The 102,957-nt window shown below is 38.4% G+C and overlaps 4 protein-coding genes across 11 annotated transcripts; 2 read left to right on the top strand and 2 right to left on the bottom strand.

The window, feature by feature from the left end:
• The first annotated feature begins 302 nt into the window (after positions 1-302).
• Positions 303-12,471, top strand: LOC120414015 (GTPase HRas). Its single transcript, XM_039575031.2, has 4 exons — positions 303-1,528; positions 10,051-10,191; positions 10,269-10,384; positions 10,449-12,471. The coding sequence occupies exons 1-4, from the start codon at positions 1,390-1,392 to the stop codon at positions 10,623-10,625; spliced, it is 573 nt and encodes a 190-aa protein (XP_039430965.1). The 5' UTR covers positions 303-1,389; the 3' UTR covers positions 10,626-12,471.
• Positions 12,472-15,824: 3,353 nt separating this feature from the next.
• Positions 15,825-17,272, top strand: LOC120414017 (ubiquitin-like protein 7). The gene is made up of 2 exons (XM_039575032.1): positions 15,825-16,100; positions 16,165-17,272. Exons 1-2 carry the CDS (start codon positions 15,956-15,958, stop codon positions 17,172-17,174), a joined length of 1,155 nt encoding a protein of 384 aa, XP_039430966.1. The 5' UTR covers positions 15,825-15,955; the 3' UTR covers positions 17,175-17,272.
• A 3,737-nt stretch (positions 17,273-21,009) lies between these two features.
• Positions 21,010-81,233, bottom strand: LOC120414023 (tyrosine-protein phosphatase 10D). Of its 8 annotated transcripts, none has more exons than XM_039575046.2 (13): positions 79,968-81,232; positions 40,007-40,532; positions 39,477-39,521; positions 38,205-39,305; positions 32,087-32,518; positions 30,591-32,024; positions 27,685-27,705; positions 27,344-27,581; positions 27,091-27,277; positions 26,763-27,020; positions 26,437-26,695; positions 26,260-26,379; positions 21,010-21,111 (listed from the first exon to the last, which is right to left on the bottom strand). In XM_039575046.2, exons 1-13 carry the CDS (start codon positions 80,049-80,051, stop codon positions 21,080-21,082), a joined length of 4,737 nt encoding a protein of 1,578 aa, XP_039430980.1. In that variant the 5' UTR covers positions 80,052-81,232; the 3' UTR covers positions 21,010-21,079. The 8 variants fall into 8 exon arrangements, with proteins under 8 accessions (XP_039430980.1, XP_039430981.1, XP_039430982.1 ...); XM_039575040.2 differs by lacking the exon at positions 21,010-21,111 and adding an exon at positions 21,588-22,221 and having other exon boundaries at positions 79,968-81,233; XM_039575045.2 differs by lacking the exon at positions 21,010-21,111 and adding an exon at positions 22,227-22,602 and having other exon boundaries at positions 79,968-81,233.
• Positions 81,234-85,328: 4,095 nt separating this feature from the next.
• LOC120413982 (histone H3) lies at positions 85,329-86,048 on the bottom strand. The gene has a single exon (XM_039574989.2). It carries the CDS (start codon positions 85,852-85,854, stop codon positions 85,444-85,446), a length of 411 nt encoding a protein of 136 aa, XP_039430923.1. The 5' UTR covers positions 85,855-86,048; the 3' UTR covers positions 85,329-85,443.
• Between the last annotated feature and the right edge of the window lie 16,909 nt (positions 86,049-102,957).

Here is a 102,957-nt window from a genome sequence, read left to right as displayed (position 1 = left end):
AGCAAGATTCTAGCAGAACTATTGCTGCCAGAAAATCTCGTGACCGGGCAGCGTTCAGCGTAAGAATATTCTCACTCAGTTAGAATTCTGTGAGAATGCCGTGACTGGTGTTGCTTGCCATATAAATGAGGTGTTTTCAATTAGGCGTGTAATTAAAACCCTCTAGCCGAGGGGTCCACTCTGTTCATGTGTCTCTCTCAAATCTGTAACCCCTAAATTTCTAAAACGTCAACGCACGATGACAGCCCGAACCGGTTCGCCTGCAGTGCTGCCAAACTCTATTGAACCGCTTCCCATCGTCGAAGTCAGGGAGGCTGCTGCTGGCCCTAGCCAAAAAGAACAACCAAAAAGAATCGCTCGCGATCGTCATCATTGTCAGACCACACAAATAGGAAAGGAAAAAAGGAGTGCTTGTGACTTTCAGCAGGGACAACGGAATCCGGGAAAGTGGTGTCCATTATCCGGTGCGCGCGGGGAGCAAGGAGTTTGGAGTGGAAAAGTGGTTCGGCTTTTGAGCTTGAGGAAGAAAAACAACGCGCATCGGGCCTCGAAGAAAACGCCCTGCGATTGGGGCTCTCCTCTTGGCAGCAGCAGCAGCACAAAGTACTGTCAGCACCACACACAAGAAAGAGAAGAGACCGGAAAATTTTCAAAGCAAGAAGCACAAAAAGTGAACAAGTGGATTTTCAATGTTTTTTTTTCGCTTCTCCGTTTTTTCTCTGCGCGTTGGATTTTTGAGCTTTGAACCGATGAGTTGGTGCTGCTAGAGCGTGTGAATTTCCGGGTGGAGGACCGCGTTCCGGATTTGGCCTGGTCATCGGGAGCCGGAGCAGGAGAGCAGGGAGGCGGATTTTGTTGATGTGATTTGTGCATGAGTCACTGCCCCGTCGGAGGAGGAAGAGCAGAGCAGCTTTGTGTCCTCCCTTCTTCTGAGTAAACACGTCAAGAGGGGACACCGGGGAAGGTTGGCTGCTTCACTTTTGGCAAATTGTTAAGTAATTAACTCCTTCCTACTCGCGACGCAACGAGTGTCTCTGTGTGTGCGTTCGCGCGTGTGTGTATGTGTGTGCAACAGTATTTGACGACGACGACGACGACAAGGAGCGTCCGGGATTAATCAAACACACCAAAATAAGAAGGAAGAAAAAAGCAGCAGAGAACGCGAAGAAACGACGGCGAGCGTACACATAATCAACATAATCAAAGAACGGAGAAGAGAGCCCCCTCGAGGCCAAAGTCATCCAGCAACAACAACAACAACAAAGGGAGAAGCGCAAAGGGGGATTTGGCGTTGCATGGTGCCGGAGTCCGCCGCCGTGGCCAACCTGTAGCGTAACCCCATTCCCGGAAGCAACGTTAAACGACAGGCAGACAGACAGGCAACAAAAAATGACCGAGTACAAACTGGTGGTGGTCGGTGCCGGAGGCGTTGGCAAGTCCGCCCTCACGATACAGCTCATCCAGAACCACTTTGTGGACGAGTACGATCCGACCATCGAGGACTCCTACCGGAAGCAGGTGGTGATTGGTGAGTAGTGCTTCTAGTTGTACATTTTGGTGGTTAAAACTTGCTTTTGAAAGACTGGAAAGAGCAATTATTTATAGTTGAAAAATTGCTAAATATTTAGGATTTTTTGTTGCTTGACATTTTTAACGTTCGGAAAATCTACGTAAACTCATGCAGACTTGGCCATTGTACATCGGCCCAGCAAGTTTTCTTAGTTGATTGTAGACTTATCTATATTACCGTCATTTGGGGCGAATTGGGACATCAGTTTTAGGATTTTTTTTTTTTATTATAGACATTTTACCACCTTTGTGGCATTCATGTCTTTGAAAAATGGTTCAAATTTTGTTGTATAAACTGGTTTCTTTCAGGAAATTTATCATCGATATCTCCTTTCTTTTCTCGTTTGCAAGAATGGTTGGAAGTGTTCCACTGATGAGTTTTAGGAATGTTGCAGCCTAATATTTTGCTTTTTTGAAGTGGTTTCGGTTAGAAAAGATTCAGAGCAACAAAATGTGTTTATTCATTCGCAAATTTGAAGCTTTTAACCTTTTCATTTTCCCATCATTACCTTTTTTTTTAAATTCAGGCCTGAATGGGTAAGTGGTCTTAAACGTGATGTACCTATTCAGACTGTAGTCCCGATTCGCCCCAGTTGACGGTACTTTACTTAACTATTCTAAGCTAAATGATTAGCTTGTAGGGTAGTTCCCAGGTCCTTATCTGGTCGCAGCACCATAAATGACATAATAAAAATAATTCAGAAGAGTTGTTACAAATGTGGAGCAACATTTGAAAAGGGTACATGAGCATTTTGACAGCTGGAAATATTTTGCAAATTTCGAGACAACCGGCAAGTATTTAACAAAACCCACAGTGTTGAAAGGTAGCTGGGAAGGCCAGCCATCCATCCGTTCTTCCGCTTTAAAATCAGCTCAGAACATAACTTTTCTATAAAAATTAACTCTAAATTGCCATGATAAATAATTTTTTTTTTTTAGAATTTGTGAGTCCTCTGGTTGTGGAGGGAGCACCAACGGTTCTTCCTCCGCCTCAACCAGCAAATCGGCATCGCCTTTGACCGACTCGTTGTCTTCGAGCTCAGCTTCCTCTTCAGCAGCCGAACCGACGCATCGTCGGACCGAGCTGACTACTCGTCCATGAAAATACCGTCTCGGCTAGTCACGACGGACTTTGTCACACGAAAATGCGACAGGACCGGTCGCTTGCCCGTGATATTCTCCTCCGGTGTTACCGACAGTTCTTTCGACGGTGGTCGCTTGATCACGTACGACGCAGTCGCCACTGCTTCCTCCCAAAATCTTGCCACGCCGCGCCGGTTGTCATCTCGTAATCGCCGATGTCCCATTTGGCGATGCCGCAGCTCGAACTCGTCGTCTGCTTGCACCAGAATCGCACGAGATCGTTTGGTTTCGGTGAGCTTGTAGAGACCGTCCGTCCCTCGGCCAAACGCGTCCTTCGTTAACTTCACACGAAATCCTTTCTGGCACACTTCACTTTCTGAAAGCAGGTTAATCGCTAGGTCGTGAACAGGACACATCACGTCGTTCATCGTCAGGTCCCAAATCTCTACATCACAGTCAGCTTCCAGCTTGTCGGTTCCTTTTGCGACGACGGCGATCTCCGCGTCGTTGTCCACATTGATCTGTATCTGTAGTGTCCCAACTACTTGCAACGGGAACACTGACTTCCGCCAGCTGGTTGCCAGTCGACTGGCAGAATCCCGGTCAATTTCCTCAGGAGACCGATCCTCCGGGTGGAACCGCTGTCCTTGAACGTGTCGCGTAAGCTTCTCCCCGAGGTATCTGTGCTGTGGCCATCGTTTCAGGACACAACTTCTTACAAATTCTTTAGTTGAAAATTTTCTTTAAACTGTTATTTTCTCCAAACAGCCGTTGCTACGGTCTTGCAGGTTCGAGTGTTGGACAACGAATGACAAGCTTTATTCAAAACAACCTAGTCGTAGCTTACTACAACTTGCTAACTAATTCAACGGTTACTTCTCCAACGGAATTGACCAAATATGCAACTGGCAGTCCTTGGCAACGCTTGCTGCCGACCTGAATGCATTTCCGGGAGTAACTTCGTCTTGAGGCTGTCCCCGGTAATGGCGAGTCCAGGGACATAATTTTTTGCTTGGAATCCTCCGGAAGATCGGCGAATAGAAAATGATGGACGGTGGACGCGACTTCTTTTAATAAGATTTCCATGGAACCACTTGCCGCGAGGGTCGTTGTAATCAACTTCCGTAGAAGATCTTCCACGGTGTATTTTCTCGAGCACATTAACCCCCACAACCTAACCCCGCCTCTAGACGGGCTTCGATCTGAAAAATCGTCAAACATCAATTTTTCAACCAATTTTTTATCTTTAAAGAGCATTGCTAGTCTTGTTGCTAGTGCAACTTTTTTCAAAAAGATTTTTTATCGATATCATAGGATATTTCTCAACAAAACTCGTTGTAAATCGTCAAAAACATATTCATATCTCGGACGTAAGGGCCACCGTGATCTCCGACACTAATTTTCGTTTTTCTTCAAATTGAAACAATATTTCATTTGTTTTAAGTGTAGGGCACTCGAAGGACGTGTAGATGAACAATTTTAAGCATGTTTGAAATTGGTTTTTCGTAAGTAGGTCGAATACCGATGCAAAAAAGGCTTTGTTTACCAATGGCTCTTACGACTTTTTGAAAACTAATCCGAGAATATTAATCAATTTAGCCATGGATACACAGCAAAAATTAGGAATCCGGTTGCGTGTAGAAGGCCTGGGTGTATAATTAATTCGGCATTATTTTATTATCGCGGGCGTTAATAATTAGAGTTCACGCGCGCTGATATGACCGCAGAAGAATGGCCGCATGACAGCCGCAGAACAAATTTTCGGCTGTTGTCAAAGGTTGCCTTGAGTTTTCGGTTGACTTTTTGGAAAATATTGAAAGCAAACCAAGTTGACAGCCAAATCAACACGGAATTTTAGTTCAACTTGCAGATTTTTACACTGCGGTAGTTCGGCGGCTTTAACCTCCTGTCAGTTGAAGCGAAGGAGAATCGTGATTTTATCTCGCAATAAGCAATATGAAATTTTATGTAATATTACACCCTGAAATATTTAGCCCATCAGTATGGGAAACCTTGAGTGGGCTAAGGCCTTACTGTTGGTGCTTGGTTTGAATCCCGTCGGTTGCAACTTTTTTTGTGTGTTTACAACAGTTACATGCAGTATGTAATGTCTTTTTTCACAAAGGTGATGTGCATGCTTTTGCATTCGATTTTACCATCGTATTTTTTGCTGTGTGTCTCAAAAGATTCTTTCTAACATATTTTACCATTATTAGACCAAAAACAAAAAGTATTACAACAATTTTACTGAGTTATCAAGCTTTTTTTTTAGAAATTACCCCATAAAGCAAGCAGAAAGTACAATGAAGGCCCAACATAATATGTTTCTTTGCTCAGTTTGTTATAAAAATACATCAAAATGTTGCCCTGATATAAATTTGATCATTAAATAAAGTGAAGCTTGCTGCATATCCCCAAAAAAAAAACTAATACCGTAAACTGGGGTCAATCGGGACACATGGGGCCAGCGATGGAATAATCATCAAAAGAAAATCATTGGACGTTCATCAAGAGAAAAAATCCGAATGTAGTATGGCTCTTCTCTCTCGCGCACCAAAGATCGGTAAAAAGAATCTAAAAAAATCTTCATCTTGATTATTCGGCGGAATATCTTTTTCACTACTATACTAGCAAGTGTAACGTCACACGTCGAAATATGACCTGTCACATTTTGTAGATGGGCAATGTGTGTAAACAAAGTGAAATAAATATTTTTAAGTGGTGCTGACAAGGAAATTCACAAAAAAATCATCAGCAGATTGATTTTCTTGGAGATGTTCGGGAGCGATTTTCTTCTCCGTGATTTGCCTCCTCTCTCTTTCGCTGGTGAAGAAAGTTCGCAAGCGAAATTGATTTTTTTGCGATTATTCCATCCCTGCATGGGGCGAATTTGGACAGCAGTTTAACCATGTTGGAGCACAATATTTTGATTTTTCTGGTTGGTTTCGGTTAGAACAGACTCAGGCCAACAAAATGTGTACATCCATTTCCAAATTTAAAAGCTTTTAGTGCTCTAAAAACTGCTGTCCCTATTCAGACTGTAGTCCCGATTCACCCCAGATTACGGTAAGCGACTTTCTCCTGGTGGTTTGTGGAAACTTTGACCAGCAAGGGCTCGTAAACCTTTGGCCAGCGATGTGCAATATGGGAAAGGGAAGTAATTTGTGTCGGTAGACAGTATTGGTTTGATTCGCATCATGTTGAGTCAACGGTTGTGAATGTACCTGAAACATCTGAAAAAAGGGGTTTCACTTCTTTCCATTTTCAAATATCTTCTGTTTATATTTTTTTTTTTCAATGTTTTTATAATACGAAACGACGCAATTGTAGTGCGCCATTGCATTATAATGCATTCAAACATCACACGCGTTTATGCGGCCAGGCCTACTGCGTGAAGTTTACCGCAGAGATGATTCGTTGAAGTGGGTTGTGTTTAAGTACGGAGTGTTCAAACAACACAATTCTGCGTGGGGACAGGTTACCATACAGATACGTAGGGGAAAGTGGGGCAAGTGTAACAAGCTAAGGAAATGCTCGTTATAACCCATTAAAAACGTGAAAAATTTGTCGGATTTTTTTATAATCATCTTATTCCAGGTTTTGACTAAGACTTTGATAGAACAGGTTTTTAAAAAATCCAGTTTTTGACTGTAAAAAACTGATTTTATTTTTTTTGATTTTCCGTGCGTTTTACTCAACTAGTGGGGCAAGACGAACAACCCGTTGGGGCAAGAGGAACAATGCATGAAACAACATGCTAATTTGCTAACAATTGAACTGTTATCACTTAGATACATCAGATTACAATGTATTTGAAACGTTTCTTTCATTTTTAGATTAAAAAATAATATTTTACTAAAAATTTTATCGTTTTTACAAAAAAAAAATATTACTGAGATTATAAATAGTAAATTTTCATGATATCACTATATTTTGTTTGGAATTTTTTTGTTAACAATTATTTATCAGTTTTTAAGTACTTTTAAGTATTTCTTTCCCAATAAAATATGTTGTTGCAGCAATTCGTATTTTTTTTCCATACTAAAAATCTATATGGTACACTTGCCCCACCTGAACAAGATTTTTTTAAAGCTCTCAACAAAAATAACCAAAAGTTAAATCATACTTTGTAATAGGTGCAAGTCATTGGTAGGGACACTACTGATCTAGGAAAAATTGCATTTTGTAAAAATTGCCATTAAACGAATCCTATGCCTTATTTTGTACTTTCCAAATATTATAAGTGTTGGCCTTCGAGGAGTGGACTGTATTTTATCGCGGCAACCGGAGACGTTTCGGACAGGTACAAAAAATGCGACCGATCGATTCAACGTGTAAAACTCGACTTGAACTTTATTCTGTTGGCATGCGTGTGTGAGTGTGTTAGTGTGTAGTGTATTTGTGGTAACTCGCACGTTCTGACGTACGGCAGACTGGGGATGCTCAAGCGTGATCAACATACTCCCGGGCGTTGAAATACCGATTTCAATCACTCTCCTCCTCGTCCAACGCTGAAGACTCGATTTCTCCAGGACCGCGCTCCAATCACCAAGACAGCCGTCTCGGCTCGGCATCTCCCTCGGCAAGACATCGGTCATCGATCTCCGCATCATCGGCACGACGTTGCTCACCGACTCGTAGTCGACGTATCTGTCCTCACCGCTCCTTTGGTGGTGTTCGTTTCGATGATCGGCTCTCCGCTGCAAGACGTCACGCACACTTATTATCGTTTCGCGTGCTGCCTCTCTCTGCTTCACTAACACATGCAACTGTGCTTTTCTCCCCTTTTCCTTCCGCTTTCTGCTCAGAACCTGCTTTCAATCGGGGCGGCGTCGATGGGGGTGGCGACGACGGCGACGATGTTCACTTGCATCCGTCCGCCATTTGCAATCACAACACTGCCGAGGCCAAATCTTCCAAATTTCACCTTCTTCTGCTGCGAAAACGGAACACCTCCAGGCTGATTCCGTCGCGATCACAACTTCCGGATCAGTTTCGACGATCTCCGGACAGTGCTACTCGATACTTCCATGCAGCAGCAATGCGTCTCTGTTCCGACCGCGGAACGCACACATTCACAAACCTTTTTCCGAGGCAAAGGGAAGCCAACAACAATTTGAACTGTTGCTCGATTCACGAGACGGCACTGCGTCACACTCGCGGAGTCAACCGACGAGTGCTCGATTTCCTTTTTGAGGTAAGGGCACCTACACCAACTGGATCCTCCAAGTTGATGCTCGTTCACTTGTTCCGCGACGACACGGCGTCACATTTGCGGACACGGCCACAAATGCTCGAGGAAGTTTTTCCGCAGCAACCGCTTTTTCCCGAAAGCGCGTCACTACACCCGACCGACAGCAGCGATCGAATGCTCGTAAACTCTTTCCCTTTCCGAGGAGGGAAAGAGCTTCCGCCGAGATTCACTGGGTCTCGCGATCCGGTTCCGAAAGGACCATGTTGGCCTTCGAGGAGTGGACTGTACTTTTCGCGACGACCGGAGACGTTTCGGACAGGTACAAAAAATGCGACCGATCGATTCAACGTGTGAAACTCAACTTGTCATTTATTCTGTTCAATGCTGTTAATCGTTGAAATCAACGGCGTTTATATCATCGATGTCGATGATCGTTGATTTAAACGTAATCGTAATCGCAGCCATCGTTGATTTAATCGTCAACGTCAACGGAGTCGTTGATTTAAACGGCGTTGATTATCGATAATCAACGAGTTGATCAACGGCGTTCTTTTATAGTTTTCTAGAGTTTTATGAGGAAAGAACGATTTTTTCATAAATGTTTTGATTGGGAAACATTCTCAAATTGATGCGGCATGGTTGTTGGAGGATCCGGGTTTACCAAGAGGACCGAAGTGACCGGATTTTAAACGTCATTTAAGCCCTAGCTAATTGCTGGCCGCATCCATCTCCACTTTGGTTCCCAAGTCCAACCAGGATTTTCTTATGTAAATGACACCCAGAACGGAAATTGGGAACCGAGATATGGTCGGATTTTCACCGGAATTATTGTTCCGGCGGGTTCATCGACACAATTTGTTTTTCTATGATACAATACTGAATTGACCACATGACCCATGTTCCAGAACCCATATTAAGATTGGCCAAGATGTCAAACTTCGTGACAGACTGGAGTAGCCTACTGTTGGTGATCAATGAGTTTCGATCGAATCCCAAGAGATAAATCTTTCGCGTGGTGCCGAAAACCAATCGCAGTAGGTCATAAATATTTTGTTTACTCATTGATCAATAACAGTAGGCTACTCCGGTCTGTCGCGAAGTTTGACATCTTGGCCAATCTTAATCTGGGTTCTGGAACATGGGTCATGTGGTCAATTCAGTATTGTATCATAGAAAAACAAATTGTGTCGATATTTAGCCACGCGAGACTCTTACTGAACCCGCCGGAACAATAATTCCGGTGAAAATCCGACCATATCTCGGTTCCCAATTGTCCGTCCTCGGTGTCATTTACATAAGAAAATCCTGGTTGGACTTGGGAACCAAAGTGGAGATGGAAGTGACCAGCAATTAGCTAAGGCTTAAATTACGTTTAAAATCCGGTCACTTCGGTCCTCTTGGTACACCCGGATCCCCCAACAACCATGCCACATCAATTTGAGAATTTGAGAAACATTTATGAAAAAATCGTTCTTTCCTCATAAAACTCTAGAAAACTATAAAAGAACGCCGTTGATCAACGCGTTGATTATCGATAATCAACGCCGTTTAAATCAACGACTCCGTTGACGTTGACGATTAAATCAACGATGGCTGCGATTACGATTACGTTTAAATCAACGATCATCGACATCGATGACGTTGATTCAACGATTAACAGCATTGATTCTGTTGGCATGCGTGTGTGAGTGTGTTAGTGTGTACGTGTATTTGTGGTAACTCGCACGTTCTGACGTACGGCAGACTGGGGATGCTCAAGCGTGATCAACAATAAGAAAACAATGGTTTTGAAAAAAACTTCATTAAATCTTATGCTCCGTGGCGTTTACGTCGTTTTGGCGGTTATGTGGTAGTAGAATCAGCTAATTGCATTGCTAGCAACAATTCCTCATACTCGAAATAATCAAAATTGTAAAATTACGGCCGTACGAGCGATTGTTCCTCTTGCCCCATATGGTCGTCTTGCCCCACCTTCCCCTACACCATGCTGAGAAGTTTTGGTGCCCCGGGATCCTCTGGGCAGTGTAAAGCGGCCAGGCCTACTGCGTAAAGAGTTTGCCGCAGAGATGATTTACTAGGTTTAGCTTGTTCAAACAACGGCACAGTTTTTGTACTCCGGGGACTTCACTGCAAGTTTTAACTGCAACGCTTTCCAGTGTAACACTCAACATGGTTATACTTTTTTTTATTGCCACGCAACCCAGACGGTGAAACGTGTTTGTTGGACATTCTGGATACGGCCGGTCAGGAGGAATACTCAGCCATGCGAGACCAGTACATGCGAACCGGGGAAGGCTTTCTGCTGGTGTTTGCAGTAAACAGTGCCAAAAGTTTCGAAGATATAGGTGAGTTGCGGGCTTGCGGAACGCATTGGGGAAAGAAATTTGAACGGTTTTTTTTTGAATCTTTTTTCTTTTCTCAGGAACGTATCGAGAGCAAATTAAGCGCGTCAAGGATGCCGAAGAAGTCCCAATGGTTCTCGTTGGCAACAAATGTGATCTCCAGGCATGGGCCGTCGATATGAACCAGGCGAGAGATGTGAGTCTTGTTGTGTCTTCGTATGTGAAATGATTGTTCTAATTGCTTTATGCTTTTTTTGTAGGTGGCGAAGCAGTACGGGGTGCCATTTGTCGAAACGTCCGCCAAGACCAGAATGGGAGTCGATGATGCCTTTTACACGCTCGTTCGCGAGATTCGCAAGGACAAAGAAAGAGGGAAGAAAAACAAGAAGCACAACAAGCTTGGCTCGAGCCGTCGATTCAAGTGTCGGTTGCTGTAATTTTTTCAAATCTATTTTATTTTTTCTTGTGAAAATCAAGTGCTGCCCAATAATCACGTTTTACATCATGATCTACGACGCAAATGAAAAACAAAAAAGAAAAATAAACAAAAAACAAGAAAGTAACGGTTTGCAATGAAATTGGCTAACCTTTTCCAAGACCGCACAAACTAACACTCAGATATGCAGTGTTGTTACCGCCTCTTTGTAATACTTTGCGGGGAAAGATCATGGAATGCATGAAAAGCGTGGTAACAAACGGAAGATTTAATCTACATTTGTCTGCTAATACTTTAGATTTTTGCTATTACTGTATCGAAATTATATTCTTGTTACGCAAAACAATAGAACGAGCTAGAACCGCGCGCCCGTTTGCAAAGCGAGAGAACGAATACTGCGCAAGAGAAACGCGCACAGGAAGAAAGCAAAAAGAGACGTAAATCATAAGTGAAAATTAGCTTTAGAAAGAGACAGTAATGTTTTTATTTTTATTTTTCTACACTATGCAATGTATTTTAACTTTTATCATTTTTATCAATCAATAGCGCTAAACATTATCGGTAACTGAACCGACAGTCGAAGGATAATCTGCAGTCACAATCGTTTATCTGTTTTTCTGTAGTTGCAATTGTTTTGTCTAAATAAATCTCCTGAAAAAAAAAATAACGGGGGCAACCAATTCTCAAGAGCAATCCTTTGAAAAATCAACCCATTTCAGCAACTTCTGCTCACATTGTTCTCTCAAAATACCGTTTACACACACATACACAAGTGATAGGGATTGTTTCGTTGATGATCGTTTGAACGAGTTGCTTTTTATCAGTTTCTAGTAGATTGTTTTACACCGTATTATAAACTATGTGAATAATTATAACAAAACCGTGAATTCGCATGCACAACAATTCTTATAAACAGTATCAAATCCAATAAACATTTGCTTATAAACACCTAAAAACATTCAAAATGTTTGCTATCCTATAATCCAGTTCTAGCATCAATCAGGAAGCGCCGATTGCAACCAAAACAGAGTTGTATTCGAACTGCTTTTCACACGCAAAAAAAAAATCGGATGGTACCATTAAAAATGCCATCTTCCACAACCTCGCTAACGCTAGAGGAGCAAACATTTCTATCCTCTAGCGTTAGAGAGCGAGAAAAAAAAGCCCAAACTGAAAGTTTACTCAACACACTAACACTCAACCCAAGTCTAAATCGTGAGTATCATTGTATGTTGTCAAAATTAATAAAAGCGAAAGCACATTTCGATTATGGATCGGCTGTTTAAACAAAAAACCGCGCGCAAAACAAAACAAAAAAAAAAGGAAATGCAACTCGGGGTAATGAAATGAAAGATGAAACGAAAAGAAAAAAAAAGAATAAATTGATGAGATAAAAGATTCCAAAACTTTCACACATCCATTTGAAATGAAATGAAGAAAACAAAAAAATGAAGAAACAAAAGCAGGCATATTTTAGTAAAAAGATTCAATCGGGGAAAAGTGATGAAAGAAAGAAAACAAAAAGGGATGAACCTGTTTAGTAATTATTACAGAAAACAAACTAATCTAGGGGAACGAACAGTACAGCGTTCTACTTAAGCATTGGTGGTCTACGATGATGCACAACTTTCGACGACTGCCTCTACAATTCAACTAAAAAAAACTACATCAAAGAGCTTTGCAGTCATCGAAAACAAGTACTGTACGTGAGAAAAACACAACTATAACAACCCGCGCGAGCGCATAAGGTAGACCCTACTGATGGTTAAGCAAATCACTGTAAAACGACGAATGTAGCAAAAATATTGAATAAATAAAATTGATGAAACATATTCAATCTAACAAGACGGTGGACTTGTCTTTTCTATCTGAATTTCCTTTTTTTAAGACGATTGATTGAGCTCAAACTCAACCCAATTAAACGAATCAACTCTGCGGTAAACTGACGACAGTAGGCCTGGCCCTGTTAACATCTCAACTCCCAACCAGTACGCAGTTCCAAATAAAAGGGGTCAAGATACAACATTACGAACAGCAGAACAAAGGAGAGCAATTCTCTACGAAATAGGTTTTTTTTTAAATTTTGTATTTTTAATCCGGCTGAAACTTTTTGTGTGCCTTCGTTATGCCCAAAGAAGCCATATTGCATCATTAGTTTGTCCATATAGTTTTCTTTACAAATTTGGCAGCTCTCCATACAAAAATGTTTTATGAAAATTAAAAAATCAGTATTTTTTGATCGGTTTAGTGTCTTCGGCAAAGTTGTAGGTATGGATAAGGACTAAACTGAAAAAAATTATACACGGTAAAAAAATGGTGATTTTTTTTCACTAAAACTTGATTTTCAAAAACTTTTCCACTTTTCAGAAATTTCCAGAATGTAAAAAAAAACTTTGACCGGGTTATGAATTTTTGAATCAATACTGTTTTTTTTCAAAAAATCGAAATATTGATCGCAAAACATGTTCAACTTCATTTCTGGAGCAACATTTGAAAGGGGCGGTACGACATTGCTCTTACGGCCTTCGATTACACGCGTTTAAATGGGACGAAAGTTCGTAAGAGCAATGTCGTACCGCCCCTTTGAAAGGTTGCTCCAGATTTTTCTATGTAAAATCGAATTTGCAATCAAAAAGCACTTGAGTGAAGATTTTATAAAGTGCACCATTTTCAAGTTATAGCCATTTTTAGGTAACTTTTTTTGAGTCGCAGTTATTCATCTTTTTTAAATTAGTGCCCATGTTTGCACACTTTTGAAAAAATCTTAAAGAGCTGAGAAAATTTTCTTACTTACTTTTTTGAACTTTGTTGATACGACGCTTAGTTGCTGCCATGCAAAGGTTAAAAAACATGAAAATTGATGATTTCTAAGTCTCACCCAAACAACCCACCATTTTCTAATGTCGATATCTCAGCAACTAATGGTCCGATTTTCTATGTTTCCGAAAACAATATTTTATTTTTTTTAAATCAAGACTAACATTTCACAATGTAGAAAATTCAATATTACGTCTTTTTGAAATGTTATTTTTGAATTTAAAAATAAAATAAAATATTGTTTTCGGAAAGATCGAAAAATTTCACTAATGTTTCATATTTTAAAATTAAAAATTGGAACATTAGTTGCTGAGAAATCGACATTAGAAAATGGTGAGTTGTTTGAGTGAGACCTATTTTTAGAATATATTTAAAAATACAAAATTGGACAAAGTTATTTTTCCTTGCCTAGAAATTTTCCCTTTTTTTGACAATAATTCATGAGAAAATAATAGAAAATGTAAAATTATCATCATGAATTGTTCTATGAAATTTTCCGTTCTTTTTAGTCATGTTAAATTTGTCGTGAAAGCTACATATTTTTTATTTTCCAATAAGGGTAAATTCTAGGTAAAATTCAAAATTGGATTCTGGGTGTCAATTGTACAACGGTAAAAAACACGATCAAAAACCATTTCTAATCATTTTTTTCATTTTAATGCAAAAAAAAAAAATTAAAAGACAACATTTTTTCGATGGATCAACTATGGTCCCCTTGGAAAGAGCTGTCAAGTAGGAACTTTTCTGTCAAAAAGGACCGCGAGGTTAATTTTTCAAAATTGATTTAAAAATCCATTTTAAACTCTTTGTGGTCGTACAAAGGGTCATTGTACTCAGAAAAATAAGCTTTATCGCTGTAAACAATAATATCAGCAATCTAAGCTTCATTTTAGGACCCAATTGGCATAATTCCATTTGACATAATGGCAAGGATAATAGACCTTTAGCATAATACTAATTTTGCATAATGATTTAAACTTTCAACAAAAAATCAAAGACAATTCTGGATGGGTTTTAAAGTGACAAAAGTTGATTTTTCATTCTTTACAGATAGGAAAAGTCTCTTGACTTACAATAACTGCTGACACAAGATTAATTTTCCCTTCTTTAACACCTAAAACCCCAAGCTCGAGAAAAAGGGGGAATTTTCATACAAATCTCGATTTTTATTATTAGGTCCTATACATATAAAAGACAATAGCTTATAGGACCTTTTAAAAAAAAACTCTGGAAATTTCCCCTTTTCTCGAGCTTGGGAGTTTAGGGGTGAAGAAGGTAAACCCACAGACATAGTCTGTGCTAGAAAGCCTTATAAGGCTTTCTAGTCATAAATTTACCAACACATTCAAAGTATGCTTATATTACAGCTGGACGTTTGTTTGCATCAGGTTTCCTATCTCTTTCTAGCAAAAGTTTTTTGTCAGGCGACTTCTAGCTGGTTTTTTTGACTTGCCACCCGATATGTCAGCCAACATACTTCGCAGGGCTGTGACAGCTCGAGCTCGATCATTGTTTGCATCAGGACACTGTGACGAGAGGCTCGTCATTTTTGGGTTAAATTATATTTTTTTCACTGGGCCTAGAAAGCCTTATGCTATGCTACACTCAAACCCCGATGGTTTGACACCAACTGTTGTCAAACGAACGGGGTCACTTTTTAGTTTGACACCCCTTTTACACGGAGTTGACACACACTACCAAACGTTTGTTTTGATAGTGTTCATGAGCGCCGTGTAAAAAGTGACAGTTCGTCACTTTTAAGTTTGACTTTGACCAACCGACGGGGTACAAACTAAAAAAGTGTCAAACGAAAAAGTGACCAACCACCGGGGGTTGAGTGTATCAGTGTTATCAGGATTTTGGGTGTAAGTTTACAACTCCGAAAAACATTCTTTACACTGTAACTGAAAATCACACTTGGCTGAGTTCGTTTTCGCACCTCCCCGTATGATTTTTTCAGTTCAACTACGATTACACTTTTTTGTGTAATAGTAGTCGAACTGAAAAAAAACCTGAAAAAGTGTGAAAACGCACTCAGCCACGTGCGATTTTCAGTTACAGTGCAGTAAGTATGGTTACAATAGAGCTTTATGACGTTTCGCGTACGCACACTAGCGCACCATTTGATTTTGCTGGCCGGACAAAATTTAACCTCACTTTTTTTCGTGTACGTACACGCAATACATACGCACGTAAATAACTCTATGGAGTCTGTGTAAAGAAAACACAGATATTAGTTATTTTGGATGAACGTGTAGGTATAACCCAGTTTTTAGCGTTTTTAGCGTACACAATTTAAACACTAAAAAAATCTTGGTATTTTCCGTTGAACGTGCCACATCCTACCAACCTTGCAGGTTCAACAAACCTTGTCAGAACTGTTTGTTGAATTTGACAAGTCATTTTGCTTGCGCGGATCGTCCTCCAAAATCGGGAAAAGTTTTGTTGAAAAAATTACGTTCGTTCGTTTATTCCGGTTTTCGTAAAAGCGTCCGTACCGGCGAACCCTCCACAATGCCGTTCGTGTATCTCGGAGTGCACCTTCCGTTCAAATCGTACAGAAAGATAAAGGTCGACAACTTTGACCTGAGCAACAAAACAGAACAACTCCGGGAGGAGGCACGAAAAGCCATCAGCGAGCTTCCTGCGGAGGAATTTGGTACGTACCTGTTGTGGGGTTTGATTGAGGAAGAATTAGTAAATCAATTGACTTATTTTTCTAGATTTTATTTACTGCGGAGATTTGCTGCAAAATGATGACGTCCTTCAAGAGAAAGGAGTCGAAAATGGATCCGTAGTTCATCTGATCCAGAAAAAGAAAGATCTTCCGTCGTTGCCGCAGGTTGACAACTTTACCGAAGCGGACGTGCAGCAAGTTTTGGGAATCTGGCGAACCGTTGATCCGTCCAACTTCCAGAAGGTCCGCCATCCCGAGTTCATGAAGAACGTTCTGGACGCGAATCCGGCCATCCGACAGGACCTGTGGGCTCTCTCCATTCTGAAGGATCCGATTCTACTGTCTTCCATGCAGCAACCGGAGACCATCCGTCGAGTGGCCGAAAAGCACTACATACTGATCAAGGCGTCCCGGTCAATTGTGCAGTTGCTCAACTCGAAAATGATCTCTAAATCGACCACTTTTTCGCCCACAATCGAAAGTGCCCTCGAAGACGCCCTGTCGGATTCGTCGTCCAGCGAGGACAACACATCGCCAACCACATCGACCGGGGTTCGTTCGGCACGGCGGATTACCGCCGACCAACTTGCATCGGCCCTGGCCTTTGCCGGATCATCTTACAACTCGCTAAACAGCATTTCCCAGCGAGATGCAGACAATCGACAGACCACAGACCCGACCAGCCAACCCTCTACTTCCGGCAGCGCCCCGGCATCGAATCGCATCACCTCTTCGATGTTTATGAACGCCCTCTCGGAAGTGATTCAGTCCCAGCGGCAGCGCGAACCAAACTCCAACGAGCCGGAACCGATGGACACGTCCCCGGCGACGGCTGCTACAGCACAACCCCCGGCAGCCGCTCCCGGTGACATGGGCGCGCAAACGTTGTCCCAACACTCGACGCTGGAGGCAAGCCTCAGTCAGTATCGCGCCGAGCTGGAACAGATGAGGGAAATGGGACTTACTGACACCGAGACGAATCTGCAGGCGCTGATCGTTTGCAACGGAAACGTCGAAACTGCCGTTAATCTTGTGTTCAGCGGAATGAACAACTAGGACGAGGAAGAGCGTTTTGTGCAGGACTTATATAATATTCACTATCGTCAGTAACCTTTGTTAACCTTGATTCAATAAAAAACTACTTACAAATCAAATTTTAAAATACATATTTTTAATGTATGGTCCGGCTCGAGACCGTTGCAAATATTTTCAAAGTTTAAGTCGCCCCATGTCAGTTTAATCAACTGAAAACTGCCGTCAGTGGAGGTGACATTGGGTCAAAGTGATTTTTAACGGTTTTACTCTTTCTCAGGTTCTTCTCAATGAAACTAAATTCTGTTAATAGGGTTGTGCAAGGGACATCTTAAGATGACTTTGCTGAAAAAATCTCGTTCCTAGAACAAATCCCGTTATTTTGGCAGCTGTCTAAAGTTGAGGTACATTTTTCTAATAATTTTGTTGGAATTGCTCGAAAACTACTCAAATGTTTGAAAATCTCTACTTCAAACATTTTAGCATGTCAATACGATTCCCTCGAACAAGAAACACTGTTGGATGACTTGTTTTTACCATATCGTTGTATTTGAGCATCATTTTAGTTTCATTTGACCCAATGTCACCCCCTCTTTGGGTTTGGGATTGGGTCAATTTTCAAACTATTGGCATTTAAGGTAGTGTTCATCAAAATCCGCGCACTGGACTCACAATCCAGAGGTCGCCGGTTCGAATCCCGTGGCGGGCGCTCTAAAATTCTTTGTGTAAATATGGGTATTCGGCGCCGTCGCTCCGTGCCATACTTTCATACACTTAAGAGCCCAGGGCGGCGAAGTCGCAATTCGCCATTCGCAATTTTATGTGTAAGAACGGGCCTTGACCGATCTTATGCACCAGGTTCCCGACGAACACGCACTGCCCTTACACCTACATCTCACCCTTGCTCTGAGTCAGTACGAGCAACACGCTAGAACACGCTTTGAGTGTTCGTGCCAGGCATGCACACCTTCTTTTCCGGTTACGCATTTTAACTCGGCCGGGGGTGGTACATTACGTAGGGTTTGATGTAAGTATAAGCGCCTAACTATTTATAGTGTGCCTATCAACTTTCATTAAAGCAAAAACTGTTATATTTTTAGTTTGAATTCAAAAACTAATTGTTATTTACTGTGCACAGTCATTTTTGATTTTCGAGTTCGGCAGAATTCTGCCGAAAACAGAACAACTGATTTTTTCGGCAGAAAAATGCCGAACTTCGGCATATCAACTGTCATTTTTCGCTGAGAATTCGGTAGAATCAGTGTTCCCACGAGCCTAAGCCATCGGCTAGGCTAGGTTCATTTTTCTGGTTCAGGTTCACACCACACGTCGGCAAGCATCGTCGGCTCAGGCTCACTGAGTGCCGTGAGCCATGATTCATTTGGTTCAAACCAGGCGAGGCTAGCCAAAATGAACCATTGGCTTGAACCAGCTTGAACCTGGCTTGAACCTGATCAAAGAATGTTAGGCTAAACGGCAAGCTTTGTTAAACCGTAGTATGCTCAAACCGTAACATTGTTACACCGTAACATTGTTACACCGTAACATTGTTACACCGTAACATTGTTACACCGTAACATTGTTACACCGTAACATTGTTACACCGCAACATTCATTACATCGTAACATTCATTACACTGTAGTATGATTACACCGTAATCTTGTTACACCACAACATTCGTTACACCACAACATTCGTTACACCGTAACATTGTTACACCGTAACATTGTTACACCGTAACATTGTTACACCGTAACATTGTTACACCGTAACATTGTTACACCGTAACATTGTTACACCGTAACATTGTTACACCGTAACATTGTTACACCGTAACATTGTTACACCGTAACATTGTTACACCGTAACATTGTTACACCGTAACATTGTTACACCGTAACATTGTTACACCGTAACATTGTTACACCGTAACATTGTTACACCACAACATTCGTTACACCGTTACATTCGTTACACCGTAACATTTTTACACCGCATCATTCGTTACACCGTAGTTTGGTTACACCGTAACATTGTTATACATTGTTACACCGTAACATTGTTATACATTGTTACACCGTAACATTGTTACACCGTAACATTGTTACACCGTAACATTATTACGGTGTAAGGAATGTCACGGTGTAATGAATGCTACGATGCAACGAATGTTGCGGTGTAACCATGTTACGGTGTAACCAAACTACGGTGTAACGAATGTTGCGGTGTAACGATGTTACGGTGTAACGAATGTAACGGTATAACGAATGTTGTGGTGTAACAAGGTTACGGTGTAATCATACTATAGTGTAACGAATGTTACGGTGTAACGAATGTTGCGGTGTAACAATGTTACGGTTTAACGAATGTTACGGTGTAACGAATGTTACTGTGTCACGAATGTTGTGGTGTAACGAATGTTGTGGTGCAGCAATTCTACGGTGTAACCATATTACGGTGTAACAATGTTACGGTGTAACCATATTACGGTGTAACGAATGTTACGGTGTAACGAATGATGCGGTGTAACGAATGTTACGGTGTAATGAATGTTACATTGTAACATTGCTACACTATAAGATTTGTTACACAGTGCATTATTCCTATGGTTTTCATTAGCCTGGTTAGCCTGGCTTAAGCCATGGTTCATGGTTCACTGAACCAGGATTGAACCACAAAGGGAGGCTTAAGCCGAACCAAGTTTATAGGTGAACCTAGCCTAACCGGTTCATTTGGGAACTCTGATTTCAAATAATAGGTTTGGCAAAGGTGACGCCATATGCATCATTTAGCATGAGGAACAGTATTGCTAAACATTTAGTAATATTCATTAGTATACTTAGTAAAACAGTGGAGTGGCCGTCTTACCCCCAGCTCTCTTATTTGTGAAAATAGTGTCTTATTTCATCATAGTTACACTTTTTTCAAAAAATGTTTGTATTTTTAAGTGATTATTTTTTCAAAGGTGATCAAACTTCATGGAAACTACTCCACTACACGCGAACATTTTGGACCTGTTACTTTTTCTTGATGAACAGTGCTTTTAAAAAAAGCGAAAAAAATGAATTTAAGTGGTGCTAACAATGAGATTCACAAAATCTTCGACTGATTGATTTCTTTCAATAATTCGGAAGTGATTTTCTTATGCGCGTTTCGCCTCCTCTCTCTTTCGCGGATAGTTCGCTAGCGAAAAAGAAACTTTTACGATTATTCCACCCCTTATTAGGAAATATTTCGGATTTGAATCAAACACTTGCCACGGCTTCCGGTTGATATGATATCTTTTCCTTTCTTTTTATTGTAAGTTTTAAAAATATTGTGTAACTAAAATTTGCAATGATAAATCCCTACATTATGTACAACAAAAAAGAATTAAAAAGATCTGATCGTTTTTGTTTGCTTCTTGTTTTGCCATTGCACATGCATAAATACAATAAAATGTTCACAATTTTTGCGGGTTTATTTCTTGTTCTTTAATGGTTTGATTTTCGTGTGTGTGTGTGATGACGTGTGTCGTGTTGTCGTCAAGAACGTAAAAGGATTCTTGATTACATTAGCGCGCATGCACTTTCATTATTATCGACATTTAAAAAGGTAGAATACACAGTGTAGTACATTGATATTGTTTTCTTTTTTGTTTGCGTTTTGCTCTCTAGAGGGAAGCGAGACCGTTTTACCCATATTTACACGAATATACGAAAGTTTTTCGAGAGTCTACGATGGAGTTTGTTGCATTATTTTTTGTTTTTAAATTTCGCGTTTGATTTTGTCTGTGTGTGTGTCTATACGTTTCGAATTGTCTAATGACGAGAGTGGATTGTTTCTTTCTTTAAGATGCTTGGACTAAGTTTTTGTTTGTGTGACCTTGCGCGCGTCAGATCATTTCGGTGGTGAATCGATGACGATCGCGGTTGTCCCGGTTGGTGGTTTACATTCCGGATTCGGCGATGCCCTCGTCATCTGTTGTGAAACGAACGAAACCCAGGTTAGAAGGTTTGAGCGGGAGATGCGGTTGAACACGTGCAACATTTAGCATTTTTTGTTAGTAACTTATCCCGTTAGGAGTTCATTGGGGAGAGATATAGCAAATAGGTGGGGGAAGGACATGTGTGGGTTAGCTTAAACAACGACTGCTGGAAGGGATATTAATGTTGTAAAAAGAAGTATACTACCAACCCATTTCTCTAAGCTTCAAATAGAGTTCGTCACTAACACCACCACCACCACAGAGATTGTTATCCTCGTCCACGATGACGATAATGTCATCGTCCTGTTCGTCCTCCTCGTCCTCGACAAAGTTGTGCTTGTAACGGATGCGTTCGCAGCCGGCATCCCCGTTCAGATGGTTCTTTTCGTTCTTTTTGTGCAGTAACAGCTCTCGCTGCTCGTTCGAGTCGTCCTCTTCCTCCTCCTCCTCCTCCTCGTCGGAGTCGATGCCGACGTCGATTTCCGTTTCGTCGTCCTTGCGATCCTCGGCCATGTGCGCACTGTTTGCCCCGTGGCTGTCGTCGTTGATAGCGATAACGATGCTGCTTCGACCGCTGCTCCTGTTATCGCTATCGTTCTCCAACTGTCATCTTTCCTCCTTCCATAGCTTATTGCCAATTGACTGCTGCTGTTGTTGCTGCTGCTGCTGCTCACTGTTGTTAATACCTTCCGATTTTGGTTCGACAGATTCGATCAACTGCCCCCCACTGCTGCTGCTGCCACTGTCCTCGCGGCTTGTCTCATTGCTATTCTCAGCCGATTCCTCAGCTGCCGCTGCCTCTCTACTGTTACTTCTAGTGTATGCTTGTACTTCGACGGCTATCACCTCTGTTTCTTGGCAATGATTTGTATTATTATCTTTGGCATCGTCAGTCCTGCTGCTGTTGCTTAAAGTATTGCTCTGTGCTATTTGTGCCTCCTGCTGCTGCTGCTCAGCCTCGCCCTCTTTGTGCTGCTCCTCCTCGTTGTCATCGATCATATCACTGGCGCTGGCTGCCTCCACCAGCTGGTCGCCGATGGCTTCCACTTCCTGGCCATCGATTAGCTGCCGCTCCTCAGAAGCCTCTTCTTGCTCACCCGGTTCTACGTTTTTTGCACAAGCGTAAGTACCACGCGTAGCGATAGGTTTTGTTTGTTAGGAAGGTTTTTGGTGTAGAATTGTTGTACAATTGTGCAGTTTTGGTTAGCCGAGTTTTAAGGGAGGTAAAAATGTTAAAGTTTCCATCACCAGGTGTGCATTTGTATTTTCAGTATTTCCAGATTGAAGGTTGATTTTTGGTTGGGAGGGAGCATTGAAAAGATAAGAAAATAGCATTTTTGGTTGTTGGATTTATATATGTATACGTTTCACCAGCTTAGTTTACACTTGATCTACTGATTGCACTCATACTACTGTGAGCTTAGTTGTGGAATTGCTCAGAAGGGGGCTTTCTTCAACTTGGTTTAGTGTGTTTTCTTCGAGCACTTTTGAAAAGATAAGAAAATAATGTTTATGAAAAAATAAAACATAAAATACGAGCTGCTTTTTAAACAAACAAGTCGAAACACACTTAAAACGCAGTCTGTGTTTTTATCAAAACCATGCACTGGTATCGTTTTGTAACGAATGTGTTGTAAGATGATGTACAGAAATGACTTAGTTCTTATGTGAGACATGCACTTTTTTGAATGATGTCATGTATTTTTTAAAGTTTAAAATTGAGCAAGTCTGCATTTTTAATTTTTGGATTTTTTTTTTTATTTGGCTCACACTTTTTGGGAACCTTTCTTATTACCAAAAAAGCCATCTCGTGTCATTGGTTCACTCATACAAAGCTCCATACAATTAAGGCAGCTGTCCTACAAAAACTGTACGTAAATATTTGAAAATCTGTATCTTTGGAAAGAATTTTCTGTTCGGTTTGGTGTCTTCGGCAAAGTTGCATGTACTGATGAGGACTACTCAGAAAAAAATTGTACATGAAAAAAAAATTTGGGCGATTTTTTAAATTGCCTTTTTTTTAAACTAAATCTGTAATTTTTTTTTATGTTTTAGACAACAAAAAACCCGCAAATTTTAAAATTAACAAAAATTGTGTGTCGAGTTAGGATTTTAGAAAATAGAACTTTTTTAGACTTCAGTTTTAATTTAAAATTGTATTTGCAATAAAATTGCCTAAGAGACATCGAAGATTTGATCTCTGCTTACTGATGTCCAGCGAATAAAAGAAAAAGAAACAAGAAAATTGAAGTTTTTAAAGTCTCATCCTTCTAGTACCAATATCTCAGAAACTAAAACAGAAACCTATTTTTAATGATAAAAACAGAAACATTTTTAAAATGTACTGATACTTTCGAAAAAAATATTTATAAAATTTTGGAATCAACTCTAACTTTTTAAAATGGCGTAATATTGAATATTAAATCATTTTGAAATGTTACTCTTGCTTAGTAGGTCTACACCCGAACATGCGACGTGGGACTGCATGAATCTTCAGCTGCTGCCGGAAGGGTGTATTCCGAAATTACCGAATTACCGAATTTTGAAATGTTACTCTTGCTTAATTCCAAAAACATTTTTAGAGTAACATTTTTATTTTTCAAAAAAAAAACATTTTTATTCAAAATAGTGCAAAAATATTTGCATGAAAAAAGTGTTTTAAAATGAATTTTACACTAGTTCAGATGTTTTGCAATCATTATTTGTCCCTATTTTGGGCCTACTAAGCAGAGCGCACTTTAAATTTCATGTATTTATTGGCAGCATAGTTTGTTTTACATGAATAAGTTGTTTTTTTAATGCTTAAGTTCGTACATTATCAACATTTTGATAAAAATACCTTATATCGCTGTAAAAGCACGAAAAACTAAAACACTTTTTGCCCCTATTTTGGGGATATTGCTTCTAGCATACGACCTTCTTTGTGCATATTTTCGGCCTACATTCTGATTGGTTGAAATCTCACAGCACGTGGCGAACTTTTTTGACGTATGGTTCAGCCCCAGCTCGTACAGTACAGCCGCACAAAATCGGTCGACAAATATGCTAAATCATTGTGATGTTTTAAGCCACAAATAAACATTAGAATGATTGATTTCATTACGTGCATAATTAGCTTGGACATGATTTATATCATTCTATACGAGTTTTTAACATAATTAAACAATTGTTGCGTACCCAAACAACAAGCCCGTATTATGCAAGAAAGACTGTAATTTGTGAAAAGTACACACACACTGTCATAATTTGTAGTAGTGTCAAATGGACTGAAAATAGAGCCATTCTCTTCGAGAGACTTTAATCAGTTATTAGGATTGATTTGGTGGCAGTTTAGTGATTGTTTTTGCAACGGGATTGTGCAACCCACCAATAAAAACATATTGCCGGTGGTTGGAGATTCGGGGGACGGCTCTCATTCGTGTGCTGAGCGATGAACGCCTTGACGCTGAGTACCAAGAAGCGGTAAGCAAAAGTGGTGAAAATTTTGGACCTAATGGGCAAGTTGCAATTTGAAAGAAAAATGTGAAGAGTGATATATTTATTGCATTATTTCTAATTTAAGAGGAAAAGGTGAATTATTCTTGCCCACCAAAACATAGATAATGACAGCACGAATCATTCTCAAGTGGCAGATCCCTGCCAGATTTGGTGAAATGCTCAATTTCGTTGAATTAAGTTTGGTAGACCCAAAATAGGTACTAGGCCCAAAATAGGAACAAATACTTTTTAGCGAAGAAATACTTTTTGCAGTACTGCACATTCCAAAATTCTGAATATTTCTGAATAAACCCAAACATTCATTTCAATTGATTTCAGTTAATTTTCGTTGACATTTTCGAGTGTTTTTTTTCAAAAATATGGCAAAAACTTTCAATACAATTTGTACCAGCCTAAATCGGCGGCAAAATTTTTGTTCATACTGTTATATGGCTCAAAAGTTCCGGTTTTTTGTCCTCATAAACAGGGTGGTTTTTGAGTGGTGGGCCAAATTTGAAGCTTTAAAATATTGGAGAACAAAAAATTAAGTTTTCCCAACAGTTTTATTCAATTGGTCACATTTTGTTCAATAAAAAAACAAAAGTACACAAAAATGTTGCAATTTATGCCTTAATATAAAAAAATCCACTGTCTGGTTTTTAGGTTGATGGATGATTGATACTTTGACTGAAGACATTCGTTGTTGAACAATTTAAATGAATGTGAAAAATGGTTTATGACTGTTATTTTTACATATTTTTTCCGTACTAATATACACACATTGGTCACATCTGCTCTAAAACATATCAAAACATTTCAAAAATTGTAAAAATATGAGTTTTGGGAAATTAAAATTTTTGTGGCAAAAAAAAAATTAATTACAACATCGCCAAAATCAATACACAACTACAACTTTGCCGAAGACACCAAACCGAAAAAAAAGAATCACAAAATTCCTTCAAAAATACAAATTTTCGAATATTTACGTGCAATTTTTGTATGGATAGCTTCCAAATATAAATGTAGCCATGTATGGGTCTTGAAGAACTCTTGAAGAGTGTTTGAAGAACTTTTATCCTATTGCGACCAAAACTGCTATGCTTAACCCTCTAACGCCCATGGTTGCACCAGAGCACCACAAAATTTTCACTAAAAATTGAAATATCTCGAAAGCTTTTGAATGAATTGAACTAATTTTTTTTCCAGTTTTAGACCAAGTCATTAAAAAATGGCAAGGTAAAACGTAAAAAATCTCGATTTTGTTCTGGGCGGGAAGGGGTTAAGATATTTTGAAAAACATTGCAACGTTCGACATAACTTAGTCTCTGATGTGTGTTCCAAGTTCCAAGTGGATTTGTCCCCACTGAATGATAGTTGAAGTATTTATATGCTTAAGTTTTTTAAACCTTCCTACGCTAATGTTAGTGAGTTATAAGCTTAATTACAGGGAACGAAATATTAGTGAATCTCGAATTAAAGGCACCAGAAAACCACACTAAACCAAACTTGAAGGCAGCAACGGATCTGGCAGAACTTTCCGGGTTACAAACGAATCGATTATTAGCGCGTAAATCAAACCGTTATTAGAAAAAAGTAGATAAGCCACCACGTGATATAGAGAGAAAAAGGTCTAGAAGTATTCCAGCGAAACGAAAATATCTTACCTTCGTAGCCGGGGTTGTCATGAATTTCACGCTCGGTACCTTCCTTACCCTCCAGGACCACCAGCAAGCACTGGTGAATGCAAATGTACTGCTGCTCGGTTTGGACCATCCAGACACGTTCTGAACGAATATTGGCTAGTTATTAATACATTCTTTAAAGCTTTCAAAAACACGTACCTTTTCGCATTGCCCAGACAATGCCGAAGATGTCGACGTAGTCCGATACCTGTATCTGCTGCAGGATTCGGTCGAGCGTGATGAACGTACCGGACCGGCCGACGCCGGCGCTGCAGTGCACCGCAATTGGCCGCTGGTCGGGCCCGACCCGTTCGCGGAACGCCCGCACGAAGCGCGCCAACGTCTGGGGCGGGTTCGGCACCCCAAAGTCGGGCCACGTGGTAAAGTGGAAGTGGCGCAAGATGCGCTGCGTGTCACCCTGTGCGGAGAAAAAGATTGCGAACGTGAGTGAGCAGCTTGGTTCTGGAGATAATGCTTCAACTCACCCTCGTCATCATGAACTCGGTGATGACCCAGTCCGGGTAGTGGCTGTCGTTGAGCAGCGTCACCTTGATGTCCCCGTAGTACACCGGTACGGTATCGTGGGGCCAGTAGTGGTCGCACTTTTCGCGACCCTTCTCGAACGTCCGCGTCAGCATGACGATCGCCCGGGAGTTGCTTTCCCAGCACATGCGCCAGAAGTCGTCTCGCGTCGAGTGCAGTGGACCCTGCGTCACGATGAACTCGCGGGGCGAATTGTGTCCCTGTGAGGAATAGAGGCGAGACTTGAGCTTGATTCTTGTGACGGCGTATCGAGAAGATCCCCAAACTTACCGGAACGTAGTTAGCGTTGATGTAGTCCGAACCTTCCTCGTCGTCAACCGGTTGCAGCTTAAATCTAGAGTGGTCATACGGTAAAATGTTGGTGAAGCGGTTCTTAGGTCTATTGCACGGCAGGTCGGCAAACGTGCAAGGTTGGTCCCGGCCAACATGTTTCAGTTCTTCGAATTCTTCACTAAACCTGTAACGACGAAAAATTTCCAGTAAGTTTCAGCCCGACAAGCCAACCCTCTCCAAGCGCGCCTACCTAAAGTCCGAATCGGCCGACATCATGCGGTAGTGCTCGGCAAAGTTCTTAACTAGTACTGGACGGCTCGTTTCCATGGTGCTGTCCGGCAGGGACATATTGTCGTTGGCGCGCTGCTCGGTGGCCTTTTTGCGGCCGGTGTGCCGGCGGCGGCGCAGAAACACGATCGTGCCGACGAGCAGCAGGATGATGAACAGCGGCACCGTGATCGACACGATCAGCGACGTGTTGTCTTGGGCTGTGGAATCGAGGGGGGATTGTTTTAGGTGAACATAGTTAGAATGAATTGTGATGAAGCAAACATCATAATCAGTTGAAAAGAATAATTTCTTAGATCTTACCATTGACCGATAGCAATCCTGCTTCATATGAGTAGCGTGTATCAAGAGAATATTTATTAGTTTTAAAAATATAAAGCATTTCAATCAATGGAAACTTAATAATAACAAAATCAGTTATTAAATGAAAACTAATCAAAAATATCTTTTATTTCATTGAACACATAACAGGGAAGAATTGCAACTTCCAACTTTTAGAAAAGTTCTTGTTGAATGCAATGCACACCAGGAAGAACTGGTACGATTTTAATGAAATTCTAGATTCTTTGTTTGTTAACAAAGGGCTAACAAGCACTCTTATTAGAACCCCAGCTGTGAAAATAACAAGTAATTGTCAATATTTGCATTGGAACATTCACTCGAGTTTGCGACGACGGGTTGGGTTCGCTGTTTCTAAGCCGCTTCTTTCCTACGGCATTGAAGTCTCTAGCGTCACGTGTGTCGACACGGCATAAAGACGCTTTCCTTGTGATTGTTCAGGTGGAAACTTGATAAGATAAGTATGAAAATTAAGTACAATGATAAATGCTTTGTTGTTGTTGCTTTAATGTCAATGTTTAGAATGTAGGTAATACAATAATATCATGAGTTTTGGCGACTAAATTTCCAATGATTGTCTATTGAATTTAAAATAATTTTATCCATAAATTTTAGCTGTCCAAACAAAAGTGCTATTAAAAAAACTTTGGTTGAAATTTTCTGATCATTACTAAAAAATCACATTTTCTTTTTATAAGTTATAAAATTTCGAAACAAAAGGGTTTTCTTGTATTTTTTTTTGTAAATGCATAACAAAAAAAAATATGTTAAATTTCACTTGGCAAACAACAAACACAGTTCACAAGTTAAAGCATTTTTAAGGTAATGATTTTGTAAACTTATCTATTTTTTTTCCTATTTAATGAGTGTCCTAAACTAGAAATCATTTTTTATGAAAAGACCTCTGATTTGTGTTATTTTTAAATCTATTTTTGAGAAAACATTTATCAAAGTGTCAGTGTCAACAAATTAAACCTTCATGAAATCTGCTTACACTCCAAACATTTTTTTTAACATATTTTTTTTTAACGAAAGTCAGAAAACTGCTCGCAAATGTATTTCATGCTAAATGCAAAAATATATATAATAAAGATTTTCTTCAGAAATGTTGTTGAACCACGGCAATTATTTTGTGTAAAGCGCGAAAAATTCATCGCCCTGAGAGAAAAAATTGGTATTATTGCTATAAATGATAAAAATTATTGCATCGAAGTTTAGAGAAAAATTTGCTAATAATGTTCGAAATTCGTTTTATAGTGGATGTGCTGAAAATGGAATATCTTTTTCTAACAGAACGAATTTGCGAGCTTTGAAATGGTTTTGGAGGCAAAAAACTCTCTACAAAACTATGAAATTGATTTAACTTTGACACCTTTGCACGTAGGAGATCAGGTCACTTAAAAATCCGTACAGGAAAAAAGAAAAAAAAAACAAAAACCTAAAGAAGGCGAAAATATTTTTTTTTCAATGAGCAGTTCTCTAGAATTTGGCAAAAAAATCTGACCTAATTATTGTATTTGTATGAAAATTTGTCCTCAATTCCTAAGTTCCAAATATCCACAGTTTATTCATATAAAGGAGCCATTACACTACCGCAAACAAACAAAAAAAAACTCGCACTTTTTCGTGTATGCAGGCTGACGTTTGTACAAACAAATCCAGGCAAACTGGCAAGCTGTCAAAAAGTGCGAGTTTGTTTGTTTGCCGTAGTGTAATAGATCCTGGAATCCTCATAGAAATTTGGGGGCTGTCCATAAAAAAATGATACGAAGCAATTCGAAAATGTGTCTTCGGAAAAGTTGTAGGTTATAATTAGTAGTATTCAGAAGCAAATAGCTAAACTCTAAAAAAAAAAAATAACAATTTTCTTAGATAATTTTTTGTCACAAAAACTAGATTTTGACAAACTTTACTTCTTCAATTTTGTGTATGTTTTAATAGAAAAAAGTGGCAACTTTTGAGCTTTACGGTATGACGGACGTTTTGTTTTTGGCCATGTTATGAATTTTTGAAAAAAGTCGTGCTGTTTGTATAGTAAGTAATTTTTAGATGTTGAATCAAATTCTAAATAAAACAGTACTTTTGTAAACATTTATTAAAGTGCACCGTTTTTGAGTCATAAAAATCCCACAGTTCCCATCCCAGCCATGTTAAGTAAAATAAAAAAATATAACAAATTAGGTTATGGACAACTCGGATCGTTTTGCACCCTTCGACAAAGTTGTTGGAAATTAAATTTTCTACAATAATCTCACTCTTGGAAAATTTTGGACGAGACCCGCGCCACCTGGCAGAAAAATACTGAAACGATGTTTTTCTGCATACATTTTTGCGATTTTCCCCATATAAACTTCAACGATAAAAAACGACCCCTAAACCTTAACCGATTTGGCTCAAAATTGGCACGGATACTTATTTTTGCCTAAAGAATCGAATCAGAGGGTATCCCTGATGTCGATTTGTTTAATTGTCACCCTACTGCTGATTGTTTTTTAAGAGTTGGAAAATCACATGATTGAATGAGTTATTGATGTGCCATAACTTGAGTTGTTATTGTCTTACTCTTTGGGATGTTATTGTTTTTTCTTCTTATTAACGATGGACATGATTTTCTGATAACAAAATCAGATATTTTAATTTTTATGGACAATTGTCCTCAACGGTGGTTGCACAGAGTAAGACAGAGTTACCACTGCCTCTTGATTTTGGGTTCAACTTTGTGGTACATCGCACGCAAACTACCAGCAAACCTTATGGGTTACTCTTTGGTGGTTGGTTATCCACGTGGTTTATCTTCGACAAAACGGAGATAACTTCTAAACACGTTTCTGTAAACCGAGTAGTGCCAAACAATCAAATAATATTCTTACCTGTTCGAATCGGATACGAGTACGCCGTGTCGGTGAACTTGTCCGGCGCGGTAAAGGCACGAACCTTCACCTTGTACGTCGTGCCCGACTTGAGCGGACCGTTGCAGTACCCGGATTTGCGGGTATCGCAGTTCTCGGTGCCGATGATAAAGTCCTCCACGGAGCTGTTCTTGAACGGGTAGTACGGCTCGATGACCTGGTACGGTGGCCACACGCTGTACGATTGCACATCGTACCAGCTGGGCATCTCCAGGCCGGAAGCGTTCTTGCTGTCGTCCTCGGCTATGATGATGGTGTACGTCGTAACGACGCCGTTCTGGTCGCTAAAGTAATGCTTACGGAATCGGATCTCGATTGTCGTCGCGCTGCTGCCCACCTCGGTGGGAACGACCTGAGTTTCGGGTTTCGGTGGGGCCAAAATGGGCATCTTTTGCTTCCACATTTGCTCGGGACCATAGCCGATCGCCGTCTTGGCTTGAATTCGGAAGATGTACGTTTTTCCCGGCAGCAAGCCCTTGATTATTCCGCGCAGTTCGGTCGGCTTAAAGTCCTTCGCTTGGGTGTGTTGTGATCCGTCGAGGCCGTAAGTGATTGTAAATTGTCTAATGACGCCGTTTTGTTCGTTCGGTGGAAGAGACCACTCGAAGGTGATCTCACTTGGTTGTATATCTACGGGTGCGAATTTGTCCATGCGTCCTGGAACCGATTCCTTAGTTTGGAAGCTGGCCGAAACTGGAAGACTGCTGCGCAACACGCTGGATTCGGTTCCGGAGCGGACAACTACGGTGAATGTGTAGTTCCGATGTGGTTTCAGATCGGCGATTGTAATATGATTGTTTACGGTAAAGTTTTGAACGTAATGCGAGTCGTTCTTGAGGTATTGGATTTCGAACGCGTTGTATTCACCCTTCGGAATGTCCCAGTTCAACACGATCTCCGTGTCGGTAATGTTGCCAGCATTTAGCACCGTTATCGGGTCGGGATACATCCGATCTTGGCGTTGGATCGGCTGACTGGCAACGTCTCCACTGACGGTCCAGACCGTGATGTTGTACAACCGTCCCGGTATCAGCCCGTTGAACGTCACCTTGCGGTCCGTATCGTTGGCGAGCTTTTCCTTGTCGGAAATGCTCACGTCGCCCAGCGAGAATCGGTACAGATCAAACTTGGACGACTGCTGCGGCGTCGGTGTGTAGCTCAGCGTGACCGTATCGCGCATCTGGACGTTGTTTACGATCAACACCTCGGACTGGATTAGTGGCATTGTGCGCGTTTGCAGTTTTGTCACATCGCTGGTCAAACCGTACGACACCGTTTGAATCTTAAAGTTGTACATTACCCCTGACATTAAGTCGCCGACGAGGATTCGCACCGTCGGCAGTTCCTCGGCCGGTTTCTCTTCGTCGCCCAAGCCACTTCCTGGGTATGGCAGAACTGAAATTGAGGAAATCGTTAGGCAAACAGTTCTAACTCACCACGGTTGTACACCAACTTACTTGTATTAACCTCGGAAACATTTTTGGTCGAAACTTGGTCCGGGAACTCGGTGGGCCACCAGTGGATGATGTACGTTTCAACCCGTCCCTCGGGCCGTGGCCACTCGAGCGTAATGTTGTTCGAGTCAGCCAGCGGGGCAATGTTGGACACCGGATTCGGACGTACAGTTTGATTCACCTGCTGGGGGTTGGGACTCTCGACGCCGTAACTAACGGTGTTCACCTGGATCGTGTACTTCTCGCCCGGCGTCATATCGGTTACGTCGGCCTCCGTTGCCTTTACCGAGGGCAGACGGATCCATTGCTTTTCGCTTTCGGTGCGGTACCGGATGGAATATTCGGTAAATTCGGATCGCTCCGGGGGTTTCCAGTGGACGAGCACCGAGTTGCTGGTTACCTTTTCGATTGTCATGTTGCGCGGTGGGTTGGGGTCTGCGGGGAAAGGGAGTTGGTTAAATAATGCAGTACGGTCATCTATGTACCGTAGGGTGCCCAGAAAAAATGACCCCCTGCTCCACAAGCGGAAAACGGTTTTTTGGGTTGGCATCTGTGTAAATTTTGAGCGAAATTGGATGAGATTAACCCATTGATACCCGAGCCTAAAGTTGGTGAAAAAAATGTTTTTCATACAAAAATAACGTTTTTAAATCGCTAATAACTTTTTAGGATTGAGTTTTAGAGCTTTGGTATGTTCTACAACAGTGTTTCTCAACCGGTGAGGAATTCCCCCCTGGGGGGGAATTTGGCCATTCTTGGGGGGGAATGAGGATGCAATAGAAATGTAATGCCTTTGAACAACGAGCTTGCAAAAATAATCCATGTCTAGAACATTCAGTCAAACTATCGAATTGGAAAGAATTTTAGAACTTTTAAAATAAAAGTACTTTGGGTTTTTATACCCTTTCAAACATAAGCTGTTTTTACAAAAAAGAATGGGTTTGTAAACACATTTTTTCAAGTTTTTGTTCTATTTCTTAAAGATTGTTTTTATACTCTCCTAAAATTTAACAGTTCTTTGAAGAATTAAATTGAACTTAGAAATACTGAAAATTTTGCATTGCATTTTGAAAAGTAGATTTTATATTTTTTTGTGAGTGCTCTCCTCTAGAGTTTTTTTTAAAAGTATTTTGATTATCGTCAGTTATGTATTGATTCATACACGAAAAGAGCCTCGGATTTTTTTCAAGGAAGCATTTGCATTAATTCAATCAGGAACAGTTGGTTTATAAAAAAAAACAAATGTTGAAGATAACTGAACTGCACTTATCGCTTAAAATTTGAATTTTTTTCAAAATCATAAATATGACCAGTTAATTTCAGTTTGCTCAAATCATACTTTTTTTTAATAAACTTTTCAAACGTTTCTTTCACATCCAGATTATTTTAACTATATTTGAAAAAATCTCTCTGGATGAAAGTTTTATCAATTTTGGATTACATTGTGAAGTTTATTTCACAAACTGCATATTTATATGTTTTGCATGATTTTTGTTTTTTATTGAAAACTTCAGTCTTATGATAACAATTTAATCTTTAATTATGAAATTTGTTTAAAATTTGTTCCAAATTTAAGGGGGGGAATGAAGTTCATGAAAATTAGCCAAGGGGGGAATGGAACGGAAAAGGTTGAGAAACACTGTTCTACAAAGTTGTAGAGCATTAAATTTTCAATAAGAATCTCACTTTTGAGAATATTTGGATGGAAGTAGCACACCGTGCAGACCAAGCCGTAAGAAACTTGGGTTTTCCATACATTTTTTCGATTTTTCCCATACAAACTTCACCACCGAGTATCAATGGGTAAATGATGACCGATTTTGCTCATATTTGGCCCAGAGTCCTAAAATAGGTCAAGGAACCATATTCAGCTTGTGGAGCGAGGTTTTGAAAGAAAGTCCCATATTCTGGGCACCCTAATGTACCGTCATCTGGGGAGAATCGGGACAACCGTCTGAATAGGGACAGCATGTTTTAGAGCACTTAAAGCTTGAAATTTGGAAATTGATGCACTACTTATGTTGATTTGTGTCTGTTCTATCCGAAAACAATCAAAAACATCCAAATATTGTGTAGTAACTAGGCTACAACAGCTATCCCAATTCGCCCCATGTGTCCCGTTTCACTCCAGATTACGCAACTTATCTTATTCAACTTATATTTAAAGATCTCTGCTGCTTCGTATGCCTAAACAGTCATGCTCAATATCGAAACCCGGAAAAACAATGAGAAATGAGACATAAGACGTACAGTCATGCCTCGGTTTAGCACCACATATGGGGGATGCAAAACCGAGGCGTGCATAACTGAGGTACAGAGCTTATTTGGATTTTGGCTATATGGGAGACATTGGCTATCATCCTACGAAAAATCATCCAAACTTTAAAAAAATATAGTGTTTTAGAATCGAAATGATGTCAATAATCCATTGCAACTATAATAACATCAAAAAAAATAAAAAATACAATTTTACAAAAAAATACGTATTTTCCTGTATTGTGAAAATGCATTTTTTTTCGAAAAAATACTCAGAATTATTGTTTTTTATATATGGGTAAAAAACGATCGGAATTTTTTTTCAAACACGTTTTTGAAAATACCCAAAATTTTCACAAAACTACTTTTTTAAAGGAAAAATACCAAATATTTCAGTTTTTTACAATATGGGTGTCAAATGATCGGGATTTTTTTTATACATTTTATACATAATAATTTGTTGTGTGAAATACTGAAAATTTTCATGAAACTATGACTTTTTTTTTAAATACTAAAATTTTGTTTTTTTTTCAAAATAGGTATACAATGATTGGGAATTTTTCATACACTTCGATAGATTCTTTTTTGAAAATACTCAAAATTTTCACAGAACTACGTGCTCTTGAAAAAATACTCAAAATTTCAGTTTTCGGTTTTTTATATATTTTTTTATATTCTAACTTTTAACATCAAATTTGAGTTCTGCGACCCCGTTTTAGTCAAATTTGAATAATTGCTTGCCTTTTAAATTAAAAATGCATTTTTTCAATATTTCAGAACCGCCATTTTGGATTTAAAAATTCTAAATCATTTTAGAGTAGTTTATGGGTCATACTTAAGCTCGACAATTGGAAATAAGCAGGGCTGTGGAGTCGGGTCATATTTCAAGCGACTCCGACTCCGACTCCGACTCCGGCTTTCTGGGAATAGCCGACTCCGACTCCGACTCCGGCTCCGGCTTTCAGATCCAACCGACTCCGACTCCAACTCCGGCTCACCAACTCTAGCCGACTCCGACTCCGACTCCAACTCCAGCTTTCAAAAAAATGGTTGGCTCCGACTCCGACTCCGACTCCACATATTTTTAAATATTTCAAAAGTTAGTTTACTATTATTTCGAAAACATTGATAAATAGGATTATTTAAAAACTCTTTAAGTGGAAAAAACCGGAAAAAAGTTTCTAGTTTTACAAGTTTTAGACGTTATTGAAACAGAAATAAAAAACGCCAGTTTTGAAGGCATTTTCAGAAGAACAGTTTGGTAAGTAAATTTGGATTTATTTACTTAACCTCAAATTTTCATTATATGGATTAAAAACTAAAATATTAAATTGTTATTTTTTAATGATCATTAAAATAAAGCTGGCCTTAATGATTGATTTAACATATAAAATCAATTTGCTCACTTTTAAGTTGACATTTATAAGAAGCACAGTGACTATCATAGTCACCTTGTATTTTTAAATAACAATTTTAAACGAAACTATTTTTTAAAGCTCCATTGAAATTTTTAAGACGTACATGGACATCACGCCAAGGCTGAAGAAGTTTATTATTACAAATCAATGTATCTAAAAAAATCTTCGTGGTAAGGACGCTTAAGGGGTCCTTTTCAAATATCCGTGACCTAGAAAATATTTTACCTCGGAATTTTGGATTTATTTGAATTTTTATTTTTTTTATATATTTAAAAGGAGGCGCGCGATACTTCTTGCATCTTCACCTAAAACGAAGCTTTATGAATGGTCGTGCGCCTCCATGAAAATATATGAAAAAACTTAGAATTGGATAAAAAACAAAAATCCACAGGATAAATATTTTCTAGGTCACGGATATTTTTTTATCTTGAAATCCTGTCCTATCCTGAAATCTTGAGATTTGTTCAACGATAATTTGCAACAATATCAAAATAGTTTGCCTAAAGATCAATATTCTCAGATTTTAGTAGAGAAATAGTAAACATTAAGATAATCGATATATTTAACATATTCAATGATGATTTCAAAATTAGTTGCAACTTTTTTTTATATTTGATGTCAGTTTGAAATATTTTAAGCGCGACACTTTTAATTTTTTGTACAAAGTTATAAACAAAATGCGCATGTTGAGTTCCAAGTAATAGATTGTTATAATCGTTGAATATTTGTTGGAAGAGTTATCCTGTCAGTGATTTTTTTGTTTTCGATTTCCATAAATAGTGAGTATTATTTATATTTTTTGGTGTACCTCGTAACTTTTTTCCTGAACATTGGTTTACTTAAAACCACCAAGACATTCACTATCGGGGTATAAGATGACTGTGTGTGTACTTTTTTCAGAAAGAACTAGATTAAATTTGGTCAAATTTGAGTTTAAAGGGTACATAAATATCGGCAAAAGGATGCAGACAAAATCAATTAAATATTTCTGACTACAAAACCAATATTGTTTTTTTTTTTTTAGTTATGATGATACTACATACTTGGGTAAGAGCTGATTAACAGGTTATCATTTAGTGATCTCTAAAAAAAATAAAAATGGCAACGCAGCGCATGCAACTTGAAAAACAATTAAAAATATAAGAAGTTTTGTAAATTAATCTGTTTTATAGCAAATACTAAAAAATAAAAAATTAACATATTTTTTGTTGAATTTAAGATAACTCCGACTCCAACTCCGGGTAATCAGAAATTTTCGGCTCCGACTCCGACTCCGACTCCGACTCCGACTCCAGCTAATAAAATTTAGCCGACTCCGGCTCCGACTCCGACTCCAGCTGTTCGAGTTTTTACGACTCCGACTCCGACTCCGACTCCAGGCTTCCCAAAAAGACCCGACTCCACCGACTCCGGCTCCGACTCCGACTCCGACTCCACAGCCCTGGAAATAAGTAATCAGTTTTTTTTGAAAAAAAACTGAAATTTCAGTATTTTTATTTAAATACAGTAGTTGTTCGGTAACTGGGCGTTGTTTAACTGGGCTGCTTTTTAATTGGGCGCTCGATAACTGGGCCGTAGCCCAGTTAAAAAGCAGACAAACGTCAAAAAACCAAAACAAACCGAAATTACCGAGGGGTTAATGGATGCAAAAATCAAGTTCAATAAATAAAAAAACTTTTTTCAATATTTTATTTAATTTAAAGTCACAATTAAAAAATATGAAAAGTAAGCATTGTAAATAAATTTGAGCAACTTTTATTTTTAAATTTCATCTGGAAAATATTATGCATCGGTGGTCCCCTCGTAATTTTTCGTTCAGCCCAGTTAGCGAGCAGCATTCGGTGACTGGGCTGCGTTCTCAGCCCAGTTACCGAACAAGTACTGTACGTAGTTTTGTGAAAAATTCGAGTGTTTTAAAATTTTTATGTTATTACTTTTGAAATGTATGCAAAATTCCGATCATTTAGTACCCATGTTATAAATAAAAAACTTGAATTCTAGGTATTTTTTCGAAAATACATAATTTTGTGAAAATTTTGAGTATTTCACAATTTTTTTATTGCTATCGAAATGTATAAAAAACCGATCATTTGATACCCATATTAACTGAAATTTTGAGTATTTTTTCGAAAATACGTAGTTTTGTGAATATTTTGAGTGTTTCTCAAAAAAAAAATACTATCAAAATGTGGGGGTAACATTAGAATTAGACATTAGGAATTAACATTAAGTTATTGAACATTATCAATAAATTCATCCAAAATTCAATTTTGAATCACTTTAGAATCAATTTAGAATCGATTGAATTTTTCAAATAAAATGATAGTTTGCAGGAATTTTTTGTTGCAGCTTTTTGATTTTATGAAATAAAATAAAGACAAAAATCTTCAAAAGCTCGTCAATACTTTATTAGCATGGTCGACCCAAACATTCAATTTAATACTCACAGACGGCTTGGAAGTACGAGTGAGGCTCGCTGCGCAGTCCGTGACTCATGGCGAACACTTTCACCTCGTAGCCCGCTCCCGGATATAAGTTGGTAAACACTAATCTAGATTCGGTGGTAAGTACGGTTTTGCCGTCGTTGGTATCGTTTCTGGTGTAGGTGACCTCGAACTTTTCCTGGCGCGAGTTGACGTCGCTCTTCCAGCTGATGTTGAGACCCTCGCGGATCGACTTGAGGTCCTCGATGATGGGGGACGAGGGCCGGGTTACGACGAAGATGGTTGATTCGTTGGATTCCATCTTTTTCGAGATTGCCTGTACGGTGATGGAGTAGTTTCGGCCTGGGAGTAAGGATTCCAGGGCGAAGGTGGTTTTGTCGGTGTTCATCGTGCTGGAGTCGCCGTTGTTGGTTTCCAGCTCGTGGTAGCTGATCTTGTACTCGTCCTGCGTGCTGGCATCGTCCGGAACCCAGGAGATGGTGAGGATGCCGGTTTTGCTGTCAGTGTAGGAGTAGAGGTTCTTCACTGGCAGCGGTTTGAGGGTGACATCGCCGCTCGCCGGCCAGGAGGTGACCTTGCCGGAGACGGTTTTCACTACCACGGAGTACGTTTTGCCGGGGTCCAGGTTGTCTTTGAACTCTAGCCAGGCCATGTTCTCGTTGTCGTTGCGTAGGACCGCTTGCTGGCGTCGCGTGGCCGCGATGGACACCTGGTACTTGTCGAACTCGCTGGTGCCCTTCGGGGCTTCCCACATCACTTTGAAGGAGTTTTCCGTAACGGCCTTTCTGTCGAAGGTCACGTTCATCGGTCGGAGGGGAACCGTTCGGTATTGGGCGGTTGTGGGGAGTGAGATTTCGTCCTCGGACATGGTCTGCACGGAGATGTTGTACGCCCGGCCTGGGACTAAACCCTTGAAGGCGGCCTGAGCCGGTCCCGGGGGTTCGCCCTCTTTTTGTACGTACAGAACGCTGCCTAGTGCGTCTGGCGGTTCGATTGACACCTTGTAGTGCGTGTAGATTCCGGCGGGGTACGGCGGCTGCCACAGTACGAGCAGCGTGGTTTCATTGCGGAACCACACGATAAACTTGCCCGGCGTGTTGGGTTCTGGGGAGAAGAAACGATTTGCATGTAAGAATTAAAGAGGCTTGAAATGTCAACGCAAATGTGGGGATGCATTAATATGCTAAGCAAGTGGATTTACCCACAAGCGCACAACTTACAGACTACAGACATGCAGATATTAAATATACTACTACTAACTACTACCAGTATTACCTCGCAGAATTTTTATGTCCAACAGATCTTTATGGCGATAGCGTTCTGCGCAGTGTCCCCCATAATGTGTTTGAGTTATTTGTTAGTGTTAGAGCGTGAGTATTGCCATTAACCGTTACGGATTAGCCAGTGGAAAAGAAAGAAACAGAAATTGTGACTGAGTAAACTTGTTTTGCCTCGCGGATGGGTTATAATATGGAAACATATAAATTTGTGCATATGCTATTCAATTGAAACATCCGCTCTCCCTCGCTCTCTCTCTCGCTGGGTTCAGCATGGTGTCTTCCCACGCGCCGCGCCATTGTCTCAGCAGCAGCAGCACTTGTTCCGTTTCGGGTTGCTGCGATTCCACGCGCAATCCGGCCGGCCGACCTTGAACGCTGAATTAGAGCTAAACCAAAGTTAGTTGTTCATATCCTTTCACCACGGTGAGCTAGAGAAACTAGGTTAGTTGTACCATTTTGGCCCGAAAACCCGAGAGGTGGTTATTGCAAAAACAAAACAAAAAAGCAAAAGGTTTCAAGTCTTACTTGTGGTGAAGTTGCGGCTGGTGTACGCGACCGACTCCTTGCCGTCGAACACGGTGTACGCTTGCACCTGGTAGGTCGCACCCGGGGTCAGGTCGCGCAAGCTGTACTGAAATTGGCTCTCCTCGACGGCGATCGTCTGGTTCGTGACAAAGTTGTCCGACACGCCGAGGATTTTCAGCTTGAACGCCGAAAAGTTGCCCTGCGACGGCGGGCTCCAGCTCACGGTGGCACTCTTGCCGGACCGGACCGCCACCGACATGTTCGAGGGCGGGTCCGGCGCGGTCGTTATGGACACCGTCCACGTCAGCCAGTCGTGGTGCGTCGAGTTGGTGTAGTACAGCCAGAAGTTGTACCGGGTGCCGGGCAGCCCGTTCGAGAACTGAATCTCGTCGCCGACGTCCCGGGACGCGATCGTCGCGTTCGGCGCCGGGTTACCCACCGGCGGGTAGTAATCGAGCCGATAGTACGAGTCATCGGCGCCGAGGTTTCCCGGGATTTCTATCACAAGGTCCGCGCTTCGACACACCTGAAAATGGGAAGGAAATAACGTGTTGGTTAGAATGCTTATTGAACTTCAATTCAATTCACTTTTCATTCAATATAAATTTAAAACTTGAGCAATCAAATCCAGTTCGATGCCAGTAATTCAAATACCAAAAACAAAATAGAAACGGAAAGTGGTGTCTGTGCGTAGATTTTATCTGCCCCCCCAAACGAAACGAACTCTCCAAAATTAATACACTTCGGACTGCTAAATTGGAATCAATTTATGCAAAGCGTGCTAAACGGTGTGAACGAACGTGCCACACCACAGCAGCAAGGCTCCCAGTAGCAGAGCCTAGGGTGTGATGATGAGAAAGTTCTTCACAGCAATTTGAGATGCGAAGAAAAATAAAAGATGACGGCAACTAGGCGAAATCGACAGCTTCCGAAAGCAGAATTTGGTGCCGCTAATAAGGTATCGAGGAGGAACTTTAATTGGCAATCAGTGCGGTGATCTATAGAAATTTTAGTTCCATAACATTCAAGCAGTGCACTGCCGTTCTACGCATAATTGTCCCATGTTAAAAAAAGTGCAACTGAGAAAAACGCGATTGAAATTTTTCGACCGATTTCTGTGTTTCTACGCATAATTGTCCCGTGGATTCCTATTCGCCCTATGTGTCCCTAATCGCCCCAGTTATCAGTTTTTCACCCTTATTTGTGATCCTCTTGCTATACAACAGGTAAACAAGGCATAATGCTTAGTAAAACTAATGATTCCGTGTAAGAAAATACTTGGTGGGACAATTATGCGTAGAAGTTCAACGATGGGACAAACAGACTTGGTGTTGTTTTTGATGAGTTTCCGAACAAAGTACCAGATTTTATGTGTTTTTCTTAAAGTACACATCAAACTAATCATTAAAATGTCATAAAGTCAAAATCGTCCAAAACTGACATGGGACAAATATGCGACGAACGGCAGTGCAATTTCTAAAGGTTAGTTGTTGTGTGCACATTTACTGGATAGTAAACGTTTCTCCTTTTCCCTTTTCATTTTAACAATTTGCAAAAAAACATTGAACTTGCGGCATTTTTTGTTAAAACCATACACGGAAAAGGATCTAATATAAATAAGTTTATGAACATAAAGAGCAGAAACAAAATTCAAAACGCAATAAGTAACGCAAAATGAACAACATGTAACCTGATTATTCACTAAAAAATCTCAATTGAAAATGCAGAAGCATAAAAGAATCTGCTAATATTAATAGATTCTCCGAAAATTGTTTATACATTTTGGAATTAAAACATGATTCGATCAAGTTTTTTTTTTAAATTAAACTCAACTTAAATATGTGTTGTTTCTATACTCGAACTTTGCAAACGTTTTAAAAGTTTTAGTTTAAAAAAATCATTTCTTTTGTTAAGGACATGTTTTGCCCAGTTGTAAAACAAGCAAATATCCAGCTTAATTTTTAATAATTTTGAAAAAAAAGTATCACAAAAATCAGCTCCCTCCGTGTACGCACGAGAGCATGCAGCTAGTGCTCAGTGCTCCATCGTTTTTTCGATTTTTTTCGCCGTAATTGATTGTGGTTACCCGCGAGTTTGCTTCTCCAGCATGCCAAAGGCCGGCCGTGGCCGTGGCAGTTCGAGTGCGGCCTCGAAAAACCCGCGAAGTTCGTCTACCGGCCGTGTGCAAAAAGGTAAACAAACCAACGCCGTGTCGACCGCCCTCGCGCAGGGGAGCGTGAGCGCAGAAGGCATCGACAAAAAGTTACTTCATCCCGGATATGTTCCGAGATCACCAGTGCGAACCCGTTCAGGTACTCCCGGTGCCACGACCAACACGTCAACATCCGCCAACATTCCCATCAGGAACGAGTTCCAGATGCTGAGCGACGACGAAGAAAACAACAACACCGACGGTAGCACCACTACCGACGACGACGACGACGATGGTCGTGCACGGAAAAAAGTGCCGACGCCAAAAAAGAATAATTCTCCAACGGAACGAAGACCACCTCCAATTTTTGTTTTTGACACGTTGGCGGACGATGTTGACGAGTTGCTGGAAGGCCTCGGATATTGTCTGAAAATCGGTAAGTCGGCAGTGCAAGTGATCACACTGAATAAAAAGAACTTCGACCTGGTGTTTGAAGAATTGAAGCGTAGCAACTTCAACTTCTACACATTCAACCCCGAGAAGCCCCCTGTTAAGGTCGTCTTGCAAGGTTATCAAGACCGTCCGATCTCCGACCTGAAGGGTCACCTTTCGGACGCCGGAATAAAACCGCGGAAGACTAAAGTGCTCTCGCGCAAGACAACGGTAACAGGTACACACACTGTACCTGTTGTACTTCGACCGCGGCACCGTCAAGATCCAAGACCTGCGGCGGACTAAGACGTTGGACGGTTTTTGGGTAAACTGGCGGTTTTACACCAAGAACCCGACGGACGTAGCGCAATGCCACCGTTGCCAGAAATTCGGCCACGGCTCGCGGAACTGCAACCTCCGGCCCCGCTGCGTGAAGTGCGGTGAGTCACACCTCTCGGAGGCGTGCGCACTGCCACGAAAGGCGGACTTGGGGGACAAGGCAGAACAAACCAAGCCGCGCGTAAAGTGCGCGAACTGTGACGGCAACCATACCGGCAATTACCGCGGATGCATCGCGCGCAAGGCCTACCTCGAGGAGCAGGAAAAGAGAAAGAAGAAAGCAGCAGCGTCCCACTCTCCTCAGCGAAGTACGAGCGCAGCCGTTCCTGCAGCTGGACAGCTTACGGTTCCAGCGGAAAACTCAGCGTTCCCTCCTGGTTGGGGGCGTTCGTTCGCCAGCGTGGTCGCTGCCGGTAGCGGGAGTACGGCCCAGCAAGAAGTCATCGGGGAAGATCTCTTCACCCTGCCGGAGTTCTTTGCTCTCGCGGGGGAGATGATGACGCGGTTTCGGAGCTGCCGGAACAAGGCAGAACAATTCCTGGCCCTTGGGGAACTGATGATCAAACACATCTACAAAGGATAAATTACCTGTGATCTAGATTTAAGCTTTCTCTTCCTCTATCCCCTTTCCTTTGCAATTTCTGTAAGTTTTTTTTATAGTTTTTTCTTACTCTTGCTAGTGCCTTAGTTAAAGAAATAATTGTTCCTAAATGGATTATGATGCAACACACAGCTGTAAGGAACTCCAAAACTCTGTTATGCACTTCAAAATGACTCATTGTATCTTGATTATTCACCAATAAAACCGAATTGAATTGAATTGAAGTATCACAAAAAGCTTAAATAATTAATACAGTTATGTTTCTGTCAAAAATTGAAAATGTAAATTAACGAATTAATGATTTTTTCATGTTGCACGTCTATTTCCGATCTATACGACCCGAATTCAAAATTCACAAGTGCCCGATTTGGTGAAAAATGCGAATTACCATTTTATTCCGAACAGTTGAAAATCAATTCCACTTTTTTCTCCTCAATTTTCATCAAACTATATTGTTTCAAAAGTATGTTTGTGCAGATTGTGTTTTTTTTCTTCAAAATCATGTTAATTAAACAAATGTTTGTAGGGATATGATTTACAATAAATAAGCATGGACAGAAAAAAAGTTCACATAAATAATAAAAAATAAACAAATATTTGCATCTAACATAAAAGTAGCCATATGTACCAAAGCTATAAAAATGTATTAAATTTGGATAAAAAATAGAAATGATACGAAAGTCCTATTGAGCAATTCTCTACGAAATATGCTGATTTCGTGCATTTTTTTATTTGGCTCATACTTTTTGGGGGCATTTGTCTGATCGGTTTGATGTCTTCGACAAAATTGTAGGGAATTTTTCTTGCCGGTTTTTTAATTGGGCCTTTGCTTATATTTTTCAAAGCTAATGTCACTTATGTTAATTTTCAATAAAATTGTCTAAGAGACATTGAAGATTGGACCTCTGGTTGCTGAAATACAGCAATGAAAAAAAAAAAAAAACAATCAAAATCAAACCTCAGAAACTAATTGTCATATTTTCAATGTAAAAAATGAAACAATTATACAATTTTCTGATCTTTTCGAGAAAAGCATTTTTAAAATTTATAATCAACATCTAACAAAGAGCGTATTGTTGAATATTTGAACTTTTTGAAATGTTAGTATTGATTCCATAATTCCCATTCGTTCACTTGCCTTCCATGAAAATAGACTCCGTTCGCATTCGGGCACCCAAATTGTTGCAATATGCTTGTCTCATTTTAAGGTTTTGTCAAAAAATATAGGTGCTCACTTTTTAAATGATAGTTTATTGTCCAAGGATCAAAATGCACTTTCGATAATTGACCAATATTTATGTTTTTGGGTTCTTCCAGGCAATTTAATGTCGAAAAGTTGTTTTTGTTTACTTTTTTTGTTGTTAAATGCTTATTTACAATTGGGTGGACATTTTTACAGTAAAACTAATGAATGTAGCATGAAGGAAATTTCACCACGAATATTTTTCTCGAGGAGAAAACGTAATTTCGATACTCCAGTGCCAAGATATTTTAGTTTTAGTGAGAAAAAAAGTGCCAAGTTTATAAATTTCTCAGAATTAACAAGCACGGCCTATTATTTACATGCGGCATATGTTTTGGAGGCCAGAGTATGGTTTCTTAAAGATATTTTGGTCGCTGAATTCGGATCTGGAATCAAATTTCAGATAAACAGTTAAATTTAGAGCCACGCCCAAAAGTTATTTGCGGTAATCTACTGTAATTTTAATCGCTAGTGAATTCGGTCATATTTCATCTTTCGCTCACCTTTAATTGATATTTTACTCACGGATTTTTTTTATGGAGAATATATTTTTCAACTTCTGATTGTTTTGAGAGACCTCGTGGCGCGTTGGTTAGCGGCTTCGACTGCCGATCCTTAAGTGGCTATGGGGAATACACGCAAATAATATTTGAGCGTGACTAAAATATCACTGTTCACTGTTTATCTGAAATTTGATTCCAGATCCGAATTCAGCGACCAAAATAACTATAAGAAACTATACTCACTCTGGCCTCAAAAACATATGCCGCATGTAAATAATAGGCCGTGCTTGTTAATTCTGAGAAATTTATAAACTTGGCACTTTTTTTCTCACTAAAACTAAAATATCTTGGCACTGGAGTATCGAAATTACGTTTTCTCCTCGAGAAAAATATTCGTGGTGAAATTTCCTTCATGCTACATTCATTAGTTTTACTGTAAAAATGTCCACCCAATTGTAAATAAGCATTTAACAACAAAAAAAAGTAAACAAAAACAACTTTTCGACATTAAATTGCCTGGAAGAACCCAAAAACATAAATATTGGTCAATTATCGAAAGTGCATTTTGATCCTTGGACAATAAACTATCATTTAAAAAGTGAGCACCTATATTTTTTGACAAAACCTTGAAATGAGACAAGCATATTGCAACAATTTGGGTGCCCGAATGCGAACGGAGCGCTGCGCTCGCAGAATCAAAATAAGATTAAAAAAGATAGGAGGAACATACACCTTAGATTTATTGGTCCTTTATGTGAAATCGTCTCAGCTTTCGAATGGATTTGTCAGTTTTTCGATAAAGCGGGGCGCCGGCCTTCAAAAATGACTTTTAAAAATACATTGGTGTTTTGTGGCTTAAAAATGTATGGAACGGTATTTTTCTGACAAGTGCATTCGAAAGCTCTGCTCATTTCCTTTCCAATTATTAAGTTTGGGTATAATCATGCAGGATAATTAAAAGTTTATGAAATTTTGCTAGTTTTTGTTCAATTGATCAAACTTTCTTCAAACTATTCTAAACTTCTTGTTTTGTAATTGAAGACAATGTTTTAAAATTGTAAATATTGATTTCCTAGATTTTTTTGATTTTCCTTTTATAAGCTCTTAGAAAAACTAAAAAACTCTCAAAATATAAAGAAAATAATTAAACCATATGGGTAATTCTCTACCAACTCACACGAAATCGGGAAAAGTTGCCCCGACCCCTCTTCGATTTGCGTGAAACTTTGTCGTAAGCGGTAACTTTTATCCCTGATCACGAATCCGAGGTCCGTTTTTTTATATGTCGTGACGGAGAGGCGGTACGACCCCTTCAACTTTTGAACATGCGAAAAAAAAGGTGTTTTTCAATAATTTGCAGCCTGAAACGGTGATGAGATAGAAATTTGGTGTCAAAGGGACTTTTATGTAAAATTAGACGCCCGATTCAATATCGTACTCAGAATTCCGAAAAAACGTATTTTCATCGAAAAATCACTAAAAAAGTTTTTAAAACTCTGCCATTTTCTAGAGTTTATTGTTTAGAGTTTATTGTTTATTCGTCAAGCTTATGTAGACTACTTACAATTTTCTTACATACTAGATATTATTTCTATTGTACAGATTTTTTCGTAGTTCCGGTTTAGACATGTCGAAATGTATGTACTGTGAATTTTCATTATAAAAGCGCATCATTTGATTTAATGGCGAATTTTTTAAATAATTTGTCGTGTATGCAGTTATTCTAAAAAGTGGTGAATTTCTAAGAGTACGGCTTGGTTCATGAATACTATTGCGTATTACTGAAAATAATGCTGCTGACTGTATGCGTTGAGAAATAATGTCGTTGATGAAAGAGAGCATGGCAAATTTACGACGTTCTTGTAATGATTGTATGTTTATGAGCATGCAGCGTGCTTCATACGATGGGAGAGGAAATGCAGTCCAGTTAAGTTTACGTAGTGCGTACAGTAAGAATTGTTTTTGGACAGATTCAATACGTGCTTGGTGTACGGCATAGTATGGATTCCAGACGATACTACAGTATTCCAAGAGTGGCCTGACATACGTTATATAGAGTAATTTAATAGTATACGGGTCCTGGAAGTTGAATGCAAAGCGCTTTATAAAGCCTAATGTACTTTTTGCCTTGTTTATTATTGTGTTATAGTGTTCTACAAAAGTTAGTTGTGAGTCTAGGATGACACCTAGATCACGTACTACTTTGCATTTTTCTACTGGTTGGTTTCCTAATAATACTGTTATGTTTGGTGTTTCATGTTTTCTGCTGAAGGCAATGGAATTACATTTCTTTACATTCAATTGGAGTAGGCTTTTACTACACCATGTGTAGAAAAGATTAATTTCGTTTTGGAATACATGACTGTCATTGGCATTTCCTATTTCCATATACAATTTCATGTCGTCTGCATATACAAGTACGTTAATTTTTTTAAGAATGAAGGAAATGTCGTTTACATACAAGATGAAAAGAAGAGGTCCTAGATGGGATCCTTGCGGAACCCCAGAGGTGACGTGAATTGATTCCGATAGTACATTTTGGAAGCGAACAATTTGTTCGCGCTTAGTCAAATATGACTTAAGCCATTCCAAAAGATTCGGTTGAATTCCAATTTTCTGCAGTTTGAAGATTAATAATGGTATGTCGATTCTGTCAAATGCCTTACTAAAGTCTGTGTAAATTGCTTCTACGAAATTGCGATTATGCATTGCATTCAGTGTAAAATTTACAAATTCTAAAAGGTTGGTGCTAGTAGAGCGGCCTTTAAAAAAGCCGTTCTGTTTACATGTGATGCGGTTTTTTACTTGCTGAAAGATTTTTTCATTTATAATAGATTCGAAAAGTTTTGGAATGCAAGACAAAAGGGCAATTCCGCGATAATTACGTATGTCTGATTTTGGGCCTGACTTGAAAATAGGCACCAAAAAGACTTTTTCCATGTTTGTGGGAATTTTCCTGTATTTATTGACATGTTGAAAAGATGATGCAGTGGATATGTCAATTCTTCTGCAAGGTTCTTTAGGAATGCAGGTGCTATTCCGTCGGGTCCTGGTCCTTTTGATGAGTCTAAGTCCTTCAATGCCTGGCGTACTTCCGTTTCTGACAAAGAATTGACTAAGACGTCATTTGGAAATTCTGGTATATATGAAAAGTAGTCGCGGTCGCGGTCAAATTTCTTTTGAGTTACTGCCTACATTTTCGTCCAGTTGCATTTGCGATGGGAAGTTACTACTTTTGGATTTGGATTTTACGTAATTAAAGAAATTTTTCGGGCATGATTTGACTTCAGATTCGACTTTACTATTATATTCTTCGTTGGCAGAATTGAGTGCCGAAAAAAAATGGTCGGAAATATTCAGATAATTCAGAAGATTTGTGTCATTTGTATTGTTTCTGTATAGTTTGTAGGCTTTTTGTTTTCTATTTTTTAAATTTCTTAGTTGTGGAGTGAACCACACTGGGTATTTATTGCCTGTGTTATTACGTCGTCTTCTTCTAGTAGGTACGGTTTCAGATGTTATAGTGTTAATTTCCGTATAGAATTTTCCTACTAATTCGTCGACATTTCCTTCATTATTAAATAAATTTTGCCAGTCAATTGCAAGTAGTTTACGTTTGGCTTCTACAAAGTTTGTTTTATTGTATTCCAGGACTTCTTCATATTCCCAGTCAATGGGCAAAGTGTTTTTATGGACATAAATAGAATATTCAATTGCTGTATGGAAGACTTCATTCTTCCAAAGGGGGGTTACAGATTCTTGTACATGAAAGTCTTCAATACAGTTAGTGAATAAAAGGTCTAAAAATGAATTTCTTTGGTTTTTTACATGATTGATTTGGAAAAGTCCATAATTTGCAATATTGTCAAAGAGAAAATGCAAAGTTTCATTTTCCCCAATGACTGGGAGAAGAATTGCTTCATTTTCTTGGTCAGATATAAATTCGACTTTGCTTTGATTAAAGTCGCCATAAATGTGAAGTTTTACTTCCGGTTCCATTTTTGATGTTATGATTTCTACTGTTTTAAAGAATAGTTCATACGACTGTTTATTTGCATGGTCCGGCGGAAAGTATACTGATGCAAAAATGTGTACTTGGCCTGCAATAGTGGCTTTGGCCCAGACTTGTTCAAATTGAAAATGTTTTTCAGTTACAATTTCTTTTGGATTAAGTCTGGCATTTATGGCTAAGAGGACGCCGCCTCCTGACTTTTTCTGACTGAGATTTAAATTTCTATTGCCTAGGAATACAAAATAATTGTTTCCAAAAATTTCTTCAGGGTGGACGCTTTCGTCCCAGTTAGTTTCAGTTCCAAGAATAATGTCGAAAGAATGTGAGAGAATGTTTAAAGAAATTTCCTTCATTTTGCCTGGGCTTTTCATGCGATTGAAATTCTGACAATAAATTAGAATTTCATTCGCATTCTGTTGTTCCGTTGAAGAAATTTTTGGAGACATACTTAAATTATTAATAGTACTTACTGCCTCTTGCGAGGGTGTCATTTCTTCTTCCGTGTTAGAAGGCGTCAATGCTTGTAAAAATTCGACGATGTAGTCGGCAGGTAAAATTTGTTGGCGGCTTCGCGCGAATGCTGCAGGTATTGAAGTCTTCTAGTTGTTACATATTTCCTGTAGGTTTCCAGGTCGGTGAGGGTTTGCTTAGGTGAAATTCCAATTGTTGAGTTGTATTCCATGAAGATGTTCATAAGATGTTCAGGTTCAGTAGGCAGGCCATTGGATGCAAAAAAGACATGCATGCTGGTTAGTGTTAGTCCGTCTATGCAGACGTCCGGTTTTTGGTCCTTCAGATACGCCAAGTATAGTCTGAGATTGTCATAGACTTTAATTTCGCGGAGTCTGGCCAGCAGGAAACGGCCATCGCCGACTGCAGACTGTTCAGTTAGGCGTACTATGGGCGGCTTCATTGGGTCCAGACAGAACATACTGTCTGTTACTTCAGGAGTTTGTGATGACGTTTTTGCTGGCTGCGGCGTGGTGGCGTTTAGAGGTGGGACGATTGGCGTTTTTTCCTTCCGGTAGGGGTTGATGGTTTCCCCTTTTCGGAAGTTGATGAAGTTTGAATTCGATGTAGTTGGAGGTTGGCCAGAAAATTCGACCCTTGCCTGGTCTAGAAGTTCCTTGTCGGACAATTTGGTTGACGAATGAGTGAAAAAGTTGCTGCTACTTGCGTTGTCCTGGTCGAATTGATTGTCCTTTAAGTTAAAATGTGGCGTACTTGGGTTTCGGCCTGCGTCAGAGTTGCAGTTGGTCTGGTGCTGTTGCCGACGAAGATGTTGATGTGATTGTTGTTGCTGCAGGTGTTGCTGTTGCCGGCGTTGCTGATGATGTTGTTGTGATTGTTGTTGTTGCTGGTGCTGAATTTGTTGACGATGTTTTCGGTTGCGGCGACGTGCTTTTTCGGCTTCCTTTTCCTGATCCCTGATCCGTTACTCAACTGTAATTTTTTTGGAACATGTCATTTTAAGGGAAATTTAATGTACTTTTCGAATTTACATTGACCCAGAAGGGTATTTTTTTCATTTGGAACAAACATTTTCATTTTAAATTTCATATTTTTTTAACTTGTCGGGTTATTTTTTAGAGTGTAAATATGTTCTACAAAGTTGTAGATCAGACAATTACAAAAAAGAAGATGTATAAACATAAGGGGTTTGCTTATAAACATCACGAGTTATCGCGATTTTACGAAAAAAAAAGTTTTTAAGTTCCATCCAAACAGCTTTTAATTTTTTAGTACCAATACTTCAGAAACTAATGGTCCTATTTTCAATGTTAAAAAATTAAACAATTGTACAATTTTCTGATCTTTTCGAGAAAAATATTTTTAAAATTTTTTATTCAACTCTAACATTTTGAAAGAGCGTTTTGTTGAATATTTGACCTTTTTGAAATGTTAGTCTTGATTCCATAATTCCAATACGTTCACTTGCTTTCCATGAAAATAAAATTATTAAATTTGGGTATAGTCATGCAGGATAATTTTAAAAAACTTGAAAACTTAGTATACGAAATTTTGCTAGTTTTTGTTCAATTGATCAAACTTGCTTCAAACTATGTCCAAACTATGTCCAAACTTCTTGTTTTGTAATTGAAGACACTGTTTTAAAATTCTGGAGCAACATTTGAAAAGGGCGCATAAGCATTTTGACAGCCAGAACTATTTTGCAAATTCTGAGCCAACAGATAACTATTTAACAAAACCCGCAGTGTTAAAAGGTAGCTGGGAAGGCCAGCTATTGATTTACATTTCGAGTTTTGTGAAAAAGTTACCTGCTGGCTCGGAATTTGCAAAATTGTTCCAGCTGTCAAAATGATTATGCGCCCTTTTCAAATGTTGAATTGTAGATTTCTTTGATTTCTTTTTAAAAGCTCTTTTTTTCACCGTCCGTCGGCATCTTTGACGTTGTCGGGAACATAACCCTACACAGTTTGTGTGGACACTTTGCGATTCACTAACTGAGGTCACCAAACAAAGCACGGTACACAGTAGATCGATTTCTAATCACTGGAGCAAACAATACGTCTGATCCCTCAAGCTGGTGAGGACGAACTCAAAAGAAGAAAAAAAAAAAACTCTTTAAAAGGGTGCACTGCAACCAAGGAGGTTGTTGTCTTCTTATTCCAAAGTTGTCAAACTTACGGACCCAATGCTGCAACAATCTGATTGTAAAATTAGGCAAATTTGGCTGTAAATCGCTTTGTAGACAGTACCTTAGGGGATGAATAATAAAATATATCGATAGTTCCCGTAGTTTTGAAAATACTAAAATATCTGTAACAAAAATCTTGGTGCAAAAGCTCTGGTTGATGTGCACCGTTAAATATAAAGAAAATAATTAAACCATATTTGAGTTCAGTGTTTTGGTGCTCACGGGCAAAATAAAAAATAAGCAAAAGTGTGAAAACAAGCAATAAATAGAGGTTGGATATTAAAAAAAATAAAAAAAAATCAATTGTAATGGTATTTGTGATTGTAATAAACATGAGAAGGATGTGAACTAAAAATGAACAAAACAAAATATAAAACAAGTGAAATAATGTTTTTTGTAGAAAAAAAGGTTAAAGTTTTGCGTTTCTTCTTTTAAATTGGCTTACAAATTGATGTTAACAACAGAAAAATTGGGAAGTATTGAGTTAATAGTAACTCAAACGCTAAAGATCAAATAAAAATTAACTTTGGTTCTCAAATTAAAAACTGCAGAGATTTTACTCAAAACATACATCATAGATTGCAAAACCGAATCACCGAACACACCCTCAATCGACCAGCAGTTGGCGGAATTCCAAAAACAGAAAAAGAGAGGCCAATCCCCAACTATTCCGAATGAAAGTGAATGTTGCCCCAACATCATCATCTCTGCACATGTGTTGTGGCTGCCCCGGTCTTTGGCGCACATAACGCAACATTTTACCGCTGCTCTGCCTGGTGCCGGCCCGTGATGCAGATTATTAGAAATCAATCAAAAATTGATGCATTATTTTCGTGCGAGTGAAAGTGTAGCGGGGTGGTTTCGTTTTTTTGTTTTGAGTTTTTTCTTTCTTTTATTTTTTTTCTTCGCTTATCTCATTCATGCGCGTCTTGTGTAGTTATCTGAGGCTAGTTGAAACAAAACAGAAGTGAGAAAAAAACCAAACAACAAACCAAACTGCTCTGCTGGTTGAATCTTCGATAGCTCCTCGAACCATTGATTTGCAGAGCATGGTATAAGTTGAATGGACGGACCCCGGTCATGTGCATTGAGCGAAAGAGAGGCTTCCCCGGTGTATTTATCAGTGGATAAATTAAACGATTCGATTGTGTAAGGTGAGCTTTTTAGCTTGGTTCGTTGCATCTGGGGTGGAATGATTTATCGAAATTTGGCAAAGTAATTGTGAACACGTCATACAAAAGATAGTCTGTGTGTGTTGTAAGAGAGTGAACTTTGCTCTATAATTTATGTCCATTTTTGGCTTACGTGATTTGGTTTCTTATGTAATACGTTTTTGGTACTTTACTTCCTTTTGAGTTAACAGAATTGCTTGCTTAAATGTTCTACAATAATTGTACAATTATTGCTCTGATAGATCGTCATCAAACAACTTTCAGCGTTGAAAAATTGGAAACTATCTAAATGATTCTTCTTTGATAGCTCTCGAGGGATATTTAACGAATACTCCACTAAAATCCAGTTTTACACAAAGTTCCCCACGGTAAATTCTACCCGCGGACACCTCGGCAGGGATATCCCAACCAGCCGCAGCTGGCTGAGCTATACCTATCAACGCAGCTCAGCGAGCAAAGGCAATTAAGTTTAACGTGTCTAGTCAATAAAAACGTTCAACAGTTGCCCGGGGTGGCCCGGCTTGCCAATCGACGATTTACATTGAAACAATCGATGCGTGAAGGTTAGAGCAGTGTGGTGTGCGTGATTCACTTGTTTTCTGAGCGGAGTTGGCCGCATCATGTCGGCCTTTGTTGGACAGGATCAGGTTGTTGTTTGAAGTTATTTGCAGTGAATGGATACCAGAAAAAAACTGACTACTTAACAATTTCACAATACTTACATGTTATTAGTTATCTATTTTTTTTTCCTTTTGGGTAATTTTCATTTGATACATAACTTTTTTTATGGCTCGAGCTAATGGTCGGTCAATTTGAAATGCACTATACATCTAAACATTAAGTTGAAAGCTAGTAACTAGAATTTTTGTGAGAATAAATTAACGTATTTTGATTGTTTTGTCTATTGCCAAATAGAGTAATCAAAAAGAACAATTCGTCACGTCAAGTAATTCCAATAACAATAATCATTCAAATGGTAAAAATAGGCGATTATTGAAATAAAAGTTTTGCTTATATTTTGATTTAGAAGCATAAGCACCAAGACAGACCGACGTTTGAATGGAAAATCATCTTTATTATGAATACACATAAGAAAAAAAAACTAACTTAATCCACATAAATGGTTGGGTGCTTCTTCAGAGTCGATTGAGAGAAGTGAAATAACGCGGATGCTGTGCAGGATTTTTCGTGTTTTCGGCGTCATTTTGTTGAGATATCAGTATTAATTATTTTCCTGCAATGATTTGTGAGTTAAATTTGTGCAGCGGTAGCAAACGACATGGTGAGTGAAAAAGAAAAAAAAGTGTAATGTTAATTGTTTAGTTTAATCGAATAAGTCCTTCCTATTTCATCGTTGATCGGCAGGCACGACGTCGTGTGAATTATTGTAAAAAATATGAAATGATGTCTAAGTGTTCAAAGTAAAATAACTGTAAAAAAGTCCTTTCTATATCATCGTTGATAGAAAGGCACGCTGATGGTTAAAGTCATATGGGAAATCGTGGTGCAAAATTAGGTGTTTTTAATATAACTGTGCGCCAGTGTTTTGGTGTGTTAATTAGCATAGCAACGTAGCTCGGGAGGCATCGAAAAGCCAATACCTTATCCTACTAACCCAAAAAATATTAATCCCGTGATGCTTGAAGGAGATGCTGTGGATTCAACAGTCTCATGCGGTGTCAACAGGACAGCGCAGGATAGCGAAAAGCTGTGTGCTTGATGAGTCTGCAACTTCAACTATCGGACTAACATTCCTCCCTTTTCTTGAACTGCATGCTTCTTGGGAGGGCGCCGGTATGGACTAATAAAGCAGGGATCTTCAGAGGTTAAACAGTGAACGATGGTTGGCTCCCACTGATCATTTTAGATTCATTATTTAACTTCAGCTGATCTGTCAATAACGGAGTAGCAGCTCATTGCCAGTCAACCATGCTCATGATCATGTTAAATGGTTGGTGCCTTCTTCACTATTCACCAAAACCGGATCACACAAACAATTTTCATCTGAAATATTAATTCTTTGGAAAGTACATAATAATCACTTAAGTAATCATAATATAAGACAGGGTTGCCAGATACTCGAAATTTTAAACTCGTTTGGAAGGTTTCTCAATTACCTATACAACGATTGGTGGTCGGATGATAGATCCGAGCATAGTTTTCTTTGAGATAAGTGATATCCGGCTACAAAAATGTACACAAATGACACTTAAGTGGTCATAATTTTAGACATTTGTTCCGTTTTTGATTCTGAGTCGATAGGTATACATGAATGTGGGTCTACGAGCTTTCTGTAAAAATCATTTTCAAAGCAGGCTATAGTCATTAGGGTGGGTACGTTTTTCAAAAAGTTCTCTGATCATGTTTTAGTATGGTTCCCCTTGTAGGGCATGCCTATAGGGACATTCATGCCAAATATCAGCTCATTTGGTTGTAAACTGGCTGCGCGCATCAGGGTTAAAGTTTACATGGGAATTACTATGGGAAATTGGAACTTTTGGTTCAAACGCTCCTACAGGACTGGGAAAATCACGCGCCAACTTCTGGTATGGTCAGGCCTATGGGAAATGGTCTGGAGAACACTTTTCCCGAAGAGAGCATATGGATTCGTTGTCCCTAGACCTGGCGCATCGGCAAACAATCCGATGTCTCCGGAATCAACGGTTTTCCCTCAAAAAGCATCAAATTTTCCTTAGCATGCTATGAAAGTTTGATGAAAATCGCAACGCCATATGTCAGACAGCTACCACGTGGTTAAAATATTTGCAAAAAAATACAAATTTGCTATTTAAAGATTCTGAATTCGACAAAATAATATCAGAATGACTCGAAATGATCATTTTCTAGTTAAAAGAAGGGTTGCAATTGAATATTCCAGCCGTTTCTAACCCACGTGGTAGCTGCCTGACGTATGGCGTCGCGGTGTTCATCGAGCTTTCATAGCATGCTAAGGAAAATGTGATGCTTTTTGAGGGAAAACCGTTGATTCCGGAGACATCGGATTGTTTGCCGATGCGCCAGGTCTAGGGACAACGAATCCATATGCTCTCTTCGGGAAAAGTGTTCTCCAGACCATTTCCCATAGGCCTGACCATACCAGAAGTTGGCGCGTGATTTTCCCAGACCTGTAGGAGCGTTTGAACCAAAAGTTCCAATTTCCTATAGTAATTCCCATGTAAACTTTAACCCTGATGCGCGCAGCCAGTTTACAACCAAATGAGCTGATATTTGGCATGAATGTCCCTATGGGCATGCCCTACAAGGGGAACCATACTAAAACTTGATCCGAGAACTTTTTGAAAAACGTACCCACCCTAATAGTCATATTTCAGTGAGGAATGCAAAACGTTGAAGAAATAATCCGTTTAATGAATATCAAATTGCTGAACTCACTATTCTCTGCTTTAAATTTATTACGAGAAAAGATTATATCAAAAACATTTTAAAGTTGATATTTGCTTTAAACAAATCTGGTGGCATGAAATAATGTTTATTTCTTATTTGGGACCATCCATAAATCACGTGGACACTTTAGGGGGGAGGGGGGGGGGGTATTGCGATTGTTCACGCTTCATTAAAAAAGATTTTATTTGTATGGAAGTGTCCACGTGGTTTATGGATGGTCCCTTTATAATTGTTAATTGTTGAACATTCACCCCGCGATTAAAATCAAACAAACTTGATAACTTTATGATGTAGCACAAAATTATGACAATATGAAGCTAATCAGGACGTCAGTTGGGATTCAGCTTGGAAATTCAACGACATGTATTTTGTAAGATTTGAGTTTAGCCCATAAGTTAGTTATTTTTATTATTTTTTTGTTATTGGTGATTCGATTGGAATTTGTTAAGCAACGTGCATAAAATGCTAAACGGATAGAAATCTTGTAAGCATATCCGGTAACTCTGTGATTTTGAATTCGTAAACTTTGAAATGTTTCTAAAATCGTCAACATTTGTCTCGATTTCGATGTCAATGTTTTCAAATCAACAACATTGTTGTTCGAAATCGGAAAAAATGTTGACGATTTTGGATACATTTCATTGTTTACGAATTCGAAAACACAGAGTTACCGGATATGCTAACAAGATTTCTATCCGTGCACTTACAATTATATTAGTATTCTCAGTCTGTTTACCTTGGGTCTGTTTGAAGGGTTGTAAAAAAATCAAATCTCTGGAACAAGAGATTGGAACAAGCAGTTGATGTGCTTTTTTGGACAAAAACAAGCTTTCGTAAAATCTACCTGTAACGGTGCACATCAACCAAAGCTTTATCACCATTTTTTTTGCTGCATTCATTCGAGTATCTTTAAAACTACGGGATCTATCGGTTTATTTTTTATAAATCCCTTAAAGTACTGTCTACAGACTTCCTTGGTTGCTATGTACCCTTACTAATAAGTTTAGTAATTGAACAAAATGTACTAAAATTAAAATGTATTAAGAGCGAGTCTAGATCAAGATCAATCTGTACACAAGGCTCAATTCAATCAAATTTTAAAAATAAAAAAGCTTTTGAAAGGGCTTAAAAATGCAACAAAATGAAAAGTGGAACATCCCAATTGATTAAATCTAAAGGAAATGTTTGACAATTTAGTGAAATATAGCAAATTTGTAGATCAAAAATAAAAATTTGTCCAACCAGACAGCCAGACAGACTGAGAACGGTTTGGATAAGGCAGTTGAACATATAAATTAGACACTTTTTCTTGAAATGATTTTTTGGGTGTAAATTTTCGGTCGGGAGACCTTTTTGATTCGCATTTTTTGATGAATTTTTTTGCAAATTCAAGTTCCTGAGCCAATTACACAATAGAAACGTTCATTAACATGTTACAAAATAAAAAAAAAATATCTTCGATTTACATTAAAAGGGTGCACATCAACCAAAGAAGTTATTGTCTTCTTATTCCAAAATTGTCAAACTTACGGACTCAATCCTGCAAAAATCCGAATGTAAAAATAGTAAATTTGTGTTGTAAACTATTTTGTAAGCAGTACTTTAGGGGATGAATAAAAAAATATATCGATGGTGTCCGTAGTTTTGAAGATACTAAAATGTCTGTAACAATAATTTGGGTGCAAAAGCTCTGGTTGATGTGCACCGTTAATTGAAAATCAGATTCGTATCCAAGGATGTCACTCGAGGAAAAAAGCTTATTAATTTTTTAAACTTTTATTTTTTAAAGTGTATAAATTGATGAAAATATTCACAGTTTCCAGACTTTTTTTTTAAATTCATACAGCTATTTAATCTTTTCCGCATCCTAATTCGTACCATAAATCGCGATGAAATGTTGCTGGCGCCTTACTACATTGTACTGAACAATGCTGTTAATCGTTGAATCAACGTCATCGATGTCGATGATCGTTGATTTAAACGTAATCGTAATCGCAGCCATCGTTGATTTAATCGTCAACGTCAACGGAGTCGTTGATTTAAACGGCGTTGATCAACGCGTTTATTATAGATAATCGATAACAATATAGTTTTCTAAAGTTTTATGAGGAAAGAACGATTTTTTCATGAATGTTTTGATTGGGAAACATTCTCAAATTGATGGGGCATGGTTGTTCGGGCATCCGATACTGAATTGACCACATGACCCATGTTCCAGAACCCAGATTAAGATTGACCAAGATGTCAAACTTCGTGACAGACCGGAGTAGCCTACTGTGAGTAAACAAAATATTTATGACCTATTGCGATCGATTTTCGGCACCACACGAAAGATTTATCTCTTGGGATTCGATCGAAACTCATTGATCACCAACAGTAGGCTACTCCGGTCTGTCACGAAGTTTGACATCTTGGCCAATCTTAATCTGGGTTCTGGAACATGGGTCATGTGGTCAATTCAGTATTGTATCATAGAACAACAAATTCTGTCGATATTTAGCCACGCGAGACCCTTACTGAACTCGCCGGAACAATAATTCCGGTGAAAATCCGACCAAATCTCGGTTCCCAATTGTCCGTCCTCGGTGTCATTTATATTAGAAAAATCCTGGTTCGACTTGGGAACCAAAGTGGAGAAGGAAGTGTCCAGCAATTAGCTAGGGCTTAAATTACGTTTAAAATCCGGTCACTTCGGTCCTCTTGGTACACACGGATCCCCGAACAACCATGCCACATCAATTAGAAAATGTTTCCCAATCAAAACATTCATGAAAAAATCGTTCTTTCCTCATAAAACTCTAGAAAACTATATAAGAACGCCGTTGATCAACGCGTTGATTATCGATAATAAACGCGTTGATCAACGCCGTTGATTTCAACGATTAACAGCATTGGTACTGAATAAGTTACCTTTTGCATTCTAAAACCATTATCAAAATATTGAGAGGGGAAAATGTTATAAAATCAAAACCACATGCGTAATCAACGTGCGTTTTACTATGTTGCCGAGCAGCACCGCACCGATGTACAAGATACTGTTGCTAATTGAGTTCACTAACTTAGTACACAAGTCAAGCAATGTAGCGGCGCGGCAGCAATCACCGTCGAGAATCTAGCCTAGACGGATATCTTTCGATCGCCGCACAAACGCACTGACACCAGCAACTTGGTGTATCGGTATGTCAGAGAGTTTCAGGATTGATGCAAAAAAAAAGCTTCGCACTGCTTCTGAGCTCGTTCGAGTTTCGATCAGATCTCTTTCTCTATGGGGGGAGGTATTGCCGGTCCCGCACCCAATTACATAATTTACGCAATCAATTAAGCTGAATTGCTTCAGCGCTTTGTTTTTGCTTTGAAGAGAGGCTCGACGCGAGAGCTTGAAATAAAAAAAAGCAAAGTCCAAAAGATTCGGTTGGAGCATGTGTGTGATTGGGAGATGATGTTCGAACACCGACAAAAAAACAACAGACAATATGTAACAGTCCACACTTTCTGCTCCAGCAACGTGTTGTACATCTTGTTATCCAAAATAGCTCTATTTTTCGAGGGGGACCAATTTCATCGATCAAAGTGGTTGGTTGTGGTGCGGCAACAACAGCTGTCAGAGTGAACATAATTGCAGCTTAAGGCCGCCGACAATTGGCACCTTGTTGCCAACAACTCGATTCGAAGAGTGTGTGTGTGTTACTGTTTTAGGCCTAATAATCATGCAAAGATCCCAGACGAGCGGCGCGCGAACCACTGAAATTTGCATTTGATTGCTAATTAGGACAGTAGGGTTATGGGTTTTGCGCGAGCCAATCTGGGCAGATCTCAGAAAAAGGCGCCGCAATCGGTTAAGTCATTCACGCGCCACAGCTGCGCCAGCCCAAACTGAGATAATTTTGGGTCTATTGTTCAAGTTTACGCAATGCCGGATGATCGCAAAACCTAGGAAGGTTTGTTACAAATATTTGATCGAGTGTAAGCCAATGTAAGAAATGTAGCTTTTGATAGTTTAAAAACCGAAATTAAGCATTGGAAATGTTGAAAAATCTGTACTTAAATTACTGTCTTGAAGATTGCAGAACCACGTTTACAGATATAAAAATGGGATTTATTGGATAATTTAAAGAAGTTTTTTGAGATCTCAGTGCCAAAATCGAAAGAATAATGCTACCAACTCACATCATCATAATAAATGTGTTCATACGTTAATTGAAACAATAAACCTCCAACAAGTGTCATACATCGACATCTGACCCGTCCTTAGCCACCAAGCTGTGGTGGCCGAGGCAGTTAAGCCATTGGGTTAGTTTGCCAAAGGTCTCTGTTTCGATTCCCGTAGGTTTTTTGTTTGACGGATGAACTTTTTTTTTGCAAATGAACCTCGAGGGAATAATTCTCTCGCCTATCTCGAGCTGTGTTCTCTGTGTCCGTGAATGGTATAATTTTTCTCTCGGATGAACGCTGCTCAGTTTTGGGTATAGTAGGGGAAAGTGGGGCAAGTGTAACAAGCTACGGAAATGCTCGTTATAACCCATTAAAAACGTTAAAAAATATGTTGGATTTTTTAGAATCATCTTATTTCAGGTCTTGACTGAGACTTTGATAGAACAAGTTTTAAAAAAATTCTGTTTTTTAATGTAAAAAAATGATTTTAATTTTTTTTATTTTTCGTACGTTCTACTCAACTAGTGGGGCAAGATGAACAACCCGTTGGGGCAAGAGGAACAATGCATGAAAAAACATGCTAATTTACTAACAATTGAACTATTATCACTTAGATACATCAGATTAGGATGTATTTGAAACGTTTTCTTCATTTTTAGATTAAAAAATAATATTTTACTAAAAATTTGACCGTTTTTACGAAAAAAAATATTACTTAGATGATAAATAGTAAATTTTCATGATATTATTATATCGTATATGGACATTTTTTTAAACAATTGTTTATCAGTTTTTAAGAACTTTTATGTATTTTTTTCACAATAAAATATGTTGCTGCAGCAATTCGTATTTTTTTCCATACTAAAAATCCATATGGTACACTTGCCCCACCTAAACAAGATTTTTTAAAAGCTCTCTACAAAAAAACCAAAACATAAATCATACTTTATAATAGGTGCAAGTCATTGGTAGGGACACTACTGATCTAGGAAAAATAGCATTTTCATAATATGAGCCATAAAACGATCCCTAAGCCTTATTTTGTACCATGCAAATATTATAAGATAACAAAGGTTTTGAAAAAAACTTCATTCAATCTTATGCCCCGTGGCGTTTACGTCGTTTTGGCGGTTATGTGGTAGTAGAATCAGCTAATTGCATTGCTAGCAACAATTCCTCATACTGGAAATAATCAAAATTGTAAAAATTACGGCCTTACGAGCGATTGTTCCTCTTGCCCCATATGGTCGTCTTGCCCCACCTTCCCCTACTAAAATTCATTTTCGATTTTTGTGTCCGAGTTCAGGATATTGATTTTTTTTTTGTATTTTGATATGCGTTTATCGTAGGGTAATTGTAAAGTAAAGTTAATCTTTCCCTGTTCCTGAGGGGAACACCCTTGAAGAGTATCGGGGCCGGCATTTACAAAGCGGATTCAGTGGCAATTTCATTCTCAACTTAATGTTAACATGTTAAGGTTAATGTTAACATTCCATAGGTCGTCTCCCTAAGGTGTGGTGATAAGGTCCAGTTTGTGACGGTACACTACCTTCCCTTTACTAAGCAATCGAATCCAGAAGGGAAAAAGTTGTGTTGGTCCGTGCCGGGATTTGAACCCCGATCTGCCGCTTACTTGGCGGGAGCGTTACCACTAGGCTACGTGGCTCGGTCAGGGTAATTGCCTCGGAAAAAAACAGGGAAAATATCGGGAATTGAAAAAAATAAAAAATAAACATCATTAGACTGGTACACCCAGAACTGGGTATCGGCATACGAGAGGATAAAGAGCACGATTCGGTAGTAAAATGTTACTGTGTGCGAACGGAGAGGATAAATCCCAAAATTACCGAGAGTACTTTACTCATGGTTCATCTTTAAAAAAAAGTTCATCTACAAAAAAAAAGTACCGGTACCGAGACTGGAGCCCAAGACCTTCGGCATATTGAACCGTGCCTTTGCCGTATGGGCCACCATGGTTCGGTAACTAAGTGGCGGTCATTTGTACATATAAGCCACTCAATAGGATGAACTGTTCCAATGAACGAATGAACACGCGAGAGGACTATACTCTCGCAAAATAGCACTTTCCTCACGTTTCTTTTCGTGAGGACTATCCCCACGTTCTTTAACTTTGGGTGTACAAATTTTATTTCAAGTTTTTGTCAATCCTCCTACAAAGTCGGCGCGAAAAATCAGAGGGCAAACAAAATATTTTTTCAAAGTGTATAATTTTCAAAAATTTAAGTGCAATCAACTGAAATTAATTAATCGCTAGATCTTTCATTTTTTGAAAACTAATTATTGTATATCAACTGTACGGGTGTATAATGCATTTTCCAATGGATTTTACATTGAACTTTTGAAATTCCGGCTTGTAATTTCAATTATCATACACTTTATTTTTTTCTTACTGAGAAATGGAAATATCAAACATAACACCTATACTGAATGCAAGCAATTAGAAACAATGTTAATGGTCAGGTCGGATTAAAATTCGATGTAAAACAATTCCTAGCATTCCTTTTGATCTCGGGTAAAACCAAAAAAAACCCGGAAAATTTTTTGGTCTGTAGCCTCATGATTTAATCTTGTTTAGATTTTGTTTTGTATTAGTAGCTTCAAGCCTATTCTACAAACTCCATTCTTTTTATCTTTTTCCCATTTGCATTTTTTTCATAATTTTCCAGTCACTCTTTCGACTATTTATTTGTTTACATTTTTTTATATAAACTTAAAGAATAGCTTTGAAGTCGCAACAAAGTGTGTCAAAACATAATATGAGACATAACAAAAATTACTGAATTAAAATAAAATCATACAAAAACACCTTCCTTAAATCGCTAATTACTCGTCAGGGTTAACTCGGATCGTTTTACGGTCTTGGACAAAGTTGTTTGTCATAAAATTTTACATAAAAATCTATGACTTAAACCTACTGCGTACCTATTTTTACGAAACATATTTTTCCAAAACACATGAGACAACCCTAGTCACATTTTAGGTTTTGAACAGGCCATAAAAGCCTTTTAGGTTATATGCGGTTTTCCAGAACCTTCATAAAACCTGTAAGTTTAAAAATGTTACAAGGGAAGGTTAAATTATCCAACCAGAGAGTTCTACTTTTCAATATTGTTTAAGAGTCAAACGAAAAAGTGACCAACCACCGAGGGTTGAGTGAGATATTTATTGTTTGTAAGTTGTGCAAACTGAAATAAATATTTCCAATTTCATTCAAAAACGTTAAAAATATGACGTATCGAAATTACGTAGAATTTGTTTCAAATTATAGTAATATTCCATGCTTTTTAAAGTCCATAGTTTCGTTAAGCAAAGTTCGCACATTATCCGACCCCACCGTAATCTCTCCATACCTCGGCTCGCTTAACCCGTTTAATGAATATTGTCACAAACAAAACGTTTGACAACGGTTTTCATATCCACGTAGTCAGTTCCTGTGTGTGTATGTGTGCACTCGCTGCTTCATCATAATATCTGACTGAAGTGTTCAGCAATTCGACGCTGTCGTGCTAACTTGTCGCACGTAGTTTTTGGACGTTCTGAGAAAAACGTGTTTTTTTTTTGACCTTGAATAAACAAAAACTAGAGCACGCAATGTAAACAATAAAAATCACGTTTTGTTTGGTTCACCATTCTGTGCATTGTCCCAAAATTTGGTTGAATTTGGTTACCGGATTCTTGAGTTACAATCAAAAATGTGTACAGTGGTCGAGCATTGCCATGTGACAAAACGTCCTCTGACAATATTCCCTTTGGCCAGTTGACGTACTTGCAGGGTGTGACGATCAGATCACAAGTCTCATGTAGAGTGACAACATTGCACGAGATTTTACGTTTTTTGGTGAATATCTCACGATTGTGATCAAATTTTAGCGATCTGTGATGGTCAAAAAGCCACAAAAAAATGCGTTCTCAACTCAATTTGACCCAAAATGCACGTGCGGCAAGATAGCATGATCACGACGAATTCAAGAACCAGGAAAGCGCCGTGTCTTCAATCGGGCGGGAAACCATTATAGAGCGCGCAAAAGAGCCGGAGACCGTCACGACTGCTTGGGGGATCGCCGCCAACCGACGACGACGACGTCAGCTTTTGTCACATGACTGTTTTGTTTCGATTTTTTCCGGTTCTCCAGTGAAGCCTGCTGCCGGGGTAGCCCCATCGAGAGATGTTTTGTACCACCTATGGCGCGCGCGTTTGCCTTTAGAACCGGAGTCTGCTGACTGGATATGGAAATTAGCAGGTTTTTGTTGGCGCAGCGCCTCCCTCTTCAGAGTTTGACTTTTCAGCTTATATTACACGTATGCCGTTTTTTTTCTGACGTGACTGGATGATGAATACCACTTGCACAATGAGACGCATTTCGCTGGAAGAGGATTATTATCATCTTAAAGCTGTTTTGCCACCAGGTTATATGTGACCAAGGTAGTAAACAGTCCATTTTACGTAAAGAAAATTCAGTCCTGTAACAATGTTGCTTTGCCCAGCTGAAAAGTTTGTAGGTTACAAAGTCCTATAAGCTATTGTGTTTTATATGTTTATAGGAATGTTTGAAATATGGAAATAATTGAAAATTCAGCTTGTTGTTTTCAAACTTGAACTGCTCAGACTTTGAAAGTGGAGGATAAAAGGACAAAATCATACTAAAAGCAACGGCCTGTAAACGAATACGACAAAAATTGCACACATTTGGCAAGATTAATTTGGGGGATTTTTCTGTGGTCGTCAGTTGTCTTGAACAGGTACGCAAAAAGCACCGCTTTCAGGGGTCATTCCCAAATCACGTGGGTGATGTAATTCAGAGTTCTTATTGTGTTTCAATTATCGACTGTATTTATATTTCAACCACCCGACTTGGTCTACATTAAAAGGCCATTCCACCCTCAGTTCCACAGTTTATAGACATCCTCCAGATGCGGTGTGACTCCCTCGTTTTTTTATTATTTCGGTTGCCCTCTTGTTTCATTGCTACTCGAGCATTATACATGTGGTTGGTCACACTCACACATGCTCAAACACACATGCAACCTCTACACAGTGCCAAGTGTTTCCCATCTCTTGCTTCTTGCGAGGGGTGACTGAGGCTGAGAGACTGATGGTGATTCAAGATTTTCAAGGACCTACAATAGATTCCGTTGCAGCCTCCTCCTCAGCAGCAGCAGCCAAGGAACAAAGACCGCACTGATGACGGCATACGGATTGTAGGTACCGTTGTACGCATGCAATCACGAAACCGGGAAGACTGACGGTGGCAGTGAACATGCTGGACGTAATGGCCATGTGTCAGTGAAAAGAGGGTGTGGGACATCCTTGAGGGTTACGTTTTGGGAGGGGTGGGTTTTCTTCCTGATTCTTTTGTATGAGAAAATAATTCACAAATTGTTTTATTTTTCGGAAGATTTTCTCATCTATTAGAAAGACCTTTTCTGTTTATTTTGTTTTTAATTTATCTGATTTTTGCACGTTTTAAGAAATTTTCACTTGGGCCATTAATATTTCTCTGTCAACTCAATCAACTATTGCCCCGTCCTTTCTTCTATTTTTGTGTAACTTTGTCCTCAAGGTTAATTTTGGTTTTTGATCCATACAAAAAGCCCGACAGGCCTTCTAGAAAGTTGTTGGGCTTGCCAATTCAAGCAACTTTGTCGAAGACATCAAAATTGAATCTCGTAATCTACGCCTTCTACGACCAAATTTATAGAAAGCATCTGAGCAAACCTTCAGAAATCAGTTTTTTTAACGTGGCAATTCAGGGTTAAGTTTTAGAGAAAAGTGATATTCGAGGTACTTTTAGAGCTCAGAAAAACGAACATTTTTTTTGTCATGTAATTTTGAACTTAAGGGTCAAAATACAGCCATTTTAAGTTAAAAAAAAGACGCAAATTCAAAACCTTAATATCTCGAAAAGGCGCAAGCCAAATTTTAAGCGTTAGATTGCATTTAAAAGAGGAGATCCAGCACTACAAACGCTGAAAAAATCTCAGGGGTGTTTTTCTTTAAACTCGAGATATCTTCATTTGAAAAAGTCAAATTTTCAAGGGAAAACCATATGGGACCACCCTAACGAAATTCGAAAATTGTCCAAATATATGATTTTCCATGTAATTTTGCCCGCTGAATCTGAATCTACCCTCAGAATTGAGCCAAAGTGTCGTAAATTCAATTTTTGGTCATATTTTGGGTTTCCATGTAAAAATATCACTTAAGGAATTTGATAGAACACTTTAATACCAAAATAATACTAAAATGTGGTATCCTGACTTAGAAAATTTTCCACAATTTCAAGTCATTTCTTTAGGGGTTATATCAAAATTTTTTAAAATCAAGTTTCAATTTTCGGACATCATTTTAGCGCAAAATTAATTATTTTGTCAAAATTGGTCAACATTTTCCCATGAGCAATTCTCTCAGATTTTGGTCATCCGATTTTTTTTTGTATTTTTTAATCAGACTGAAACTTTTTTGGTGCCATCGGAACGCCCAAAGAAACCATTTTGCATCATTAGTTTATCCATATAATTTTCCATACAAATTTGGCAGCTGTCCTTACAAAAATGATGCATGAAAATTCAAAAATCTGTATCTTTGGAAGGAATTTTTTGATCGATTTGGTATCTTCAGCAAAGTTGTAGGTATGGATATGGACTACACTAAAAAAAATGGTACACGGTAAATTTTTTGATACGACCCTTAGTTGCTGAGATATTGCCATGCAAAGGTTTAAAAACAGGAAAATTTATGTTTTCTAAGTCTCACCCAAGCAACCAAAAACACAAAAACCAAATACAATAAACAAAAACTAAATACAGATGAGTGGAAGGACAAAATTTAGAATGAAAGAAGAAACATGTTGAACAAGAGAAGCAAAGTTTTAGGGAAAATGTGGCTCAAGAATACTTCCTGAACATGAAAAAGTTTTAAGCGTTGAGCAAACAGCAGGGCCATACAAATGCGTTTTTTCCATATATTTTTTTCTTAAAATTTTGCTGGAACTCTGAACTACTCCAAACTGGTGAGCTCTGTTGCGAAAAAAAATCAATATAAGAGAATCAATGTTTGGTTTAATTTAGAACTTTTGGCAATAAATGGCTAGCACAAAAAGAAAACTCACGGCTCGTTAGAGTTCTCCAAGTTCATAAAAATTGATCCAATTTCTCCCGGGCATCGGTACGATTCAAACACAAGTTCCGGCAGGCAAACAGGCAGTGGAAGAATAGAGAAGTTTGCGGAGCAGTGCGCATGTGCCTTCGGGCGAATGCTATTTATTAAAAAGTGTTAAATTTTTCGCCTCGCTGGCTACCGACTGCTGCCTGCCTGCTTTTGATGATAAGCTTGTGGAAGCATTTCCGGTACGTGGTGACAATTTTAACTAGATTCGACCACATTTTAGTTGGGTAAAACTGATTTTTTTTTGCAATTTGTTATGTTTAAGAATTCCGTTCTTCCAATCACAACAATCTAAAAATGGTGCACATACCTTAAATTAGAGCGACAATAAAGCGCTATTATAGGTCACATGGCCCAGGCCCGGGATGGAGCGCGAAGGTTGTGCGGTGCCAGCTGGCATACCTGTCATTCCAGAGCACGTTGAACACACATTTGTTCACACATACTTAAATCAGCAGAAATGACACCCCGGTAGGAATTGGCATTTCGGAATTGTGGTGCTCACAACTTCCGGCTTTTGTGATGACAATCGGCTAATGGCGGATTTGATTTCTGGTGGGATTTTTTTTCGTTATCGGGTAAAATAATGGTGCGAGATTTGAATGGCGGGGAGACGTTGGGATTTGAAGCTTGTAAACAAATTGCGATTCAGAAGTGGATTGAATTATGGTGATTTCGCCACAATTTCGTTAACAGCGTTTTGAATTTTAAATGCAATTTGAAAAAAAAGTGTTACACATTTTTTGTTATACTTAGGTGATAAATGATTTCTTACTGCCAAAAAACTAGCATTAAGATTAAAAGATTTGTGGCATTTAAAAAAAATATAAATAAAACTTATCCAAAATAATAAATAAAAACTGATTTTCATTGTAATTAGTATGTAGTAACAATTTCCCATGAGTTGGCAAAAGTCACACCCGTTTATGTACTTTTTATAAAACTGATTTTATGTTAAGATCCATGTCAATACTGTTTGATATTATTGAGACCACATATTTTAATAGGAAAGGACAGTGAAAACAAAAGTCCTAATCTGTCCTAATACGATACACTTCCCGCGCCTTACAATTTTTGTAATCATTATCGACAAAGTATCACAATTCGAATACAAATCATTATTGACAGTTGAGTTCATAATAATTGCAGCAGTGGATCTGTTTTCTAAAAGGAATTAGGGAGACCGATTTTTAAAACAACAACGTTTCTGCCACAATGAAAAGGGTAATGTGTTCTGTGATATTAGTTACATGATTTATTTATGTATTTTTTACGTTGCTTTTAGTTCTGTTCAACAATTATAACACATAATAATGGTCAACAATTCATCTTTTTTTTTGTTTTGGCTAAATTTGATACATATCTTTTTTCTAGTAACATATAAAATTTCCTTTAAATGATTAGCTCGTCAACTAAAACAAATCCTGAAATTTGAGCTTTTATTTTCTAAAACAATAAGTCACCCTAAGCGTCGAACGCCTTACTATGTGTATTGTGTATGCATAGAAACGCACGGTACTTTGCTGTGTAGATAGGTATACGTTCTGCACTTGACTTGCACAATGCTCTGTATTGTTCGATGCACACACTGACAGAGCAAGAGACAAGAGGACAATTCGTCGTCTCGCTCACTCGCACACACACTCCACCACACATGGTTTTCCACTTTCCACGGGCTAGATATTTGTACTCCGTAATAAAGCAGTCAAGAGCTGGAACATGTCTGGCGTTCGTGTTTTCACATACAGCCGAGCTGCAGCAGAGCCAGTCAGTCAGTCAAGATGTACGTACCACCTTTAGTCTGGTACTATGTCGTCGCGTGTGTGCTATCTTGTGACAACGACCAATAGATGATGGAGTCAAACCTTTTACTATCGCTGGTTTGGAGAATAAATCGATTTGAAGCAACCTGTAGGATTTCTTGAGTTTTACAAAATGTCATCATGAACTCATTTTCGACCAAAATGGTCATTGTCACAAGAAAGCACACAAGTGACGACATGTTAGGCATGTGGCAGCACTAGGGCGACTAAACGAAACATATTTTTCATTCTGTTTCCCCTCTGTGTGTTGTTGTGGTGCCCCAGCACTGTTATGATTTGAGCACAAAGACAGGGCAGTACAAGGATGCAGAACTCTACTGGAGTGTTGTCAATGTGAGATATTAGTCGAGATGTCATTAGAGATACTATTTTCGAGCTAGTCTCTTTACGGGTAAATTATTTGTACAAACTTTAGAAAAGCATAAACTAGAGCATGCTTGAGATCTCTGTTGAATGAATTCGCAGTGAAATGATTGCATTTTTTAAATTTATGAAGCATATTTTTCAAACTTTCAAGCTCGTTTTTTCTTTCCTACTGAAAATGCATATAAGACATTTATGCGAACAAGGGGAGTAGAGATTCTGTACCAATGATTAGCATACATTAAGCGGTTAAGCGTTAAAGGTTCAATTTTCAGATTTTTATTCATTATTTTATTCATTTATTTTATTTTATTCATTCGTTATTGAATCGTTAACAACCTTCTTGATTTTATTTGTCGTTGATCTCGGCTCGCTTTGCGTTTTCCACAAAGTATAAATTTACCAATTTTTAGTATTTTTTTGCCAATTATTTCATACAAACTTCAATGTATTTAAGAACCTTTCAACAAAAATTTAGGTGGCTTACATTTGAGACAGCAACTTATGTTTTCCTAATAAGTTCAAAATAGATAGGGGTCGTTCTCCACCAACTCACACAGTAGTTGCCCCGATCTTTTTTCGATTTTCGTGAAACTTTGTTCTGAGGAGTAATTTTGGTTCTTAATTACAATTCCGGGGTTTTTATTTCGATATCTCGTCGCTTGTCTGCCATCTTGTGACAAATACTATCTGTACGACCCCTTCCATTTTTCTGGATTTTCACTGAATTAGCCTCCCGACTGTTACAAAATTGAGAGCCATGAAGACCTATGAAAATTAGAAACTGCAGAAGTTTTTTTTTCATCTAAAACGAAATTATTTATTTTAAAATTACGTGATTTTTGCAACTTTGGGTTACTTTTAAAAGTGTAACAAGAGTGTGTTCTACAAAGTTGTAGACATAGTGTGTAAAAAGTAAAAAATATATGTTTATGCAGCAATTCCCCACGAAAACAGCATGGAAAAAAAAAAGTGCTCGGATCGGGCTCAAAAATTTTCTGGGGGTTCCCTGGCCGAAATAATTAGACCCGTATTTTTTGTTTGGCCATTAGGGTGACCTACGCCGTGTTAGGGTGGTCTGAAAAATTGCCATTTTCGTCTATTTTCGCAAAAACCACTTTTTTCGAAAAATCGTAACTCCTCGCCATTTCAACCGATTTCAATTGTCTTATACGCAAATGAAAGGTGTTAAGTTGGCATTTCAAAGAAAAAAAACAAGAAGTTTCAAAAATCTAGCTTAGCATATGAAATGGTCGAATTAAACTTTAAAATGCCGTTTTGACGGTGTCTGGACCAAAGAGCCTATGTCTGGAAATATTTTTATCGGAATCCCCGAACATTTTTACGCGCCACATGTATAGGTCATTGCTGAAATTTTTAAGTTATCGCAATTTTAGTGAAAAAAGTTGATTTTTTGCCGATTTTGTCATTTTCGTGTTTCTGCGCGCGGCGCGTCGAAAACACGGATTTTATTTTCAAAAAATCATATCTCGGAATCCTGTTAATGAACTCCTCCCATTTTTTAATATGTTATGTAAAAATGTCTGGGAATTCCGATAAAAATATTTCCAGACATAGGCTCTTTGGTCCAGACACCGTCAAAACGGCATTTTAAAGTTTCATTCGACCTTTTCATATGTTAGGCTAGATTTTTGAAACTTTTTATTATTTTTCTTTGAAAGGCCAACTTATCACCTTTCATTTGCGTATAAGACAATTGAAATCGGTTGAAATGACGAGGAGTTATGATTTTTTTTTTAAAAAGTGGTTTTTGCGAAAATCGACGAAAATGGCCATTTTTCAGACCACCCTAACACGGCGTAGGTCACCCTAATGGCCAAACAAAAAATACGGGTCTAATTATTTCGGCCAGGGAACCCCCAGAAAAATGTTGAGCCCGATCCGAGCACTTTTGTTTTTTGCATGCTGTTTTCGTGGGGAATTGCTGTATATGTCGTCTTTCTTGTGTCATCTTGCCACACGTGCATTTTGGGCCAAATTAAGTAAAGAGCGCAATATTGTGCAGCTTCAGCACACAATTTCTCACCTTTTGACCTTCAGAGATCCACAAAATTAGAATTCAATCCTGAGATATTCAATCAAAACCGGTAAACCCCGTGCAATGTTGTCACTTTTCAAAAGATAGTAGTAGCGATCTGATCGTGCTATTTTATCACACCCTGCAGGTGCGACAACTCGCCAAAGGGAATTTAGCCAGAGAACGTTTTGTCACATGCGAATGCCCGACTACTGCATACATTTTTGATTGTAAGACAAAATTTTGGTACAATGCTCAGAATGATCTGCTAATCAAATCGTGTTTGTTATTGTTTACATTGTGTGCTCTTGTGTTTGTTTATTCAAGGTCAATCTTTTAAACACGTTTTTCTCGGATGTCAAGCAACTTTATTTTATCTTTTGAAGGATTTAATCATCCGCCCCAATAGGGTGCCCTTTCTTAGTTCGCCTTTGAGTCTTGCAGACAGGTTTCTTTGCCGCTACACTCACTAGCATGAACTGCACCGCAAAAATCGTATTGAAATTCGTTCGCAGTCGCCTGCAGACACTAACACTAAACTGCGATCTCTAGTATCTTCTGCTGACTGCCGCCATGCTGCACACATACTCTCAGAGATCGCATAGATTTATGGTGCAGGCAGCATATTATTATGGGTGTGAGATGCTGTGCCGTCACCAAAAGGTGGTACGACATAACTCACTCTCCTCTCGTCTCGACTCAACTAGACTCGTGTATGCGATGGGGCGCTTTTTTAATGAGCCGTACATAATTAGATGATATCACCCGGTTGTGGTTATGGTGCGGTTTTTTCAATATTCAAGGGATGATGGAAAGTGATAATTCCTCCCCAAGTGGCCATGCAGCGGAACAATGCACTCATGTGACGTTCGATTTATTATTTTCCCACATAATTAAAAAACGTTCAAGCAGATAGCAGCACTAGCTGTGGGTCTGGTTAGACGTGTACAAAACGGACGACGACGCTGGGGAACTTGTTGTCTGATGGTTCACGTGGTGTACCTTGTACCAGATGATGATGATGATGAACGACGGTGATGAGCTCATTTCGGATCATCTACCGTGTGCAGTAGGTGCATCATGCGGTGGATGTTCTTTGGAGCGCGATGACAACAGTCAGTGCACATGGCGCAAAATTCCGATACATAACCTTGCCGGTGGGCGAATCGGATCGATGCCATTTCTGTGCAGAAAATATAATGATTGGGCAATTTGGCGTTGTGTTCAGGGTCGTCGTGAAGCATTGCAGGGGGGGTTTCCAGCTCAGCTGGGTTGGGCCAGTTTGAGACAAGGTAGAGGAAGTTGTACTGGCGGGTTTTGCATGCATGCAGTGTATGTTCTGTGCAATATTTTGAAGTAGTTGGAGAAGTGGCTGCTGAATGGGTTGCAATCTCACCATGATAAAATGAGAATCTCTGCTCATTATTTTTTATGTTAACTGAAAAAGTGGCTTTCCCTACACTGAAATAAAAAAAAAGTACCAAATTCCTAAATTCTAGGAATTTTGCCTCCTTTCTTTATTAAGTAATCCAAAAAACACGATTATTAAATAAGGAAAAGAGGCAAAATTCCTAGAATTTAGGAATTTGGTACTTTTTTTTTATTTTAGTGTATAGGTACAAAATCATATCAAACAATGGGAACATGTCGATGCCTCTGTTCTCTCTTGTACTAAGCTTGCTGGGATTCCTATCTAGTTAGCATAAGAGTGGGCTGCTCGAACTTTCATAATGTCGAGCTCGTATTAGGGATTTATGGGCTATCTACAACCACTTAGCTTAGAAAAGGATACTTAGCTTAGGAATTTGAATCAATGTAAATGAATCTGATCTTCTACAATGGAAAAGTAATCAAAGAAATTTGACGTATGGATTGGAAAATTTCAAAATCTACGGTAAGGTGACGTTTCCATATCAAAGGTAAACAAACAACTGCAAAGCAATTAGCAACGTATATCAGCCTAGCAAATTTTCTAAGTTGATATGACGGCCGTAAGTTACATACTTTTCTAAGTAACTTATCTATTTTACTATACTTAAATGTTCTAGGCTAAGTGGTTGTAGATAGCCCATTAGACTTAGTACACCATGATGAAAATAAGAATCTTGTTTATTATTTCGTCGCTTATGTGCTATCTTGTGACAGCAGAACAAGAAGTCACTTTTTAGTTATGGATGTTTATGAGAATGGTAATGTTTTTAATAACGAAAAGTTACGTTTTTTGTTACATGATTTTTTTATAATTCAGTAATTCAGTAGAATTTCGCATTTTTTTTAGAGATTTTTTATTTTGCATTTTGTTTCTTTGGATAAATCTTTGTCTTTCCTTTTTCTAAGTCAAAAGAAGCGATTTTGCATTATAAGTTTTAGTTTCATGCAAGGCTCCATACAAATTTGCGGGCTGGTAATTAAAAATGGGTATGTGAATATTTGAAAATATATATTAGGGTGTTTCAGCCAAACAAAAAAGTTCTCAGATTACGGCAAACCGAGGTTTCCCTTGTAGAGGATACCCATAGGGACTCTCATGCCAAATATCAGCCCATTTGGTTGAGAATTGGCCTGTCCCCAGCGGTTTAAAGTTTACATAGAAATTACTATGGGATTTTTGTGCTTTTCGTTCAATCGTTCCTACAGGTCTGGGGACAACTTGGATTCACTCGAAATAAAGACAGGTGTGTAGGGGATGGTCCAATGAACAAATTCCAGAAGGAATTAGGGTTGTCCGTTCTGTCCCCAAGGTGCGCAATGGATCGACGTCCGGTGTCTCCAAAACCAACCATTCATCCTTCAAAAGCATCGCATTTCCTTAGTATGCTATGACGGCTAGGTGAAAACAATGACGCCCAATATCAGACGGTTGGTTTGGTTTCTTCGGCAAAGTTGAAGGTTATAATTAGGATTTAAAAAAGGTTCAAAGAAAAAAAAACTCAGAGTAGAATTCCCGAAAAAAGTTTTTTTTTATTTTCGAAATTTTTGAAACTAAAAATAGAAATCTTTGTGCATCGCTTTCAAAATTATTTTAATAAGTGTTTAGTTTGTCTCAATTAAAAACAAAATGAAGAAAAAGCATCCTTGCATTTTGTTTTTACTTTTTTTGATTTTGTTATTCGGACTACTGCATACTGGTAGCTGAGCTGAGATATAGTTAAATTTTGTAAAAATAATGTTTTTTCCAGTTTCCTTTGTTAAATTGTCTGCTCTTTGCATTAAAACAAATATTTAGACATGTTTTAATCAAGGGTAACCATTTGAAAAGGCTAAACACTTGTTTGGGCATTTTAAAAGGACAGGCTTGATTTTTTAGTATTAATTAGTATTTTTTCACGGCAAAAAAAAAAAAATTGTGCTTGCCTTCTAAAAAAATGCAATTTCACGGCAGTTTCGCGGTAATACTGAATCTGCTCAAAATAAAATAAACGCAGAAAATATTATCTAAGAATTATGCACAGGAAAATTACTAACACAAAAATTTCATTGCAAAAAAAAGTTTAGTCTTGAAGAAATTGTATAGAAATTGTAGAACTTCCTCTCCTATTTTACTGAGATTTAAGAAAATCGTGAATAAAATATTCGTCAAAAGTACAATCAATAAAATTCGTGAAATAAAATTGCATTTGTTGTCATGGTTTTCAGCAAATGGAAATTTGAGTATTTTACTGAGATTTAAGAAAATCGTGAATAAAATATTCGTCAAAAGTACAATCAATAAAATTCGTGAAATAAAATTGCATTTGTTGTCTTGGTTTTCAGCAAATGGAAATTTGAGTAGGTATCTCAAAAAAGTTTAGTCACAATTCCGTTCAAACGATTTTTTTACATTTGTATTGATAATTCTTGAAAGTTATAGTCATATTTTTCGTATTGTATTTTAATCCAAATTGAATAAAAAATACTTCAATCACACCAAAAATACTCCATTTTTGAAATAAAATAGCTTTGTGTCTCTTTAATTCAAGTTTTGAAAATCGTTCTGTTACATTCTTATTGCAATTTGGGTATTACAGAAAAATGTTAATTAAGGTTGCATTCGAATCAACTTAACTGAATCAGTAGTGAAAGATACTTGCAGTTGCTAGCCGTAATGATTTAAGCAACGCGTTGACACAGTATTTGTGCGTGGCAAGGTTTAAAATCTCCACATTGCAAAAAGAAAAAAAATCTGCTCAACAATTTTAAGTGCCGACCTGCCAGGACGGTTGTGTTGTGGCTGTGGAAAGTGAACTGTTTCAACTCTGGTTAGTTTTTTTTGTGCCGTTGTTTCGTTCGTGGCCAATGCAACAGCAACGGAGAGTGGACCAAACCGGACAAATTGCGATACCTTCGCGCGGCTAGGCGTGTGTAGGTATGCGTCATTTTGGCAGTCGGTTGGTGTTGGTGCTGGCGTGACAGGTTGATTGTTTTTTTTCAGGTGTTTAGGTTTGGTCGGCCCGCAGCTTTCGCTTTTAGACTTAAACGATCGATTAGACACAGGGGAAACGAACCCGCTGATTTTGCGAGGACAGCCTCAAATAACATTCGCTCGAAATTTTGAATGATTTTATCCGTTTGTCGATTCCGGTTTGAAATAATCTGGCCTATACATCTAAGATCATTAAGAAGCCGACCCCCTACAGGGAGTTTTTCAGGAAAATAACTCAATTTATCAGATGTAATGGCTGGCAACCGCAGCTGAAACACACTTGACTGGTTTGGCTTAGTCGCCAGTAGTCGCAGTAGTAGCTTGGTTCGAGAACGAGAACAGACAGATAAAATTGAACAAAAACAACACGAAGGAATGCACGCAACAAGTCAGCCTGACTACGTGCCTTCAGTTATTCGGATTGTTTAGGTTGAACCTGGTGCATGTTTGGGGCCGGGCCGGGCCTTCAACCATGAACGGCATCCGGTTGAACAGCAGTTCACAGCTGGTACAGGCCGCGTAAGAGCGATATTGGCGTTGTGGCGAAGGGGAGCACAAGAACCAAAACAAATAACAAATCTAAACTATTTGGATTCTGGAAATACTCGTCACGTTTTGTGTTGGGTTTGCTCGGCAAAGTCAAAACTTTTATTGAGGAAAGCATAAATCTCACGTTTACCTTTCGAGATTACGCCAGTTGAAAATATATAGATTAATAGAGCTTCTACATGAATTTAGAAAGTTTGAATGGAGCTGCATGGTATTTAGATTCTATCTGTAGGGAGCAGAAAGCTTGATTAATATTTGTAAATATTAAACTTAAGGGCCCACTCACGTGAATCAAACACATCAAACTTATCAGCTGAAAATAATAGCCTAGCGTGTGCAGTAAATTTGGCTTATCGCGAAAACCTCGCTATCATCATCATCAATAAATAGTCCGGGCTAAGTGGTGCAAATCACAAAGTGACAGTCAGAGTTAATAGCCCGTAATGTTGATAACGTTTTCGCGGTTGCACCACGGGATCCACGTGTTTTTTGCCTTTCTGGGAACTGTGAGTTTGGTGTGTACAACACAAGAAGTTTTCGAATGATAAGCGTATCGTAAAACAACCGGTGAGGCAGGTTAAACGCCGCTTTCAAACATTTACCTGTGGCTTTCGAGTGGACAGATGGAGAGTGTTTATTTTTTAAAATCATTAACATACTTGTCAATACCAAGTCAATACAGTCAATTTTGTATGGATTTTTTCCTTTAGCAAATGCATCGCTTATAGCCTTAATTCGTGCTTCCATATCATTAGGGCATATAACTTTTGTAAACAAGAGTGTACCCCTCTCACAAACACCTTATGCAAACTGTCACTTGAGTGAAAGGGATAAACTACTGTTTACAAAAGTTATGTGCCCTAATGAAATGTTAGGCTCCAATTATGCTTAAATTTCGACAAAATGTCAAAATAAAAGTGGAACGAAACGTTCTGTTATACTTTTTCCCAGCAAACGAGATTTTTTTTTAGTTTTGGCACCTACGTTAAATTTCATTTATAAAATAAACATTTTAACCTGTTTATATAATTCTTCAATAAGTAAGAGTTTAACATCCTATAATAGGCTTCAGGTGCATGCCAAAGGACTATTTTCAAAAAGGGCAAATATGCTTATCAATATTTACAGTGCCAAATTTGTCAAACTTCCTTTGTGTCTTTGCCTCAATTCAGCCATATTTTGCAGTTATTTTCAAGTGTAGAAAAGATAACAAGATATTATGTGACAATTTCCTTAAGTGGAGAACAGATAAAACCCGCACTTTGCAACACGTTACAGTTTTGCCTTTCTCACTGAGGAAAGGATATAAAATCACTCAAAAAAGAACTTTTTAAATAAGATTTTAAGATATACCTTTACGTATAAATTAGGGTGGCTCCAAATGATATATAATTCCTCTAAAACATTTTCGAAGAAAGGATAGTCCTATCTTGCATTTGAAAAAAGATACAACTTTTTTTAAGAGCTATTTTAATATAAGTGCAGAAATTTATATTTCTTGCCAACATTGCCAGTACTTCGAGAGATATTTCAAAATCATAATTTAAAACACAATTTTTTCATTTTTTATTTTTCCTTCTATAATATGAAAGGAGGCTTCATGTTGCCATCCAAAGTGCAATTTTCTTTTGTCAAAAAATTTGGAGACTTCTGGCCAAAATAACCACATTTCATTCATTTTTTTTTAAATATTTTTATAGGAAAGATCAGACAATTTTACAAGGGAATAGCAACTCAAATTTAACAGCATAATAATTTTATTTAACCTTTTTCATACTATGGAGCAATTTACAGGAATTAACAAAAATACAAAAAATCGGAAAGTTGGCAAAATACGTACGGTGTTCTAACTTTGCGTAATCAATCCCCCAGGAATTTTTCTTTGTGAAAAACCAATGAAAAACTGACTTTTGTCGAATTTTTGTCCAGCCTTCTTTTGCGTGGTCAACGGTCTTAAAAAGATGCTAGAAATGGATTGACACCCTATAGATATAGATGTTCCACTAGGGTGTAATAACAAAATCGATTTTCCAGCACAGCAATTTTTCAGTTCCTTTTGGGGTCCTAAACAATTCCCCAAAGTTTGAGAAAGATTGGTTTAGTCCTCACATTGCGCAAAGTGATTCAATTTTCCATATAAATTTGTACGAGAAAAAACATTTGTTTTGAATTTTGATATTTAAAAAATCCACGTTATACGCGATATCAAAACCGGATTCATATTCGGATGCTCTGGAAGGTGCTCTACAACTTTCCCGAAGAGAGTTTGGTGCTAACTTGCTCCTGAAAGAACATACAGCGTCCTCAAAACTCGTCTAAAACGTGATTTTTGAGCAAAATAAACCAATCGTTCCCAAACTTTGGAGAGTTGTTTAGGACTTCAAAAGGAACTGAAAAATTGCTGTGCTCACTAAATTTTCTTATGAGGCAGTTGCCCCACCATCATAAAAAATGTTTTAGAATTAGTCAGGGGGTGTCCATAAACGACGAAATTTTCAAACTGTTCAAATTGTTGCCCCACCTTCCTGGAGGATCTGGGTACGCTAGTGTTGATAGGTATTAAAGTTTAATTACCTTTTTTTGAAACATATTTTTTTTGCCGTTTCATTACCCTGACAACAGAGTTTTTCTTTTGGTAATTCATTATACGTGTTATCAAAACAATCTTCAAGCTCTCCTTTTTATTGTACATGTTTATGTCTTTTTGGGATGAAATTAAATGGATACTTCACATACTGGCAAAGTTTGTAATAAATATCATTTAATTCCACCACACATTTAGATTCCACAAACGACACATTTTTCAACGAATGTGAATATCAATTCACAAACCCTACCCAATCGGATGAGTAACACGCGGAATCCCAAATGAGGAACAACATCAGTAATTGAGTCAGAATAACAAAAAAATGAACAAAAATAAACCATACCTGTATCAAAGTGGCTATCAATGCCACTAGGGTGAGCGAGATGCACGACGATTTATATCCAAATATGGCAGCAGTTGAATACATGTTTATATGTTGTTGTTGACTTAAGTGTAGATGTGTGTGTGTTGTTTGGTGCGTTGGAATTATATTTTTCCTTTCTCCCTTTTTTCTTCCTTTGATCTTCCAGATTTTCCTTCGCCTTCCTTTTGGTGACTCTTTTTTTTTTCAGCAAGACTTGTCGTTACGACAAGAAAACATCGGAATAGAAGACGGTACAAAACATAGGCGCTCAGAGTTGTAGAAGCAGAACAGAGGCGTGCGATCTACACCTGACCTGACACATACACACACATACTAAAACACACACAGCGACTTGGCTGGACTGGTGGTGAGAGAGGGGGTTTGGGGGATTCTCTCACTATTTACGCCTAACAAATAGCTAGCTGTACAAATTTTCCTCGCAGAAATGATCCAACTGGTAAATTCCATTTAAAACATTTTCACTTTTCTTCATTTTGCTCGTAATCGCACTCATTGTTTCACTATTTTTTATTTATTTTTTTTTTCTCCGCTTTGCTTTCTTTTCTTTATTTTCGCACTCTGTCGCCTCGCACCGATGATGTGAGCGAGTTGAAGAGGGTGAGAGAATGAGAGGAGACAACAGACACTACACGGTGGACAATACACTGGCACGACTGCCTCTGTTGGCAGCAGCTTGATTGAAATTTGATATTTCATTCATTTTCATTTCTGCCTCATTTATACACACATCCGTCAACCTATTCGACGCCACGCAGAATAATTGCCATTTTCCCTTTGGCGACCATTCGACGACGATGAACGATCGACGACGACGACGACGCTGCGTGTGTACGCGTGGAATCACGTATCCATAGGTATTTGCTGAACACTTCGATCCGATCCGAGTTTGCCTTCAACTTTGGCTGCAATGATGGCGCTCTCGGCGAAGGATCACACAGCACAAAAACACGGGAATTTCACGCACGCAAGCATGAATCCCACACGAAACTAGGGAAAAACTCGCACTCGACTTGTGAAATTCACGAATTCACAAACATTTTCCAAAAAAAAACGGATCTCCGACGGGCCCCCCGTTTAAAGTGCCCAAAAATGGGACGAAAAGACTCGTTCTTTTTTATTGCGAGAGATTTCACCTCTACAATACACAGAATTTCTCGCGACGACGACGGACGCGGATTCGGCCTCAGCTCCGCTCGCGTGCTTCTCTCAGACTAATGTGCAAATACTGCTCACGAGCTGACTGAGGCGACGATGGGTGGCTCACACGGTGATTGGAAACGTCACTTGGACAGTTGTTACGGACAGAGTTGCCAATGGAGTAGCATCGGCGAGAAACTGAATGAAGTTTAGGGGAAAATTCCAAGTGAAACAAGTGTGGCGTGTGGGCGGATAGTCTTATTGGAATCCCATTTGTGATTCACAGCATGTATTTCAATGAATGATATCATCTCAACAATAATTTTTAATTACATGTTGATTCTTTGATTCGTATGATAAAGATAAACAATACTATGCTATAGCAAGATAAAAATACAATTTACTTTATTTTTATGGAAACATCTGGCAACATAAGCGTACACTTGCTTCGACGAGTTCACTAACCAGCTCACATCTCATTGCTCACGAGTTCACGTTTCACTAGGAAGGAATATGGAGATAAACAAGATAGACGCAACGAGTTTGAGTTAGGGAGGTGAAGAAGAATAAGTTTTTGAAATGTGTTGGTATTAGAATCGTACAACTAATATTTACTAGAAAATACAAAATGTATTTACATAAAATATAATTATAGTATAATATACACTGGGGTGTTTCAACCAAATCAAAAAGTTATCAGATCACGGCAAACCGAGGTTCCCCTTGAAGAGGATACCCATAGGGACTCTTATGCCAAATATCAGTCCATTTGGTTGAGAATTGGCCTGTCCCCAGCGAGTTAAAATTTACATGGAAATTACTATGGAATTTTTGTGCTTTTCGTTCAATCGATCCTACACGTCAGGGGACAACATTAATTCACTCGGAATAAAGACAGGTGTGTAGGGGATGGTCCAATGAACACATTCCAGAAGGAATTAGGGTTGACCATTCTGTCCCCAAGGTGCGCATTGGATCGACGTCCGGTGTCTCCAGAATCAACAATTCACCCTTCAAAAGCATAGCATTTCCTTAGTATGCTATGACGGCTTTGTGTAAACCACGACGCCACATATCAGACGGCGACCACGTGGCAGAGCATACACTCAAGTTTTGGCTCAGAAACATTCTTTAAAGTAATTAATTATAATTATTGATGTTCCTGGAAGAATTTCAAGTATTCTAAATAACGTAAAATGATGATTTTGTGTTAATAATGCAATCGATGCCTCTCCACGTGGTCGCCGTCTGATATGCATACTAAGGAAATGCGATTTATGGCCGACCTGAGGGTCTTTGAACCGTGGTATCCGATATGGCAAAGGCGTGGAATTAATTGGGTTTGATTTTCGAAATCGTTCTCGGCAACTTCGGGATTTATTCGGTCCGACTGTTCACAAAATGTTCTTTATTCGTTCGGATGGTGCTGCCCTATTGTGGGTGTAGCTTTGACAAATTATTAGGATGTATGTTTAGGACTTGCAGCATTGACATTGCCTAATCATACATTACACAACTCGACATTTTTCAAGTTGATGTTAGTAAACGCTTCAGTTTCGTCAAGGTATGATAAATTTGGGCTCCCTGAATTTTATTGATTTCGCGTCCAAGAAATAAAATTGTAAATTTTGAGTGCAAATGCAATGGTGAATAAATCCCAAATTTACAATGTTATTTATTGGCGGTGAATTTACTAAAATTCAATTCTGTAGATTGTAGCGTGTTCAGGGTTCCCAAATCTATCATTCTTTGACCTTGAGCACAAACTGAAAAAATGACATTAACTTCAAAATTATCGAGTTGTGTTGTGGCTCATTCAAAGAATGCTATAAAAACCAGCACTTCAATAAGCAATCGCAATCCTAACACCTTGTCTATAGCAAGAACCGTCCATAAACCACGTGATAAATTGTCTATTTAAAAAAAAAAACTTGTATAAAACGGCTTTAAATGGCCTCATTCTAGGTTTGCCATCTGTCTGCCATTTTGTTTTAGAAATATTTTCAAATCTGGATTCACAATGCACCAACAAAAAAAATTTATTCCGTATGTTGTTGTTGTTTTTTATTTTTTATATTTTTTTTTAACATCGTGATTTTATTTCATTTCAATTATCTCTTTCTGGTATCATGCCACAAACATGCCAAATATTTAGCATAAAAACAATTTAGTTGATATCATTCGGGAAATAAGGAATTACTTTCGGGGTAATAGAATTTTCGGAGAATTGATACCTCTCGTAAAATCAACCGGCTCCGTGGCTTAATTGTTACGGCTTCTGCCTCACAAGCAGAAGGGTCAGGGATCAAATCCCGGTCGGTACCTTTGAAATTTGGAATCAGGAATTGGAACTTTGAATATGAACAAAAACGAAACTTGAATCAGGTGGGATTCGAACTCGCACCTTTGGATTGATGGTCTGGGACTCTAACCAGTCCGCCATCTGAAGGTTATAAATATGTTGTATTCTTCTCATATTAAATACGCTTTGATCCCTGATTTGCCTGAAGGGATTGGGAGTCTTAAGATAGATCAAGGATCCGTCTGGTGCTTGCTTCTATGTTAAGGCGGGGCCGGACAATGCCCAACGACCTCGGAATTGGGCTGCTAGGATCTCTGCCATTCTGAAATGGGTCGTTGGTAGCAGCGCGAGGGCTATCACCACCTAATACCCGGGACTGAGATAAGTTGTATCAGCATTCGGCATATACAAAGTCTGATACAAATTATACTTTCCCATAATTTCGCTACCGGTTAGCGGGTATTGGATTGGACCACACACACACACACACAATAGAATTTTCGGAGAATTGATTTTCGAGAATATGGGATTCGGTGATAAGTAGAGCGTCCAATTTCCCGTCCCCGGAAAAAAATCCCGGGAATTCACGAAATTCAAGCGAAGGTATAAATTTTCTTAATTTTTTGGAAGCAATTTTTCGAAAATGCTCTGGTATAAATAATAAATCAAGAAACTCAATTTCATGTCACGATTGATTTCTGATTATATTAATTTCTGAAGCAACTGGAAATAAACCTTGCTTAATGAAAATCTAGGGTTTTTTTGAACAGGTCCTATAAACATATGAAAGACAATTGTTTATAGGTCCTTTAACAAAAAAAACTCTAGAAATAAACTATTACAATTCTGGTGAACTTTTTAAAGAATTATTGGAAGAAAAAGAATAGTTAAACGTTTGTTTTTTTTACTATAAAAAATAATTAGACCGAAGTCAACTCAAAACTTAAAAACCATGATGCAAAAGCCATTAAAAAAGTCATTGAAAAACTGAAAACTTATTTAAAAAACTGGCTCCAAATATTTGAAAACATTGAGTTGTTTGAAGTAAAACAAACACGAGAAGTTAGATTTTTAAGGAAAAACAAAAAAGCCTAACAAATTTGTTCAAGAACTGAAACCAGTATGACATGTTTTAGAAAATTTATTTGTTATGAAAAAACTAATTTCTGCATGATTTTATTTTTCATTTAAACATTTAAACTGGTAAAAAAGACAAGTTTTAATGAAATTTTATTATTGTGGAGTATGGATTCATTTCACTTACTGACCAAAACATTTTGATGAAGAAATACATCTAAACAAAAAATACCAAAGGTCATTTTTTGAATTATTGTACGATTTGAGCTTACAAAATTAGAAAAATATACATTTTCTTGTAGTTGTATAAAATTTTTACATGCAGTCAAGCTATGAGTTGATCTTTACACTGATTATAACCATGAAAGCCGTTGTTCTATACCATTTTGATGCAAAATTCAAAACAAAACAATTTTCAATAAATTTAGAATTTCCCAGGAATTTCCGGGATTTCCCGGGAAATTGGTTGAAAATTTTCCGTTTTCCGGAAAATTCGTAACCCCGGGAAATTTGACGCTTCAGTTTCGACCCTAAACTGAACAACCAAATGTGTTGTTAAAAAAGTAAATTTTGGATTTCACCCTAGTGCACCGATATTGCATGCAATATTTTACTGCTGTTTGCTACCAAAGTGGTTCAACAGACTTGAATGGAAGCAACGGCTGGCCTGCCCATTTGCTCTTTCATGCAGCTTCATTCAATGTTTTTCATACCCCTTTCATGCTACTTCTATGAAACTCATATTGAATTTATAACTCATATAATTTGAATATTCAATTGATTGATTTTTTTTTTGTCAACAAACTCTTTTATTTTTGTGGGGCCCTGAAAAGGGCCGTTTTAAAAAAAAAAACCTGCAAAGAAAAAGTATTTCACACATTTCTTGGTATAGTTACCCGACTCGCCGTGAAAAACGACTTAGGCTCTCTCTCCGCGGATCCGCCGTGCCAGCTGGATGTCCTTGGGCATGATGGTGACTCGCTTGGCGTGAATCGCGCAAAGATTCGTGTCCTCAAACAGTCCGACCAGGTACGCCTCGCTGGCCTCCTGCAGCGCCATAACGGCCGAGCTCTGGAAGCGCAGGTCGGTCTTGAAGTCCTGGGCGATCTCGCGGACCAGCCGCTGGAAGGGCAACTTGCGGATCAGCAGCTCGGTGGACTTCTGGTAGCGGCGGATCTCCCGCAGGGCAACCGTTCCCGGCCGGTAACGGTGAGGCTTCTTCACTCCACCGGTGGCCGGAGCACTTTTACGGGCCGCTTTCGTGGCCAGCTGCTTGCGGGGGGCCTTTCCTCCGGTGGACTTGCGAGCGGTTTGCTTGGTACGGGCCATCGCTGTTGCACTTCAAGAGTTCGTTAGATGATTACTGGTAACGATTTCAAATCTTACTGATGAAGAACAAGGATGTGCCAACGGTATTTATAGGAGGAAAATTCATTGAGACACAGGTAAAAAGGACGAAACATCTGCCGTTCAAGAAACATCTGTTCTTTAGAATTTTGGGGTGCAAAAATTTAAAGGGGTTCTATTCTGCGTTGCACGTCTTGAACTCCATAAAAGACATTTCCTAGGGACGATGCTATATTGTTACATGATGCATTTACAGAAAAAAGGTGAAAACCGTTAAGGATATTTAAAGGAACTGATTGGTATACCCTAGAAGAAACATATGTGATAAATAAAAAAACTGTAACGGTTTTCTTGATACATAGGAAAAATGATCCTGTTCAAAATTACCGTTTTTGAGAATTTTTTGGTGATCTGATTTCTTGTAAATCGCGAATTAAAAGATGCGTTTAACAATGATTAGACAAATTATGGAAATATCAAACTATTTGATTCTATTTACGAAAATCTGTGTGCAATCCGTTAAATATAATTTCACTGTATATTTTATCTTATCTTGTAAATCGAAATAGAAATGTCGAAGAACTCTTTTCCAATATATCAAAAGAAATGAATGTGTGTTTTTTTTTAAACAAATCTAATATTAATGAGGTGTTCAGCGTAAAGCAATTGTAAACAAATGAATATCTTGTTTTGTCAGTAAAGAAATGACTCTAACCACATTTTTACAACTTTTCCTGCGCAATAATTTAAAAAAACACAGCAAAATCATCTTGATTTCATCATGAACAATAAACAAGAATCAACCAAAATTCCAAACAACAATCTAGATTATGTAACTAAACGAACACGATTACAGTTTCAACAAGCATGTTTGGCAGCTCTAATCATAAGTTTACATGTTGGAATTACTAACAAGCTAACCCTTGATGATAACAATCCTGTTTCCTGAACCCACAAACATGTTAGCTTGAATTTGGCAAACTTGTTTGCTGGTCCTCAGTTGACAAGCATGTTGCTGGAGTACATCGAACATTTTGCCACATTTACATCTGGACGTTGTGCGTGTGCTCTGTACAGACTGTTAAAATGTGATTTAAAAGCAACCGACTATCAACGAGTTCAAAAAGTGTTATATCAGAGGCAGCAAAACTAGTGTTTTGATTTCGATTGGCGATCCGGATTTTGATGCGGAATTTGCCAAATCCCGCTGGGCTGGTGAAACAGGAATTGTTGTGAGTGATGGCGAAAGAAGTTAGGTCCAAGGTAGTTTTGAAGATTTGTGAGTGTCCCACACCAATCCGTTCCGCGACACAATCTTATGTATTCAATGTTTACATAAATTATAATGAGGCAAAGTCGCGCACGCGCCAATTCTTTTTTGGTTTATGGTACGGATGTTTTTCATAATTTAAGTAAGGACCTATGGATTGTGTCATTCTTTCTTGATATCTGTTAGTGATGTTTCTGTGTATAATGTTCAGATATAGACAATTGAAATAGAAAAATAATCAGAATGCGTGAAATGTATCTACAGTATGTAAAAAAGTATTTACACCCCTTGGGCACTATGCACATTTTGTGATGAAACTTGTAAACAATTTAAAGTTTGACAGAAAACTAGTACTACATTTTGTTCAGAAACTCATACCGAACATTTTGCTTTAAAAAGCTCATAAAAAGTTATATAACAAATACTATTACAGAAATCAAAAAGGTGCAAAAAAGTTTGTACACCTTTTGAAAAATTAACATAAATAATGTTATTTGTTGACAAATCACCATAAATCCAGTCTCCCAACTCCAAATAGGCATCCTTGACTGATTTAAAAAATAATTTGGATTGAATATAAAGTTTACTAACTACTTAGTATAATAGTTTATATAACTCTGAAAATTCTGTATAAAACTTATCTAACCTTAATTCTGCAAACTTTCAATTCAACTAAATGTCCATATATTACCATAGAATTGCTAAATAAACATTTTGGAGTTGGTATAACACCGTTTTGGGGGTCTTGGTATCGATAGAATAGATTTTTCGTTGGAATTTTGTACCAACCCGGAATTACGTCGTTGGAAAATCCGCCGGCATCCGAACCGGTCCACGATTCACAAGTCAACGTATGTGGCATCGGAAAGGGCATAAAATTTCCGATCTTTTGATACTCATACATCTTAGTTTTCTATAAAACCCACGCCTATTTGGAGTTTGTAGACTGGATTTATGGTGATTTGTCAACAAATAACATTATTTGTGTTAATTTTTTGAAAGGTTTACAAACTTTTTTTGCACCTTTTTTGATTTTTGTAATAGTATTTGTTATATAACTTTTTATAGAAATCATCTTTTCATGAGCATTTTGTAGCAAAATGTTCGGCATGAGTTTCTGAACAAAATTTAGTACTAGGTTTCGGAAAAGATAGGGGAGAGTGGGGAGACTTGATCCCCTTTTTTGTATCGCACATAACTCTGTCGATTTCTCACAAAACTTTGAACTTTTTGCATGAATTGAAAGCTTAAACATTCAACTATGTTTGACTGATAAGGGTATTTCATCAGATAAACTCTTCGAATCATGCCAAGCGTTTTGAAAAAATATTTTAAACCGGCATTTTCAAAATGTTGGGGGTAATTTGATCCCCCTTTCAACATTTTGAAGAAATCTTAAGCAAAATGTTTCTTATTCATCCAAACTTTTAATTTTCTATAAGTTACAGCAATTTCACATTAAACCTGTACGTTTGTGTTCAAAATATAACAAGTTCAGCATGCAAAATATTTAAAAAAATTAAAATTTTCTTTTTTAAACCAAAATTGAGCATGTTTACAAAGGCTGGTAATTTTTGTTTACAAAACTTTTGAAAAATGGTTCAAACTGCAGTAAGTTATGTACAACTATTTAATCTTGAGGCTGATTCCAGTGACTGTAAAAATGCAGGGATCAAGTCTCCCTAAACGCACTTTTTAAACAATTGTTTGTAAAAATAGTATGACGATAAATTTAATGTCAAATACGTAATGGTTTAGGAGTTGATATGTTTATCAAACAATTCATGTATAAACAATATTTTTTTGAATAATTTTTGAGTGTTTTCTATACTTATCAAAACAAAGAAAAAAGATCTTTTGAAAGTTTTTTTGCAGCACTTTTTAGAAAAATGTGTGTAACTCAATCTAAACATTTTTTTTTCTTTGTTTTCTACAATGAGTTTTAGTCAATTTCGCACAACTTTCTAAAACAAAGCTAATTGTTTTACCCACATGCTGACGAGATACAGGCTTGGGATCAAGTGTCCCCGGGGATCAAGTCTCCCCACTCTCCCCTACACTTTTCAGCGTTTGGAGTTTGACACTTATCTAGACGGCAAATAACATTCAAGCGGAGAAACAAAAGTATTACTGAAAAAATCCAATTGAAAGGAACGCCGAAATTGCTCTCTGGCTTGATTTCCGTAGTAACAGTTCAAGAGGGCGAATCTGCGTTTGTAATCAAGCAGTCTATCCCTTTTGCTCAAGTGACAGTTCACGTCAAGTAAGAGGGGGATAGACTGCTTGTTTACCAAGGCAGATTCGCCCTATTGAACTGTTACTACGGAATTTTTCAAGCATTCCTCGTTTTTATCCAACTTGGTTAACCTCGTTTGATACATGTACGACTCGTGCTGAAAAAAACTTCTTTTTGCAACTAATTTACTATTAACATTGCAATACAGGTCACGGGAGCACACAAGGTGTAGCGAATCATCGCAAATTAGTTCAAATAATAGCAACACGTTGCCATTTGGTTTTACCGCTTGTTTGCCGCCATAAAGCAAAATTAGCCACCCTGGCAATAAAAGTGTGCAAACATCGATTCCATTTCCGTTTTTGCAAGTTCAGAGCAAAAGGTAAAATTACCAATCGCCCTGCTCCGGTGTGGGCACACTCCGCCGGCTGAGCGGCTTGGGTTGGCGTGGTGGCAAATACTAATGTTAGCCGTTACTAGTAACAGTCTCTAACGGTATGAGTAGATCCGTTGTCGTCGACTTACATGTGTACAACGTTTTGTATGGCTTCACGAGGAAGTTGGTATTTTACACAGATTGTTAGTGGTATGACCTTTTGGCGCATTTGTCACTTTTGTCACAAAGGTTGAAAACATGTTCTGTTGCAAATTCTCTTTTAAATCAATTAGATTTTCACGAAAATAAAACCTGTGAATAAGTTGATTTTGTTTTCGCTTCAAGACAGCATGATATCGACGAGATAACTTGATCGCTGTGCGTTTTGCATTAGATTGCGTTGTCATACGTTCAGCATGGTAGCAGCATAAATCAATCATGTGTAAATGCAGTGCAGCTGAGCCTGGACACGAGTGCTGACAACCAGACATGACAGGGTTGATATTGATTTTGAGAAGCAACTGTTTACTGGTTATCTTGCTGAAATCTTCGGAAAATAAGCACTGTCTGAGCCAATCAAACGCATCATTTGCAACAAAATGACCGTTGATGATGGCATTAGTAAACGCGATGTCTTGAAACCAATTCAAAGCACACGTGCCTTGTTAGTTCTGCAAACATGTTCTGCAACTGTTTATTGACAAAATCCGATAGACTTGCCCTTTGTTAGTGTATCTTTGGCAAATATTTCTACTATGAAGTGTTGGGTCTCTCCGTTGTCAATGGATAGGATTGCAAGCCGGTTGTTTTTCATTTTTGGTCTGAATTGTGATCGCCGTCTAGCGATGGTTTGGGTGGCATGTTTGGATGAAGAAGAAGAAGCGGCTGAAGTTGTAACTAGCAGACATTACTGAAACCCACGGCGAGCCACAGTGGCCTACATCGTTGCTAGCAACACCCTCCTCTTAAACCAGATGAGCAGGTCTTAGTAAAATCGAAATCTGTTTAAAATGTGTTGAAATTTAGTTTGTTATGACTGAATGCTTTTATTGTATTAACAAACATCATCATTACTTTTCATGAAGGATTTTTGCTCTTATTTTCAAACTCTGAAAAAATGCTAGATTTTTCTTGAGAACTGACAAGCTCAGATGCGAATCGGCACCGCCAAACACCAACTCTGTTTACGCGGACCACTTATCTTTGGAGGCGTGCGAGCGCGCTCTTCAAAACGCTAATTTGGCGTCAAATTGCTGTGAATGGCATCGAGCCAGTAAAATTGATTTTCCTCTTCTAAATCGTGGCGAGATATCGCCCGGGCAGAGCTGCTGCTGCTGCTGTAATTCACGCACAACTTAATTGTGAATAATATGTACTTTGGGTCACCACCAGCTGAAAAGGTGGTGGGAAAAGAGGTTCAAACAACTCTAGAAAATAGCGATTGATCGCATAAATTCGGGGGAAAAAAACTAATAATTTTCAGTTTCTGCCGTTATTTAATCCAAAAATTCACCTGTACCTTACACGTAAAGCGCGCACACACAGTTCGCACATGAACTTTTGTTTGAATTTTTAATGGAATTGAAAGTGAAATTGATCTGTAGTCCGTCAGTGTCTTATGATGTAAAGCGAAGCACCAGAGCCAGCAAGTAAGGCGGGAAGTGGTCAAAAAATAAAAATAAAAACACAAAGAAGCAAACTAAATGTACCCATGCAAAAGGTAGTTAGTTACGTTACTCAACGGCGACGGCAGCGGCGATTGCTTCCCATTTCACTACGCCTATAGTCCAAGTCTGCCAGGCCCGTGGGCTTCGTTTGGGAGAAGCCATTGGTTTGCCTTACTTTGCACCGTCGTCATGGGCTTGTAAGAATACTCACGGTAAAACGGGGTAAAAAAGAGAGCAAACATCATCAGCTAACAGCAATTCATTGCAATGTTTCAATTCATCCGGTTTTGCATCGGCCAATGCAGTTTGCGCTGTTCGCAACATTATTGAAAGCGATTAGTACGGTCGATCTTAGTCGATCGAGGCATTAAATATTTAAAGCGAAACAAGCTTGTTTTCGTTTTAACAAAACTAAAACTAAAATTAACAATATAGATTATCATATATAACCGATACTGAAATTCAGCAAAAAAAAATCTGGAATACAGATCTTGGAGTCATCCAACGTAACAACACGATTCTACCAATACTTCGAACACCTGTGGGGTATTCTAGTTCGTCCAAAGAATCCTGGAATACAGATGTTGGAATCTACTGCTGTAATAACACGATTCAACAAAGATTTCTATTGTAGTCCATAATCAGTGATGCCTCTGGGACCCTTTGGTGTCACTATGAATTGTATGAACCACTTTCAAGATGTTCGGGAACTCTAAAATTCTCAGAACACTGAACATTAGGATGACAATAAAAAATTTACATTAGGGATACCTTCTGACTTGATTCCCCAGGCAATAATATGTAACTGTGCCAATTTTGAGCCAAATCGGTTAAGGTTCTTTTTTCATACAAAAAAAAAACGTCTTCTTTAAATCGCTAATAACTCGCCAACGTTAACTAGGATCGAGTTGTGGTTTTCGACAAAGTTGAGAAATTTTGAATTTTTTGCTTTCTTCATACATTTTTGAGAATTTTCCCATACAAACTTCAACGATAAAAAGCGACCCTTAAAGCTTAACCGATTTGGCTCAAAATTGGCACAGTTACTTATTTTTGCCTAAAGAACCGAGCCAGGGTTATCTCTCAAGATTTTCCAAAATTTTCAATTTTTCTTGTCACTCTATTGAACATGAACCATGATTGCGAACTCTAGAGAATAAACTAAAAGCTTGAAAATGTGGAATTTATTTCTAATTTTTACTAATTTATTTTTAAAAACATTTTTTTAAAAGCGATGCCTCTTTTACAGTCCAAACTCGATTTTCCGAAGGTTTGTATGGGACTTCGGGTAATCGAACCACAAACAATTTTTTTTACTGGTTTTTACAACATATTCGATTTTGGCAACCAAATTTATGTAAAATTTCAGTGGTTGATTGCCTGTTAACTTACAAAATGTATTTCTTTAATATTTTATCACCGTCATTTTAGTCGCCTCAGGAATACGAATATGATAAAATTATCACTGGAAAATTTATTAAAAGGGGTCCCCCGAGCAAAAATTTATAACCAAAAAAATCACTAAAAGAAAAAGTGTCTATTTAATATGTTAAACTGCCTTACCCAAGGCGTTCTCAGTCTCAGATGGTAGTCCAAAAAGTCCCCTTCAAGCTGCAGGTCGAGCCGAGTTGATATCTGGATGGAACCTTTTTTTTTATTTGAGTTTGAAAATTGTGGCAATTTTTCACTAAAATGCCAATAACTCGTTTTAGATTTAACCAATAGGGATGGTCTATCCTGCATTTTGTTGCATTTTTCAAAGACCCTTTTAAATGCATTTTGAATTTTGAAATTAAATTGAATTTTGCCTAAGTTACAGCATTTTAAAGATTTTTGACGTTTGTGTACCTTCAAATTTTGTGTCCCGATTTGCCCCATGTCCCGTTGACCTAGAGTGCTCATATTTTGGCCAGATGCTAGTTTTATATGTACAAACAACCCCTGAAAATTTCAGGCAGATTGGTGAGGTCGATACGAGATGGGTATGCTTTGCTCGTGGACTCGCTCGCTTTTAACATGAAGTCTTCCATCATTGCCATGATTTTTCGTTCAAAGATAGGGGAGAGTGGGGAGACTTGATCCTCTTTTTGGTATCGCACATAACTCTGTCAATTTCTCACAAAACTATGATCTTTTTGCATGAATTGAAAGCTTAAACATTCAACTATGTTTGGCTGATAAGGGTATTTCATCAGATAAACTCTTCGAATAATGCCAAGCGTTTTAAAAAAATATTTTAAACCGGCATTTTCAAAATGTTGGGGGTAATTTGATCCCCCTTTCAACATTTTGAAGAAATCTTAAGCAAAATGTTTCTTATTCATCCAAACTTTTAATTTTCTATTAGATACAGCAATTTCATTAAACCTGTACGTTTGTGTTCAAAATATAACAAGTTTAGCATGTAAAATATTTAAAAACTTAAAATTTTCTTTTTAAGACCAAAATTGAGCATGTTTACAAAAGCTGGTAATTTTTGTTTACAAAACTTTTGAAAAATGGTTCAAACTGCAGTTAGTTATGTACAACTATACTAAAGGAAACTATGTACGAAAACCCAGCCAAATTATTTAATCTTGAGGCTGATTCCAGTGACTGTAAAAATGCTGGGATCAAGTCTCCCTAAACGCACTTTTTTAAACAATTGATTGTAAAAATAGTATGACGATAAATTTAACGTCAAATGCGTAAGGGTTTTGAAGTTGATATGTTTATCAAACAATTCATGTATAAAAAATATGTTTTTGATTAATTTTTTAGTGTTTTCTATACTTATCAAAGAAAAAAGATCTCTTGGAAGTTTTTTTGCAGCACTTCTTAGAAAAATGTGTGTAACTCAATCTAAACATTTTTTAATTTTTTTCTTTGTTTTCTACAATGAGTTTTAGTCAATTTCGCACAACTTTCTAGAACAAAGCTAATTGTTTTACCCACATGCTGACGAGATACAGGCTTGGGATCAAGTCTCCCTGGGGATCAAGTCTCCCCACTCTCCCCTATACCGTAAACTGGGGTGGCTTTGATAGCCCGGGGTGACTTTGATAGGTTTTTCAAATGCCCGTCAAATTAATATCTAAACATTTTTGAGAATTTTGAGTATGTAAGCATTAAGGGATAGCTTATTATCGAAATTATATGCAAAAATGTGACTGTTACATAGGATGTATCAAAATTAGTGGCCAAATCAAATTTCTCTCAATGTAACACCGGGCTATCAAAGTCACCCCAGTTTACGGTACATTTTGCGTCGCTATCAATATTTTGACAAAATTCCTTCAACAAGTTGTTCAGAATAGTACCCTATATGTATTGATACTTATTGGTAACGATTATCCTATTCCTTGTAAAGTTATGGAAATCGTCATTAATCAGTCATTGCCAACTAGGACGTCAATGATTGTACCACAAAATTATTAAAATTTTGAAACACATTTAATTTTCAAAAAGTTGAACAGCCTTGATGCAGAGTGTTTTTTTTTATAAAACATTAAAACCAAACATTTAATACCTTGTGAACTAAAAATAAAACATGGATCAAAATTGGAAAATCCATGCATTTTTTGCCAGGAACACGATGGTGATGCTAAAGAAGTATCAATATGCGCTCAATGTTAAAATTAAGCAACAATAGGCCATTTGCGCAAGACACACTGAAACATTTTTTAATCAGAAAATATGAATCCAAATCCAATTTACTTTAAAATGAGTCCTGAATCTTTTTAAGATTTGTGTTTTCCGATATATCGCAGTTTGAATGTTAAGGTTTGGTCCGATTTTGATTTAAATTTTGCCCCTTTTTGTGAATGGTTGAAATGGTGATATATATATATTGTACAATTTAATCAGAGTTATCATTACGTTACATAATCAAATAGATGGTACCGTAAAACGGGGTGACTTTGATAGCCGGGGTGACTTTGATAGGTTTGCGATTTTTCCGCAAAATGAAGAGTACAATTAAAAAACGTAAGGAATGGTTCAGAAACATACTGACCGTGGTAGAGAAGTGTTCAAAGTACCTCAAGAAGAAGTTTTCATAAAATTTTGAAGAGTTTAAAAAGTTAGTTAACTATAGTTAAGAAAATGTTAATGAATGTCATTATTTTGAACTTCTCAAAGTGTCATGATTTTCTCAATGAACATGATTTTGACAATTTTCCACTAGGAGAAGGTTAAATAAGTTTGTAAATAATAAATAATATGTGTTTTTGAAACAAAGTTAAAAAAATCTTCAAATTTATAGGCATTTTCAGTTGAACAAATTTCATGTAAAATGTGAAAACTTGTGATTCGTGCTTCGAATTCAGTATAAATTACAATATAAATCGATAATTTTATAAACAAAACTAGTTTTAACAAATTTCAGGCAAAATTCCGACTTTTTAACAATTTTACTTAAAATTTATATGTATTTTGTTAAAAAGCTTATAAACTTAGTTAACTTAACATAAACATTGATTTTTTTTCTTACAAACTATATCAGCTACTTTAGTGATGGTACATTTAACGTACAAATAAAGTTGGATCATCTTAAATATGATTTTTACAAGAAATACTGTGACTATCAAAGTCACCCCGGAATTTTAACTAAGAATTTTTAACGTAACTATTTTTCTAAACACTATTGAAAAAACTTTTTTTCCAAAATAGTGCATGGACTTTGTGTGTCCTACCCCAGTACATGTTTTAAAAATAATAATCTTGAGAAAAACCTTACCTGTTGGAAAATATTCTAAAAACAAATTGAAATCCTATCAAAGTCACCCCGGTTTACAGTATCTAAAGTTTTAGTGCTACCACATCATGTTTCGTTTAGTATTCTGTTAAGTAATTTTTCCCCAATTAATTTAAAAAACACCATCACCTTTAGATCGAATTTTCCCAAGCAGTTGGATTAATTCTCTCGCACTATAACGCTGTAACCCTCTGGTAAGACCCGCGTCTGTTATGGTAATATGCACCAGAAAAAAACGAAAGTGAGGAAAAAATAGATTAAAATAGCATTAAATGTCACGCTGAAGGTCGAACTGATCGCTGGTTGGTTAGTTGGTTGCAGGTAGAGGGCCTGACATCTTTGCGGCTAAGACCCGGGGACCCCAGTTTACTACGGTTTGGTTGCACTACTGGCGACCTCCACCATTTGAAAAAAAAAAGAGGCTGGTTGGAGGGGGTGGTCGCTGGGAAGATGTGTCCATCGCTTGGCGGTTAGGTCTGATGGCTTCAAGTTCTTTTCGCTGTTCACACAGCAAACTACTGTAGCTGGGTAGTAGGTACATACATTGCGCATTAGGCTAAGGTAAATAAAGCAACTAAGACTTTTGGGTTCGAAGCAGTGAGGTGGTCTCGATTCTCTTCGGAATGACGGATCTATGGACGACGCATTGCCAACGGTAGCAGCATACCCTTGTGGGTGGCGAGGTGGATAGCTGATCTTTTGTTGATGATGATGATTTGTCAAATCGTAGGCTGGGAATTGTTTTACTTTTAATTGTACTTTGCCGGTGGTGGTTTGCTGGTGTTTCTTTCTTAGTAAACCATTTTTCGAGAGACACTCTCAATGAACAATGCTCAGTTGCAAAATTAATTCATATCTGCTGCATACAATCTGGTGGAGGTCATGAGAGCAACGCCATGTTCATGGGTCGATGGTTTGTTTGGGAACCCAAAGTTGAACCGAGGATAGCCCCACCGGCAAGAAACAGATCTGCGTAACTGTTTCTTAACCTTGACCATTCACAGCGATATGAGGGGCTCGCTACAGTATTGTCATAATAAAGAACATTGTTTGTAGGTCCGGACGCAGTTTAACTAGATTGGAATTGCTTAGTTTAATGCTGCGTTGTTCCGCCAATTCATATCCAACCAATTAGCCCAACAACCCAAGAAAGAGAGAGAGAGATTTACTTGGAATGTTAACAACTTTGATTTCGACCTTTCGTTCGATTTTCCAGCCCATCCTTGCACAAAAGTTGACATCAATATAGCAAAATTGCACCAAATTCTTCGGGGCTTAATTGACGATGATGTCGATATTTCTGCAAACCAACCGAGCTTCTCGGGCATCTGGTTGAAAATTGGTTGTGAAAATTTAAACTCTGGTCACCGCCAATCGGCGCAATTAACGGTTGCGCGTCGGTCTTTGATCTCTCAATTATATTTACTACAAAACCGAAATAACCACTAAGACCAACACTGGCCGACAGACAGTCTGGCTGGTTGATGGCGGTTATGGGTTTGTTTTGTCGATGATGTGGCTCTCTGGAAGTACAAAACGGTGTCTGGCTAAGCAATGATAGGGTTTCTGCGGTGGACGGTTTGCATCCATCAAAGAGTCGTCGTCTCACGAGACTTTTAGCATATCTATTTAAGGAAGGGTCGCAATAGCTAATGTCGAGCTAAATCTTATCTTGGCATAACAACTGTATTTTTTTATTTTTAAGCATATTGTGCAATGCTTGTTTTTCTTAAGAATTTAGCTTAAATGTGAATAAAGTTATTGTTAACAGTTTTAATATAAACAATCATCACTTGATGAGTTTTGAGTTGTGCTTTGGATTTAAAATGAACCACAATTTTTAAATCAATCAAAAATCAAACCATCCACATTAATGACCCCCGGGTCTTTTGTGGTCTCTATTGCAAGTTTCTGCTCGAACCTAGGAGTCCGAAGGCTTGAATGGGGAGAGCACCCAAACCTCTTTTTACTCCAAGGTACCTTCCACCCCAGTGTTTGAACTGACGACCTTTGGATTGCGAGTCCAACCGCCGCCAGCGATTCCACCGGAGTAGGCTTGGTTTGGTGTGTTGTTTGTACTTATGGCATGGAGACAACTCCTATACCTGGAATGACTTAACGGCCTAACAACCAAGGCCGGGACCGACATTTTACTTCCTCATCCGATGGAAGGTTGCAGCAGATGGGAATCGAACCCAGAATCATCCGCTTACAAAGCGGACAGCGTAACCATTCGGCCACGCAGTGCCACCTAATTTTTAAATCAATATGATTTCAATAAATAAGTGTCTATTATTTATTTCTGTATTTGACACGACTAAAAAAGATAAAAAAATCTTTGAGCTGTTTAAAAAAAACATGAAGCGAAAACAAAAAAAAAATAAACCAGCCTATGTATAATTTTTGATATGTTTAGAATTTCATGTTTAATTTAAACATATTTAACAAATTATCTGTTAGTCTCTACTGCCAACTAGAGGAAATCGGGACTACAGTATGAATAGCAACATAAGATTTTTGAGCAAAACATTTGGAATTCGGAGTACTTATTATGTTGTGCTGATTAAAGTTTGAAATCATAAATAAACATAAATATAATACCAAGTCTTTAAAAAAAATAATTAAAATTAAATAGAAAACATTTAAAGCGCTAGGCATTTTGCGGATCCGTAAACTAAAATTTTAACAATTTTCCCTGATAAACCAAATCAATACTGAAATATGCCAAATACAAATTTTAATGCTCATCGATTACTAAGTATTCAACTGTTCATCTATTTCAACAACCAAATGTGAATTTGCAGACCAACATTTGATTTTTTTCATTTTCGGGAATTTTCGGGACAAAATATAAAAATATCCAGGATTCGGGAATTCCCGGTTTTGTAAAAAATCCCGGGAACTCCTGGAATGGACGCACTAGTCGGAAGGCTTGAAATGGTGAGGCAATCCAAACCTTATCTTACAATCCATCTAGGAATTTGAACGGATGACCTACGGATTGTGATTCCAACTGGCGACCAGCGGCTCTACCCGAAGCAGGTTTAAACCTTTTCCAGGGTGACGACTCCTTCACCTGGAGTGGCCTAACGACCTTGACTCTAGGTGAGGCTGGGACCAACATTTACTTCACATCCGAAGGAAGGCGTATTCTGAATAATATCGTCTCAAAAAATGCCACCAGTCGGCCCGGGATTGAACTCAGGCTAGCTAGGGTGAGAGGCAATCACGCTACCACTACACCTTTGCCCCTCTTTCGTTTGAATATCTTCTAATGGATCCCAGATTAGTGATCAAAATCACTCATTAGAATAAAGTTTCTTGAAAATGTTTAGGATTTCGTGAACGAAGACAGGGTTTGTATCTTCTTTCAATCAGAGTGATTTGGTCAGATATTAGTAAAAGAACCTTATCTAATTTTTTTGTGCTCTGCTCAGCAACTTCAAAAACATCAACCTCGAATAAAGCTACTACTAGTTTGAATTCCATCTAATAGTGCTGCTGGGCAAAGTAGCTTTTCCATCGTCTTAAGTCACCCGAGAGTGTACTGCCACCAACTACTTACGGTCGGTGTCATTTATTATCGTTTATAACATCATGTCCAAACGTCCAGCGCCTGTGTACTAATGCTGGACCATCGGACGATTCAGCTTTCTTTATTGTATCTTTTGATGCTGTACCGTCAATTGTCCGTTATTATGTTGGCAGGGGTGTTATGAAATTTGAAAAACTAACTGGAAAGCCCAACCGGCATCATACAAAGGAAGGCTGTTGTACTAATGCTATTCAATGCGATCACTGAGATTTATAAAAAGTTTGCATTTTCCCGAGTTTGTTTGCAGCTAAATTGGCGGGTTTGAGCTCTCAATTCTAGGTATCAAACACGACATTAAAGTACAAAGGTACATGATATCAATTAGATCATTGTGCCCAGTTTGGTTCCGACATTACATGAAAAAGGAGTGCTTTTTGGCTAAGGATAATCTATTGTTTGATCAATATCGGTCCCCGACGTAATACGTATTGTTAACAACCAAATTGGCGCGCAGAAATGATGATTAATGGTGGTCAACCTTCCGCAGATTCCATTCATCGATCGATCATTTCCCCCTTGATCAACCAGAGCCAGTGGTCATTGTTAATGCCATGCTTGTGTCAACGTTGTCATCGAATCAATTGAAACATTTCAACGCTTTCTCCGGTGCGATCGAATGCAATAATTGCTGTAATGCACGTGTTGCCAAGAGCTTTGTAAGGGAACGGACCACTCCAGTACGGAACCCGGGCAATGTTAGGTCATTATTTTTCCGATTTTCAGTGGCCACTGCTGATGACTGCGCACACCGCTTCAGCCGGCCAATTTCATACTTTATCGCCTCTGTGCACGACTTGTAACACAGCATTCCTCCGAGGTGCATCAAATTGGAGATTTCCATTGTTTTAGATCCGTACTTCACGTTGACTTACTGTTAGTTGGGAGCCGTTTAAATTGAATGATTTTTGACCGGGGAGAATTTCCCTGTCTTTTGCATATTTTAATTAAGTTTGATACAGTTTTCAATGTTGCATCATTTGGGCGGCCACTCTTTTTACTTTTCTTTCAATTACAGTTTTCTTTGACTTTGGCTATTTTGGCATTAATGCCCAAAAAATGCGCGTAGGCCGGGAGTCCGTAATAGCCCGGCAAACGCAAAGGCTGCACGAGCCAACGCTCCTTCAAGTTGATTCAATCATAGACTTAAAGTTGATGATCTAAAGTTTGAAGATTATATTTACCCATTTTTATCGATGCTTTACTTCAGTTTTAAAAAGGTGGGAAAAATATACACTTCTATGGTCAAATTGTTGTTTACAAGAACCAAACCATACACGAAATAAAATTGTACCAAAACAGTGCAGACCAACCTTGTCTAGCAATTCAGTCTATGGTTGTGCCTCCACCCAGTTGTGACACGTGGTGCACGCCAATCTGCACGGTTTCTCCTAATGTTCATTAAGCACTAAGCACCATCCCCGGCTTATTATGTTAGGCGCCAAAAGAGGAAGAAAGAAATTAATCTACCAAGAGAAGGAGAGAGGCAGGAGCATGTGAAATGAGATGAGAAAAAAATAACTAAGATGTATAAGGAGACAGAATCTGTGTAAGTGGGAGAGCTTATGCAAAATGATGGCGGCTTTTATTGTTATACTAACCACTTTTGGGGCTAAATTACCTACTTTTAAAGTTTGTTTATTTTCCCTTTTGCACTGCCGCTGTGGCCGGTGCTGCAGCACATTCTTTCGGTCATTTGCGAATAATGGGTCCACGGCGCATAACATGTGGTTTATTTAATCTACACACATACTTTGCGCGACTTTCTATAGCGTCACATTTTAGTCACAATTAGACAGGAATGTTTGTGTGTTTGTAACTACTCCACTTAATCGAAGTGACGCAACGCGACCGTATAAGCGCCAAAGTGTGACATCACAGAGAGTTTTGTTCAACATATCATAATTGCAGTTTGCTCACTTGTCGACTTTCTCACACAGAATACAGACATGACAACAGCAGCAAACATGACTGAACATTGGGTGCGTGTTTGCTCGGTTTACATTGGGTATGGGAAGATAGGTCGCATGTGAAAAACAATAACGTACAATTTCAGAAGCGGATCTTTGCTGGTCTGGGTACAGAACATGTGCATGATTAGAAGGCGGTTTTGTTGCAGTCACATAAAATAGATGGGATATGGTAGTGTTCGTAAATTCTTGTAAATTTTGGTTAAATATAGAACTACAAAATCAAGCATTCCCATTAAAAATAATGTCGGTTATGAAAAACCTTAAGTATTTTTGATATAATACTGTTTTTGTTAAATGTTAAGGTCAGCTTAAATAAATTGGGTGGTTCGTCGCTTGTGACAAGCGCAGTCTTTATTTTAATACACATTTTCCATACAAACATCGGTGAAGTACTTCCAACTTCAGGTGACAAATTATCTCACCATTACTTGTATTTACAAATTTTCAGACACAAGTTCAACTGTTCAGCACTTGCATCAAAAAGTAATTCTTTCGACACTGTTTTGGGTTTTGAGTTGCCCAATCACATGATTCGCTGAAAAAATCTTTCATTCTCGGCGGCGCTTCGCTCAGCACGACATGTGCTGAAAAAAATATATGCAACCGTTTTTTAGTTATTGGCACTTTTAGTTTAGGTGTCCTTAGGTGTCCATTTCTGGAACTATTATATTCAAAAAGCGGAAAATGTTCTATTAGTTCGTCTAAGAAACGATGAAAATTAGTCTTTTCGTTCCTGAGTTATTGTGGATTTAGCTGGTAGCTGGATTTTCTGGCATCTTCTCACGGTCATTGGAAACGGTCGTGGATAGACCTAGGGTTTCCCAATTCGAGTGAAAAAGTTCAAGTTATAGAAAAATTATGGATTAAAATTTAGATTTTTAATCACTTTTCCGACATCAGGAATAATTGTTTGAACATGCTCGCAACTTTTTTATTCAGTCGGAAAAATATTATTTTCTTTGAAAAAAGTTTCATTTTTAACCACATGATCACCCCTAGAGGGTGACGATTCTCGAGATTTTCAATTTCCCGGGAATCGAGAGTTGAACTTGGCAATTTCCCGGGAATTCCCGGGACCCGGGATTTTTTTTACTACGCCAACAGTGTCAAAAATTTAAAATGAAAAGTAATAAATTTGTTTCTTTTAAATGAATTCAGTTACTGTTAATTCATACTAATTCTATGAAACGTTAATTTAAGCAGCCTCATTGTTTTGAGGAACTATATAAAACTTTT

The sequence above is a fragment of the Culex pipiens genome, chromosome 3, assembly GCF_016801865.2.
Source record: "Culex pipiens pallens isolate TS chromosome 3, TS_CPP_V2, whole genome shotgun sequence".
NCBI lineage: Eukaryota > Metazoa > Arthropoda > Insecta > Diptera > Culicidae > Culex > Culex pipiens.
The sequence above is the reverse complement of the archived record's forward strand: the minus strand, read 5'-3'. Positions and strand labels throughout refer to the sequence as shown.

Coding starts and splice junctions, on each gene's coding strand:
- LOC120414015 (XM_039575031.2), top strand. CDS start 1,390: ATGACCGAGTACAAACTGGTGGTGGTCGGTGCCGGAGGCGTTGGCAAG. Junction 1,529..10,050: donor CCGGAAGCAGGTGGTGATTG/GTGAGTAGTGCT, acceptor CACGCAACCCAG/ACGGTGAAACGTGTTTGTTG. Junction 10,192..10,268: donor CAAAAGTTTCGAAGATATAG/GTGAGTTGCGGG, acceptor TTCTTTTCTCAG/GAACGTATCGAGAGCAAATT.
- LOC120414017 (XM_039575032.1), top strand. CDS start 15,956: ATGCCGTTCGTGTATCTCGGAGTGCACCTTCCGTTCAAATCGTACAGA. Junction 16,101..16,164: donor GCTTCCTGCGGAGGAATTTG/GTACGTACCTGT, acceptor TTATTTTTCTAG/ATTTTATTTACTGCGGAGAT.
- LOC120414023 (XM_039575040.2), bottom strand. CDS start 80,051: ATGTATTCAACTGCTGCCATATTTGGATATAAATCGTCGTGCATCTCG. Junction 40,533..79,967: donor TGATAGCCACTTTGATACAG/GTATGGTTTATT, acceptor TCCCATTTTCAG/GTGTGTCGAAGCGCGGACCT. Junction 26,696..26,762: donor CCGAGTTCATGATGACGAGG/GTGAGTTGAAGC, acceptor TTCTCCGCACAG/GGTGACACGCAGCGCATCTT.
- LOC120413982 (XM_039574989.2), bottom strand. CDS start 85,854: ATGGCCCGTACCAAGCAAACCGCTCGCAAGTCCACCGGAGGAAAGGCC.